We start from the raw sequence: 131,433 nt of genomic DNA, 5'->3' as shown, positions 1-131,433 counted from the left end.
CCACAGAAGTAAAATCTAGACTGAATCATTGTAAGAGCTGTGGCTGGGCTGGAAAGTATAGTTATAAGGTTTCAGCTCATCTAATTACTATGGAGAAGAAATGGAATGGAGGAAGATGTTTGGCATCTGCCAATGCCTGCAGGTGCTCAGCACCAACTTAGGTAGGGCCCAGTGTGAGTACACACAAGTATAAAAAGTGATTGGACTATTCCCCACACATGAATGCAAGATTACAGAGAACAGCAGGGATAGCATTTACAGAATCCTCCTGACCTTGAATTCACCTCATCCTTTTTCAGTACATAAACTACTGTAAATATCAGATGTGACGTACTGCATTTTGATGCAAGCCAGTACAAAATTGCATTTAAAGGTGTACCTCCTCTTTTAGCAACTGGCTAGAATCAAAGATGACCCAATTTCCACTGTTTCTTATATGCACCAGATATTTGCTTCTAGTCTCAGTTCCTACTAGTTACTACTACAGCATATTTTGTGAAGTAATGACAAAGAGAAAAGGCTTGCCTTTACAGAGGAGTACAGATTTTTATCCTGGTTATACAATTAACCTCAATACCTACAGGAAAGTCCAAGCTGAGTATTATTTTAAATGGTGATGAAGACCTAAATTTAAAAGTAAAAGATAGCCTTCCTATTTTCTGCCCCATTTCCTTATTGAAGAGGGGAATGGAAAATATGGTTCCTATGTTGTATTAGAACACAGGTATATCTGGTGAAGGTCCCCATAGATGCCGCTTCCAAGAATATAGACACAGATTTATTAAAATGCTGAGCATGAACAAAGAGAACCCCTGAACCTGGTTTGGAGAAGACCGTGCTAGATCCTGGATCTACACTGAAGAAGTAATTGCTAGATGGTATGCTGGCAGTGATTCCCAACACGTCCCCTGTATTCCATTCCTCTGCAGTATCTCAGGATGCCAGGAGGAGCACCTGCAGCTCTTGGAGGCATATGTGTTAACCAACTCCACTTCTGAGATCCATTCCAGGTTTCAACAGTCAAAAAGGCCAGCCTCTGTCTCCGTGCCAGAGTTTCCCCTAGGGGAATGATGTTTCCTTTCCTCACCATGTGTCTGAAGAGCTAACATGCTCCTTGATCTGCTGCATCAGCCAGTACCTCAGTTTCAGCTGGGTTTCTTTCCTCACCACGCACATTTGTATCAAACAGTCACTCTCCATGTGTTCTTGTGATGGCCCAGGACAGGAACAGAGCCTTCAGGTCAGGTTGTGAGGTGGAGACAAAAAAAAGAGCTATAAATCTGAAAGTGATTCCAAAAAAGACATCCTTTTCCTCCACAAGGATTAACTATTTGTGACCTAATTAGTCAAAAATACATTTGAGAATAAAACCTATCCTCTAATGTGGAAAGGAATACTTCTAACTTGACCCATCAGAAAATTTCCTGAAGAAAGAACACAGCTACAAATATAATGGTCAATGTCAGGGTTTTACAAGTCATAACTAGTTAAATATTTTACAAAGGATCAACTGAGAGGAAGACCGGATATTAAGAAAGCTGAATTATGGGTTAGTTGTTGCCAAACACTTGTCTTTTATCTTTGTTCATGTCACAAGCTCTGAATTCCAATCTCTGCATCTATAAATTGTTCTAGGAACAATAATAAAAAAGTGCAGGTACTGTACATCACTAATGTAATTAATGCCTGCCAAGTATATGGAAAAATTTACATTAAATACTTTGAAATTCACAAAACTATTATTTTCTGTCCTCTATCACATGCCTGAAAAAGATAGTAAATTTGTAGTTACACTTTTTTTTATATATATGTTTGTTTTTATTAGTTACTTAAACTAGTAAATATTTAAGTAGAAAATCATCCAACTTACTGACTTTATAGTTGTAACCCTGCAAACAAGCCAATATACAACAGTAGTGTGCCTCTGTGTGTTTCTGGAAAAAAATAGGCAAAGAACAGGAAGAACCAAAGTCTATTTCAGAAGTGGTCTAAGGAGATGAAATACTCATCTATGGAAGGCCTTTTTTTTTGTGTGTGTGTGTGGGGGGGGCGGTTTGTGGTTTTTGTTTTGTTTGGGGTTTTTGGGGTTTTGTTTGTTTGTCTGTTGGTTTGGTTTGGGGTTTTTTTTGTTTGTTTGTTTCAGCATGTCCAAGGCTGTTTGTTGTACAGTTCATTTACTACACTTCGGGCAAGTGTGACACATGGTCACATTTCTGGGTGCAACATAAATGTGTCATTGTTTAAAAGTTGATATATAGTACCAAGAAACACCACCGGGATGGATTTTATCAAAAAACCGGGCTGGGCAAACCTGGCAAGATGAAAGGTATCAGTAGCTAAAAGATTATCATTCCCTGGTTGTTTCGTCTTTACATTATCAGCTCCATTTTATTTTTGCTCTGTTGGAACATGAGCTATATGCTGGAAGGAGACACTCTGCTTTAAAAATGAAGACAAAATTTTGTGACAAGAAGCAAAAGACTATTTGTTGATGATGTCTGGAGCACTCCAAAGGGTCTGATCTCAGCTCTATCACTAGTGTGCCATGCACAGGCATAAAGTGCTTTGGTTTCCAAGAGGGAAACTACTAAGCTTTCCCAGTGATGTTATTTCTCTGTCTGAGGCATGCACTTCAATGAGCAGATTGCAGAAGTTTTGTTTACAGTGCTGCTGTTGTTAGTCACAAAGCATAACAAACTAAATGCTAACTGCTTTCTTGTGCCACTGAAATGACCTTTTCCTTTCTTTAGGGCCTTGGAATTAATCTTTGTGTCTGCTGTGCCTTTGTGTAAATTTTGTAAAGTCTTTGTAGCAAGAAGCCCCTAAAGCTAAAATCTCGACCCTGGAAGCTCCCCCCAAAAAATTGCCGTTGATTTTTGTGCAGGCAGAAGATTCTGGAACATTTAGCTGACATAGTTCTTTAGATCAGTTGAACTGTATTAATTGATTATCCTCTGAATGGTAGATTTTTCTGACTTTTTATCAGGCCATTATTTTCTTCTGTGGCATGGAGTTGCAAAACAGTCTTAGCTCATTACACACACGAAAAAAGTTATGATGTGCTAGCAATAAATGCTTAAGTGAAGCAACTCTAGATTTTCAAAACAATACCCATAATCTGGGTGTTTTTGAAAATTCTGCTTTTTCCTGTAGATCCAAATTTCTCATCATATCTTTTCAACCTGTCTCTTAAAAACTGCTGTAGTTATGTTATCTCTAAAACACAATTTGTTTAGATTGATGGATGGAATGCTGTAATTTTTAAAACTAAAGTGGATAATAATAATAATAAGTGAATGATTCATTCCTTTGAGCCATGATTTCAAATTTTACAGCATAAATTCACCTATACTGTTCAAATAAAAAAAAAATCATGTTTTTTTCTTTATTAGAAAATGATGAGTTCCACTATTATTTCCTGGCCTTTTAAGCAAGAGGTTTTTCAGTACCTTTGATAATTCTTCATTTCTTCTCTTTATTGCCTAATGTATTTAATGTTCATTAGTTTTCTCTCCTTCATGGCAGAGGAATAAAACAACTGGTGATGCTGCACAGTTATAATTTTTTTAGTTCTTTGTAGTAAAATGAGACAAACAAAAGAGTCACTGCTGTGCGAAATAAACGTAAAATATTGGTCTGTAAAAAAATGGTTTTGTGGCACAATAAGAGGCATCAAAAATTTTTAAAAGGCAAAACAAAAAAGAGATGGTGAAAGATTATCTCATCATTCTCCAAATACACCAGTGCCCTGCATAACTCATGCCAGCTTTTAAAATGGAGCTCTGATTTCATCATTTTTACTGGGCTTTTTTATATTGTTAATTTGCCAGTGCATATAGGAACTGCTTTCATTAAAGTTTTGGGATAGAAAAAACACTTTTTCTTGTTTTCTTTTTATGCTTATACAGTGTTTATGCTGTCTTGGAATGTTTCTCAAAAACATACTTCTTTCCAAAGGATAATGGCACTGGGCCCTTCCCTTGGTGAAGTGGGCAAACTAAACAACATAATTTTTCAAGGAAGCAGCATCAACAAAAATAAAAATATAAACATTATGTGGAAAGTACCCAACTTCACTGTTCAGTCCTCCTGACTAACTGTTCCTTCTGATTTGAATTTATGCCCACTGAGACCTAAGTTCTGCAGTGCTCTGCATGTGTTCAGACACCAACCCACCAGCAAACATCGCCACAGCAGAAGTCATAACATCCTTTTTCTCTGTATGTGGTATTGCTCACCTACATTAATCTGTCAGATTTGAAACACTTAATTTACAGTGCATGAATAAAAGGTTTTGTAATTGTGACTAATGTCTGAATGTTGAAAATGTTCAATAAGGATGATATGGAAAATAATGCACATAAATAATTTTTTCATTTTAATAAATTTTATTTAAATTTTTTTTCACCTGCACTTTGAAACCAGTTCCAGTACTGCTAGATGAGAATTTGCATTATTACTATGACCCTCATTTAAGCTACAAAACATTGGCAGCTACCTTTACCCCAGCTACTGGCTTCTCCATGGGTGGCAATCCCATTTTGTGTGAACAGAATCAGGCTTACTGTATAAGAGAGTAAAACCTGTCCCACAGCTTTTGTGTAACGAAGTACCAACACAAAATACCTCTAAAGCTGCTATAGCTTATGACAGAAGCCCAAATTCTAGTAGTTCAAAGTAATAGTCAAGACTTGATGTAATTTCAGCCTTTATAAGCCTAAAAATAAATACATCTATAAAGAGAGCAAATATATATTGAGTTTCCTTGTGGTAAAACAAACAAACAAAAACACCTTCATAATTGGCATTTAATATTTCAAAGCCTGTTCTGTGCTTAAAATCAAACCAAAGCATGCCAAAACTCACTCTTGTCAGAAATAATGTACTTTCACTTTGGAGTACTTTTAAAAAATAATAAAACAGGAAAAGATATGAGAGGCTGGGCAGGCTGACAGTGACCCTTTTTCATAGCAATTCAGTTATGAGAAAATACACCAAGACTTGCCAGTTCCAGATTCAGTCACATTGTCTGCCTTTGAGGATGTAAACAGTTCCCTTCCAACCACCATGCAATCCAATACCTGGGAAGTCTGGAAACCGGCTTGTGAACTGTTTTATTTTAAAGTCTTCCACTTTGTATAATGCACAAAATAGTTCTTGGAGGACACAAGTCTTTCCTCCCATGAGAATGTCAAAGGCATTCATCAATGCAAAGAGCATTTGCATCCCTCTTTGCAAAAAAAGCATTTCGTGCAACATGAATAATCTCTCTTCAAAGCAGAGGAACTTTCTTGTTTGTCTAATCCTGTCTGAAGTAACCCAAAATTCAAATCGATTTGCAGGCTGAATAGGGTCAAGCTGAACTTGTCAATCATTTCAGGATGGGCTCTATCATATTTGATGTAAAAGGATGGTGCTGCTCACTTAATGCCACACCATTTACATTGTGACACTGCAACCACTGATGAAATCTTCAAAATTTTGGCCAAGTCATTAACATCAGCAGAATGCTGGATGTTCATCAGCAGGACAGCAAACCTTGGAAATGAGGAATGAATAAAGAGTAGAAAAAGCCTTGCTTTTTTTATCTTTCTGATTTTGCATGGACTCAGACAAAGTTGAAAATATATGTTTTTCCTTTTTAGTTTTTATTATTAAATATACATTTATTAGATATTTTATTATTAAATATACATTGATGTTTAAAATGTTAAGGTTGGGAGGCTGAATCACGCCCTCATTAGTGGAACAGCTGAAAGCCCTGGTGACAGACACAGAACACAGCACAGAGCTTCTGGGCAAGGGAGGAGCCAGAGCATCAGAAAGAGCTGCACTCAAGATCCTGATCCCTCATTAAGCTGATAGGCCCAAGAAGCACCTTCTACCCTTCCCTCCCTGCCAGTAACAGCTGCATCTGATAGAGCCAGAGAAGCTAGAACAAGCCAGAAGCCTTATGGCCTCCTGTGCCTGCTTTTAGGAGGTAAGGGGTCTCAGGGCAAAGGAATGTCTCCTAGTGTATCAGCGGGAATTTGTTGCTGTTATTACATGCTTCTGATACCATCTGATACAAAGGATAATTAATGTAGTTTTTCTATAGTTTTGAACACTGCACATGCAGTAGAGAAAGACAACTCTTTTGTCATTGTACAACTTCCAAAATCCAGAAGGATCAATTATATCTACAGGAAGCAAAGCCTCTGCCATTGACACTTGCCTGCAGCTTCTTTGGATCTGATACATTTAGATCTGACACATCTGTGGAACCATTAGCATGAGTGCCTTTTATGAGACATTGCCTCTGATATTTTATCATACTCTCCAGACGTTATATCATGAGAGCACTGTCAGTGTGGTGCTCTGATACAGTATGACATGCAGTTTTTCCATAATGTAGCTGAAACTGTCACAAGAAATAGCTTAGCATGGGTGGTATGTGAGGGCATGCAGCTTGTATGCTGGGGGAGTTGTTTAAAGTAGTGAAAAGCATAATTTGGTGGTAAGAACCAAGGGACTTAGTCTGAATTTCTTTTACTCTTGCCAATGGCAGCTTCTTTTATCCAAAGAGATTAAAATATGCTCTTAAGTGCCTGCAAAGCCCTGGAATGTGTGGTTTACAGCAGTATTAAGAACTGACCTATAATTACAAATAGATGTGGCAGTAGTAATTTATTTGGTAAGCTTCTGAAATGCTGACTGTTTCATTCCTTCTTATAGATTGAATTTAGGTTATACAAAAGCAGGCAAAGCAGGAGGTCATGGTTTCCCCCCACGTCCCCTTCCCCCAGGAACTCAAACAAAGTATGTTATTTCTGGATGTAGTCTGGGTCTGAATGTTTTCTTTCCTTCAGAATCCATGGCACCAAAGCATCCATGCCTCTGTCTAACCCAAGCTGAAGCTGGTCAGTTGTTTCTAATATGATAGTCCTAGTGACAGGGGTAGTCCACTTTATAACAATAGTCTCTGCAGATAAAGCAAGAGGTCAACAAGGAGACTTTACAGTGTCTGTAAATAGCTTATAGACACCATCTTGCTGTGCAAACCCTATTGTAGAAAGCCTTGCCACCTTTGCAAGTGTCAGAAAAATCCAGACACTCATTGCTTTCCCTATACCAAGTGAAAAGGCTTTGGCAGAGACTAGTCAGCAGAAAATGGAGCCCTGTCTTTACAGTTCATTTGATACACTTGTTCAGTCACTCATGTAAAACTGAAATGTACCCATCACCTATGACCAGAGGACTAGCCCTCAAAATATGGCTTAAAGAGTAAAACTGTGAATTCTGTCTTATACAGATGAACTAGTGGCTGATTTTGTGGCTATTGTTCTAAGTCAGATCTTCAATTTTTTAAAAGAAATCTAATGTTTGTTAGTATATCGAACATTAAGAAATGAAATCCAGTGTTATTTTCATCTTGTATGTTGACCTATTTACTTCGGCAATGACATATATTCTGAACTGGAACATACAAAATTAAGTATTACAGCAATAGAAGAAAACTAAGCTAACAGTGCAGCCCTCTGTCAAGAAAGCATAATTTGAGAATTTCAAGTTTAAGAGTTAAATATGAATTCTTAATGTCAGTCCTAAATAATGAAGGAGATTATTTCAGGATTGACATTTTGGAAAGAGTCAGTAATAGCTGGATCAGTTGCTTGCTCTTATGCCTTTTCTGCCACTTCCTTCTTCATGGTCCTCCTAATTCATGAATTACATTAGCTGAAACTCTGACTCCTTCAAAATAACTTTTTTTTTAACATAAAAAATTATCTTTAATGAAATTATGACAGGAAACTTGGTAGTAGAGCTGCATGATTTGTTTTGAATAGTGTTTACTGTAAAGAAAAGTGTTGTGATGCTTTATGCTAAAAGTAGCAGCTGGAAATGGAAGATGTTCCTGACACTTTCTGGACAGAAAGCTGGAAGTCTGTCTTCCCATGCAGGTGCAAACCCCACAGCCTGTGCCCCAACAGGCAGATGATGATGGGCCTGTTCCCATCTGGAAGTGATTTCAATAGTGCTGTATTCAGTAGGGCCTGCTGAGAGTTTTGCTGAAGGGCAAAAGTGCTACATCAGGCCCACTGCAGTGCCAAGACATTGTAGCTTCAGCCAGCCATAGCAGCCTCTCAGACAGGCATGCTCTCAAACTCAGGAACTGAGTTCTAACTTTGCCAATCTTTTAATATATATGGATATATTTAAGAAATTGAAAGTGATTCCATCACAGATTTTCCCATGCATGGTTTATAATGGCAAATTAACAGCAACAAAAAAGAGTTCAATTTGATGGTTATTTGTTAAAAATAAATAATGGCGAGTATCCAGCCGCAGAAGAAGACAAATTTCATCATCTCTTCTTCATGGATATAAAGGAGTTAGCAAGACAATCTTTACAAAAAAATAATCACATTAAATTTGCAGTTATAAGTGAGGAAGTAACACAGGAGACTTCACTTACAAAGAAAACTTGTTGTCAAAGGCTCCTAGAAGACAAAATATTTTGGTTCTGATATATGGAAGAGCTTTACAGGCATGAAGCAAAGCTAGGTGACAGAAAAAGAGAATTAATCTCCATGCCTCAGTTAAGACTTATTCCCCATGCCAAAGGGTAGCACACAAACAGCAGTGTGGATTTTTTGATCTCTATACTGCCCTGCCTTGGTTTGAGTTCTTCTACAATGCATTCCTAATTAGGTATCTTTTCCTTCATTTTGCTGCCCATTTTGCCTGTGGCCTGCTTACTTTGGCTGGTTACACCTTCAGTTTTCTCTGTCCTAGGCACAGAGAGTCCTTCTTCTCTAGTTATAATAGCCTGCTTTTTACCGCTTTCTCCATGGATTTTTCACTTTGAATCATATTTCACCAAGAATATGAAAAAAGATATGATGAGTGACTTTTTGGATAATGTTGCTACATAGTTATACTTTTAGAAGAGGTGAATGCAAACGACAGGTGAATTTTCCATGGTATTTTCATAGTGTTTTTGTTTTCCAGAGGCATACCAGTTTGCTGTGATTGTTACAGCTGACCAGAAAGTATGAAAATTCTGTGCTTGCAATCCTTTAATACAGTGAGACATATCCATGTTTCAGGAAGGAAGCTGGGAGAGCAAGTAAATACATTCCTTTTGACGTTTCTAGTCACCTCCAGTAACAACATGTGCAATGCACCCAGCCATTACAGTCTTCAAATATTTCAGCTCATCATAGAGTACAGGTGCTTGCATTTGCTCTTTTTATGTAAATGCAAAAATCACTGCAGTAAAGAAAAGATTGGTCTGATGTATTGTCCTTTATATACCACAAAAATCCCTTGTTAAAGCAAATTAATGTACTTGCATGTTCAAACATGAGCTGATAGATCTAACTCCTGCCCTACTTTTTAGACTGTTCATCTCCTTGAAAATCTTACGTGATAAACTTTTCATGAATTGGACTTCAAGGATTATAACTGAGAAAAACACTGACATATAAAGGTGTTCTTTCATGCGTAAGGAGAAAGGGTTATCCTGCTTAATCCTCTCTTTGCACAGCTTATACTATTACCATCGCATGGGTCCCAAATACTTCTGTACCTAAAAATCTGTCAGCATTTCTCCAACACTTATCTCATTAAACAGCATCCACCTATTCTTTTATGCCTCTAAAATTTCATAAGGATATGTATTTTAAATAATTTGCTTTGACTAAACAAGGCCCATAGGTATTTATACCTTTAGTTGTGTGGGATTTTATGCTGCTTTATGTAGATTGAAAATATGTCATAACATCAAATACATGAATAAAACCCCACCAAAACCAAACCAACATGTTCCTTGTTTTTCCTTGAAACTCATTCCTTATTCCACATTGTTGAGATAAATAAATGTGTATTCCCATCAACTATCTGCATTTTTTTGTCTTTCCTTATAATTTCCTCCATAAATCTAAAAGAAAATAAATGAGCCTGGGCTTATTCCACTCTGAAATAAAGCATTTTCTTAAGGACTATCTGGACAGCAGAACTGAGAGACTTGATACTACAGGAGTAACATGAAATCTAAACCCATTACTACAAACCTGAACATATCTTATTTTAAACAGTGGCAACAGCTTAATTATGGAAGTACAGAACTATACAAAAAAAATCATTTTTTAATTTTAGCAGGTTTCGCACTCTCTGAATCCCTCACAAAGAGCTGAACTCTATGGGTCTGTATCACAGGATATGCAAAAAGCAAGCACAGGTTAAGGGCCAAATGAGGTGACTTTTGCAATATGGAAACATGACATCTTTCAAGTAAAATCCTGACCCCAATTATATTCTGTGTGGGATCTTTTGACACTTCAACAAGCTACTTTGAATCCTGTACATCTTCTTAAAATATATTATATGAGAGAGAGAAGCATGCTGAAAAAGATTGTTTTAACTTAGTGAAGCAACTTCTCTGAATCATGGATTTTCTGACAGTGTGCCGTCTACTCTGAAGAGCAGTGTCGAAGCAAAAAAAACAAAACAAGAATTAGCAACATAAAATTACTAGTAGGTAGTTATTGAAACACTAAATTGGTACTATGCATTATAGAAGTTGGAGCTGTTACTGTATGTTTCACCCATTTAAAAAAAAAATCCATTATTCTATTATCTTAAAGCATGAACATAATTCCAGCAGGGTAAACTAAAATTCTCCAACTGGTAGATGGCAGATGAAGAGAACTCAAAGAAGATACCTGTTATTTCTGTATAACATTTTCTTTGAAATCTAAAGAATAGTGAGTTCTCTGTAGCCAAACATAACTTTGACCATAAACCTTCATCCACTTAGCTAGTGGGATAGTAGACAGTGTATCATGATTTTTACAATATATATAATACCTTCTGACTATTTATTGGAAATTCACTTTAACTCTGCTATACAGTGCTTTCTAATGAATGTGAATATCTAAGCATATGGTGAATCTGTTGTTGTCTGTTGTTGATGGAGTAGCTGATGGAATAATTAAAGTAGGTTAGAAGTTAAATTATTTTCCTGCAGGATGCTCACCAAACACTCTATGCTTCCTTACTACATTTAGTCTATGGCATTCTGCAATCACAATGATTGCAGCTCTACGTGGCTTGTCTACGTTGCCATTTCTTGCCATAGTGTTGTGATTCTGACCGTGAGGGAAAATGCAGGATAAACATGGAATGAAAGTACGGAAAGGCAGTATTCCCTAAATTATACATCAAAATGAATGGAGCTAAAGTAGGAGAAAGAGATACAAGATGAGTGATAAATAGATTATGTCTATTAGGGAAATTATCAGGGAAATTAAGTGTTGCAAATAAAATTTTGTTTCATTTCAACAGCAGCTATCTGCATAGTTATGTTGGGTCAGATGAGGTTATTTTGCCCATTAGATTTTTCCTGATAATACTCTTTTTGAGCTTGGGGTTGGTTTGGGTTTTTTAAAAATTATTTCCTCCATACAGGAGAATGGCATAAACTAGAAAAGAAAAAAAAAGAAGCAGCAAATAGCGCAAACAGAAGAGATATGTCAAGTCAAGGATATTAAATCTAAATAGCAGCTGGCTGACAAAACGTTTGGCGAGGAGAAGGACAATGCCAGAGATAGGCATCTCACTGCTAGGTCAGGATTACTTCATGTTCAACTGCATGAAATGTTTTCCTTTGAAATCATTTCCTTTAGGTCAACAAGGCATTGAAAAATCATCCGGCAATGCAGGGACATCTGCTATTTCTATGCAATGCCACAGCAGGAGATGATTGAGAACATTCTGACACTTACAACAGTTTTGGATTTTCATGTAGAGAAACTACCAAAGAAACATGTGGAAGAATTCTTCTACCTTACAAGTGTCAGTTAGTTGCCAGCATGAATACTGCTCCCAGTTATTGCCAACAAAAGAACAACACCCCATGTCCTGGGGTGCCTCAGGCACAGCATCACAGCTGGGCAAGGGAGGGATTGTCCTGCTCTGCTCTGCACTGGGGTGGCCTCACCTCGAGCGCTGGGGGCAGTTTTGGGTACCACAATACAAAAACGACATTGAGCTGTTGACATGAGGATGGTGAAGGGCCTGAGGGGAGGCCGTGGGAGGAGTGGCTGAGGTCACTTGGTGTGGAGAGTCTTGCTACAGAGTGGCTGCATAGAAAAGGCCACGATGCTATGCAGCTGGTTGGAATTTAGGCATCAAGGTCGGAATGCAACAACAGGATGTACATCCTGCTTATGTGATAAGTTGTAGCTGCAAGATAAGGGAACTGAAGGACATGATAAGGAATTTGTGGTTGTTACTAAGAGACATGTATGTAATACTTAGGTAAGGATGTAAGCACCAATAAGAATGTTTGCTTTGTGCATATGTATGAGCTAATTACTGTCTGTATAAGTATGATGACTTTAGAACAATAAATCGATGCCAGCTGACCATGATAGCATGAGGCTGGCCATCCCGCGACTCCGACAAGTGGCGCCCGAACAGGGGCAGCTCACCCTTCAAAAGAGTCACGTTGGGGACGGGTCCTTTCGGACGGCTGCTGTGTGCTCCGCTCGCCACATCGGTGGGAACGTGTCGCCCGCTTCAGCCCGGAGGGCTGCATCGGCAGCCTCCGCCGCTACGCGCTGCCGAAGCCTGAGGGGGTGCAACGGTACCGGTAAATATGGACAGGCAAGCGGCGTATGATTTATTCACTGCGTTCTTACGCAGACGGGGAATTAAGGGCTTAGATTTAGACAAAGATTTACGGCTTCTGTTAACTCATGCTGAAACACACGGGTTCTTTAAGGATCCTCATTCTGTTCACCACCTTTCTGAATGGCGTGCTTATGGTGATAAATTATGGGACTTAGTCTTAGATGATGATAAGCTTGCTAAAAAAATGTCTAAAATTTGGAAGATTGTTCAAAATGAGTTATTGATGGTGCAGGCAGAAAAACGAGCGGCTGAGAATGCTCGTGCAGCTCAGGATATTAACCGAAATTATGATCCTAGCGCGCCCAACCCCCCCTGTCCTTCCTATGGTGGACATCCCTCCTCCCGCTCGCTCCTATTCCTTCTCCTCCTCCTTCTCCTCCCTCGTCCCCCCCCCTGTCCCGCCTGCTCCAACTGCTCCCCCGCTCCCTCCCTCACTCCCATCGCAGCCGCAGCTGCTGGACGCACCCTCCCGGTCTCCTTTAGCCACGGAACCGTTCCCCGGTGCCCTTTCGGACCTCGTGGAGGCTATGGCTCGTGAGAGACGGGAGGCATGGGCTGCCCTGGCAAAGCATGGCTTGGAAAACGGAGATCTTACTATGGCAGAGGCGGCTCAGAGCCAAGTGCTGCCACTCATGGCCTTCCCTGTTATCTTTCACCCGCAGGCGGGGGGGGGCCAGCGCGCTGAAATTACACAAGTAGATTGGAAACTTTTGGCTCAACTTCGCTCTACAGTCGCACAATTTGGCGTTACTAGTGAGCCTGCAAAACAAATGTTAGATTACCTTTTCAATTCGGCTGTTTTACTGCCTGCAGACATCAAAGGCATTGCTCGTTTGATTTATACCCCCCATCAGAGACTCACTTTCGACACCCGATGGGGGGAGGAAGCGGCAGCCTCTGTGGCCTTGCCCCGTCCGCAAGGCGATCCACTTCAAGGGGTTACACTAGATGAGCTACTAGGGACAGGGTCACGCATTAGGGTAGAAGACCAGGCAGCAATGGGTTCTGACAAATTGCGAGAGGCCATGCAAGTAGCCAAGAGAGCCATGGACAAAATTCGTGAGCCGGGAGGTCCCCCCATGTACATGGCTATTAAACAAGGTAGGGATGAGACACTTGGTGCTTTTGTAGACAAGTTAATGCAAGCACTGTCCAAGGCAGGAATTGCAGAACATATGCAAGATGCATTACTTAAACAGTGCATTATACAGAATGGTAATCACACTACCCGTTCACTTATTGCCACAGCCCCTGGCAATTGGAATGTTCAAGATTTATTGGATAAGGCTATGACTATGCCAGTAGGTAGTCAGGTTTTTATGGTGGAAGCTTTAAATAAAATAGGGGAGGGGCTGGCTGCTCAGTCTCAGGTCCAAAATCAGGTTTTAGCTGCTCTTGCACCCCTTCAAGCGGCAGTAGCGCAGAATCGTGCGGCACCACCCAATGCCCGAATGAAATGCTTTCGGTGTGGGAAGCCAGGTCACGTTCGACGTGAATGTCAGGCTCCAGGTGTTTGATGCAAGTTGTGCCAGTCATCTACCCACAATGCCAGTGCATGCCGCAAGCGCCAGGGGCCGGGAAACTTCAAAGACAGCGCGAGGACGAGCTGCGCCAGGACACAAGTAGTCGCCCAGACAGCACCTGCCTCACCCCTGCAACAGCTGGCAGCCTCGGATACGACTTGGCAACAGCAGTAGACGTGACGCTGTTTAGTACGGATACTCATGCCATTCCAACAGGCATGTCGGGCCCCCTCCTGATTAACAACCAGCCCGTAGGAGGCCTCATCTTAGGCCGCTCATCAGCATCACTATTGGGACTACGTATAGAACCAGGTGTCCTGGACCCAGATTCCACGGGCGAGATTTTTATTTTGGCACGAACTGAGTTTCCCCCATTAACTATTCCAAAAGGTGAAAGAATTGCTCAATTGGTACCGATACCACGTTTATCGCCCACGCCCCCCCCTCGACACAGCCGACCACAGCAGAGAGGACAACTGGGTTCTACAGGCGGCATAACACTGCTGGTCCTTAACCTCTCAGAGAGGCCGAGGCGACAATGTATCCTCTCCTGGCAGCAACACTCCCTCACATTGAAAAAGGCGCTTCTCGACACAGGGGCTGACTCCTGTATTATCGACTCAGCCCTATACCCGAAAGACTGGCCCATAATACCGGCAAGTAGCACCATCACAGGGATAGGAGGGGTACGCGTAGCACGACAGTCCCCGGTACTGACTGTTACCCTGGAGAAAAAACAAGCTCCTGCAGTCTTCTCTCTCACCACACTCCCAAACGAAGTGGACTGTATTCCTGGTCGTGATGTACTCGCTCAGCTAGGATTTAAACTCACGGACTCCCCCTTTACATCATGGTTAGCTTCCATTGGATTATCCCCTTGGCTAGTGTCCCTAATGGAAAAAATAGTTATTGTAGTTGTAATGATTTTGTTAGTGCTTTTGCTGTTGCCCTGCTTAATGCAATGCTTGCAACGAATGATAATGAATGCTTTTGAGCAGCACAAGGCAGTAATGCTTGCTGCTAAAGAAAACGGGGGAAATGTGGAGAGTCTTGCTACAGAGTGGCTGCATAGAAAAGGCCACGATGCTATGCAGCTGGTTGGAATTTAGGCATCAAGGTCGGAATGCAACAACAGGATGTACATCCTGCTTATGTGATAAGTTGTAGCTGCAAGATAAGGGAACTGAAGGACATGATAAGGAATTTGTGGTTGTTACTAAGAGACATGTATGTAATACTTAGGTAAGGATGTAGGCACCAATAAGAATGTTTGCTTTGTGCATATGTATGAGCTAATTACTGTCTGTATAAGTATGATGACTTTAGAACAATAAATCGATGCCAGCTGACCATGATAGCATGAGGCTGGCCATCCCGCGACTCCGACAACTTGGTGTGTTCAGCCTGGAGGAGGCTGAGGGGAGACCTCAGTGCAGTTACACCTTCCTTGTGAGGGGGAGAGCAGGGGCAGGCACTGATCTCTTCTCTGTGGTGACCAGTGACAGAACCTGAGGCAATTGCATTAAACTCTGTCGGGGGAGGTTTAGGTTGGATATTAGAAAAAGGTTCTTCACCCAAGGGGTTGTTGGGCACTGGTACAGGTTCCCCAGGGAAGTGGTCACAGCATCAGCCTGACAGAGTTCAAAAAGTGTTTGGACATTGCTGTTAGCCACATGGTGTGATTTTGGGGGTTATCCTGTGTAGGCCTAGCAGCTGGATGATCCTTATGGATTCCTTTCAGCTCAGTATATTCTATAATTCTGTGAATACATTTTATAATTACTCCATATGGCCTGAAATTCCTTGAAGGAATTTCTGTTGCAGTTAACAGTGCTCTGACCTATTTTCTTTCTGAATCTGCTGACTATGTTCCCAACCCTCTTATATGCCATAATCAAATTCTCATCCACTCACACTGGATATAGTACAATCCTTTTCTTAAATGTTTTGTATGTTTCTGATTGTGCCTTCCTTTTCCTGCTTTCAGGAGTCCTTCCACTTTCTTGTTTTAACCTGTTTTTGGAAAAAAATTGTGAAGTCAGGCTGTAATCTTGACATGTGCTGAGACTGCAAATTCCACAGCATTTCTTAAATTGTGTGGCTTCAAATGGAGATGCAGGATATTTTGGCACGCATCAGGGTCAGATCGCAATTACTTATTTTGTCTATTTTATCCTTGAAGTTCACAAATCCTTTTTGGCAAAGTCAGTTACCTCCATGATCTCCAGGACTCTAACCTCACTTCTTTGTTTTGTTTGTTTGTGTGTTTTTTTGGTTTGGTTTTTTGGTTTTGGTTTGTTGGTTTTTTGTGGGTTTTTTGGGGGGGGGGGGGGTTGGTTTTGGTTTTGTATTAGTTTATTGGTTTTTTTGTTTTAGTTTGTTGGGTTTTTGTTTGTTTTTTGTTCCTGGGTATTATCCCTAAGTGAAAGAACTAACCTCCGACCCTTAGGTCAGGTTCAAAACTTTGCCTTTTCATGCTTCACTATATAGAATTGACATCCAAAAAGCAATAGCTGGCAGAAAAACACCTTGAGATATTTGGTTGGCCAGGAGACAGCCTGCTTTAGCTAATGGAGGATGACCCGTGACCCTGTGAGCCTCTGGCCTTCATTACTGAAATGTACCATCCTGGCCCAGGATAATCCCCCAAAGAGTGAGGTATGTGATAGCTTATTGCTGTACAAATTCTGATAGTACAGTTAGAGCATCTGACTGAGTAGGTTTCTTGGTTAAACTCTAAGTTTTTTTTTGCAGATTGTCTGAGATGTTTAATTTGGGCTTGTCAATCACACGAAGCAGCGTGGGGGAAGGAAGGCTGAACAACTTGGTCCTCATGTTGATCCAAGGCCAGCTCCCAAACCATTTCAAGTGACCAAAAGGCATTTCTAATCTATACCAGCTGATAGTAGCTCTGGAGGAAATATATGCCAGGTTTGCATATCCCAGTGCAGTCATGCCAGCTTCCATTTCTTGGACTGGGAGGACAAATTACATGTAGGGAACCACCTTGATGCTAAGATAAGGCCTCCTCGGAAATTAGGATATTCTGTTGTGGTAAATTATAAGGTTCAAAACCCTTGCTGATGCTCTCATATTGCTAAGAATGTAGAAAAGGAGATTATACAAATTTCATGTCTTCATTTTAAAAGCTCTCAAGTGGCTAAGTATTCTGGATTTTTTTTCATTATGCAGGCAACACCACACTAACAACCAGTATCTAGAGCAATGGAGTTGTCACAAAGTGCAGAGGCTGGTACTTGCATGGTGGCCCATGAGCCAGGAACATGTTGCCAAGAGAGATTCAAATAAATCTGTTTCCTGCTGGAGAAAAAAAAATGGAACCTGTTTCTTTGGCATTTTAAATAACAATAATATATCAAGGGAAAAGAACGAGGAGGAGAAACAGAAACAGCTGGAGAAAAGAGAAAAATAAATCTAGTGTAGTACACAATACTAGTAGGACAAATACAAAGAAAATAGGAATACCATGCAAGATGTGTTATCATTGGCTACTATTATCCTCCTTATGACATATTGGAAGGAAGAAAATAAAAGATCAGAGTTGGAATCGTCATGGGTGTAAATCAACATCAATCTTCTTTGACTGGAAAAATTATGGCAATTTCGTACAGATGTGATTTGGACCATATTGGTTTTAGACATTTTTTTCTGGTCTTATTTTTGTAAATCATAGCAATGTTCATGGGGCAGAGGATGGATTGACAATAAGAGCTGTGAGTCCCATGGGATATGACTGCTGTTTCGAGTTTTCAAAGTCTTTTGAATGTTTAATACAATGTTATTTGAATAATGAACAAAGTTTTCTTTGGCAGAAACCGTATTTGGTATCAGAACAACTAAATTGTGACTTCAAATGATAATTACCAAGCTGCCTTATTGCTGGTTCATAATTGCATGTGTAGTGTTGGGAGAGGTAAAAGTTGATTCTGTGTTATTGACCATGGTGGGAGAACTGGTATTCCAGGTTCAGAGGGTATTCTGAGTTTCGAGGGATTTAGTTTAGACTTCAGTTCAGCTTGTGCTTTTAAAATATGCCCTTTTCCTCATGAAGAACAATATGTTGTTTCTTAATCAGGTTTTGAGCTACTTTACCCACAGTCCTTATCTTCTTGTCAAGGGTATTTACAAAGAGCATCACAGTCTAATATACCTATATAATTGTGATTCTTTGATGAATTATTCATTGCAGACTTAGCAGCAATGGCAGAGTAATACAGAAAAAAGAACATAAATTGTTTCTTCTTTAGTTCCCAATACTTTAAATAGGTATCTGCTAGATATCAAAGATGGCAAAGAGGTAGATAATTACAACAGTGGAAGAAGCCAACAGTGGAAAGAACACAGGAGAGGCAAAGGAAAATGAGTTCTGGAATAAGCTTGTTTGTAACTGCCTCTGTACAAGGTAAGAAAATCCTGTGGTTCTGCCCTGTGCTCCACTCTGGTGAGAGCCTCTGGCGTGCTGCATCCAACTCTGGGGTCCCCAGCACACTGATCTGCTGGAGCGAGTCCAGCACATGGCCACCAGGTTGATCGGAGGGATGCAGCACCTGTCCTGCTCAGAAAGGCTGAGAGAACTGTGTTTGTTCAGCCTGAAGGAGAGAAGGCTTCAGGGTGACCCAACTGCAGCCTTCCCTTACCTGAAAAGAGCCTAATGGAAAGGAATGTTTTCCAAGAGCATGTATTGACAGGAGGAGGGGGAATGGTTTCACAGTGAAGGAGAGGATGTTTAGTTTAGGCATTAGGAAGAAATTCTTTGTTATGAGAGTGGTGAGGCACTGGAACAGTTGCTCAAAGCAGCTGTGGATGCTCTGTCCCTGGAAATGCTTAAGACCAGGCTGGATGGCCATGACCAGTGTGGTCCAGTGGGAGGTGTCCCTGCCTATGGCAGAAACTAGATGATCTTTGAGGTCCCTTCAAACCCAGTCTATTCTATGATTCTGTATTATGTACAGAAATCAGCCTGAAACTTGATTTCTTAACCTTAAAGCAGTCAGGTTAAGTCAGCTTGAAAGATTCACAAGACATTTCCCCTTTTCCAATAGCAATGTATAGTAATATGTAAAAGCCTTTAATTATAAATGTTAATTATGGTAAAGGAAAGAAGAATTCTCCCATGTTTTTCTTTGTTCACGGAACTATTTCCAGTCTTACAGATGGAATCTCAGGCAGACAGGTGGTTTTAATAAGCTCTGGTAAACACAGATTTGCCAAATAAGAAGTCACTTGAATGGGAACTTTTATTCCTTATGTGAACATTAATGTTCAGAAGCATCTTGTCAGCAACTGAAAAGGTGGAAACTCAATAAATGATCACAGCAATATATGATCAGATGTTACAGATGAACTGGCTTTTTTCCAGGACAAAGCAGCACGTTTACTGAAGGTGGCTGTAGCCTTGTATTTATGTTCACACACAAAATGCCTGTACTGAACCTTCTGTGTAAATGCCACATTTATTTGCTGTCATCTCTCTCCATATATTGAAACTCTGTTACTATTTTTTACCCGAAATAGTGCCTTTGATCATGACAGAAGTCTTCTGAGAGGTGTCAGAAGAAGAAGGCATCACAATGAGAGTGGTCTGTAATGGGAGTAGTGTGGCCACTGTTTGCACCTTTACTTCTATAAGAACCAAAGCAGACCACTATATATTCTCATTTCTTGACCTAACCCAGCAAATGAACCGTCTGTTCTAAGTGAACTAAGAGGGATAAAGAACTGATGTTAACTTTCCAAGGAATGATTTCAGGGATCATTTTAGCCGTCATTGTAAGACTAAAATTAAATAAAATCAGAGTAAATGCACAAGTTCTTTTCATACACATAGATATGCAGATAGATGTGTGTGTCTGTGTGCAACTGCATGTCTGCATGTGTTGCTTGGAGATTCAGTAAAACAAGAAAACAGGAAGTAGCCACCTCTCTAAGCGCTTAGAAACAATTTGTTTTTCTCTGTGTCCCCCAAGTTCCCTCCACAGAGAGTTATTGTAGAACTCTTCAATTCCGCAGATAAGTAACAGGCCCCAATAGTCAACCCCCAAAGTTGAAGCTTTTCTGCTCTAACTTTTTTATGAGAATTTGCCTACCTTTTAGGGATTTATTATTGTCAGGTGGTTTACATCGTGTTTTCTCTAGAGTGTTTTTTTAAATCATTATTTTAGCAATTACTTAAGGACTGTTTGTAATGTCTTGCATTGATCTAATTCAGGAAATAGAGTCTTCTGCCAAGGGAATGACAGTAAGCATGGACTTAAACTTTCTCAAAATAATGTTATTAATTGAGGCATCTTCAAAACAGTCAAATCAGTAGTAGTGTACTGGTTAAAGCTATAAAGTTTTTCATTAATTCGCAGGGTTGCTGTGACTGGAATTCACTTCTGGCTCTTACAATAAGTTTATGGCAGTACAGATTTTGCTTGAGGCTCAAGTGAAACATAATATTTGGTCTTAATCCAAGTTAATGTGTTCCCTAGTCAAGATTTTCTCTAATGACTCATTCATACCCCTAATGAATTGAAAAGGATATGTGTAAATTGACATTGAACCTAAACTCCAAGGCTTTTGACTTTTTATCTTATCTCTGAACCGGCACCATACAACATCTTTATATTCTAATCACATTAAAAAGCCAACTCTTCTTCCTTGTTTTTCTTGCCTCATGAGATCACATCAGAGAATGTGTGTCATAGAGGACGGGAGAAAAGTGGAGTATAACTCTGGACAGCCAACCCACATATTCCCAGTATAAAACAGTAGCCAAGTAATCCCACAAAGCTTTAATGCTGTAAGATAATGCAAAAACCGGTCAGGTTCAGCTGCTTTGTAGGATCTGCTTCTGTGCATGCTCTCATACTCTGAAGAGTGAAAATTCACTTGCCCCTTAAACACAAGCATTTTCTTAGCCAGTGATCTGGCTTCAGCATGAAGATGAGAGGAAGAAGGAACTACACCAGGACAGTTACAGAGCAGACATGTAATCCATTGCTTCAAATTCTGTCTTGCCTTGTGGCACTTGCTAATGGGGCCATATTCAAAGGTGGTCTTGGTAGAAAATGCAGAGGAGTAATGGATAGGAAAAAAAAGAGAAAGATTTATTACGATTTGTAATTTGGTGGGAAAATCACATATAGGAGCTTTTCAATTTGACAAAATGAATTTCCAGAATGAAAATCTGTGATGTCAAATGTTCACAAATTCAAAGTTGTGGGCTTGTATTACTGTCAAAATATCAGGGAAGTTACAAGAAATCTTTTATAATCTATCCAAAAAACTTTTGGAAGGGGGCTTGAAAATATACTGTAAATACATAGATGGTAAGAAAACCTATGAGAATGCATAGTTTCCTATTTACATTGGGCAAAGTCAGAATCTCAAAACTCAAGCTGAATGAGAAGATGGACAAAGCATACATAATTTAACAGTGAAGCTAATGATCTATTACAACAACATTGTTAGGAGTGCAGTAATCAAGATTAGATCACTTTCTGAAAAACATTCTCTAGTTCAACCAGGAATTGTGGGGCTTTATGCCAGAAAACAGAGTAGCTGATTATGGTAATTGTCCCTGACCTTTTGATGCAGTAATGCCATGTACTAGCTTTCCAACCATACATACTACGTTCAGTTCTTCTGCACAGCTGTGCCAAATGTGTGAGCAGGACCTTGGATGTCACATTGTGAAATTCTCTATCCAGCAGAATAGATTAAATAAATAAGCATTTAATAAAGCCCAGGCTTCAGTCTCCTCTCCGCCCACAATACTGCCAACTAAATGGCCTCTTAAGATTGTAGAATATATTTTCTGTCCAATCCCAGAAACAAAGCTATATGCACTGAAAGATGGTTTAGAAGTAATTATTTGTGTTTTTGCAAGCCTCTCTCATCTTATGGATGAGGAACTGATCTGCATTCTTTTCAAGGCAAACTCTTGCTTTCTGAATTCTTCTGATGGCAGTTTGGCCCACTGTGGGCCAGCAGATCAGGTTCAGGCATTACAAGCACTGCAAACAGTGAAAAACACAGCAGAAAAACAATTGTTTTGTTGCAGTCCCAGCTATATAGTCTCAATTTTCCTTCAGATGCAGCAGTTCCATAAAGCCAAGATGGTTGACTTGTCAGCATATATGTGGTACTCTTTGTCATAATCAAAGTGAAACAGTAAGGCATTATTTCAACACTGTCATAATTTCCTCAGCCTAACAGAATTGTGCCTATACCATTATTTGCTATATTCTTATGTGATTCTAAGAATTAATTTTTTTTTCCAAATTGAGCAAAATATTTTATGTATTTATTGCAGGATAGACTGAAGGTGGAAAAAAATTAGGAATGATGCTTTTCGAAAGTTAGATGCATGGTTGACTTGATCTCTGTCCTGTTTACCTCCACTCAGAATTTGAAGGTGAAGACAGGAAAAATTCACTTGGTTTGGACTCATTCTTTTGAAATCAGTACATAAATTCTATCACGCTCTAAAAATAGTAGTTGCTTTGATTCTTAAAGCTAAATGTGTTTTTAATCTTATATATTTTTTTAAAAGTACATCTAAGCCCCAATGACTGCCTTGAATGACTGTGAGTCATCATAGTTCATCATTTGATTGAACTGAAGCTTGTTCTTTATTATTTCAGGAGATACCCTTACATTGTAATTGCTAGGTTTTGCTTAATATGATACTGTTGGTGATGTTCCTTGGTGGAGATACTATATCATGATAATGATGTTATTATCAGCAGTCCTGGGTCATCATCTGGAAGTTCATAGGCTGCCTGTATGTATTAATTACATAAAGTCTCTAAGGTTACCAACTATTAAGAGTTACTGTGCAACACTGATTCCCAGCCTTAATGCTCTGAAAAAAATGGCAACGTACTGTATGCTGCTGGGCTCATCTCTTCTAGGCTTCTGCTGCCTCCTTTCTGTACCTTTTGCTTCACAAGACTGCTGCATATTTCCAGGAACAAGTACAGAGGCACCAGCGTTGGTCCTGCACAGGAATAGAAATCTCCTGCAGGAAATGTCTCCATGGGCTTTGTGCATTAACTATGATGTGGTCATTGTCTTCATGAGCAGTGTCATCAAGCACTATGCTTTTGAGTGTCCTAAACTAATCTCCTAGAAGAATTTCAAAAGTAATGGAGGATTTTGTCTTGTGTTTATTGAAGTCCACGTACGTGATCACTGATGGATGCTGTGATTGATGCTGACTGCCATGGGCCCTTGATGTGGGCCACAGATAAGTCTGTTCTCACCTGCATCCAGCCATATTCTGCAGTTGACACAAATACTGGCCTTGGCTTTCACCATGTAGGAACACCGAGGTTCAACAAGCCACTAAATGATCCTGGAGAGACATATTAGAAAAACTACGGGCCATGCATTTTTGAATCACTTTAGTCCATTGGGAATAGGGTTATCAGTGACAAGCTTTTTGCTATTTCAGCAACTGTTCGTATCTGCATGCACAGCAAGAAGAGAGCTAACGTTCTGTGATTTTATATTAGACAAAAAATAATGATGGGGCCTTGTAACTGGCAATAAAAATCCATCCTGAAGTTCTTACAAGAACTGAAGTTGTATATCATAATTTAAGGGTTTTTTTACATACAGCCTAATCAGCACTTCTTATTTAAACAATATTTTCAGCAATGATTTCAGAAGTACAAACACAAACAGAGTTATCAGTACTAATTGAGATACTATTGTATAAAACACATACAAAGACGCTTGGGGAACTTTAATCTTACAAATTGTATTGACATATTAATGATTTTTATAGAATCTAAATTAAAATAAGATATTTTTGGTTTTGTTTTTTCATCAACACTGTTTGTCAGGCAGGCCATACTCCTAAATGACATTGTATTCTGGACCTGACCTGTATACCTTTCAAGCCACTTAACCACACACAGCTCACCAACATTCCTGGGTAAAACCACCTAATCAACTGCATTACAAATACCCCAAATGGTTACTATCTCCATATATGTACAAGTGTGAAACGTACCATATCCAAATATCCTTTTCCTAAAAGCAAATGACATAAAAGCAGAAGACTTGTCCAGTGTCGCCGACCGCCCAGTTCCCTAGCTGGGATGGTCTGGGTGCCGTGACCTTCCCAAGTGAGTCGCCCACGGGGAGACGGCCTCAGCTCAGGCGGCACAGGCACTCCTATAGAGTGATCAGCTCTTTTTGTGAGATCGCCACAGCGATCAAGCCTGTCAGCTCTATCCAGGCTACAGCTGCTGATGCAGCTGTCCTCTAGGCAGGGGTGACCCAGGTGGCGTGGGAGAAATTACAGCAGCCGGGGGTCTTCTCCAGGAGCCTTCTTTATTCCTCACCGACTCTCCGAAGAAGGACCCAAAGGTCCGGAGAGCCCGGTTTTTATTCATAATTTAGGGGGTGGGGTTTGCTAAACCAACCAATAGGGATGCGGATTGAAAAACTATCCAATAAGGGCGCGGATTGAAAAGTTAACCAATAGGGGTGCAGATTGAAAAGTTAACCAATAGGGGAAAGGATCCAAAGCGGACCAATCAGGGTAGAGAATTGAGGAGAAAACACAACAACCAATCAGGGGTAAGGTAAACAACATATCAGGAAGTAAACTTCAAACAGTACAGGCTTAAACAACTTGGATAGAAAAACTCAAGGGTTAGGCTCCCTCCATGGGAGTGCCTGGAGCGTTGCTCCCTCCGCATAGCCCTTAGGAGCCTCCACAACTCCCCCTTCTTTATTTAATATAAAAACCTTTTTTGAAAACTTTTCCAAACATTTTATCCCAACTGCAAAGGTAACCAAAACAATCAATATAACACCCAAAACCCACATAAATCCATTAAGGAAGGATGCAGCCCATCCTTTCAGTCCCCAGTTCTTAAAAATATTGTCCGACCATGCCGTGGGCTTTTCCATCTTAAGTTCTTTCACAGTGTCTTGGATCGCTTTGATCTTTGCCTGGATGCTTTCTCCGTGAGAAGAGAGGTTGAAACAGCACAGTCCCTCAAATTCTTCACAGCCGTGTCCATGGGCTAGCAGCAGAAAATCGATCGCTGCTCGGTTCTGGAGGGTGGCCTTCCGAATTTTCTCCTCGTCCTCAAGGAGGTCACTGAGCACCGCGGATGTCAAATTTGCTTGCTTACCCATCCAGCACTCCAGGTGTGATAGCTCACCCAATGTTTTCGCTGCAGCTACCCATGGCAGAAATATTGACATGAGTATTTGCTTTTGTCGAGACCAATCAGTAATTTGGCTGTCGCAATCCTCTTGAAAGGTTTTTAAATCCCTTTTTCCCCAACCTGATTCTTGTTTCTTATTTTGCCAATCATGTAATAGCGTAACATTTGGGGCCAAAATGGTGAGCTTACCTAGAGTGCATGGTCCTCCTTGAAGACGAGCAGGGATTCCTGCCCATACCCTATCCCCACAGATCATGAATATTCCTTTTGGCAACATTCTAGGGTATCGAGTGGATCGGGAAGGTATGTTAGCACTGTAATTATACCAATTTTTTCTTTTATAAATCTTGTTATTTGGGGACACATCTTTCCAAAAAATCGATCTAGTTTGTTCTCTTAATACCCAGTCCTTTCTGTTTTGTCTATAATAAAAATTTATACAATACATGGCTGGGGAAGACCCCAAAAGGTCCAATTCTTGGGGCTCTTCTGATGCATGCGGTAATATTCCCGTCCACTCATCCCAGGTGTCCACCGGATTTGGTGTTTTCCCCGTAAAGGGATATTCATGTGGCTGCAGGGGAACCCCTACGAGGCAGGTTGACAAGGGGTTATGAGCATTGCCCATGGACAAGCACAGGCTTTGTTGTTGAAGGGACTTTGCAAGGGTGACCCAGACATTCTCCTGCGGCTGTTTGATTATCCAGGTCTGACCCATCTTAACCAGGAAGAGCGTCTGAATCACCGAAAGCATCCATGCCGCGACCAGTCGGTGGCTCATCTTGGCCCTAGGATATCTCATAAACAGAAAGCTGAGGTTAGCATCCATCCTTTTAAGATAGTCTTAACATCTTTAAACTTATATAACTTGGGGACAAGGGGGTACAGGAGAGAGGGGCAGGGGATTAGGATCAAGAACAAGGGAGCCGAGGTGTCCTGGAGAAAACAGGTTTGGGGTACGACCTTCCGAGCCTCTCTGAGGCGCAACACAGTCTCTGGTAAACAGATCAGCACGTGGTGTCTGTAGCAGCATCAATCATGCCACTGTCTTTCGCAGAAATCGTCTGTGATCTGGTAAGTGGTCGGTGTATAGTCTTTGGTATCTGTGGCCTCCTTTTTCTTCTTTTCCAAGCCGCTGTTTTCTGTGGCTCCGGTATCCCTGTGGGTGGCTCAATGACACTCGTGTTATTATCAGCACTTTCTTTTTCAAGTGGTCCCATGTATGGTTTTATGTTTTTTGCTGGGAGCCATCTTGGGCCTGAAGGGGTCGATACACATGCATACCCTCTCCCCCAGGTAATCAGCTGATGAGGTCCAGATATTTGATGGGACTCCGGATCCTTGATCAACACAGGCGGTTTCTCATTGAGCTTTGCTCGGGCCGAATTTGAGAAATGCCTTATCACGGGAAGACTGGGCTCTGTACTAGAACGATTTAAGAAATTAATTACATATAGAGCCTTACAGAGTCTCTCAATGGGAGATAATGTCTCTGTTCCTCCCCGCTGTTGATGAAGGACCCTTTTGATGGTTTGATGAGTCCTTTCAACAACTGATTGACCTGTCGGAGAATATGGTATGCCCGTATCGTGCTGAATTCCCCATTCTTGAAAAGATGTTTTCAATTGCTTTGACACATAGGCAGGCCCATTGTCGGTCTTAATTTTTTGTGGTACTCCCAGCGTAGCAAATGCCAGCAAGAAATGTCTTTTCACAAAGGTGATGTTTTCTCCCACATGGGCCGATGCAAAAACCGCCCCTGAAAAGGTGTCTACAGAGACATGTACATATTTTAGTCGTCCAAAGGACGGGATATGAGTTACATCAGTCTGCCACAATTCATTACTGTTCAGCCCTCTGGGATTAACTCCTCTTTCGAGGAAAGGTAATTGGTAGGACTGACATTGTGGACACGACCCCACAATAGCCTTGGCTTGCTCTCGCGATAGATGGAACATTTTTACTAGAGCGTGTACATTTTGGTGATAAAATTGGTGCAAAAGCTTTGCCTGCTGGAAAGTGTCCGGTAAATTGGGGGTCTGTGCTACCATAGCTAAGGCATCTGCTCTTCTGTTACCTTCCACGATGGCTCCGGGGAGGTCAGTGTGTGATCTAACATGCATGATATGGAATGGTTGCTTTCTGTGGGAGATAAGAAAAATCAATTTAGAAAGCAAGGAATATAAAGTTTTGTTAGACACCTCCTTCAAAAAAGCATGCTCTGCTCTCATAACTACTCCTGCTACATAGGCCGAATCAGTAACCAAATTAAGAGGTTGGTCTTTGAACTTTTCAAAAGCTCTGACAACAGCTGCAAGTTCTGCAATTTGTGGGGATCATTCCACCACCCGGACATCAGACTCCCACTGCTGAGTCCTCGGATCTTTCCAAGTCATAACTGACTTATGGGAAGATCCTGAGCCGTCAGTAAAGACTGTCACAGCTTGGAGAGGGAACTTACTTTGGACAAATTTTGGGACCAGATTAAAATTTGTCTTAAACAATTTATGTCCAGGATAATGAATTGAAATGCTACCAGAGTAGTTATCAAGAGAGAACTGGAGGCTATCATTTCTTTGGAGCAGAAACTTCAGCTCCTCAGCATTTGCCAATGGGACATATATGCATGTAAAATCACACCCTGCAAGAGAGCACATGCGCGATCTACCTTTGCGGATAACTGCAGCTATGGCTTCCTGAGGAGTAGTCACCGTTTTCTGGGGTTAGGAATGGAGAAAAATCCATTCCAGAATCAATAAAGGGTCCTTCAATTCAGGATCCCATTGAAAGAGCAGTCCGTAAAAATGTGGGGTATTACCTAGGATGGCCAAGGAAAAGGGTAGGCTCGGCTCATACCTGTGTGCTTGCTGAGCAGACAGGGCTTCTTGCACTCTGGTGACTGCATCTCGTGCCTCCGGCGTCATGTGTCTAGGCGAATTGAGTGCGCTGTCTCCTCTAAGTAGGTTGAATAGCGGGGCCAATTCCTCAGAGGAGATTCCCAGGAGAGGTCTTACCCAGTTGATTGATCCACAAAGTTCCTGCACTTCGTTGAGGGTCCTGGGGTTGGTATTAATGACGACTTGTTGTGGTGTCACTGTCCTCTCCCACACTCGGAGACCCAAGTAGTTCCAGGGGCTGGTGAGCTGGATCTTTTCCGGCTGGATTTCGAAGCCTGCTTCCTCGATAGCATTCCTAGTAGCTCTAAGAACAACGTCTAAGTCTGCTTGGTCTTTAGCACACAAAAGGACATCATCCATGTAATGCAAAATAACACTGTCTGGAAATTTTTCCCTTATTGGAGATAATATTGAAGCGACATACCACTGGCATATTGATGGGCTATTTTTCATCCCTTGAGGGAGAACCAGCCAATGGTAGCGCTTTAAGGGTGCCTGCCGGTTTAAAGACGGAACAGAAAATGCAAATCGGGGAGCATCCGCTGGATGAAGAGGAATGTTAAAAAAACAGTCTTTAATATCAATGACTGCGAGTGGCCAATTTCTGGGCAACAGAAAGGGGGGAAGGCATTCCTGGCTGTAAGGGCCCAAAGTCCTCAATCACTTCATTCACTTTCCTAAGGTCCTGTAACAAGCTCCATTTGTCCTTCCCAGGTTTTTTGATCACAAAGACGGGGGTATTCCAGGGACTATTTGAGGGAACAATGTGCCCTTTGGACAGCTGTTCCTCGACTAAGGTCTCCAACGCGCACAATTTCTCCTCGGATAAGGGCCACTGATCAACCCAAACTGGATGATCTTGCTTCCAGTTGAGTTGGGGGATATCCAAGGTGCGCTCTTCAGTGGCCCCCACTAAAAATCCCTGGAGTTAATGGTAAGAGTAGCCCCCCATTGGGACAGGACATCTCTTCCCCACAAAGTAATCAGGGCCCTAACGACAAAAGGTCTTACCGTAGCCACTTTTCCCTCCGGGCCACTAATGACAACGTTCTTTTTTGCTCGCCACGATGTTGGGACCCCTCCAATACCAGAAATAAAACCCGATACTGGCTCCAGCTCCCAATTTGATGGCCATTCAGATTTTGCGATAAGAGTTACATCGGGGCCAGTGTCCATCATTCCCAATCTTTTGATTCTTTTTCCTTGGGAGACCAGAGTGCATTTAATTACGGGTTTCCTTGCCCCCATCAACTGAACCCATTGGACAGTTGGGTTCTGTGGCACAGTATCTGGTAACTCTTTGGGCAATAAAAACGCCTGAGCGAGGGGTACTCCTGCTGGCAAGAAATAAGGGTAATCTAAGCATATAACAGAAATAAAAATCTCCTCTTCCAGATCGAAAGTCCGCGCCTCTGGAATTACTGCCAACGCAGCTGGCTTCCGAATAGGATCGCCTATGATTAAAATGTCAGTTGGTCCTCTCAGAGGTGCTTTTTTACCCGTAGCGATTCTATATATATAGTCTGAGTCAAATTGAACAGATACGTTGCTTACCAGCTCGCGCCGGGTTCCCAACTGTATCTCGGTGTAAACCGATTGGTCTTCATCGGTGCGGGAACTTCTGAAGCTGGTACCTTCTTTCCACATGGACAGTGGTCCTTGTTGTCCTCTTTCGGCAGCTGAGGGTTGCGATCCAGGGATGCCGGCTGGAAATTTGTTGTCATCACGCGGCGCCGATCCGTGCTCGCCCTGGCATTTCCTGGCTTCCACCCCTTATTGTAAATACGTCGGTGGTCCTGAGCTATCTCTTTCTCAGGACAGTTTGCAATAAAGTGTCCAAATTGTCCGCAATTAAAACACCTTTGATTGTCTTTAGCTGTTATAACCGCAAAGGCTCCTGACATACCCTGTGCGATGCCTTGTGCTACTGCCTGCGCAACAGTGTTCTCAGTGGAATTATGTTTTATACATGCCTCTATCATTTGATCAATAGTTGGTTCGGGATCCAAAGGTAAGGATCGAAGGATGGGCTTTGTGGCTGAACTGGCATTCATTAAGGCCATCTTTATTAGCATCTCTTTTCTGGCATCAGCACTTTCAAGTTGTTTTTCTAAGGCTGCCTTTAATCTGTCCACAAATTTTGTAAACGATTCGTCTACTCCTTGTTTAATACTCGTAAAACTTTGCACAGGCACTTTTTCATCAGGCACCAAAAGGAGAGACGCCTTTGCTGCACTGGCAATTTCTCTTAAGGCGGAATCTGGAATGTCAAACTGTTCAGTTGGTTTTAAATAATTTCCTTCCCCAGCAATTTGCTCCAATATTAAATTTGGTTTATCAAGATCATTTTGGTATGCTGCCACCAGTGTAGCCAATTGTTTTTTCCAATTTCTTTCCCAAAATAAATATTCCGCTGGGGTTAATAGACATCCAATTATATTTCTGATATCATGCGGCAGCAGTGTATGTGCAGCAAAAGTGGCTTCCAGTATGTGCCTAAAATAATGAGAACCTCCACCATGCTCCTTAGCAGCCTTGTGAAGTTCCTTTAACTCATTAAAAGGCATAGCTTGCCAGGTCACATTTCGGGCTTGTCTTTTGCCCTGTCTAACCATTATCGGAAATGCTGTTATTCTGTTTGCCATATCCCAGTCTTTGTCCTTTATTGCCTCTTCCCTAGCCTTTGCCCAATGGTCCTCATACTCAATGTCCGATAGCGAAGAGTCACTGCTGTCATTTGAGGAGGAGGATAAAGGGGGCTTGTTACCTCGACGGCCTTGCCTTTTGTTTGTGCTTGAAGGGAATGCCTTACTACGAGTAGCATCCGAAACCAAGGTGGCTTCCTTCTGGTTACTCCCACCCTCCCTTCCGGTTTTTCGCGGGGGAGGCGTGGGGGTGTGTTGTTGCTCGAGAGGTGGGGTCAGGGGCGTGGTCTTGGAGGTAGGCATGGCCTGTGAGGTAGGCGGAGCAATAGGCATGGCAGGGGGCGGGTACCTTTCAAGGGTGTGGTCATAGGCAGGGGCTGTATGGGGGGTGTACTTAGGGGTGGGGTCAACAGGCGATGACATCACAACTGAGTGGCCATTTTGTGGATTAAGGGTGGGAAAACTCGGGAGTGAAGGAGGTAAAATGGCTGGACGAGCCATCTTGCTGATGCCATCTTGAATCTTAACAGAACTCGATAATTGCAAACTTGAAACGTGTGGAAGGGGTAAAACTGGGTAGGTGGGCATAGGAAGGAGGTTGCAGGGAAGGCCCAGGGAAGTGTGGCCAGCACTGTCCTGAGAAGGGTAGAGAGGGGGTTGGGGAGAGCCCGAGAGACGGTGGCTACCCGGTGCAGTGCTGCAGGATGCGCCCGCCGACCCACCCTCAGATAGGGAAGAGCAATTAGGGACACGGGGTGAGGGAAGAGGGGTAGGGGTTTTTAACTGAGGTCCCCGAATGTTCCCCTAATCTCCTCCCAAACTACTTCCCTCAGTTGCCGTTATTATAACTTAAATAACGGAAAAAACTTCGCTACAGAAGTATCCCCTTCCAATTGAACAACAGTTAACTTGGTTCCCACTGAATCCCAAAACTGATTAGACTTAACCGATACCAACTTAACATTAGGAAAGGATTGAAAAATCCATTGAACAAAACCCTTCAAAAGCCCCTTCCAAAACTTAAAATTCACCCCAACAAGGGTATTTTTAACTTGGACATAAAACTCCTGCTCCGATGGGGTGAGCGATGGATGGCTCAGCTTACTCCCGATCCTGTCTCCACTCCCTCCCCTATGGTATAAGGAAAAACAGAAATAAAAAGCCCAACAAACTCACGATTCTTCTTCGCCTGATGGCGTGGGCCAACAGAAAACCGAAGGGGGGTGGCCGCCTGGTCTGAACGGCTGCTGTCCGATGTCTTCAGCAGGTCCCGATCGATGCCTCCTCGGTGCCTACTGCTACAACGCAGAAGGGGCCCTCGGAGGAACTGGGCAACCCAAGGCCGTTTCTTCCTCCCACAAGTGGGAACGGCTCACCAGGAGAACCCAAAAGGGGCCCCACGTTGGGCGCCAGTTGTCGCCGACTGCCCAGTTCCCTAGCTGGGATGGTCTGGGTGCCGTGACCTTCCCAAGTGAGTCGCCCATGGGGAGACGGCCTCAGCTCAGGCAGCACAGGCACTCCTATAGAGTGATCAGCTCTTTTTGTGAGATCGCCGCAGCGATCAAGCTTGTCAGCTCTATCCAGGCTACAGCTGCTGATGCAGCTGTCCTCTAGGCAGGGGTGACCCAGGTGGCGTGGGAGAAATCACAGGAGCCGAGGGTCTTCTCCAGGAGCCTTCTTTATTCCTCACCGACTCTCCGAAGAAGGACCCAAAGGTCCGGAGAGCCCGGTTTTTATTCATAATTTAGGGGGTGGGGTTTGCTAAACCAACCAATAGGGATGCGGATTGAAAAACTATCCAATAAGGGCGCGGATTGAAAAGTTAACCAATAGGGGTGCAGATTGAAAAGTTAACCAATAGGGGAAAGGATCCGAAACGGACCAGTCAGGGTACAGAATTGAGGAGAAAACACAACAACCAATCAGGGGTAAGGTAACCAACATATCAGGAAGTAAACTTCAAACAGTACAGGGTTAAACAACTTGGATAGAAAAACTCAAGGGTTAGGCTCCCTCCACGGGAGTGCCTGGAGCGTTGCTCCCTCCGCATAGCCCTTAGGAGCCTCCACAGTCCAGAGCACTCCTTTCTCCTCGTTCATTATGCACAAGTGTTTAAGATAGTATTGCACCACATAATTAGCCTTGCACATAAAAACTAGAATCAATCAATCACTGTAATTCATATTCAAGTTTGTTTTCTATACATCTTAAAAAGTGTAATTTAGAAAGAAAGAACTGTAACAGCTCTTCACTTCTGGGCAAGTATATTAAAAAAGCTGAAAATGCACGATGCTGCAGCTCCTAGATAGCTCAAGTAACATACTATGGAGGACTGTATTTCCTTTCAGGTCCAAGTGACTGGGTTCAGATCACAAGCTTATTAAGGTTGTTACTGTGCAATGACTGTGTCTCAGGATTAAGAAGAATTAAAATTGGGGGGGGGGGGTAGGGGAGTTCAGACACTTTCACTAGAAATCCCTGCAGGAAGAACAGAGACCTACTCATCTGGAGACTTAAGTGTTTGCCCCATTTCCAGAGACGCTCATCCAGAGCAGTGCTACGTGCTGACTGATGTGGGCATGCTTGTGGTACTGCTGAGTGTGCTGTGTGTTCTGTGGGCAGTAGTTTTCTAAAATGCCAGACTAGCTTAAATTCACTTAAATTTCACTTAAATTTTCCTCAGAAGCATCTCTCTTCTGAGAGAAGGCTTTTGCAGTCCTCACTAATCAGAGTAAGTGAAATTGGAGATGTTCTGTGTTTGAAAGGCAAAAGCACACAAAAGCAGTCGAAGGTGAAAAGGTACATGAAGGGATACACTTTAAGAGAGAGGATGGAAAATGTGCCTATCTAAAGTAAGGGGAAAACAAAACTAAATCACAAAAGGAAAACCCGGCCAAAGGTTCACTTTTCTGCTCTTCTCCTGCTGCCATCAGATGCCTGGATGGCAGGGCATAACCTGTTGGGAGGATATAATATATACCCGGGATAACCTGTTTGGAGGACTGCTCTGTCCGTGCACCCCTGCAGTTTCTGACCGGCTCGTCGAGCACCTGCAGCGGCAGGATGCAGGAGCACCTCTTAGCAGCACTGCAGGAGAAAACGCTGTTTTCTTGCCAAGGCAGGTGGGACCAGCGCGATGGGAAGGTGTACAAGGATGCCACCGCCTCTGTCCTCGCGAACTTACGAACCAGAGCGAAGCAGTGAGGCTTTCCAGGTTTTATAGCAGACCAAAATAAAACAAAATAATTTTTTAAAAATCTACCCCCAAACCCAGCGAGTTTTATTTTAAACAGATGTAAGAGCTTTGAAACTCGGCATTTCCAGGTTCGAGCTCTGCATTTCCATTATTTTCAGCGCGGCGGGGTGCCAGGCGCTTGGCACCGGAGACGCCGGAGCAGCGTTTTCAGGCGCCGCGGGCGATCCCTCCCCACACGCGCAGGACCTGCGGGGCGCGGAGAGTCGGCGCTGACGGGGCGGCAGCAACGGGGGCACGATTCCGGGGCACGATTCCGGGGGACGATTCCGGGGCACGATTCCGGGGGACGATTCCGGGGCACGATTCCGGGGCACGATTCCGGGGGACGATTCCGGGGCACGATTCCGGGCGGGCAGCGCTCCCGGCGCGCGCCCCGCGCAGCCCCCGCCCCGCGCCGCCGGTCACGTGGCAGCGCCCCCCGCATTGTGACGCAGCAGGGCCGGGCGGAGCCGCTCCTTCCCCTCCCTCCTTCTCCCGCTCCCTGCTTCCCTCTCCCTCGCCTCCTCCCGCTGCTGCCGGCCGCTGCCCGGTGGCAGGGCAGGGCAGGGGAGGAGGGCGGGGCGGCGGGAGCCGGGCCGCTGCCGGAGCGTTGCCTGCACCGGCGAGGAGTGGCGGGGGGGCGGCAGCCTAGAGGCGGCACCTGGGTCCTTCCCCCGGTCTCCATCACCCCCGGCTGCCGTGGAACGGCCGCGGCCGAGCGAAGCGCAGGGGTGAGGTGAGAAGAGGGGAGCGGAGCGGACGGGGGCTTTGTTGCCGCCGAGAGCGCTGCCCCCGGGGCGACGGGAGAGGGGGCGCGGAGCCGAGCCCCGGGTGCCCCCGGGGGATGCGGGTGGCGCTGCAGGCGCTCCCCGCGCCGAGGCGTCCCCGGGGGCGCCGGAGCGGGGCTGCCGGGCGGCGGGAGACGCGGGCGGGGGCGGCGGCGGGGGCGAGCCCCGGCCCCGGCCCCAGCCAGCCCGTCCCGGGGAAGTGCTTTCCGCATGAAATCAGGGCTGAGCGCGGCGGGCTTCGCTGGAGCTGAGCGCATACGTGATGTCAGCCGTGCGAAGTGCCGCCGCGAAGCCCGTGTAGCGCAGTGTAAGCCGCGGAAGCTCGCAGCCGCCGGAGATCTGCCGCTGCTCTGCTCGGAGCCGGGCATCCGGGCGGGCACTCGGCCGTCGGCACTCTCCTGTCCCGCCGGGCAAGCTGAAATCTGGAAGAAAATCAAGTAGGAGTTGCATGTTTGTAACTGTGGGGTAACAAATGCCAAGTTGTCTGGTAGGAACATGCTCTGAGGCTTATACTTGAGTCAATCCAAACCCGTGTTTTTGCAGCAACAGAGATCAAACCTTTTTCATACCTGCATCAAGGAGTGTTTTATGTGAGCTGATGTAATTTATATAAAGAAGAGCTCGACGATCAGGTTCTGATGGTACTGGATACAAACCAGCACCTCAAAAATTTCAGTCTTCGCTGTCAGTGTTACCACCTTTAGAACACTTTCAATGGCTGGCTTAAAGCCACATCTCTTGCTGAGATATTAATCCATCTCAACTGTTCCTCAAAAAGTCCCCTCACCCCTAAACCCACCACAAAACTGCTACTGCCTTGTGTTTTCCATGGAAAGTCTTAACATCTTGGTCTCTTTTTATACCTCAGCATTCCAACAGCAAAAGGTAACTGAAAAGAAGTTTTTTTAAAAAATTATTCTGAAGCAAATAAAAATCACTGGATTGTTGGACCTTTTTCTGTTATCCAAATAGCTGAAGAAAGATAGCATTGGAGAATCAAAGTAAATTTTGTATTTTGTGCAAGTAGCACTGATCCTGCAGCCAGAAATTATGTTGAATGATGTGCATGTATTTAGCCTTGTGCAGCATGCTGTAGCAGACTTTTGATGGTGTCCTGCCCTTACTGAATGTAGGAGTTATGTGCACTGCATGTGCTTCCAGGAAGCCATAAAAAGCATGACCTGTTGCCTTACTACCACCACAACATGAGTTTCTTCCCTCACCCTAAAATCCTCTGCAACTAGCTCGTGTGTGAACTCATGGTTGGTGAACTTGGTAAGTCACTTCTGTCTTCATACTGCTAAGCCTGCAAACGTGCCCCATGAAATACTGGAGCCATATTTTGAAGATTTAGCAGGTAAGCTGAAAAACTGGTTTCAAGAGCAGGCTTGGAGGGGTCACTCAAGAGGTAGTTCACACACAGTGAGAAGCACTTTTCATCTGAATAAAACAATTAGAATTTTACCTGTTCAGTCGTCAGAGACACTTGCCCCATCACTGTATACAGTATAAAAATTGTCACTTTTCCTTCAAGTACTCCTTAGTTAGCACAGTTAGCCCGTGTGTGTGTGTGTGTGTAAAGGCCTATAGCGAAAAGACTCCCTTTGTAAGGTGTGGTATACTTAATTTCTGCATGTTTTCAGATGTCAAAGACCAACTTATGCAGACTGACCATTCTGCTTAATACAGTCACTGTCTTAAACTGGCAGTTCACCTATTTTCCAGGTGTTTGTGGTTTCTGGTCTGTATCATTGATTCAGTGTGCTGCAGAAAGCATGTGTGTGACTTGTAGCTTTTTGAAAAAGTGAGTAAAATAGAACTGTGTCAGAGTACTGGCCCAGTGTAGAGTTACTTCCAAAATCAAGGATCCTGTGAAAAAAAAAAAAAATAGTCCTCCTCTTTTGGGGAAGCAGTCCAATGCAGGCTATTCAAAATGCTTTTATGACATTTTGGCATAAGGAGATGGGCAGTCTTTCAGATAAGGAAGTTCTGTAGAAAATGGCTTACATTACCTAGAAGCTGCTTGTGTTAATATTTTTTTTCTCTAATGACAGCAACACTGAAAGTAAGTATGTCATGAGTTCTTTGGGGCCAGCTTCTGAGTTTACAAAGAGCTCCATGTAAAATTAAAATGGTCACCTGCTTGAACAAGGTGACTGAAGGTACCCTTCAAGATTCAGTCCCTTCACAGAGTACTGTGAATAAGTGATAAGTAATTTTTTCATAAAACCGTAATCTCAAATATTACATATTTAGTAGCTGTTTCTTGACTGGGCATCAGCAGAGCTTGAAAGTGTCCCTCTGCTTCCCAATTGTCCAGTTTTCCTGGCAGCTGAAATCTGTTCCCATGTGGACCTCATAGGTGGAAGAAGTCTTCATCCCACACACAAACCTGAGGTGGAATAACACCTGCATTGGCACTGCTCTTTTTCTCACAGTCCTCTTCCAGGCTGTCTCAGACCTATACCTACTTCCATAGCAGCTCTGTCCTTGGACACTTGTCTGATAAGAAGCAGGAAGGGGAAAGCATGACAGCCCTGCTGCAGCTGCTGTAGCTTCTGTCCTCTGAAGTAGAGACTTCAGAGTGGCGCTGCCTCCAGGTGCAAGGAGATGCCGGCAAGAAAGGGGAGCAGACTGCCAGAGGCAGCCGTGTGGGGTGACTCATCCGTCACAGTAGCACAAAAGTCCTGTTGTCAGTGGTGCAGGGGTGATGGCACTTGCAGCACTGTTTGGTGTCATGGAGTGGTGGTGATGCACCTCATGAGCACAAGGACCAGTAGTTCAGCAGCCTTTGTGGGATGCAGCAAGTTACCACCCTCATCTGGCGTTTAAACGTTTCAGCTGACTAGATGAGGTGTGTAGCAGAGCTTTATCTGCACCCTTGTGTGTCTCTGATTGTGTGCATGAAGCTCCAGAGACAGCCCATGAATCATGACCAAGGAGGCAGGTAACAATTATTTTTTTATTTTAGTTTTAGTAGAATAAACCTGCTTTTCAGGTAGATGTCAAGAGGAGAATATTCTCATCCTTCGTTACTCAGCCATGATAATTAAAATTAATGCCAAGTAAAATAAAGAAAAGTTTCTATTTTTCATGTGCAACTCTGTAAGTAATCTCTTTGCCAGTGCCTTACTGTGTGTTGCTTAGCAAATACAGTGATTTTTTAAAAGTTGAAATGTATATATTTATTGTCAAAATGAAAAATATGTTAGAAAAAGTTGAGAAACATTGGATTTTGGTAGGGCAAATAGTAATTTTTTTCAACTCTTGTCAGAATAGGACCATAACTGAAGTAAACTGAAGGAAATGGTGCTTACATAATTGGCAAGAGGACTTGTAGTAGCATTGTGTCTGTGCTGCCTCTCTTTCTGGCAGATCTGTTGTTCCTCAAACAAGGTAGAGAAGATAGGCTTACATGGAGCAGGTGCATAGTAAACATAAGGGAATTTCTCTTTAAATACAAATGTGGTTCTTCAATAGATTTATATGCACAGTGGAGCCATTGGAAACAAGAAGATAGAACATATGCATCAGATACTTTACTGATTTAAGTCCCTAAGAGAGTTTTAAACTGAGGGGAGGAAATAATTAATTTTTGTGCTAGAAATATCATCTGCTATTTACCTGTCTAAGGTGGAACTGAGATTTCATCTTTTACAATAAAGCTCCAAGTAGTTCAGAGGTCTAAAAGTCTTAGAGTTATCAAAGAAAAGTACAATTCAGCTGTCACAGTTTGGCAGTCGGGGCAATCCTTCATTAGGTATGTTTTCTTGTATGTTAAGGAATGTTTACAAAAGCTTATTTTGACTATGAATATGGTCGGTTTGCACTTAAAGAATTACGAAGCAGCGCTTCAAAGTGTATTTTTTTCTGGTTAAAACATAGCATTAGGTTTATGAAGTTTCGTGTAAACATTTCCTTTTCAGTTCAATTTCCTCCTCAGCTTTTGTTTGCAGTCAAACTGCTGGCATTATTTTTGTTTATACCAGATAAAAAACCATTGTCTTACTTATCTTTTGAACTCAATGCAGTGTACTACATGACCTCTTCTTATATATAAATCCTCCTCCTTCTCCCTGCCCGCCCCCCCCCCCCCCCTTCTGTTTTATTGTTACTGAATCAATCTGGCGCTTTCCATTTAAGATGAAATTCTAATCAGGAACTTAGCACTTCCCTTCAACCCCCTCCCCCCTCCCCATTTTAACCAACTTGTTTACATCTGTGACTAAAAATCAGGCTGTGCTGCATATCTTTCTTGGAACAGGCTGCCCAGGGAGGTTGTGAAGTCTCCTTCCTGGACCAGTCTGGGTCCATGATGCTGCTCTGGGTAAGCCTGCTTTATCAGAGGGATTGGATTCAATGATCTCCAGAGGTCCCTTCCAACCCCAGCTAATCTGTGATGTGCATGACACGGACATGCATGTGATTGTGATTTGGAGCTGTAGTTTTCTGTGGGTTATTCATTCATGTAGTTCTTCTACAGGATCTTGCCATACTGACTGGCCTCTTTTTTTTAGAATTAGAAAATGCCTTTAACTGCTTGTATGTACATATACCTCATGTTCTCTTTTAGTAAAATTCAGATGTAAATATTCTGCCTTTTGTATACTACGCTATCAGTTCCAATTGAGTCACAGTACTAAATGAAGATCCCAGAAGCTGCTTTTGAATGGGCTCAAGTTTTTAAATATTGAAGTTGTCAGCCTGTTGAGACACTAATTTGAATATTTGTAAAAGCTGTCTCCAAGATGCTTTTAAAACTAACAAAAAAAAAAAAAGTACCTAACAAAATGAAGCAAAATATATTTGGGAAATATACCACACAGAGAAGCAGAAGGGTGCTAGTAAAGTAAATCAGCTGTGTCATATTCCCTTACCCACATTCTACAGTGTTCGGTATGAGTGTACTCATTTCCCCTCTTGTTACATAGAAAGAGTCTTAGGGTATGTGTCCGAATTATGTTAATGTTTAGGATATTACCATTTTGCAAACTCATATGCTGTGCTCTGGATAAAGCACAATATTTGTGCTTGTTGCTAGGACATGGCCAAAAACTTGTCTTGAGTTACAGAATGGAATTGCTACGAGAATGAGTTATACTTACATCATTAATTATTTGCTTCTCATTAACATTGAAACTCTGACAGGCTTAGTGCTGTGACCACTTCCCTGAGTGAAGAACCTTTTCCTAATATCCAGTCTAGATTTCCCCTGACACAACTTCAGGGCATTTCCTTGGGTTCTGTCACTGGTTACCACAAGAAGAGATCAGTGCCTGCTCCTCCTCTTCCCCTCACAAGGAAGGTGTAACTGCACTGAGGTCTCCCCTCAGTCTCCTCCAGGCTGAACACACCAAGTGACCTCAGCCACTCCTCCCACGGCCTCCCCTCAGGCCCTTCACCATCCTCATGGCCTTCCTTTGGACTCTGTCCAACAGCTCAATGTCTTTTTTGTATTGTGTCACCCAAAACTGCCCCCAGCACTCGAGGTGAGGCCACCCCAGTGCAGAGCAGAGCAGGACAATCCCCTCCCTTGCCCAGCTGTGATGCTGTGCCTGATGCACCCCAGGACATGGGGTGTTGTTCTTTTGTTGGCAAGAATTGAGAGTCTTGCCTTGTGTAGGTACCGAATTGACCTTTATAAGGTAGAGAAATTATTCCATGTGCTTGCTGCACCCCAGGATACAGTTGGGCCTTTTGACTGCTGGGGCATACTGTTGACTCATAGTCAACTTGCTCTTGATCAGAACCATCAGATCCTGTTCCTTGGGACCCTTCATTCCTTCTCCAGCCTCTCAATCTGTCCTTAGAGCCAGGGTTGACCTGTCCCAGGTGCAGAATATATATATTGCCCTTGGTGATTGCCCAGCCTTATAATTTGTGAAGGTGTCTGCAGGGTGTCTCTTCAATGGAGTCAGCAGCTCCTCGTAGTTTACTGGAATTTGTTGGAATGGCTCTGCCTGGTGACTGGAGGTTTGGCTGGAGTGTTTGAGTGGTGAGTTGTTCAGGTCCAGGCAATTAATTGGAGCACAACTCTGTGTGCTCAGGGTTTCCATAAAGAGACAGGTAGCAGCACAGAATGTTTATCCCTGCACCCAAAACTTTATGTATTTTACTAGCTTGCTTCTTGCCAGAGTGAATTAACCTGTATGTAATCCCTGCTGCTGTCATCCAATTCCTACCAGATCTTTAATTGTCTGAATCAACATTAGCTCTTGTGTATCTTTATATTTTCCTGGTAAAGCAGTAAAGTATGCTGAATAACTGCATTTCTTCTTGACTTGTCTTCTGGTTGTGATTTAGCAAAATGCACACAAAATCTCCTCAGAGTGAATCTTTCACTATGCAGTCAGTTTAAGGACATGTGTGGATCCCTTTGGTCGCTTGCTGGACAAATGGTAGCAAGCCATCATTGAGAGGATATAGTGTCTGTTGTGGTTTGTAGTCTGTGGCCAGTGGAGGCTAGAGCCAGTAGAGTAGCTGTAGTGCTACTACCATGCAGCAAACCACTGTTGGGGGAAAGGAGGTCCTGAATTCAAAGGATTTTATCAGCTCTGGGTTTCTGTATCACAGTAAGTCCTGCCCCTCTTAGCAGCACTCATAGATAAAGGCATTGGTATTTTGATGTTCTTCCAAAATAACTGGTAGGTAACCAATATGCCTGCTTGGGTTAGGGGTTCAGAACGCAGTGTTGGTACTGCACTGGAATGAAGAGGAATGAGTGCTGTTTAGATGTCACGAGGTTGCCCCCAGCTGCCTGCAGAGTGTACCAGACAGTAAAGCTGGGTGAATTGCTGTCCTTGAAGGTTCAGGTTAATCTGGCCTGATTCTGAATCCCTACAGGGAAGGCCAACCAGCACATGGTATAGGAGTATAAGGGAAGTCCTCCAGGGGTACACAGGAAGCAGGTTGTGTAGAGGGAAGAATTAGCACAATTCCAGCTAATGGAGTTTAGCAAAATGGACACTCTCTCCAGCATATGGTCCTCATCAGGTCCCATATGCTTTACAGTATGCTTCCAGGCTTTGCTTTTTGCAAATGCAGTTTTTAGTTGAACATACCTACAGTAGCACTGTTTCTGGATGTGTCTACTCTGCAGTCGAATAATGTGATTGCAGGATATGCAGACAGCTTTGTCTTTGCTCTGATCTTGTATATGATGTGAAGACATGCCAGCCTAGACTTAAGAGAGGGCTTTCCAAGCCTTCTGGACAGATTATTAAATCATGCTGAAGTCTGCTTTCATCTGTCTCCGCTGCTATTTTTAACTGTCCTCTCTAGATTTGCACTGTAGTGGATGTGCCTACACGTTGACATAAATTCACTACTGCATACCCACTTCATGCCTCCTTGCAGCATTGTTTGTGGATGCTCTGCATCCCTTATTCTTTGTACTGAGGTAGTCTGCTTTTCCATGGAGTTTAACTGACTGTTTCACTATTTAATTCCCCTCTGTAAGGAATTGTAGAAGAGGCAGTAGAGTGTCAGGGAGACTTCTGGCAAATCGCTACTTCAAGAATTAATTTTATAGTTCCTATTTCAAATTTGATAAGTTCAGCCTTAAAGAATCATCATATCCAGGCCATACATTTTTTGTAAGCAGTGAGACTGGATTAAAGGAGCAGTGTTAGAAAGTGAGCATTTTAAAATGTTCTGTATCAAAACATTGAACCTAGAGCACAATTATGGGGGGGAAAAATGAAATTACATGAATGATAAGAAATATCAACAGTAATGGTAAGGTCACTGTAATATATAAAACACAATTCAACTCTGTTAAAAGGATTTGTAATTATTTTTAAGAAAAGAAATGTGAATGTTTAAAAATTTCAAGGAAGATCCTTGCACTGCAAAGAATTCGTGTTTTGGTTTGTGGGTGTTTTTTGTGTTGGATGGGGATTTTTTTAAAAAAGTTTATCTAATAAGGGTTATTTTTGGTTTGTCAGATTAATTGTTAAGTTACTCCATATGCTTGAAAATGAAGGGAACCTTCTTATTAAGGTACTATATTGTATGAGTGAGGTTTGACAACAGGTATACTCAAACATCAGATTTTAGTAATTTTTTAATGCAGAAATTGATTTTCTTTCCTCATTTAAAACCAATCAACCAACCAACAAAAACAGCAACAACAAAAACTAAACCAAAAAACCCAACAAACAAACCCCGCAAAAAAACTGATCTGTATCTAAGGATATGGTCTGAAAACATGTATCTAATTCTTTTACTGTGTGATTTCTGTGCCATTTAACAAAGATGAGACAAAAGAATTAATTAGTGCCATTTTTTATGCCAAAAATATTACACATAAAAGCAGTGCTTTCAGACAAAGAGGCATACAAAATAGACTCTAACAAAGAGTATGTTGCTGTTACATGAGATGTGCTGTAGAGGAGTAAGGTGAAGCTGAGCCTGGTGGAATGCTACACCTTATTTGTCTGCCAAAAAAATATTTTGTTTCTAGATGAATGGTTAAACTGAAATAAATAAAATACTCTCTCATCTTTCATCAAACAATTCTTTAAAAGTAGTGTTTCTTACCCCTGTCCTTGACACCTTTATGACGAAAAAGAACAGCCCTAGTTCACTGGATGCTGCACAAGAATGCAAGCTAAGCATGGTTTCAGCCACAATGTGGTCTTGAATAAATTATCTAATTCTTTTCTCTTAGAAAATGGGAAGAAAATATAGTAGAAAACTGCAAATTGACAGTAGCAACATCTTTTTGTTATGTGGTGATCAAACAATGCCTAATATTTTTTTTTTTTTTATAAAAAGGATTAATTCTTTATGTTTAACAGCTCCAGCACCTTCCAACTGTAAAGCTCCAAGTGTGGGACAGAAAGTGGGACATCGACCGCTTCTCTGGGCAACCTGTTCCAGTGCCTCACCAGTCCCACAATAAAGGATTGATTCCTAATACCTAAATGATACTGGTTGTTTTTAGGTTTGAAACCATTGCCCTTGGTTTTATTTCCACAAGTCATGGTATAAAATGCCTCTCCAACTTTGTTATAGGCCTTCTTCAGGTACCAAAGGCAACAATGAGGTCTCCTCAGAGCCTTCTCCCAGCTGAACAATCCCAGTTCTCTTAGGAGACATGTTCTATCTCTTTAATCATCTTCGTGGCCCTCTTCTGGGCTAGATACAAGTCCTTGTCTTTCCTGTGCTGGGACCCCAGAGCTGGACACTGCAGTGGGGTCTCAGCAGAGCAGAGCAGAGGGGCAGAATCCCCTCCCTTGACCTGCTGCCCACGATGCTTTGGATGCAGCCCAGGACACGTTTGGCTTTCTGGGCTGTGTGTGCCCTTGGCTGGGTCATGTCCAGCCTCTCATCTAGCAGAACCCCAAGTCCTTCTCATGGGGCTGCTCTCAATGGCTTCATTCTGCCTGGATTGATACTGGGGGTTGCCCTGACCCAGGTGCAGTGCCTTGCACCTGATCTTGTTGAACCTCATCTCAAGCCCATGTACACTCATCTTGAGCCTGTTCAGGTCCCTTTGGATGGCATTCCACCCTCCAGGAGTGTCAACTGCACTTATCAGCTTGATGTCATCAGCAGCCTTGCTGAGGAAAGAGTTTATCATGGTGGCCAAGAACTGGCACAGGTTTCTTAGAGGTGGTGGAGTCTCTCTCCATCCTTGGAGATACTCAAAAGCCACATGGATGGAGTCCTGGTCAACAGGCTTTAGCTGTGGCATGGGCGAGGGGTTGAACTAGATGATCTTCAGAGCTGCTTTCCAAACTCATCTGTTGTGTGGTCCTGTGAAAGACTGTGAAGAGAAGAAACATTGTTATTATTCATACACACAAGGCTACAGAGGATAGCTAGCCTGTGTTTCTGGGTCTGTGATGGTAGCCTTGCACACTGCGAAGCGCAACCCAAAACATGACACGGCTGTAGCCATGAAACCTGCTTTCATATTTAGGTTGTCTTCATTGAGCCTTTTGGTGTCATATATATGCAGTAAATGAACTGCAGTGAGAGCCACCTCACACTTCTGGCAGTGACCACTACAGTCTGGAGACGTGGACAGGTACACAGGAACACCTGTCTGCTCCCATGCTTATTGTTCCAGCCCTTATACTGCGTTTTTCTGTACTTCCTGTAAGCCCCTTTGTTCCTGGATGGGGATAATAATGCTTTGTCATCCTGTAATCCTGTAAGACTGAGCAAGTTGAAGAATATTTGTGAAATACAAGGACATTACTGATGAAAAAAGCTGCAAGGATAGCTTCCACTTGCTGAAGTGCTTCAGCAGCCTAAAATTTTAAATAATTTTGGGTTAGTTAAGTGCTAGATGGGGAAGACAAGAAATTAAAATGTCTGATACTTCTAAGACGTTTGGGTGTGCTTTGCTTAACAGATCACCTTTTGCAAATAATTTAAATTGAATCCTTCAGTTAATCCCTTCATCAAAATCAGTACAAGCAAAGAAATGTGCTTGTGTAAATTTCGTTAACATCATGGGGTTTCATGTAGTGAGGTACATTTCTTTAAAATAGGTTTGTTTGTTTGTTTTTGTTTTTTAGTGTTTTGTTGTTGTTGTTGTTGGGGTTTTTTGTGTGTGTGAAGGGTTTTAGGAATGTCTGAAGACACTACAAAATTTTGGCTTAAATAATAGTACTACTTCCCTTCCATAATTGGCATTTCTGCCACCTCATCCCACACTATATTACACACTAATAGCTGCAATACTGAACACTAGTGCTCGTTGTATGTAGTGCCTGTAACATTTTAAACAAGTAATGTTGGATAGTAGTGCTCTATATAGGATAGCATTGGATAGCTGCAGAGGTGCAGTTGCAGTCTTTTTCTCAAATGAGAAAATAACAGCTGCTTCAGAAGACAGCATTCTGGTTTCAGGTCCGTAGATATCTCTTGGAATTTCTACCAAAATGTAACTGAAATCAAATGTTCTTTTTTGACAGTACTTAAATTTACAATACACTGTTTAACTTTTAAGAATTTTTGCAAACAACATCATAGTCCATGTCTACAGAGTAAAGTATGAAAGGTTTTGAAGTTTCTCTACTCTTGTCATTTTAATTTTATCAAAATGAAAATATTTGCATAGATGTAAGTGATCAAGTGTAATTTCTAAGTCAGAGAAAAGTTAATGTTTTCAGTAGAAATGATAATATTCTTTTTAGTATTTTCAATAATTTTGCTTTAAAAGTAAATACCTGTAATATATGTGCATTTAGTAGTTGTCATGTTTATTTTATTTATCAAGTAGTTTCTAATGAAAGTGGGTTGGTCTGAATGAAAAGGAGAACAAGTTCTGGAGTTTCTTGAGTTCAAGGTTTGGGATTTTGAGTTTGAGGTTTGGTTCTTTTGGTCCGTGGGCACTATATGCTCTGTGTGTTGTGTCCTGCATGAGGCTGGCTCACATTCCAAACTGAAATGTATGCTGGTTATCCACTGCTGCCCACTCCCCACCCTGACTGTTAGTGGAATTCAGCTTTCGTCAATGGAAAATTCAGCTTTGAAATTTGTAGTGTCAGAATTTGCTAAAGTCTAGCTCTTAGATATTCTAGTCAGTTTCAGGGCACAAAGGATGGCACAGTGAGATTGGCAGCCCAAAAATATACAAGGAGAGAATAAAAAAAGGGTGTAGTTGGAAGATGGAATAGGAAAGTGGTTTGAACCTTGATGCAAAAAAAACAGGCCTCCCAAAAGAGAACAGGATGGTGCATAGACTTCATACAAATGGTGGATACACTTGGCATGTTGTCACCCTTGAAGCAGAGGAGTTCTTAAATAGGAGTTTTCCCTTGAAGTTATAATTAAAGCTCACATGAAGCAAAAAATTGTCATGGAACTGAATGCAGGATTTTGTCAGGGAAATGTAAATAAAGCAAGTTCTAAATTTCTAACTTCAAATACAGCATTTGAATGTTGCAAACTTTAGAGAATTGTTTGGCATTAATTCTTTCCCAGGATATTTCTAGAAATAATTGAGCAGGCCACTATAGTGCTACGAGATGTTGAAACTTTTCTGGACTATTAATGAATCTAGGTTGAGTATTTTAAATGGGAAAATGAAAGATGCAAGGAAGTGTTAGAAAAATTCCTTTTACTCATCCATGTAAAAATAGTAATAACTTTAAAAACTGCGAACCATAACATGACTTAACACATGCTTTCAACATTAAAAGTATGTTAAGCAAGGATATTTTAGATTACTTGGTTTTAGTGAAATAACATTTATTAATGAAATGTATTCTTCACTGAAAAGAAAATGCGGCTTTATGGGCATGATACAGTGATTAAATTGGTTCTGTATTTTTGTGTTATCAGTACCTGCAGAATATAAGGTGTATAAGGATGCAAGGTATTAAGGAAAGAAACTAAAGTCAGGATTTGTGTAATGAAGCTGCAGTATCAAATAATATAATTTAATTGAAATTATTGTGCTGAGGAAAAACTTAAGGATTGCTGCCCCAGTGCTACTGCCCCCAGTGTTGCTGCCACTAATTCAGAGAAAGAGGAGAAACCTCAGTTTATGATTTGAAAGGAGAGTGCAATGAGTCACATCTGCTTTATTAAAGACATTGACACAGAATCCTCCACCTCCCCCCAAACCAACAAATGATTTGGAAAGGCTGAGCTCTGCTATGCTTGATTTCATCCTAACATAAGTGCTGGAGCTTACGTTAGCAGTGGTAGTTGCCATAAGGCCTGTGTTTTTCTGTCTTGCTTTGGGGCCAAATATCTGGTTCCTTGTGGATGTAGTTTACTAGGATGTATTATTTTTGGATTTTTACATAAGAACTAGGCTACCAAAAGAAGGCATGTTTTTTATTTCTGTAGTTCATGAACTCAAACAGCCCTGCAGATGTTCAATATTCATTACCTTTGCCTAAAGACTAGAAGTTGTGAGTGCTATGACAGCACAGTACTTTCCAAATTGTACCTGGAGTAAAAAGTTGTTAAATCAAAATATCATGCATATTTTTATGTATCAGTTTCTTCTTTAGTTGATTTGGAACCATATTGAGCCATTAATTTCTTGAATGTTCTGCCTAATTCTCATAAAATGCACATCTCCAAAGTCTTGCTCCAGTAAATATGAGGGCAGTGTACACACACATTTTCTTATATGCCGTTTCTTTATTTGAGTAAAGTTTTGTGCAGCTTTGAGTGGTTCTAGGTGATACATGGGCTTTACACTTTCAGCCACCATTTAGGATATAATGGTTGAATTTTCATTTTTTGTGTATTTCCATACAGAACATGTAGTGGTTGATGTCTTGAGAAGTAGCTTATGGTGTGTTACAAAGCCTGATAGGGAATGTAGACATACAAAGCATGACATTATCAGTATTCAGGTAGTTAATTCCTTCTTATTTGATGATCTTACTGAAAGTTAGTTACGCATATGTGTTTTCTGCAGTTAGCAGTTTACTGGTTCTGTAAATATACCTCAGGACTCGGGTCAGCCGATTTTGCAGTCCTTGTTTAGCATTTGCCTCCTGAATTTAAGGGCATAAGCACTGGCTTTATTGTGGAATGCGCTTATTTGTTACTAATATTCTTTGAAATAATGAAGACAGCTGCAAATAATCTTGACATGAAATAACACAGCATTTTATATCTCTCAGTGTTCCAAGTGACCATGACTTGATCCATGTAAGTCCTTGGTTTGGTCTCAAATCTGGGTTTAATGGAGGCAGAAATGCTGAACAGCACTTGTACTTTTACACTGATGCAGTGCTTTATATATATTTTACAGTTCTGCATTATAAATTATTTGATGTTTAAGTATAAAAAAAAGATGAAAACCTATAGCTTTACTATTATGTATGCAGAGAAGATGGATATATACACATACCTTCTCTCTAAACTTGTGATCGTTGAACCTCTACATATTAAAATGTATTATTCATTTCTGCCAACAGTCATCAGTCAGTGGAAAATAATGGGTGCAATCCTTTGAAAAATGCACTTTCACAATTTGCTTTGTTTCATCTCAAAGTTCTAACTGCAGATGTGTTACCATTCATTTTACTGTTCTCAGTGATGCATGTAAGCCTCCTGAGGATTCACATTTATGGACTTCCTGCATTGCCATTGGTAGTACAGATAGGTAACATGAAATAAATTTTTTTCTGCCATGGAATTTACTGATTTAAGAGGCAGTTATTAAAAAGAGTCAACACTCAAATTGATTTTATTAGTACAGCTGCCAAATTTCCACTAATAAAGTAATAAATTAAATTTGCAATGGATTTTTCCTAATAATTGTAAACATTGTATGTACATTTTCTCCAGGGAGTGCCACTTTGGAGTAGCAGTGGGGTTTTTTTCCTAAAATTTTGTAGGAAGTAGAAAAAAAATATTGGTGTCTTTTAAAATTAGTTTGTAAAAGAAAGCTTCTCTGGCCAGATTTCACACTTCTAAAATGACTGAAGAACAGTTTTTTAAATTCCTGATGTTCTGCTCAGTCGTAATTTTCCATGGAAAATTATGTCATACACAATCTCCAGATCTGTATGTGAATGTATTATTTTAACCTGCGTTTGGTGTTAGCATTGAATTAGCAGTACTCAAAACAAATGTATTTGAAGATTCTTTGTCTAGTTCTGCCTAAGAAAATATTTTTAAAGCTTAGAGGAAGTACAATGAACTAGTTACTAGCTGCACAATTTAAACTTGAGCCTTTGTATGTTCAGTTCTACAAAATATGTCAATGGCAGGTTTCCCACTGTTGTGCATGTTCTGTTTTATTACTGGTTGTTCCAGATTTTCCTTTTGGTCTAATTTAACATTATTCATGGCTTGATAAGGTATGTAATTTTTTCCCCTTTGGTTCAGTTGCTTTTGTTTTGGTTTAGCCCACTCATTGATACAATATCCTTTATGTTTTTTCACCATTCAAAAGCAGAGGAAAAAGCCCTTTCATAGACCCTGACAGAACTGCTTTTTACATGTTGTGGAGATCTTGCAGTTTCAGAGGTTTTGTTTATTGTGGAGTAGTACAGTGTGATAAATCATAAATTCACTCTTACTAGAACTTCCATAAGAAAATATTGCACTATCAATTCGTTGCTGTAATTTTGGCTCTTGAAATAGTTTGGAATCCAAATTTGAAAAAGAAAAGATTTTATAAAAAGGTGCTTTTTTCTTATTAATATTCTAAAATATGTTTAGGCTCATGGCTGTGATGGTGAAGAAGGCAAACCCCATGTTTTAATTACAGGTAAAGGATAATACAAAGTTCCCTAAGTGTGTTTTAGATCTCCAACTGCAACATGGAAAATACAAGTTTTGCCAGGACCAACAGAAATAAGTACTCTTTTCCTATAAATGGAATGGTTTAAACCAATCAAGATACTTGAAAAATTACAGCACTTGGAAAATATTTTGGAAGTATTTACAGATTACAATTTTTCTAGACATGAGCCTAGAGAATGGCAACATAATAAATAAACTGCTTTGGGGGAGATGGCTTCCATAAAATTGAGAAAGTGAAAAAATCTCCAGTGCTGATATTTACATTGCTGTAATTCTGCAGAGTGAAGGAAGTCGTTATCTTTCTTGCTTTGTTAACTAAATTTAGTGTACATTAAAAAGGAGGTAGTAATAATTATTTTGCATTCCTCACTCAAACCTTGTGGCATTTAAAGTGCCATGTCCTTGGTGATGGAAATGGTTGTGGTTTGGAGTCAGCACAGCTGCTTCTAGAACTTCTACATCTGCTGCTAGAACTTCTACATCATTTACTGGTGAAAGTGGAAGTAATCAGCACTTGCTTTTTTCTAGACTCAAAGGGAGCTTTTCAAACACCTGAACTGAAAAGTGCATATATATGTTACAACTTTACTTAAGTTCATTTTTGGAGATTGGCTGATGTAGCAACTCTGGATTTCAGGTGGGTGATTGAATCTTTTACACATCCTGCCTTCTTCAGTGTAAATCTGAATTTCAGGTTCTATGGTAGATTAGGTACAGCGGGATATTCTGTAGAATCGCATATTATATTCAGTCCTGGTTTCTGTATGCTCACAAGTATACAACAGTGTATTTTCTGTCCTAGTGAGACTGCCAGCTGATCCTGAAAGATCTTATTTAGACGTGGCTTTCCTTAAGGAAAGAACCACTCTCCTCAGCATTAAAGGATTAAGCATTCCATGTTTAAAAGGTCCTACTAGGGTTTTAAAGGATTTGTACAAGCATTAACTAACTTGTGATCTGCCAGGGAAGAATGTGGCTTTTTAAGTATTTTGGTGATGGGCTCTTTGGATCTATCGGTTAAAGGAGAGATTAATGTCTTTATCACTTACAGTTCTACAGATGTGCCTGATCTCTTGTGGAAACTCTTTCATAAGCTGCTTAGTAGTTTCTTTGTGTGACTCTCCAGCAGTTTATGGCTCTGCATGAGTTTCTGCAAATCCTCAAAGAAAGGTACTGCTACAAAACTCAGTTTTGCTGTTCTGCACTTGTGATGGTGCTGGATCTGTGAGTGTTTAAACAGCCAAAGAGGGTGAAATTCTTCATTAATGGTCAGAACTTTGAGAACTTGGCTCTGAGGGCTAGAAACAGTTGGATCCAGGATTTCAGGCAGATTGGACTCTGACAGCTGCAGAAAATACACTCTTTTCTTTGTCCAGTGTGGTTCTGCTGGAATTGTAAGACATCGACTCTTACCTCCTAGGAGCATTTGTGAGAGTAACAACTGACTTTTGAATAACAAGACTATACTTCTTCGAAGACAGATTTGCTAGATATGAAGCAACCTAAGTTCACGTTCATCAGTAGCAGTTAACTGCTTAACTGACATAGCAATCCAAAGTTCCTTTTCAGACTCTATGGCTATGATAAATATCAGTGAATCATTGGTGTAATTGAAACACCATATGAATATCCTGGACCACATAAGGTTCATAGCTTTGTCAGTATTCCAAAATTCAATTTCTGGAATTGGCAATGCTTTTTTCTGTGTAGTATGATATACAAAGCAGGAAATCCTTGTTCCTCTTTCTCACCAGATGTAATGCCCCTTTACCTTGCAACAAGTGAATGGAAAAGATTTGAGCTTGTTTAAAAGGAATAATCTCTTAAACAGTTGCAACTGGCACTGATTTGCTCTAAGTAGGATTAAAGCTGTCTTCCCTTCCTGAAACTGGGAGAGATCCTAACTGGTTGCTTGTTTCAGTGATATGTGTGTGAAAAATAGGGAGTAAAAGAAGTACTCCTTTGTTGGAAAAAATGGAATAACAGTCTCACAACACTGCTGAAAATTGTTACTAAAGCTACAAATTATAGTGCCACTATCCACGAGCACAAGCTTTCCTATGACAATATGGTTTACTGTAAAACTAAACATTCTAACATTGATTCTAAGTTGCTTGCATAGATTTTTGAACCAAGTCTAGCCAGTCACCATTTCTGCTTGCTTCTCAGTTGCAGACAACTAAATACTTGTCATGCTAAGCTGCTGTTTGACAAATATTCTCAGTTTCGGGGTTTTTTTTCCTCTGTTCCCTGTTTTTGAATTTTACTATTTTGCATCCTCCTAGAACTAGAAGTAGATATCTTGGTTGGCATAATTTTTTTGAGTGAAGAAACAAGAGAGTGTGGTATTTGGCCATATATTCTTTCAAATCCCTGTTAATAGATTGTGCTAAATGTGACAGCTGTACTTGGTGGACCCAAGAGTCATCGCTAGAAAAGAGTTTGTGAGTGTAGTTCAGTGAAAGTGGAGGAGCTGAAGGGGTCTGAAAATGAAGATGATGGCTCAGTAGTGAAAGATCAGTTCTTCTCTTTGAAGTTTGGGCATACAGTTTATGTATTTTAAATTGCAGTCCTTCTTAGAGGTCATCCTAAGCTATACATTTGTATTGTTTCACTTGTGAAGGCTAGCAGCTGGAGATCGGAATGGTTTTATTCGTTTCTATTAGTTAATAGTAACCAGAGATCAAGATCATCTGTTTTTGGCATGCTTTTGGCATGCTTTTCTTGTTGCTGTGAACAGGAATGTAGTTGTTGTGCAGCAAAAATGAGGCTACCACAGAGTAAAAAGCTTAATTTCAGATCAGTCAGTAAGTGTATCTCTTTTGCTCCCTACTGGTTTACTTCTAGGGACTATCTGATCTTCTTTAGCTGTTAAACACCTTAATTCACTCTGTGTAGCTGACTGCATGGTTTGGTGGGATTGCAAACCACTACAGGTCTAGTGAAGTTTGACTAGGACATATAAAAGAAAATAAAACATGTTTTAATTTACATAGACTATGTAAAAAGAAAATAAAATTTGTTTTAACAGTTGTGATCCACTCATGCTTATAATGTCTTGGGGGGTCTTGGGTACATTTGAAACTTTGAGGTCATTGCCCCAATTGTTTATTAATTTGAGTCTGAATTTTGTTCATTCAGCTTCATATGCTTTAAAAGGAGGCTCTAATTAAACTGTTTCAGTAAGCTGCAAACATTTCCTGTTATCCAGCTCTAATTTTTCCTACCGTTGCCACCAATGTCCATGTATTCTGAGGTTTTTCCAGATAACAAGGCTGCTTTTGGCTCCTTCATTTCCTTTCCATGTGTCCTTGATTAACAGTGACACCCACAGAAGTAGCTAAGAGTCCTTTAGGCAGAGCACTCAAAACTTTGAGCTTTAAAAGACTAACATGTGACTCAGAGAAGGGAAATCTGAATAGTTTCTAGAAAGTAGAGTCCTGGATGGAAAGTAACAGAAGCGCAAATGAAAAGTTTTCCTGTTTATTTTAGTAATTTATAGTGTGGAGTCAAAACCAAGAGATAGATTTAAACTTTAGTGGTAGAACATTTGTGGTCTGGGTTCCAACTGTAGTAGCAAGTCATTGTGGCCAACTAACATCCAAAAAGTTAAAAATACTACTGCAATATTTTTGCATGTGGTAAAGGAAAGCACAGTAGTTTAAAAATTAATCTTACCATCTGTGATACTTCAACGTGGAGGACACTGATTTTAAGGGTTTTTGTGTTTGTTAAAGATCTGACTTTTTTTCTTTCCCTCCTGCATTTTCTGCAGCTATTTCTACAAAACCGGCATAAGTCTGAGCATAATCTGGTAAGTCAGAATAGAGAAGTTCTGAGTCCACTTTTTATAGATTTAGTAACTTACACAGGTCAGAAGTGTACCAGTCCTTTTCTTACACGTGCTGTCTTTTAAACACATAATTTCAAGTTGCACAGATTGTAAAGGTCAGTTTTGTTCCAGTGAGTAGAAGACAATGAGGCATGGCTGTTCATCTGTCTGGTAAACAATTCTGGAAAAAATAACAGTTGAAAAAGATGAGGCATGAGACAACATACACAGTAGTCCTAGCAGACTTCTCATTGCTACTGATTCTGGTTTTGATAAAAATAGATAATTACAGTAGGTGGTACTGGATCACAGAGCTTTTCAGAAAGACTAATTGCTAGGTTTCTCATTTGGAATATCAAAGAAACTATATTTAAAATAAAAAAAGCTTAAGATACTTCTTGAATTTTTCTCTGGTTGCATTGAGAATGTTTCCATGTCCATAATGTGGTCTCATTTTCTTTTACTGAAATGTCATTTGATGCAAGAGGGCAAAAACTGAGTTCAGAAGTAGTGAAGAAAAAATAGTTGAAAAGACCATTCTGTCCATTTTAGATTGATCTACATTTTTAAAATGGTGAAGTTTTTTAAAATTTTCGTCAGTGTTAGTGTTCCCTATCCAGAAATTTGTGACTTTTTATATGTCCCTAATGACTTATAGATATTTAGCTGAATGACAATTAGTAAGAGGGCTGTGTTGATCTGTTTGTGTTCTCTCTGGCGTATCAGTCAATAGTAATAAAAAAAAAAAAATTAAAAAAAGTGAGATCAATTTCAAAACCTCTTAGCAACCAAATAAAAAGTAACTACTGTATTGATTTTCAAAACTTCTTAGCAACCACATAAAAAAATAACAACTGTATTGATTTCTCTGATAATTGCCCTGGAAGAATGGTGGTACAAACGTAATGAAATGCATTTATCAGTAGACTGTGTGTTGAATAGGCTGCATAAGAAGTTCACAGTAATTTGCTGTCAATAAGGGGTCTACTTGTAAACTTTCGCAGCCTTTTTTACAGATTCATGGTAGTGCAGAGATCATGAAAATAGGAGAGAAAACAAATATTACAAAATATCTGTTGCAAGAGGTGGACATTTGGAAGGAGAGTACCTGTTGTGAGAGGTAGACATTTGGAAGGAAAAGCAAGAGTAATGTCCTCTTTATTAATCTCACAAGTTCCTTAAAAGGATGTGAAGCACAGTCTGCTGCGCATATGTTGTAGATTTTATGTAAGAGATTTTGTGAGAAATATTTTCAGAGCCTGCTAGGATATAGTCAGGATTATGGCAATTTCCCATAAGAACATGTGTTTACCAGCTACAGCTTCCTTCTGAAACACTATTGAAGAATTGCTTTCATGAAGGGTTGGGTTTTTTTCTGTTTGAACAGCAGAACAAACAGGATATCTTGGTCATAATGAGCAGCACAATGAAATGATAAATACAGTCTAATTGCAGCTTGTTTATGTCATGATTATGCAAACAATTACTTTGATAGGTATTCTACATATGCTAAAAAGCCTTTAAACAGCACTATCTCCTTTTTGTTCTTATCTCTCCTAAATACTTCAATATATAAAAAGAACACTAGGATGAAAAAGCGTTGAAACCCTGCCAACCTGGAAAAATGCAAAATTAGTCCTCATCTCTGCCTTGGATTTAGTTCTCAGTGTTGGATATCTTACATTATTAGCATTATGATATCCTATGTTTGAAATACAAATTTTCTATTACTGAGTTTCACACACATTTACAATCTAGCAAAATAATAGAAAGTAAATGTCATTGTTAGTATAAAAGCCACCAGTACTAGTCCATACATCAGAGACCTGCTTGAAAGAATCCCATGAGTACAACCCTGTAAAGAAGAATTAGAAAGCACTTGTTGATGATAGAATCATAGAAAGGCTTGGGTTGGGAGGGACCTTGAGGATCATGGGCCATGGTGGGATACACCCCAGAATAATGAGGGAACTGACAAAAGAACTTGCCAAACCACTCTCAGTCATTTAACAGCAGTCCTGTTTTAGTGGAGAAGTTCCAGCTGACTGGAAATTAGCAAATGCAGTGCCCATTTACAAGAAGAGTTGGAAGGATAATCTAGAGAACTATAGGCCTGTCAGCCTGTCACGGGTGGTAGGGGGAGCTTCAAACAAAGATTATTAGAGAAGCTGTCTTGTTGAGTCATGAGGTGCAGAAAGGACCTCCTTGCTTTCTAAACTCCTCATAAGAGAAGCCTGGGTGCAGCTGAATCCATTCTTAGCCCCAGACTTCTGTCAAGAATTTAAATAACTTTGTCTCACGGAATTAAGGGTGGTGCATCAGATGTGTATATATATAAAATGTATATATATAATTACTCATAATGACAAATGATCAAACAAAGTATCTTCATCAGAATCACTTACTGAATGGTATAAAACCTAAAACTACTAGTAGCATATAGTAGGATAGCATAGACATGACAGGATAGTACGCTATATCAAAGCAAAAAGAAACAACTATTAAGTAGAGATTGATGTAACTCACCATACTAATGCTTGTGGTCAGATCTCTTTCTCTCTGCCTCGAGGAGTATCCTTGAAATGGCAGTCCCACTTTAGGGGAGGAAATTTCATACATGATGCAAGAAGGATATGTTAAAAGCCATTAAAGTGGACTGGACTTTTACAGTACAAAGTGATTGATTGCCAGCCATGTGTCTCCAGTTACCTCAGTAATCAGGATGTTAATTCAGGTTTTATGAACCAGACTGGTTTTAGCATAATTCAATACCAAAAGCAGCACATGACTCCCCCTCTCAATCCACTACTGATAGCCTTGCAAATAGGATATTGTCCAGTGGCTGAACTGCATTCCAGGGCAGAGCATCCTGCTACACATCCTAACCTTTGTCTTGGTCAAGGTTATGGAAGAGATCTTCCTGAGTGCCATTGCATGGCACATGTAGGACAGCCAGAAAATACAGCCCAGCCAGCATGGAGTTATGAAATTAAGTTCCTGTTTGTTCCTACTAAGTGACCTGCTTAGTAGTTGAAGGGAAAGCTGTGGACATCATCTATTTACTTCAGTAAAGCATTTGTAACTATCTCCCACAGTATCCTCCTAAAAAAACTGGCTGTTCATGGCTTGGATGAGTGTATACTTCAATGGGTAAATACCAGGCTGGATGGCTGGGCCCAGAGCTGTGATGAATGGAGCAAATCCAGTTGTCAGTTGGTCTCTAGCAGTGTTCCCCAGGGCTCAGTTTTGGGGCCAGTTTAACATCTTTATTGATGATCTGGATGTGGGAATGGAGAGTAGCCTCAGTAAATTTGCAGATGGCACCAACTTGTGTGGCCATGTTGATCTGCTAGGGGCTAGGAAGGCTCTGAAGAGAGACATGAACAGACTTGGTCAGTGGGCTGAGGATACTGCAGGATGTTCAGCTGCAACCCCAGTGCCAGATTCTGCACTGGGATTGCAGTAACCCTCTGCAGAACCACAAGCTTGGGCAGAAGAGGCTTGAAAGCTGCTCAGCAGAAAGGCGCCTTGGGTGATGGTTGACAGCTGGCTCAGTATGAGCCAGTGCGTGCTCATCCCCTGTACTCAGCAGTGATGAGTCTATTCCTGCAGTTCAGTTCTGGGCCCCTCACTTTAAAAAGGACAGGGAGGTGCTGGAGCACATCCAGTGATGGGCAACAAGGATTGTGGAAGGTCTAGAAAACATGTCTTATGAGGGACTCCTGAGGGAGATGGCTTTTTTTGGTCTTGAGAGACTAAACAAGGGAGAGGGGGACCTCATGGGTCTCTGCAACTTTCTCGTAGGAAGTTGTGGTGAAGTGGCTTCTGCCATGCCTTCAGTGAGAGGACCAGAGGAAATGGCTTAAACTGAGACAGGGGAGATTTAGCTTAGATATTAGAAATTTGTTTCCCCATTAGCATGGTCAGACACTGAGATAAGTTGCCCAGGGAGGTGGTGGAGTCACCATCTCTGGAGGTGTTTAAGAGGGATCTGGATCAAGCACTGGATTATGTGGTTTAGGAATTACAGTGGCAGTGCTGGATTGATGGATGTACTTAATGATCTTAAAGGTCTCTTCCCACCTTAATGGTTCTATGTCCCCAGTGGTTGGGAGGAACAACTTTCACTACCTCAGGTTCCTCCCATCCAACAAAGCCTTGAACATTCCAGGGATGGGGCATCCACCACTTCTTTTCACAACCTGTTCCAGTGCCTCACCAGCCTCACATTGAAGAATTTCTTCCTAATATCTAATCTAAGCCTACCCTCTTTCAGTTTGAAATCATTGTTCTTCTTCTGTCACTGGCTTATTAATAGCTTCTTTCCATCGTTCTTGTAGGCTCCCATCATGAACTAGAAGGCCAGTAGAAGCTCCTTGGGTAATCCCTAAGTCCTCTCTTTTCCAGTTTGGGACAGAGCTAGAGAAAAGTGAGGCTCTTCTCCAAGAAGACTTCTCCCATGCGTGCTGACAGTACGAGCCATTGGCACAAAGTGAAGCACATGAAATTCCATCTAAACACTAGGAGATGCTTTTTTGCTGTGGGGCTGGACACATACTAGCCTCGGTTGCCCAGGAACATTTTGGAGTGACAATTCTTAGAGATATTCAGAAACCAGCTGGCTGTAATCCTGGATTTAAACTGCTCTACCTGACGTTGTGTGAGCAGAGGGGTTGAACTGAATGAACTCAGGCAGACCCATTCAGCCTACGATGTTCTGTGCTTTAACTTCACCCACTCTGTGCTGCTATTTTGGATGATAATGTCGATCGATATTCTAGTCATTATAGAGAGTATATAAAACTATTAAAATATCTTTGCTAATTTTTAAATTTTTGTCTTTGAGAAAATGAATTTTCTCTAAAAATTGATTTTTGTTGAATAATTTGAGTTTCTGCTGTTACAGTTTCTTTTTGTAAATATAGTGTTTACCTCTAGTGTCCTTTTTGAAATTATAGGATCATTTCATTTGAGAAAATAAATTATATTTCATGGAGATGATACTGGTCTGTTTTGTGGGAAGTGGCCATTTCACACATGAATGGTAAGAATTTCACACTTTAAGTAGGTTGCTTTATTTGTGACTATTTCTTATGCCTCTGGGTGACAGGTTTTTAAATTTACAAGTAGGTAATTTCAAATGGACATTATTATTTCTCTTGTAAAAGAGATTTGAGAATTATTATTCTCTGCACTAAGCAGAAGCACTTTGTTATTTTAGAGTCATATTGTCACAAAAATGTTTAATGGAAAGACTGAACAAATCCATTTTGAGAACAAATAGCAACTGAAGATGACATGACAATAAATACATATTCACAGAGCAGTATAAAGGAAGAAGCAGAAGTTCATTACCATTTAAAGACCATTTTTAAACAAGTGAAGGGAGCAGCCATAATGTCCAAGTAGGGTCATTGGCTGGCAGGAAGTAGTACTCCACAGCTTAGGTAAGTGTCATGAAAGCAGCAGTAGAAATAAGTGGAACTACAGGCTATTTTCCATGCTTGACTAATTTAATGGCTATTAACAACAACAATAAAAAGGCTAAGAATGAATCTAAGAATTTAATCTGCCCTTGCAGGTAGAGCCTCTTTTTTTAATATGGAAAATTACTAAATAAGGATTGAGCTTATAGATGTTAATGGTAAAAGTTACTCTGTGGTCCCTGTGTACAAATATAACAGCATGTCACAGTGAAGAGCAGAGGATGCTGCTGCAGTGCACTCAGCAGAAGCTGTACCTCTGTGTGTAGTACCTAGATAAAGCAATGCTTTTCTTACTGGCCTCAGTTGACAACTGGTAAGTGGCAAAGCCAGACCCAATTCCACTTCTAGTGCAAAAGTTAGGACATTAGAAGCTGAAGTAAATCCCACCACCTGCTTTTCTTACAGTTTGTCTGGGACTGCACCCAAGGCAGCAGTTGTGAGTTTCACTCCAGACACGGTGTCCAGTGAGACACCGTCCTACTCTGGCTTCTGATGTCAGTAGATCCCTACCAACCATGGTATTGTAGAAACAAGTTAGGATAATGGAATAGTGTTTATTTTTGCTTTGTCTTCTAGTGAGGTTTTTGCCCATTCTTTCTCTGCTTTTACATGTATATGTACATACATTATTTACAAAAGGAGATTGTTAGATCTGGTTTTGATCTGCATATCAGGAAGTCCTAAAGCATATAGAGTTAGCTGGTCTGGAATAACTGAAACAGTTGCAAGATTGCAATGAGATAAGTGTACTAATTTTGCATGACTGTGGGATATTTCATATTAAGAACAAATAACCATGTAGTACTTCAAAGGGAATAAAACCATAAATTAATCAAATACAGCCAATTAAGCTTTCTTGAACAGATCAGTTTGTTTTGATCCTGTCATCAAAGCCAAGCAGACAGTGTATTAGCTTTTTTGCAGTGCTTGAACTGTATGCTGTGGCAGTTTTGAAATAACAATTATTAATTTCCAGCTCCTAAGGTTTCTCTTTCAAGGCTAATTGAAACAAACAAGTTTCTTTTTCTAGGCCTCACTCCAAAATGCTCAAGTGCATATTTCTGGCTGAATGCTCCGAGTCCGCATTTCTTTATGCTTGAATATTGAAGGAGCATAAAACTATTGGGTGGAAAGAGTGTTTTTTTAAAAAGAAATCTGAGGTGGCTTCCAGTGAGCAGATGCCTTTCCAGTTGAGTTACAGTAAAAACAACTTTTCAGTTAGTCAGATCATTCAGTGGTCTCAGTATTAGTTTCTTCTTATTAGGTTCCTGTCTTGTTTTGAAAATGAAGGAGTATAATCACTCTCTTTTAGTACAAAGTGTAATAGTGGTCCATGAGACAACTAATTGGACCAGAATTGAAAAAAGCAAGAAGGAGATGCATCCAACAGCCAAACAGACACTCCTTGCACTAAGATGGGTGGCATCTTAGTCACGCAGATATCAAGGCAAAGCTTGCTTGTATGTTACTGCAGCTCAGATGTCATCCTTAGGGTAACACTTGTAGGAAATTATCAGAAGTATTCTTCAGTGTACTGAAAAAGACCGCCAACAAACATGAGGTACTGTGTCTTAATAGGGATGCTTTATCTTCACTCTGTGTATGCTGACACACATCTTACAGACTACATAGTGTCAGTCTTTGCAGAAGTTAAATATATTTGATAAAATGCCTGAGGTTGTGATAAATATTCCATTCATTTCATGGAAGAGTAGGTGAACCATATACTATTACCTACTTCCACATGACTTCTTCAAAACCATAGATTCATAGAGTTTTTGAAAGGTCATCTAATCTAAATCCCTTGCAATGGGCATCTTCAACTAGATCAGGTTGCTCAGAGCCCAGTCCAACCTGACCTTGAAAGTTGGCAGGGATAGTTGGCAGATGACAAGTTGTCAACTTGTTCCAGTGTTTCATCATCTACATTGCAAAAAAAATAATATTCCTTATGTCTAGTTTAAACTAACTAACTAACTAATTATTTATTAGGTTTTGTTCCATCACTGCTAAAAATCTGTCCCCATCTTTCTTGTATCCCCCTCTGAAGTTTTGAAAAGCTGCAGTAAAATCTCCTTCGACCCTTTTCTTCAGATTGAACATCCATAACTCTCTCAGCCTTTCCTTGTAAGAAAGTTGTTCCATCCCTCTAGTTATTTTCATGGTTTTCCTGTAGACCCACTCCAACAGATCCTTTCCTCTGCTGAGGACCCCAGGACTGGTCACACTATTTGAGCTGTAATCTCGTGAGAGCAGAGTAGAGGGGTAGAATCCCCTCCCTTGACCTGGTGGTCATGCTGCTTCTGGTGTAGAAGTGTAGAACATCCCAAGTCAGTAGATAAGCACAAGAATCATCAAAGTCCAGCTTCAGGCCCTGCACAGGACAGGCCCAAGAATCACAACATGTATCTGAGAGCACTGTCCAAAAAGTTCTTGAGATCTGTGAGGCTGGTGCTGTGACCACTTCTCTGGGGAGCCTGTTCCAGTGCCCAGCCAACCTCGGGGTGAAAAACCTTTTCCTCGTATCCAACCTTAACCTCCTCTGACAGAGTTTCATGCCATTCTCCTGAATTCTGTCACTGGTCCCCACAGAGAAGAGATCAGTGTCTGCCTCTCTGCTTCCCCTCACAAGGAAACTGAAAAATGGGAATTAGGTCTTCCCTCAGTCTCCTCCAGGCTGAACAGACCAAGAAACTGCAGCTGCAGCTCCTGTGGCTTCCTCTCAAGGCCCTTCACCATCCTCATACCTGTCTTTTGGATATTTTCTTGTAGCCTTAGGTCCTTCTTATATTGTGGTGCCCAAAAGTGCACACACACCTCAAGGTGAGGTTGCCCCTGTGCAGAGCAGGACAGGACAGTCCCACCCTTGATATGCAATCAGTAAGGATGAACACGTGTACTCAAAGTCTGGGTATATAACCAGGAGAAGTTCAACTACATTTGGCTAGGAACAAATACATTTGTTCTTATCTTAAAGATAAGAACAGTCCTCTATGTACACTGGCTTCATTGAGATCAGAACTGGGCTCAATATTTAGGACTATTCTGGGCTGTAGGTGGATTGTTTCTGTATGTCTGGAACACAGAGTTTTTCTGAAGTAAAAATGTTGGTCTTGGAGAACTGTGCTTTGCTGAGTTCTGTCTTCCTGTACTATCAGTGTAGCTTGTGCAGTGATAGTACTTGAGTGGTGATTAAAACACAGTGCTTTTATTTTTGCTTGCCTTAGAAGTATCATACTATTATGAATTGCTGTTGTGAACTTCTAAACTCAGGAGTATTCCTGAATAAATGTGATAAGGGATTAGGTAATCCTGGTTGCAGAATACATTCCTTCACTGAAATAAATCACATAATTTTTCAGCTTCACTGTAACCTTTTTTTTTTTCCCCCAATAAATGGTTATTTAAAATTAATCTTAACTCTTTAATATCTCCTACCACTCCTATTGAGCCTTCCTTTTATATTTTTATGTTTTAAGATCTTGACTTCTATGGTAATTTCAATGATAAGTTGTAGAAAATATATTACATCAAATAATTAGAAAAAATACTTTGGAAGATCTAGAAGGTAACAAAAATTGGTTCTACAATACAGTTCAGACTATATTATGTTATCACAAATCTTTATATGATTAAAAATACTGACATAATCTAACCATGTATCATGTTGTCAATTTATTTGATTGCATGAAGTTAAAGTAGTATGCTTGAAAAGAAAATCAACTTCCATTTGAACTTCATTGTTAGGCATTATATTAATGAAAATTTGTTGTTTAAGAATGTATTGATTATATCCAAGTAATTTCCCCTTTAGAGATGATGAAGGTAATAGAAGTATGAATTAGAAGCTGGGGTCTTCTAAGCCTGTATGTATAGTGTTAAAATTAAAGAATTACTCATACCTAGATAGTCATGATAGGTCCCTTCCAACACAACCGTTCCATTCTAGTGAAACTGTATTCTTCCTATGTTTTTGATGCTTTCTATGCCTTTGATGCTTTCCCCTCGACTTCTGCATTTATCACCTGCAAAGGCACCATCTGTACTTAGTGATTAAAGATGTTGTTTTGGGGATCTTCTGCAAAGTTTCAAATGTTTCCTCTTTCAGAGCCCACTTGAGTGTATTTGCATTATGTTTATATTTAATTGGATTACTCCTACAGCACAAAGCTCTGTTAATAGACGAGGACACCAGCTATATGAAAAATTAGACAACTGTAGAGTGACCACGCAATTGCTGTCTTGAAGAACATGTAATATTTAATAGGAGACAACACACAGGCAGATACCAGGGAGCCTAATAAGTGATGGGATAGCTAGAGAGGTGGTAGTGTTAGCCTAGGGTAGCTCTGTTAGGACCCAGCAACTAAGCCTTCTTGCCTTCATTCAGCAATCCAGTTCTCACATTCCCCAGTTATGGCAGTGTTCCTGGATGTACTGTACTGATTTCTACACATTGTGTATTAAATAGAGGGGGAAGGCCAAATTAATTTTTGGTAGAACTTAGGTGTTACAGTAGAACATGAGGATGGAGGGACTGAATTCAGTTTTAGGCATTTCCTAGTGCTGACATCCCTTCCTCAACAGTAGATTTTAATTGCATGTTGAGCTTTTCATTGCATGCTGAATAGATTTATCATAATGTAATGTTACACTGTCCTGTTTGTTTGAAAGTGAAGAATTTCTGGGTCATGACCTTGGTATTTCTTAATGGTAGGGAATAAAAGTCAGATGCTTACCAGATTTCAAGCATTAGTTGAAACACATACTGTGTGCTTAAATTAAAGATGTAAAGTCTTTCATTTCTGCCCACAGATCTTGTTCATTTTGAGCTACTATAACTCCTGATGCTTAGGAAAGGACCATATGTTTATTTTGTTATCTTAGGCCTATAATTGAAAAATGTAATATTATCCCCTAATTAAAAAGCAACTGTCATGGTATTCTGGCATTTAAAGCCTAAATCTTTAATATTATCTGTGCTAAAGGAAACTTAGAAGTATTTTACATCTGATTCACTTTATATTTGATTGAAAGTTTAAGTAAATCTCCAAATATTTTGTTAAAGTAGTTCTGACATGTGGAAAATAAAATCCCATGTGGCATTTAGCAGGATTTCTTTGAGTTACAACTGAAATAAAGATTTAATTGACAGCAGATCTTTATTGTTATTCATTCTTGGGGTTTATGTATCCATAAATAATTAAAATTATGCATTTTCAATTATTTGTTTTATTTTTGGCTCAGTAAAGGACATTTTCCCTGTGCTCCCTCTTGGATTTAGCCTTTAGCATGCTACACTGAGACTGCTTTTGTCTGAGACACTGGATCAGTTTGCTTTCGATGCTACTGAATTCACTGCAGCCTTGTGGCAAAGGCATGACTACAAATCAGTTATATTGTTCCATTTACCATTATGTTAAATCCATCAACTGTCTTGTTCCACGGTTTTGCACTGAGCTGTGAGAACAAGAACCTGAACCTGATGTTTGCACATATCCTCCCTCCTGTATCAATCTCGTCATTCACTTAGTTAATTAATTGCCTTACAGAAAATGCTCGCTGTAGGGCCTTTTTCTTGTCTATGAGCACTGGTATGGGTTATGTGATAGAGCTGATCTGGCTCCTAAAGCATTCCTGCCTTTCCTGCATTAAGTCTACTTCATCTTCTAAAGCACACTGGCCCCTAGAGATTGTTGATGGTGTGACTGTTTATTTGAGACTGTATGGAAGGGAAAATCCAAGGCTTGATCTACCTTAGAAACTAATCTGCGAACAACTGTAAGCCTTACATCTGTTGGTTATATATGTGCCATCAATTCAGAGTGATTTTTTTAGTGTTTGCAGAAGTTGATGTATTTATTCCCTGCATTTAATACTTCATTGCTGCTATTCTTAGTAATATTAGTATTATGCTGGAAATTACTCTTTTTGTCCTTTTGTCCGCTCATTCATCTGATTGTATTGAGTGTTAGCAACAGGATTTGAGCTCAAGTATCTAGCTGTAGCTGAGAAGGAAAGCAGTAGAGGAAATATGTTTGGAAAAAAAAACAGTGACTGTTGCTCGCATTTGAAAAGGAGAAGGATGAGTTTGGTTCTAAATAGTAATACTTGTTGCAAAGCAACAAATTGTACTATTGTACTATTGGTACAATAACATATGCAATATGTTATTGTACCAATAATCCTAGTATTACCCCATTTCTGTGTAATAGTTTTGAGCTTGATTTTTCTTGGTGAACTGGTGCACAAAATTGTAAAAAGACACTTTCTCCCTGAGTACTTATGGGTGATATTTATGTGGTTTTCTTCTTTTAGTTGTGTATTCTGAGAGCCGACCAGATTTCTTTAACCTGTGTAAAAGTGTGTGTGCATATGTCTCCCTGCAAGTCAAGTTGCCAGACAGGAAATGCCCTTTTTGGGGTTAAAATTTTGTGGAATATTAAATTACTAGCTTCCAAAATACAGTTTGGAACATTTATAGGTTAAATGTGAGACATTTCTGCTGACAAGCTAGAGACAGTCACCACTATTGCTTTGATGTTGGTACTGGAAACACATTATTCATCTCATGTCAGCTGCTGCTGGCAGTTGCAATTTTGGTTGCAATTATTTCTACCTTGAATTTGACCAGTTGTGCTACCTTTGCTACTGCTCAGCAGTAATGAAAACATCCCTGAATTATCAACTTCGTTTACCGCACAAATCCCAATCCCAGCAACATACTATCTTCAGTAAAGAAAATCAACTCCACCCCAGACAAAACTGGAACATAATAAAAAAAATTATAGCTGATAGTGCTTCAGTAACTTGGTGAAAAACAAAAATTTCGTTTTCCATCTATTTCAGCATAGTACTGCGGTTTTGCCTACTGGTTCTTTTTCTAATAGCTTCTCAAGAATAGGTGTATTAAGGTCAGCTTTGTGCTCCGATAGTGTATTATTAGTGAGATTAATTGCTGAGGTTTTGTTTTGTCTAACAGAAAAGCGTTCTTTTCAGATTCTGTACCCTAGGACATTTTTTAATGCATATGAAAGCTTCACGCAATGATTTTATTTAGACCTACACAGCTGATTTTGTTATTCATAAGCATATTTATTGGTAGTCATTGTATGAATAAATTGGGTTTTGTCATTTTTTTCCCATAAGGTGCTTCCTTTGTTATGTGCAGGTACTGGAGGATTTAATTTTCTTCTATAATAATACTTAATCTTTATGTAGTGATTCACATTATTTTAAAATGCATTGTGCTTTTGTTTTTGAGCTTCCTTTAAAAGACCTTCCTTTTCTACTTTTACTTCTGTTTCGCTGGTCTGTAGTGATAACTCACATGTTCATTGTCATTATGATTGACAATGAGGGGTTTATTGTCTTTGATCTTCTGATTGTTGAAACTTCAGTTTATTCAGATCTAATACTGACTTTCCCGGCCAAATTCATTGCTTTGCAAGAGAATTGGCTCTTCTTTTCCACTTGCTGTAAAAAAATGTTTAATGCGCCTGGTGCACATCATATAATTCTGGTATTGAATTCGCTGCCATTCTGGGGGATGTGCACTCAGAGCCCAAGGGGTTGTAAATCATTAGTCTGTAAAGCACTGGCTGCATTGTGTGTTTGTCTGCTTGTAAGCAGAGATAAGGTGTGATAGGATTTTGTTGTCTGTGCACAACAGAATTACCAGGTTTTTTCTGCCATCTTGAGCAGAAGAAGGCTGTGGTACCAGGAGTTGCTCTGAGTAAATGTCTCATCCTTATGAGAAGACACTTCATTAACACAGCTGTGGTTGAAAGGCCATGAGGGTGTTCAACAGGTTAGGTCTTTATACCTGTATAAAGTCCAGCATTGAACTTCTGGAGGGGGCTGAGTGATGCTGAACCAAGTATTTTTTACTTCTACTTCAAGTAGCACTTAGCTGTTCTCCCAAAAATTGAAATGTCTGCTTCACAATATGCAGAGTAGAGGGATCAAATTGTATTTATGTTCTAAGATTAAGTTATGAAACACTTTACTATTCAAGTTGAATTTTTCGGTAATGTAGCAACTATATGAAAACTCTCAGTGTGATTTTGGCTCTCTAAAGACAACACATCTCTCTTTTCTTAATTAGGTCTTTACTGATGTGCTGACTCACCCAAAATGTCCATAAGACAATAATGGAAGCCCCTGAGTACCTTGATTTGGATGAAATAGATTTTAGTGATGATATATCGGTAAGTACAACTCTTACTTTATTTGTTCAAGTTTACTCAACCTTAGATATCTCAGTCCTGATGTAAAAACCGACACTGTTGTTAGAAGCCTCACTTCTTTTTACTTCATATAAATGAATGTTTAGATAGGTTGAGTCTAGAATTAAAATCTGATATTTTGTAAAGGAAATCTCTCTAAAAAACTTGGAAAACTTTTTGATTCCTTTCCTTCAGGTAGTAAAAATTACTTGTAGACAAATTAAGAAATTAGTTTCTTTTCTGGGATGCTTCTCTCCTGTATTGTCTTGAATGAGCTATATGTGCTGTAGTGCTAGCCTTAGACATGAAGATTTTAAGTTTACTTTTTTTTAATCAAATGTATTTCGGTTGTAAAAAACCTGTGTCTCTCACCTTTGCCCTTTTCACCAGTAGCCATTTCTCAGTGCAGCTTGATTTTATCAATAGGGGTGATGTGGTAGTGTAGAGGAGGAGATAAAAAGACTTCGAGGGATTCATAGGCAGCAGTGGTCCTTAGTGTCACAAATAAAACAGCCCTAATTGTAAGCAAAAAGACTGTGTTACTGTGTTACTTTATAAATTTTTAGTGTTTTTATAGGAGGTGCTGGTAACTGTGTATTTCTTTATCATTAATAATAATACTCCTACTGCCAGTGTTTCTGCTTTTTGTGCAATAGAGTTGTTCATATGTTCAGTGTTTGATAAAAATAGACTTAAATACATAAATTAAATGTACTATAAGAGAATTATTAATGCAATTTTCAGATGAAAGTATGCCACCATCTCCTTCCATGTTTCATAGCTTTATAGTAATATATATATATTTATTTATTTTTTAACAAAAGGCATGGTTTTCCTGTTAGCATTTGGGACTCTTGATTCATTTTAAAACATTCCAGATGCTTTATTCACTGAAAAATTCCTTTTGAACTGAAATTTTTTTATACCTATTGTACTGTTGAATTTTTATTAAAGCAAAATATGGCAAATGCCCAAAATATTACAAGAAAATGAGCCAATCTTGAGTGAATACCTTATTATGGGTAACTTTCTTTATGTTACTGTTATATGCTAGATTATGTCCTGGTGTCTGTTTCTATACTCAGTTTAGTAAAACTGTAAAATATAATAGATGTAACCTTTCCATGTCTCTCCCATTGTGGCTGTTGCTGCATACTGGTGGGTTAGGTTACTCACTTTTCTGCTGAACAGCTCAGGCTTTCTACTTTAATAGGCTGTTCTTTCAGTGGATGCTGAACATTGAATAAAAAATCATCACAAATGATTGAGGTAGCAGTTTTACTCCCTGCTGTAGCAGGTAAGAGGGTAAAGGTTTGTTGCCAGCACCCAGATCAGCAAGAGAATTCATGGTTATTCTAGTGCTCTACTCATAGCTCATCATACACAGTTTAGAAATACCTGACCTTCACATTTTATCATTAGCCTGCTCTGCTAAGAGCAGCTGCATAGCATCTGTATTAGCAAATTATATAATTCATGTTAGCCTTCTGGTTCTAATCCAGTGCAGAAAAGTCATTAATAATAATGGCAGCAAGAAGGCTGTGAAAGTGATGTACTTACAAATGTAACTCATTTAGAAAGCCACTGTTTGTAATCCAGACCCTTGTCACCCATTTCGGCAAAACTGACCAAAATGTAGTAATCAAAAAGATAGACAGAAAGATAGGAATTTGTTTTAAAAGGCAAATATATATGTAAGTAAGGGGAAACAGGGAGGAGTTAGTTTTAGGTTGGGGGTAGGTTTTGGTGGCTTTTTGTTTGGGTGTTTTGTTTGTTTGTTTGTTTTTTGTTTGTTTGTTCGTTTTGGAGTGGGGATGGGAGGTTTGCTTGTTAGATTTGTACATGAGGAAAAGAGCCTACATTTCTCCAATATCATGGAATCCTAGAATCCTTTTTGTCAGAAGGGACCTTCAAAGGTCATTCAGTCCTAATCTCTTTCTCGTAGGTAGGGATACCTTCCACTAGATCAGGTTGCTCCAAGGCTCATTGTGATGTGTTGAGATTGGTCACCAGTTGCCACCAAGCCACTCTTGTCACTCTTCCTCCATCAAGAAGCTTATGCTTTCAGGAGAGGATGCCACTCACCAATTAGTGTCATGGGAAAAAAAGGACTCCTCTTGGCAATATTAATTTATTGCCAATTAAACAGCACAGGTTGATGATAAACAAGGATAAATTCCCCAGCCCTCCCTCTTCACTCCTGAGTGCTTTGCCTTGCCACCTTGATAAGCATGGGGGGATGGGGCAGGATGGGGTTTGCATTCAGGTTATGTACTAGTTTGAAAGTAGACCAGTAGGAGATCCCAAGTCAGAAATACAATTTAATAGGAAAATTAAAACAAGTGCATTAATACAGAAGCACTGACAGAGTTAGAATACAACCTGACACCCTGTTGGTTAAGGTGTTGGTAGCAGTAAGATTAAATGATGGCTGCAGTCCTCTTGGAGTGATAGATGTGGTTCTGTTGAAGCAGTGGTCCTATAGAAGGGTTTGAGCTTCCTCTAAAGGTCCAGTGGTGTTTATGGGGCTCTTGTCCTCTGGGAATTCAGTGGATAAGGCTGTGTGTTGTGTTCCAAACATCAGATTATATCCAGGTAGGACTGTTTGGTTCCTCCCCCTGAGTGGAGCATCACACTGTGGGATGATGTACTTTTATCAGTTGTGCAGTGGGACTCAGTGGCCCATTAGCAGAAGATATCCCCTGGAGTTATCAGGGATGAGTCATGAAGAAGATAAGGAACATTGCCCTACCTGGTTTGAACAGCTTATGAAGATTGTGATAGAACACATACTTTTGGGTACATCTTACATTGTAACCTAAGAGAGGTTATCACAGAGTGCCACTGCTGTTCCCTCATTATCCTCTTTGTGCCTGCACCAGCATGGGGTACCACCCAGTAAAGGAAGTCCTCTGCGAACTTCTCCAGTGTGAGTTCTTCCTGAGAAGAACTTCATGGACTGCACCAGCATGCATCCTTTCCATGAGGTATAATCCTTCAGGAACAGACTGCTCCAGCATGAGTCTCACACAGAGTCACAGTCCCTGCTAGAAAATGTGCTCCTATGTAGTTTCCTCTCCACAAGATTTAGCTCCTGCCAGGAGCCAGCTCCAGCACTGTGTTTCCACAGGCTGTAGGTTTCTTCAGGGCACATCCACACACTCCACAGTGTGAGGTCCTCTGTGGGTTGAAGGCTGGATATCTGCTCTACCATGTTTTCCTGTGACTGCAGGGGAATCTCTGCTGCAGCACCTGGAACACTGCCTTCTCCTGGTCTTGGTGTCTCACATTTTATTGTTCCTCTCCCCAGCTACTCTTACGCAGTGGTTTTTACCCTTTCTTAAATCTGTTATCCCAGAGGTGCTACCAACATCTGATGGGCTCAGCCTTTGCCAGCCACCGGTCCTATATGGAGGCAGCCTCCGCTCTTAGTTTGCCACATTAACCAAATACAATCCTGTGTGGTGGGCATCCACAACTTCTCTGGGCAGCCTATTGCAGTGTCTCACTACCCTCATTGTAAAAAATGCCCTTGTTGTATTTAATCTAAATTGATGTTCTTTCATTTGCCCCCTGTCCTGTCACTACAGGCCCTGGAAAACAGTATTTCTGTATTTTTCTTATAAGCCTCCTTTATGTATTGGAAGACCATAAGAAGTTCTCCCTTGGAGAACCTCCTGTTCTCCAAGATGAGGAATCCAAACTCTCTCAAGCTTACTTCACAGAAGAGGTAGTCTAGCCCCCTGGCTATTTTCATGCTTCTGGACACACTGAACAAGTCCATTTCTTTTTTGTCCCAGTGACATCTGAGCCAAAGGCCATACTCCTGGTGGATTCTCACAAGAATGAAGTCTGCAGGAGGATTACCTACCTTACTTTGCTGGCCAGACATTTTGTGCAGCCCAGGATATGACTGACATTCTGGTCTGCGAGTGAGCATTGCCAGTTTATGTCAAATTGTTCATCCTCAAGCATGCCAAGTCCTTCTCTGCAGGGCTGCTCTCAATATCCATGTATGGATACTGGACATTGCTCTTACACATGGACACATGGACACAAGATCTTCACCTTTTTGTACTTTATGATGTTCACATGGGCCCACACCACAACCTGTCCCAAGGTCCCTCTGGATGGCATTTTATCCCTCCAACAAATCAACCACTCAGCTTAGTGTCATATAAAAACTTGCAAAGGGCATACCTGATCCTGTCATCTATGTCCTTGACAAAGATATTGAGTACTATTACTTGCAGTATGCATCCTTGAGGGACACCACTCATTGTTGGGTTTCACTTGGAGATTGAGCTGTTTGTAACTTGCTGGACCATGGCCAGTTCCTTGTCCATCTATCTGTCAAACCCATGTGTCTCCAAATTAGAGGCAAAGAGGTTTTACTTGGACACAGTATGATGAAGGCATGACAGAAGCTGAGGCAGATGACATCTGTAGCTCTCTCACTCCGTTGTAGGAGGCCACTGTCTTAGTCAGGCACAATTTCCCCTTTGTGAAGCCATGCTGGCTATCTCTAACCACATCTTGGATATCCATGTTTCAGCATAACTTCTAGGAGGATCTGTTCCATGTTCTTACTGGCACTAAGGTATGGCTGACCTACTAGTAGTTCCTGGCGCCCTTCTTTTCATCCTTGTTCAAACAAAATGTGATATTCACTTTTATCCAGTCATTGGAGACTGATGGCTAGGACTGTTAAAATATTCTTAAGAGTGGCTTAGCAGCTACATCTACCAACTCCATCAGGGTTCTGGAATGCAAATATGATGCTTATTTTATAAACTAAGATGATTCTATTCCTGATCTAAATGATATAGTATATTTGACTGTAGTTCAGGCAGCAAAATAGGTTTCTGGGGCTCTTGTTTACATTAAACGAAAGTAATATTCTGTCTGCAGTGACATTAAGCAACCTAGCTGAATATTTTAATTTATTTCTTCATTAGCATTTCTGCTCACAGAAAGGAAGGGAGGAAAAAAGACCTTTAGGTTGCATTAAATGATATATATATTATCAAATGCATGTTTTATGCTTTCACGTTTTTCCTATTTCTCCTGATTTTTACTATAAATTTATTCCCTCCCTTAAGTTTTATGCTGTTGGTATGGTTACCTGAAGGTTTCCTAACCCTTTAACTAAAATGCAGGATTTATATTGCACTGGCAAACTGAGAAAATTGAAACGATTTTATTTTTTGCTTTACAGAAATAATACAAGATAACCTTATCATAACCAGAGTTGCTTGTGCTAAGATACTTGTAAACTGTTAGAGATTGAGTGTATAGATGATTGCTCTGACCATTCTTAACTCAGTACGAGTGAAAGCCAGACTTGGTGTTGCCAGTGTGAGACTGCGCCTGATTTAAAAGTTTGTGAAATGCAAGTGTAGTGATAGATTTCAAATCTAAGTAAAGAGCTGCTGAGTCATCAGGAATTTTGGAACAGCTCAAAAAACTTCTTATGAATCCTTGCCTGGCAGGGAAGGCATAGACTATGCATTGTCAGGAGTATGTATGCCCAAGCTGCCAGCCTCCCATTTACTCGGCACAGGGCCCCTCTTGAGTCCCTTCCTTGGCCACAGGAAGAGCTGGGTCATCCCTCAGGTTAAGGGGTCCTGCATCGATGTGCAGGCACAATCATTAACTGCAGCACATTGATTTATTTACCATCCAGCTGAAGCTCTTTCTTACATTTCTCTTTTTTCTTCCTGTCTCCCATTTCAGAATGAAGCAAAATGCAGATGTCCACTGAGTTGTTCATAGGAAATGTTAGTTTCATCCAGACATTTTGTACCCCTAACAGTGTAAGTGGTGTCTATACAAGCCCCCTTTGAAGCTAAAGGGAAGAATAACATATCAAGTGTCTATATAAGATGCACAACACATAACACAAGTAACCTAACCAGTGTTCCAAAGATGCTCATCACAGCTGTAAGAAGGACATTTGATTAGGGGAGGTGATATTTCCCACATGAATCATACCAGTCTAATCTCTTTCCTTCTCTGTTTTTAGTTTGGAAGCTGCTTAAATTGACACTACTATTGAGAAAAATCTTCCTGAAACATCAGGCCAAGTATTGTTCCTTTACTTTTCCTCAATATATCTTGCTCTTCCCAAATAAATGTCTCAGAAATATAGTGGCATTGCACAGTTAAGAAATGATTAAGAAAATGCATTGTAAAGTTACTAATTTAGTAGGTTTCTAATATCAATGAAACGTTTCGTTTTCTACTATCACAAGTAAACTGAAATGAAACTGCTTGCTTGGAAATATTTGGAAAAAAATCAGCTGTAATGGAGGAAAGTGCCTGTTTTCAGTATGAAAATGAAAGCAAGGAGCTGTGCAGTTAGGATCAGGACAGAGACATTGGTGTCTTTATCCAGTCAAGAGCAATGGTGGCAGTAAATTATTTGAGTTCTGATACTGCAAACAGTTGGATGTGGTCCTTCATGCTTTTGGGGGTTCATGATTATGATAGTGTGGTCTGAAACTCATACTATGCATGCAACTTCACACTTTTACTTCGTTTAGGATACAACAGAATGTTGAAAATAACTTTTGTTTCCTAATTTACTTGGGGTTTTTTACTATTTTGTTTAGTATTTCTCTGCTACTACTCATGGTCAGTTATTTTCTGATCATGAGTAGTAGCAGAGAAATATTAAATGGAAGTATCTCCCTGATACTTGTAGAATGCAACTGCCTCTGCAAGTGGTGGACAAGTGGCACAGAGCAGAATAGACCTATTGAAGATTTTTTTTCTCGTGTGTTTTGTTTAAAATTCATTGCATTAAAAGGTTTGCATTGGCATTAATTCAGATTATGTAGTTTAGAATTCAGATTGATTCAGATTCAGAATTCACTGTAGTTCAGATTCAGTGTTACATAATGAACAAATGTATTGTATCATAAGGAAAGTCCCATTTCCCTGAATTAGCAGTGTCCGTTGGAAAAAGCTGGGAATATCTTGCATTTGTGTGGAATGCTTGCTAATGCTTACTGTCTCATTTGCAGTTGATACTGCTCTTCCTTCTTACAATGTTCTTTAGGGGCTTATTAGAATTCTCTATTTTGGGTTGGATGTAGGTAGGCCTTAAATGCAGAAAAGAAACCCAGACCTCAAACAGTAACCAAAAAATTCCATTCCATGTGTTATCTTAGCAACAAGCTCTTAGTTTGTTACAGAATGTCACCATCAACCACAACAGACTTTAATTAAACCAAGTATCTCAGTAAACATTGACTAATGAAGCAACATGATGTGCTCAGCTCCTGCATTGTCAGCTATGCCCTTGGGCATGGCCCTCAGCTTTGGCTGACATGGTTACTCCAACAGTGAAATGTGAGAGGTAGGGTTTAATTTTGTATTAAAAAAAAAAAAAATGAATGAAGAATTGGAAGTAATTAATTTTAAATGCTGTTGAATAAGCAATAAGTCTTAAATTCTGTTCCAAGGAAAGGTTGTAATCTCAGCTTCTTTTGATGTCCTGTGTAACCTTGAAATTTACAGTTGAAGAAAAGCTAGAAAACATTACTTGTGATTAAAACTGGAGCTAGATATGTGAGAAATCAGTTCTAGTAGGAAGGGCTGGGAATGGATTGTTTTTATGGTTGGAAAAGGTCCATTTGAAAAAGTAATTTTAGTTGCTTCCTGAACCAAAAGCTGGTTCTTTACATTTTACCCACAAAATACAGAAGGCAGAAGTAGAAATTTGCAGAAGTCTTTTTGAGGACAGAGGTAAGTGGGAGGAAATCCATTATTAAAATCAGACCAATAATATTAAAATGCGTAACAAATTTATAAAGATTCAATAGACTTTTTGTGGTACAGCAGCTAACAATACATTTTAGAGCAATGTTGAAACAGAAGAAAGAATCTGGTTTTCCAAGAAAGAACAGGAAAAAGACAAAAAGAAGACAGCTTTCTGTTTTTGAAGTTGCCTGACAAAACACATAGCAATAGAATACAAAAGGCCTCTTTCTAATTGAATTACAAACTGTGTAATAGTTTAAACTGCAACAGCTGGTCTTATGAAGCTACCATATTCCTTGGAGATGTGCTCCTTGGATTCTTTTAAGAATCTTACTAGTCCAGTTCAACATTACATTCTAAGTCTTTGTGCTGAAATAGCAAGATGTATAGCTTAATATCTCAGGCCTTATTAAACAATAACTAAAGTGAAGTACAGCACATGGTGTTTGTCCATATCTGTGTTTAACTTGTATTAATTTGTGTTTAGTAGCATCTTTCTCTCTGTCTCAGCTCTGTTCTTTTTTGCTTTAGGCTGTCACATCCTGAAGCAGTCACAGCCTTATAGGCAACTTCTTGTTCAATGGGGATTGGAATCACTGGGTAGTTCTGGATGCTGCTACACATTTTAATTAATAAATTCAGTGTTGATCCTGGGAATACTTTTGAGGGTTTTTTCTTGTGGTTAAGATTTCTCAATACATCTCTGAATTAGGTCAGCAAGGGAAAAAGTAGGACCTGGGAGGTTCTCTAGGCTCAGTGAAGTAACTACAGTCATTTCAGTAGCAGTCTTAAACTTGCACCAGAAAAGAACATTACTCCGCAAATGGTCACATGAACTTGAATTTAGATTATTTTGAAGGAGATTTCCAGCTGTGCTTTAGAAACATCAAACACTGAATGACAAACTGTCAGCAAAACCCAAGACAATGTATCATCGTTTCATTTCTGTGTGGAAAGTTCATATGGTTTCATATGTAGTTGTTTTGCTTCATTGGTCAACAGCACACCAGCTAAAAATATGTTTCTTTGAAAACATATGGTGTTTGTGTATTCTTAGAAAAAATTCAGTTGTGCTAATCCTAAATACTTTTTTTCTATGTAAGTTTCCAAAATGCTGCTTTTAATTGGGTCTTTTTTGTATAAGCAAATAATTGATATTTCTTTCACAGACATAATGATTTTCATTTGTTTAAGTGGAGATTACTGTTATATTTAAGCGTTTGATGAAGGAAGACCTGCTAGAAAGCAACTGATTATCAGAATGTATGGTTTTATAACACTGGATCCTGTGTCTTTCCAAAGGTATTCCACAGGTGCATAAACTAAAAAATTCTGTTTAGTAAAATAGTTATGGCACCTCTGTTTTTGGTTTTTTTCTCATTTTTGGATGGTTAATGCAGAGAATGACATGCTGATCTATATCAGACGTGTTTTGTCACATCAAAATAATATTACAAGTTTGCTTTAATAAAGCCCAGGTTAGAGAAATGATGCTGTCAGCTTATATGTGTGAGTACACACACCCCTCTCTTAAATCAGATCTCTCCAGTGCAGATATTTACATACTGGTTTGTGACAGCTTGAATTCTAATTTTTAAACATGGTAATTGTTGCAGTGCAACACCATAATAGGTGCACAGGTGGGCAAAATGAGACCCTTGAAGTTGACAGTGTAGCCTGAATGGGGTCTGGCCTGAGGCATCTCACATTGCTTTGCGTTGTATTTGTGACTTGAATAATGGTGACCTCTAGGAAGGAGAAATGTGAGGTGAGGAGGTGCTTTGCTCTAGCTTTGAATGTCTGTTTCATGTGTCTCAAGGTGGGAAACAAAATCAAGTGCCATCTGCTTTTTTCATGCAACCTAAGAAGACCATCAGACTGCCAGAAACAGCCTTGGTTTATAAATTTAGTTAGTGTCTATAGCACTTGAACCTCTTGAAAATCTTACTTTTTATGTTTTTTAGTTATTACCACTATACATTTTTCTCCTTTTTTACAGTATTCTGTAACTTCTCTCAAGACCATCCCAGAATTATGTAGAAGGTGTGATTCACAAAATGAAGACAGATCAGGTATGATGCCCATTTCTGTCCACCAATAATAATCTAGGCTTTTTTTTTTAAATCTTGTACAGTTTGGCAACAATGGCTTCTTGGCAGTGTCCTGTTGTTTTGTTTTTTCTCATTTATGTACAGTGTTCTGGAAACATGAGTTTCTTTCTTTTTCAACAGATGTCAGTTCATTAGAAGGAAAGAAAGTTCCAAAAAAGGATTTGGCTGTATACAGATAAATGTAGGGCTTCATCTCAGCAGCTCCAAACCACAGTATGTGCAACAATTTACTTGAAAACCCAAGAAACCATTGGTGACAAGACGTAATAATGTAGGCGCCAATGAAAAAATGTTGGATACATTTACTACCCATATGGCCAGGACCAGTCTGAGGGATGATGTTTTGCCAGAGTCTGAAACTCTGTATCAAGGATGCTACATGATAGAATCTACTCTAAGGCATACTGTAATAGTTAAGATTAAAGCTGAGTTTTTTAGTTTAATAGTGTAAACTAAATTAAGAATCATGGCATATAGATGAGAACCAGCTGGAGACCTTCCCTCTGCCCCCTGACAAAAAGTGCATTCAGTGTTGTTTTTCACTCTGTAAATCAGATTAATCCGCTTTTATTTTCTCTTCCTGATGGAGGAGAAATGAATTGGTAAGAGAAGCACTTTTGTTGAGCTGTGAGAAATTTATTGTGCTTTTTGATCTTTTAATTGAACTTTTGTTAATGTTGTTTCATCAAGTACTTTCATAACAGAAACAGGAGATCTGGAATTCATGGGATGATACAAGGAATTTAGAACCATGCTATGCTTCAGCAACTTTTAGTTCTATATTTCCTTTCAGATATTTTAAAATTTCTTTTAAAATTTGTGTTTTGCTTAAATGGAAACTTTCTGATTGATGTTTCTTCTAACAGGGTTATTAAAGGCCAGATCACTGCATGCCACTGTCCTTGGCAATAAAGAGAAGCAAAGCTCTCCTTACAATACTTGTTTGCAGATTTTCCCCCACATGGGTACAGCAGTGATTGCACACACAGTATTACCTTTTGCAAGCAAGATCAGGGATGAAGTGTAAAGGGTGAAGACTCCTGATCCACCCCCCTCAAACTAGGAGCCCTATCTCCTTCTACCCCAGTCTCTCCTCATCATCTCCCATCTTCTCCTCCATCCTTCCCGCCATATTCCCCTCTTTCTTCCCATCATGCCCCGTTACACCCTTCTACCCTTGCTCTGCCTCATCCCTATCCCTTCTCTTCTCTCTTCTTCCTTCCTTCCTTCTTGGTGGTTCTTGCCCCCTTCCTCATCCCTTGCATCATGCCATCTTACCCCTTTGTCCCATTTCCTTCACCTTTTCTTCCTGTCTCCTTCCTTTCTTACCCATTCTTACTCCAGCTCTTCCTGCTCTCTCCCTGTTTTTCTATTGTCACATCATTGCTCCACATTGTTCTTCTCCCACTCTTCTCCCATTCCTCCTGCCTCCATCTCTTCTCCTTTTCTCATTTTCACCCACTTCTTCCCCCTTCTGCTCCTCCTTCTTCCCTGCCATTCTCCATGGCATTTAATCCCTCATTGCTCCCCACATGCTCCCACCATTCTCTCCCATTTTCCTCCTGCCATTTTTCTTTCTCCATTTAAAATTCAGGTAGTAGTCGTAAAGTAAAATGCAGTCCAATAGTAAGGATGAAATGCTGGTTATGAGCTTTTCCTTTGGATTATGGGATGCTGACAACTTACTGTGTGTCTCTCTTGGTCCATGGTTGCCTCTGCAGGCAGACTTTTTTTGATTATGATTTTAATTGTATCATCTCATCTATTCCCTTGAAAAGGAATACTCATCTATTCCCTTGAAAAGGAGTTGACAGAAGCAAGTACAGGGATTGCTGAAAGACAGTAGTAGCTCTGGGGTTTCCGCCAGTGGAGGTTAATTGCAGATTTGTTAAAAGTCTTGAGTAAAAAAGAGGTCTTCTGCACTGATAGTAGTATTGGCAAAGTGGAAAAAGTATTAAAAGCTGGGTTTTCTTACTACTTACCTCTTATTTTGGTGAATAGGAGATAGTACTGAAACAGGGTTTTTTTTAACTCTGTTTAATCAGAGTGCGTAACAGGAGTGCATCACTTGACATGTCTCTGCAAACTTCCGTATTTCAAGTATCTTGAAATATAAACAGATCTGGATTAGTCAACACTGTGTAAGGCCCCATTTGATAACTTTTCATAGTTGCTTTTGACACAGTCCTTTGCCTTCCCTGTAGTGTAGGTCATTAAAATAATGTTGCCAAAGTATTGATGATGTGTGCTATTTTTTATGAAAATGGATTGTATCATAGTTTTTTTATTCTACAGTGTGAAGCATTCATACTATTTTATATCTGCACTTCACTGCTAATTCAAGTAGTTAGAAATACTAACTACTCAGGTTTTACAAAGTGCTGATCCAGCTTTCTACTTCATACTGACTCCTGCTTAGTTAGATGTTGCATTTCTCCTTTAAAACAAAGAGGACTATGAAAGTAGAACTATCCAAGAATTATTTTTTCTGAAGAGCTAAAAGAAGAACTAAAAGTTAAGCAAATGTTGACCACTGTTAAGACATGTCATCATCTAAAAAGCAATTGTCTGTCATCTTTGTCTCAGGAAAATACTTAGTTCACTAAGACAGCTAAGACGAAGTTATGGAGAAAGTAAGATTCAACGTTATACTTGAAAAAATAATATATATATATGTACACATATAAAACTATATATATATACATATACAGGCAACTATTTTCACCAGCAGAATTGTTAGAACAAATGTAAACCAGACCAGTTACTCATTATGGAATTATATTCCTTAACTATATGGCTAATAATACGGAAGTGTTACTATTTGTTGTTTGCAGATAAGTTTGGTAACTAGCTTTGTCATTCTGATTTTCTTTTGCCCTTTCATGTAAACATTTTATAATGAGTTAGTACCATATGAGAGTATTTGGTTACATCGTTTTCAAATTACTCCAAGCCCTTTTAATTCTAGGCGCAAATACTGGTGTTTAGAAGTCAGCCTGTCTTCTGAAGCGTTTCGCATAATTCCTTCAGCAGGCTTTTTGGGGCTTTTTAACTATTTCTGACTGTCTGTAACTTTTGCTCAGATTACTTTTGGAAAGGGACATGTTAGAAATTCTGACAAACTTTTTTCCCAATGTTTAGTTTTTCCTCCTTGAAATGCAACCATCACCTCCCTTTATTGGACAGCACTGGCTGGCTGGTGGTGTGTATTGTTGGGAAGGTCCTGTCCCTGCCTTACTCTTCTGCAAGATGTGCATGACAGTCATGCAGCAGCACAGTCTCAGTCCTGACTCAGAATCAAAGAATCACAGAATATTCTGAGTTGGAAGGGACGCACAAAGATCATCAAAGTCCAACTCCTGGCCCTGCACAGGACTCGCCAAGAGTCACACCACTCTGTCACTGAGAGCATTGTCCAAACAGTTCTTGAACTCTTGTCAGGCTTGTGCCATGACCCCTTCCCTAGGGAGCCTGTTCCAGTGCCCAACCACATAGAAAAGGGTGAAAAACCTTTCCTGATATCCAGCCTAAACCTCCCCTGACAGAGTTTCATGCCATTTTCCTGAATCTTGTCACTGTCACCACAGAGAAGAGATCAATGTCTTTCTCTCTGCTTCCCGTCATGAGGAAACTGTAAAACTGCGGTGAGGTCTTCCCTCAGTCTCCTCCAGGCTGAACATACCAAGAAACCTCAGCTGCAGCTCCTGTGGCTTCCCCTCAGGCCCTTCACCATCCTCATGGCCTTCCTTTGGACACTCTCCAACAGCTCAATGTCTTTTTTGTATTGTGGCACCCAAAACTGCCCCCAGCACTCGAGGTGAGGCCACCCCAGTGCAGAGCAGAGCAGGACAATCCCCTCCCTCGCCCAGCTGTGATGCTGTGCCTGAGGAACCCCAGGACACGGGGGTCCTCCTGGCTGCCAGGGCTTTCAACTTTCCATTGACCAGGACCCCGAGGTCCCTTTCCATGGGTCTGCTTTCCAGCCTCTCATTCCCCAGTCTGTCTGTACATCCAAGGTTACTCCATCCAAGGAGCAGAATTCGTCACTTTCCCTTCTTCAGCGTCATACAGTTGGTGATTGCCCAGGTTTCTAATTTATTGAGGTCTCTCTGTTGGGCCTCTGTCTTCAGAGGGAGTAACCAGCTCCTCCTAATTTTGTATCATCCACAAACTTAACTTAATATTCCTTCAAGTCCTGCATCCAAGTCCTGTATGACTTCTCTGAGTCCTTGGATTGAGGGAATTCTGACTCAGGAAAATTCCAAGGGATCCTTGGAGCCAAAGTATATGTGCCAATACCCCCAGATTACAAGGGAAAAGATATATAGATATATGGTATTGGCAAAAATATTCAGGGAAAATTGCTGTTTGTCCACAATAAAGTGTGATTAAGGGCAATTGTTCTTTTCTACAATCATGCACCAAGATGATGATCTTTTAGGTAGCATAATAACCACTAAGGTGGATGTTATCTCAGTTGTTTAGAGCAAGGTGTTAATTAACTCCAAGACTATGGGTTTAAGCCCTGTACAGACCATTTACTTAAGAGCTGGACTCAATCATCTGTGTGGATCCCTTCCAACTCAGAATATTCTGTGATTCTGTAACTTTTTTTATCCTCAAAGATAGAAAATTAAAGAGTGCGGTATAGAAATGGACCTAGCTAAGCACATATTTCCTGAAATGAAGTGTTAGCCGGAATGCCCATTTGATTTCCAGCGTTGTTTAATATAGACTGATGAACTGAAAAAAGAAATCAGTTCTTTATGTTTTTGTTATTAAGCATGAAATTGGTTGCATTCTTTCCAGGCAAATTTTTTAAGGACACTTGAGCAAATGGTTCAAGACAACTGTGTTCAACAAGCTTCACTGAACCATGTCATTGGTGAAGTATATTCTGTCATCTGTGATGCCTTTCCATTGTCATTAAATGGATGTTTCAAATGAGGGCAATACACTACTCTAGATCTTTATTCACAGATTGGTAATACCAAATTCACTTTTAATGCCCAGCAGTTATCCTTCTGCACTGCTTAATTCATTCCCAAAGAAACTGCCATTTGAAAAATTGTTCAAAATATTCATTTCCTAATTGAGAAAAATAAATGAAAGAACATAAAATTACAGAAAATTTCTGTATCAAGCTCTTGGTAGTTTTTAGTTGTATGAGAAAATAAAGTAAAATTTCATTTGGAAGCAGTGTTAGAAGGCATCAGTTTTACAGACTTGTTCTCCAAATGTCTCCGAGGTAAATATGTCTGAAATAATACAATACTGATTGGATCATTCCTTGGTAGAACACTAAAGATTTTTCTTAGTAAAAAGCCAATGGTACTAGCTACATATAAATTCTTTTCCTACCTAATTTTTTGCACCCTCCCTCTTCCTTTTTTTCACATTTTGTGCCAGAATGACCTCTTTGATTTTTCATGAGAACTTTGCTTTCTACCTTCCTTTTACATCCATAGATCAGTCTATACAAGAGTAAACCAAATTTATTAATTTCAAAATTTCCTTTGCCTTTCCTATATTCTCTATTTGAGCATGACAGCTTTTATATTATTCTCCCTCAAGCCAAGAGAAGAAAAAAATATACATTCACTGAGACACAAAATGTTTGAATTACCTGGAAAAGATGCACTGTTATTTAAAAGCATTACCTTTTATTTACCCTGTATACTCTTTCTTTCTTGTTTAGAGTGACTTGAAGTTCCACTTAAATGGGAACAAGCTCTCTCCATTCTTATCTGTGTAGGGTTGTTCTTTGGTTCAGGTTCTCATGCTACAGAGCTTATGTTAAAGAACTCTTAATATGTATTCCTGGTACAGGTTATTGATATTTTAAAACTGTAAAACAGTGCCACCTTCAGTCAAAATTAATTCAGTTAAATATGTATTTTGTGATATTAATAAAGGAGTAAATAGATATTCAGATCTGGCTCTGATGATCCATTGATTTATAAGAGACACCCCTTCCTCTATCACATGGGGCGCACATATTTCTGTATGTGTTGCAGATACATTGGTGATAACAACCATGAGTTTTTGGAAAGTTTCCCCAGTGTAGTCAACACTTCAGTAGCTGTATACAAAGTCAGAATTATAGTGCTTTAAATGAACCTGGAATTAACATGGATCTTAATTGATTCAAGTCTCTGCTGAAGGCATATCACAAGGAAGAACCTCAGGCATTTCTTTCAGATGACAGTAAAACTCCAAATTAAGTACTGCAGAAGCTGCCTGTCACGAGTGTAAAATTTCATCTGTGCATGAGGTTATCTTGATGATTGGAGAAAACTCTATTACCCTGTAGTTTACAGAGGCTTGTATACCAGATAAAACTCCACCTCTCACCATGCTCCAAACATAGAGATGACCAAAAAACAATCTGAAGTCAACAGAGGCTTCCAAATGGAAACATATAATAAAGATCACTTTTGATTCCTGAAAATAGAATCAGATGGGGATTAAATTGAAAGAGAAGTTGCTTCATAGCTGCCTGCTTTTCTGCCTATTTTCCCCCAGTAGTTCTAGAACATTTATAGGTAAATAAATAGATAAGAAAATCTATCCATAAACCTGCAGGCACCTGGACTCACTTATGTTTTGTCTTCCTCAAAAAAAAAACAAACCATAGAGCACAATATATGGTGAAGAACTAGATCAGCAAATTTGACCCTCGCAGGTTTTCATCAGATAAAGAGGATTTTTTGTGCTGAAGACACTTCAGGTCAGTTGGGCAGCTAACACTTCTTTACTGATGTGGATAAAGTCTGCAGTTTTAGTGTTCCTTGCTCTTTTTACCTTAGTAATATGATTATAGGATTATCCAAGTCTCTTATATTAATGAATAAAAGTTTGGGAAAGAATTTTGACACATAGTTGGGGGAAAAAAAATTCATCACCTTTTCAGGGTATGCCAGAATTATTTGTCAGATTCTGGAATCAAACTAGCTGCTCCACATTCTATCGTCCTGCCTTAAACTCAGACCATCTTTTACTATTGTTTATAAAATAATCAAACAGTATTTATTTGACCCAGACTTTTAATGGCCCCTGTCTGAGTTCATAAGTATGGAGAGATAAGCAAGAGGCTTTTCCTCTGGAGCAGCTGTTTAAGACTACTCAATGTAACTCCTGCTGTGCTGGTGCCTTGGAGGCTATAGGCAGCACTTACTTTTGCTTCTTCAGGGAACAAGCATCTGGAAGCAGAAAGAAAGATTGAAGCCATGTCCTGGTCCAGTCCTGGCTGTGGCTTCAGTGTCATGTGGAGGGAAGCTATGCTGTAACTGCCTAAGGACTGATGCAGCTCCCAAGGAGTAAATGGCACAAAATAAAACTGTGTCTGCTAGTCTGACTTGGTTTTGTCCCCTCAGCTATATGGTTAAATACTATATTTTGATCCTTTATTAAAAGCAGTGGAAATTCATCATCTCAGTTAAGTGAGGAGGATGTTTTTAAGTCAGTAAAAATATTGCTAACTAGTTTTGGTGTTCCAGGTTTTTTGTTTGTTTGTTTGTTTGTTTGTTTGTTTTTTATCCTGGAAAAACAATTTGTAAAGAGATGTTGGGAAAAAAAACAATGAAAAATGGAAGTACCTTACTCTGCCCTAGCTTTAATGAAAGTAAGGAGAAATACATGATTTCACAATTATTTGAGGAAGATTTGTAACAAACATCATTGCTTCTTCTCAGTGCCCGATTTTACAGTTTGGTCACCAGGGTTTTATGGAAGTGCATGTTATTAAAGTTAAAACTTGAAGAAAATGAAGCAACAAAATAAATGTAAGCTTAAACATAGTGACGACAAACAAAATGTTGATGCCTTCTCCTCTGTCTAGACCCCTGTGTTGAAAGCAGTGTTTTCATAAAACTCAGACAGAATTCATTTCCATACTGAGTGCTTAATAGTTCCTGTCAGAACAAAACAGCTGGGAAACATATGGTATCCATTTCCCTGTATCACTTGGAAAAAATTTCACATGTAAATAAAACCAACATAAAAGTGAAGGCCTTTGAACCTAGAATCTTATACAATACATAAATAAGTCAGTACAGTGCGTTCTTTGTATTGGCCCACTAAGTTACATGCCTTTTGATTATTATTTTTTTTATTTCTCCTTCAGAAATGTTTTCTTAAGCACTTCCAAAAGTATTAATGTAATTTTCAGACATCCATAACTACTAAGCCATACTAATCTTTTGCTTCAGATATTAATGTTGCACTGAAAGTGTAGATATCTGTTTCCTTAGGAAGGTGTTCATGGCAAGTTGTGTGTTTTGACCACAAATTTGATCCCACTGATATGCAGTTAGCACATGTTATAAATCTGCTTTGTTTAAACAGTATTCTTGACTTTAGGAATGCATTAACTCTTAGTGTACATTAAAAGGGGCATAGTAACTGCCTAAATGATTTTGGAGTTTTAGTGCTGTCCCTCAACTGAAAATAATGAAGGAAAACTCTTTGCCAGAGTTCCGCTAATTTTGGTCATCAATATCACCAGCTGAGACTTTGAAAGTGTGCAAATTCAATAGGATTGAGTTCAAGTGCAGTAGGATTAAGAGTTTGGTTTATTTGAGCTCCTTTCTTTCTCTCAAGTCAGATTCACTGGTCAAACTGTCCTGCAGTACACTGAAATAATTGTCTGGGAGGTCCAGAGCTATATGTGGGTACGGGTGGGGCGGGGATACACATGTTATACATATAAGGGATGGCAAGTTTGACAGAGAAGCCCAGCACAGAGAGAAGTTCAGAAGGAACATCACACCTCAATAAGTAGGCTTAATTTTTAGATCAGAGAATCACAAAATTGTTTAGGTTGGCTGTGTCCACTTAAGATCATCTAGTTCAATGACTGTGCTTGATCAGGGGCAGCTAGAGCAGATTAAGCCAGATTTGTGTCTGATAAATTCTCAGTATCTCTAACAATGGAGATTTCAAAAAGTCTCTGGGCAACTATGCTAGTGTTTGACTAGCCACAAAATTTAAAAAGTGTTTCCTTGTATTCAGATAAAATTTCTTATATTTTACTTTGTGCTGGTTGCCTTTTGTCCTGTCACGGAGACGAGCCTTGTTACCTCTTCTTAATGATAAGATTCCTCCTGACACTTTACTTCCCCAAGCTGAACAGTCCCAGCTCTCAGATGGTGTTCATGAATTTCTAGTTCTTGTAGGAAATTACATCTTTCAGAGGAAACAGGGCTTAAGAATTGAGTTGTTGTTATTGGCACTAGAACAAATCCACTAAAAAGTTTTGACTAACTCTTTTATTGCCCTCCCAGAAAATCATCCTACTCTTATGATGCCTCTCAATGAAGAGCAGAGTGCAAACTAACATGGCTGGACAGGACCCCTGTAAATGTCACTAGGCTATTATCCACAGGATAGATCAGGTTGGAAGGGCCCACAGTGGGTTATGTGGTACAACCTCTCTGCTTAAGCATGGCCATCCTGGAGCGTATGGCATAGGATTGTTCCCAGGTTGTTCTTGAATATCTACAGTGCAGGAGACTCCAAAACTCTCTGGGCAATCTGTTCCAGTGTGCAGTGACCTATGCAGTATAAGGAGTTCTTCCTTGTGTTTGGGTGGAACAGCCTGTGCATCACTTTCTGCCTCTTGCTTCTCCTGGTGTTGCTGAGCGCTGCTGAGCAGAGCTTGGTCCATCTTCTTGACACCCTCCCTTCAGATACTCATAGACATTGATGAGGTCCTGCCTCAGTTGTCTCTCCTCAAGGCTGAACAGGCCCAGCTCCCTCAGCCTTTCCTGGTAAGAGAGATGGTCCTGTCCCTTATTAGTAACAGCCCTCTTCTGGACCCACTCCAGTAGCTCCATGTCTCTCTTGTACTGAGGAGCCCAGAACTGGGTGCGGCACTCCAGATGTGGCCTCATCCAGACCAAGGAAAGGGTGAGGATCACCTCTAGTGATTGCTGGCAATGCTTTTCCTGATGCACCCCAGGATACATTGGCCTTCTTGGGCACAAGCACACATTTGCTCATGGCCAACTTGTGTTCTCGGTTAGAACTTGATTAGAACTATTTGTAATTATTATGTGTCCTTGAAGAAAGGTTTTTTTTTTTATGAATGTAGAATTCTTCAGTTTTGATAGAGATGCTATTAAATCTGTTTAGTTATGAATGTGGCATGTTATCACATAATTCTTGTTTCCGGTGTTGGGCCAGGTGTATTTTTAAAGCATGCTATCATATCACATGTCAGGTAGCACTCACTGCTAAATCAAATTCCTCTACTTCTCTAGTTTCCAGTAGCAGCTGGAGCTGTGGGGTCTCAACTCTTCTTGGAAATGCACAGAAACCAACAGGAATTGCAGATGTGTGCAATAAATTCAGACCAGTGAAGAGGGTTTCTCCATTAAAGCACCAGCCAGAAAGCTCTGAGAACAATGAAAGTGATGACCAGAAGCACCAGAAGGGAGAATACCAGAAAGGCAGTGATTCTCAGTCTGCACCTCCAAGTGGTGACCAGAGTCCAGGAGAAGGAGAGAGCCTTAAAAGCAAAATTACCGAGCCTGCTGTTCTGCTTGGGGAGCTGGAGCACTATGACCTGGATATGGATGAAATTTTGGATGTGCCTTATATTAAATCAAGTCAGCAACCTGTTCCTTTTACTAAAGTAGCTCCTGAGAAAAAACTTCTAAGTGTATGTTCAACCGTGAATGGCCTAAGTGTCAAGGCCTGTCCTGCAGGGAGCACAGAGAGCTCGCCTGCTGGCGGGACGCAGTTCTGTGTGCTGTCTCCTGTGAAGGGCGCTCAGCTGAGAAAAACACAACCCATTGTCCTTGATCAGCACAAGCGTTCAGCAGAAGAATTAGAGCTTTCCCAGCCTTTAGTGAAGTGTAGCTCAGCCCACGAATCTGAAGCCCAGGGCAAGGGCTTCCTCAGCCGGACACTTGCTGATCCTGCTGTTCACAAAGCTGAGAAGACTGTGCCGAACTGCCACCGGAGGACTTTCCACCTGCAGGCAGCACTGGCAGAAGGCAAGCAGCTAGAGGAGCTGAGTATGAACTGGAGCAGTGCAGGGGGCCCAGAAGAGAGAAGCGAAGAGGTGAAAAAAATTAAGAGCATCTTAAACATTGTGAAGGAAGGCCAAATATCTTTACTGGTAAGTATCATCTTTTTCATAAGAAATATAGAATAAAAGGGTATCTATGATGTGGGTTGTTAAGCCAGCTAAGCTATTTTGAACCACTGCCCTTTTTATCTTGCAGACTCCTTAGAAATTAAGCATATGGGCTTCCAAATGGAAAGTATTAATATTTAAATAAAATATGTAGCAAAACCAAGATACTAGTTTTATGTATGCATTGCCAAGATGGCTATTTTATGCAGTACACTGAAATTACAAAGAAGGCAGACACTTTAGCTAATAGGATCACTTAAATATCAAATTTAAATCCTAACTGAGTTTTGCCTTTCACATTTGTGGGTCACTTTGCTCAATTATTGCTGTTTTACCACTGTTGTTATGTAGAGGTTGATAATGGGAACAGAGAGGCTTCTGTTGTATTCTGATTATTATTCAGGAGTGTTTATGCTGTCTTGTTGCAGCAGCATTCTCAGGCAGGAGCTTTCTTTAAAGCTTCGTTGGCCTGTGACCCATATGAAGGTTTTTTTAGTAAATTCCAGCACTGTGATCAGGCACTGTCAGTGATGGCTTCTAAAGTTGCAAATTAGCAGAATGATACCGAGCATGTGCTCTCCACACGGATCAGCTGGTGGAGGCATGGTATGTGCATAAAAACTGTTTTTCTTAGATTTTTGTTTAGCTTCACTGTTTAGCAGTCTAGCACAAGCACAAAGGCATGCCATTAACATAAAAGCAAGAACAAAGGAAGATATTTAAAACTAGACAGAGGCAGAAGAGAATATTAGATTACCCATTAAGAAATAAAAGCAAGTTAAATTCATCCTGAAATAGGAATTGGGGGTAAAAAAGAGGACATCAGAGGTAAGAAAATATGTATTTTTTCCATACTGGTTGAAATGTCTTTACTAAGTACACTTATGGAACAATACTCTGGCAAGACTGCATAACTCTAGGAACTTTGTTATTGCTACTCCTTGAATCTGTATTCAGTCTTCTGTTTTTCTTTTGGAGTTTCTCAATCCAATTGTTCTGTCTTTAAATTAGAATTGGGCAGAAAATTTTCTCTTCATCATTTTCTCTTCATCATTTTCTCTTCATCATTTTCTCTGCATAAATGCATCTTTTTATCCTTATTGTTACTAACATACAGCTGTGGCTTTTTTTAACAGCCACATTTAGCAGCAGATAATCTGGATAAGATCCATGATGAATGTGACAACAATCTGTTGCATGTAGCAGCATCAAAGGGACATGTAGAATGCCTACAGCATCTCACTTCTTTGATGGGTGAAGACTGTTTGAATGAACGAAACATTGAGCAGCTAACTCCAGCTGGATTAGCAATAAAGGTAACGGGCCCTTTCTCTACTTTAACATGTCATAAAGGTCATTTAGTTTCCTCCTGTGATGGCAGTAAGAAAGGCACCCTGCAGGATGTTATTTTTCAAGCTTTATAAGTGAGAAAAATCCCACCCCTGTTGGCTGGTACTACATAAGCAAAGTAAAATTGATTACTACATAAGAGGTAATATCCAGTGTATAACAATGAAAATTTTTACATTGTTGTCAATGCATATGCATTAATTTTTAAATCAGTCTACTGAATCTAAAAACTATTTGTTATATTTCATACAGCTTTCACTTAACTTGGATTCTGTTGTTTCTTTAGGGACAATAAACTGTTTCTTGGATTTTTTTTAAACACTGGTATAATCTTGTAAGACAAGTATGAGAACAAGTTTACAAAAGCACTTTGAGGTGAAAATTCTTAGTTGTCTAAAGCAGTTGCATCAAACTTAAAATACATGTTGCAGAACAACCTGTTAAAATCTGAAAAACTTAATGTTCAAGTATACAGGAAAACTTACTATGTAGGAAAATATGAAAATTCATGGTGTTACTACACTAAAATAGAAGATAGTGCAAGAAGGATGATGATTTAACTGTAGTGGTTCTGGTTCATTAGTGGGAGTGAATAGTTAAATGTCATTCCTTTTATCTTCTGAATACCCTAAGGACAAAGAATGGAAGGGGTGAAACATAATGCAAGATTTTCTATTTCTTTGGGGGCATTTATTGTTACTTGTTTCCTGGGAAAAGTATAGAAACTGAGAAGACTGGTGGATTCCAGACTGCAGTTTTGCATATTTGAGGCATCATTACAGGGCCCTAGTGCAGGTGGCAGAGTTGGGGATTTTTTTATTTTTCTAGGCAAAACCATATGATTAAAAAATTAAACTGATACCTCGTGGCAATAATGAAATGCTCCAAAATCTTGGTCCTTGTCAGATTGTATAGTTACAGTCTGCCAGTTTAAAGTCTTACAAAATTTTAGCAATTTTTTCTTGCTTGCTTTTTCAAGATAGGTATACAATATGTAAGCCAATAAATTCTGATGCATATCACTTTTGTGGAAAATAGGTGCACACCTCACATTATGGGAGTTACAGTAGTATAAAGGAGGAGCAAGAAAAATAAATACCATTGTATCAGTGTTGAAAACCACTCTGGAAATAAGGATCACAAGCCACAAGTTTAGTTAAGCCACATCACATAAAGGCTCTCACAGAACATTGCAATGACCCAGGAGAAGTCCAGTCATGAAGGTCATTGTTAGAAACACTTGTGCTGGGGCACCCTCACTTACAGGAAGAACTCCAGCACATTTACAGTCTCTTGTGTGAATGACAAAGCATTATTGGAAGTAAAGGAACCAATTGTTAAATACGCCAATCTTTCTGCAGAAAAAGACAGAAGGCTTGTTCTTTAAATTCTTAATCAAACTGGAAATTTTTAATCATTCTGATAAGCTTTTTGCTGTCTAGTAGATGTGTTTAGAAAGGAAACAGCTGGTATTTAGACTTTTTCTTTGCTTGTTTAGAATGGTCAGCTGGAATGTGTTCGGTGGATGGTGAGCGAAACAGAAGCTATTGCAGAACTCAGTTGCTCGAAAGACCACCCAAGCCTTATTCATTATGCAGGTTGCTATGGCCAGGTATGACTTTCTTTTACTTTCAGAAAAAGATTACTTAGATGCTTATACATGAATTTAAATGAAAGTATATGTGTAATTTTGTGGCTTTTAATTACAGGTGTTCTGAATTTGGTGAAGTATAGTCAAACCTTTCCCAATTTAGTCTGCATAATTTTTATGGCATTTTCCCTCCAAAATTGATTGTTTGGTTGTGGTTTGGTTGGTTGGGTTTTGTTTTATGAGGTTTCAGTAATGGCAAGGAGAAGATTAGCTGGCATATTAGGTCAGACAGTAAATCCCAAGAATGTTTACAGATATCAGCTGTCATCTAGAGGACTCACACGACACACCAGAAGAGCAACAAAATTTTTCAACTTACGAATTCATTATATTGGCAGTGAAGTGTAGGGGAACTTGAACATCATCTGTCTAGCTTTAGCCACTTTCATTGAAAACTACATACAAAAATAAGCTGTAGATTCACAGAATATTCTGATTTGGAAGGGACCCACAAAGGATCATGTAGTCCAGCTCTTAAATAAATGGCCCATATGGGACTTGATCCCACAAGCTTGGTGCTGTCAGTACTATGCTCTAGCCAGCTGAGCTAACTGTAAATCAATCCTGTTTCACAACTAATTTGTCTATTAATACAATGATGCACCACTGAAGTACAGTGTTCCACTGCTTTGCTAATATCTGGAGGAAAGTATATGCCATTTAATTACACTACATTCTCTTCCCACAATGTCTGTTTTTTCCTGAATAGATCTTGCAATAACCCCTCTTCAAGGGACCTTCTTCAGAATCTACTGTGGAAGGAATAGTGATCAGTTATTCTACTCTAATCTCTTTAGCAGATGGACCAGTTTGTCCCACAGTTTCTTCAACAGACATTAAAGATTAATCACAGAATCAGAGAATCATAGACTGGTTTGAGTAGGAAGGGACCTTAAAGATCATCTAGTTCCAATCCCTCAGACATTGGCAGGGACACCAAACCTCACTGATCTTTGTGCTAATGCTTTTTACTTTTCTTAAGAGAGAAAAAAAAAATATAGCCACTAAGAAAATAATTTGTAGCTGTGCGTGGTTGTCTCATCCAATGCTATACAATTATTGTGGCATATTTCTGTTGTTAACTGCTTCTGTCCAATCATGAATTTCCTGGAGGGGCAGGGAAGGATAGGAAGCAAGTTTGGAAGGCTATGGAGCTGGGAGTCTACCTTTTCTGCTGCTGTTTCTGTAGGCACACAGACATGTTTACATGCTGTGCAAAGACCTCCTTCTTCTGCAATTTCCCACTCTGCAGATGTTACTGGTGCAAGATAGGACCTTGCTGGATATACAGATTGCTAATGTTAGCAAGTTTGCTGTAAACCCAGCACTGAGGATAGAGAATATGTGAGCCAGATCAAAACTGGATTAGAGAAAAAGTGTTCGCTACTGGGAAGAAAAAGCTTGGAAGAAAAAGTTGCATGTGAACTTAAATTTGTATCTTCACTTGATTAAACTAATTTTAATTCCTCATCTCTAAAGATATTTATGTAAACTAAAGCCAGTGACATTTTGGGTTTTTTTCAGTGAGCTATGCTATCTACTGCCAGAAACAGATCTGGCATGCTTTATCTAGATTCTTTTCAAAGCAGAACGGAAACTCTACCACTTAAGAAACACCAGCTACAATCAGCCACCCATGAAATTTGAAAAGGTGATATATAAATTGCCGCCAAATTTTCTTAGCTGAATGCTAAAGAAAGTTCATATGTAATGCCAATTATCTTTTTTTTTATAATCCATAAACAACCCTCAAACACGAGGGAATATTGAGGCTGACGGGCTGCCAGACTATCTTACCCAACTGTGTTAAGAAAAAAACACTTTGAGAAATTTAGATGCTTACTTGGCGCTGTCCTGGAAGCTTTAATTTATTTTACTTACATGAGAGATAATCCATGTGAACACTGATCTTGGCAGAACTACAAGACAAATATTTTTACAATGAAGACCTGTTATTGAGTCCTTTTCTAAGAGAGTCAGTCCATCCATTGTTTCCCCAGGCATTAGACATGCACCATATTTTTCTTCAAGAACTATAATTTTGAATGGGCAGCAGAAGGGAGTTCATAGCAAAGTTCCTATGTTAAAGGTCGTCAAACTACAGTCATGGCCTGCCTCCAAGGACATGTCAGCAACATTTTATTTTTCCAGTGGGAGAGGAGGGACTGCATAAATTAATCTGATTGAAGAGAACAAAAGCTCCAAGTCAGCCTATAGCCTGGCTGCATAACTCCTAGCAAGGGTTTCCTTAAGCATGAGATTATGCAAGACTAACCATGATGGTTGGGAGGCCTTTTCATGCTGGGCATAAGTTATGAGCCCTGAGACACAGGGCATGCCAGCTGTGTCTGGCCCAGTCACCATGTCACAGGAAGGTGGTGCAGTCCTAGGTACACATCGTCCTAGTCCTGATTTAGAGCTTCATGGGGCTGGAAAGTCATCAGGGATTTTGTGGTAATATGGACTGCACAAGTAAGAGGCAGAGGATGGGGAGTACCAAGGGTTTGTGATTTCTGAACTCCAGAGAATCTAGGGAGACTTTGGGCAACCATCCTAAAGCACAGCTGAGGATTTAGAAGGGATCCTGTGCACGCCTTGATGGTGATAGAGTTCTGGAGACCACAGTGGGAGGGAGTGTATGACATTCAGATATGCAGATACCCAAAAGAACACCTTTGTTTTACATCTCAGGATATTTGCCTTCCTGTCTAATGTCATTTTTACAAAGGTAATGTGTTGTTTTCACTCACTCCTACTCCTCTACTGTGAAGGGATACTGGGAAGGCCGACTTATTTAATTTATATCAAATGATGGGGCTAGGATTAGATGTAGAGTCAGTATTCTTCAGCATGCTAAAGCACTGTAGGTGTTAAAAGTAACAGATATACTGAATAATTTACTAGTATTTATCGGTGCCTGTCACTTAACAAATAAGTTATTATTTTTCATTGTCTTCATCTGATGAATTTTCTTACTATCTTTCATTTTGTTTGAATAAACCGAAGACTATAAATATATTCCTGAAAACATTTTTCCTGCAAATACATAATATGAGTGTTAACAAAGTGAAATATGGCATATTTTGGCTATGTTTTTTCTAGTTTTAAGTGAAAAACATCTGTTTTTTGGGGGGTTTTTTGGTTAAGGATAAGTTTGTTGAAACACAAATTGTTAGAGTATAACTATGACCTTGTGATCACTCAATGAACAGGTAGTCCTAAGTACAGACAATTGAATTGAGCCACCAGCCACTTGATTTCCTTGTTGATAAAAAAAAAATGATGCTTTGTAGATGCATCATTTTCTCCATGTTGATTGTGATCATAAAATTACAGAACATGCTTAACATTCTGGTTCCTAATACATTCCAAAGAAATATATTATTTCAAAGCTGTAGTTGTCTTCCAATTCTGCAGATAAGTTTTGCTAAAATATTTTTCTTTTAATTATTATAACATAGGGGCAATTCATAGTAGTATAATCCTTCTTCTTTTCTGGCCAACACCAATGACATATTGAAAAATTGCTCAGAAGTGATTTTAAATAGACATGTGATCTGTAGCCATCTCTCCGTGCTGGCTGTCAGCTGTGTTGTGCATTCAGCCAAGAAGTCAAAATACCTATGTCCTGACCCTGCAATAAGAACAAATTTCCTGCTAAAGTGAAGATATGAAGAAGATAAATATCAGACAGAGTAGCCCTCTGAAATAGTGAGCGGAGACCCAGATTCTTGACTGGGCAGAATCATCCAGGAGTAGCTCTACAAGGGCCTGACAATTCCTTTCCTTTTCATTGCGATTAAAATTTCTGTGGTACTTTTACACAAAAAATGCACATTTATCTCCAACCTTTTTATAATTTTCTTTCTCCATTTTTATTCTTTCTCCTTTCTACTTAATTACTGCTCAGAGTCCTGTATGTGCTTTCAGTCCTGTTTTATTTAGGTCTACTTCAGTTTCCACGTTTCTAATTTTGGGTGATTATGTACTTATATATCACTGAAGGTACAAGTACTGAGGTGCTACAGGTAAAGTCTGTCGATCTGCATTTGCCTCACCAAGACTAGAATCCACAAAGCCACTTTGAACTGGAGCTCTGAGTCAGTATGACATTATAGATATCAATGCAAGATATTAAAAAGTACATGTTGAAATAAAAAAGTTTTATGCTGGGAGGTAATCCAGTCTTTTCACCTTTTCAGACAGAAAAACTGGGAAAGCAGCTGTAGTCAGCTTTAATGGACCCCACTTTTCTATGTAATTTATAGATTTATTCTAGATTTTCAACATGTATCATATTCATTATGGCAAAATGAAATTTAATTTGGAGTGGCATGGGAAGTTCCTAGAGAGAATTTTTTTCAAATAAACTCCTCAGAGAAAAAAAAGAAATTGAAGAAGATTAGTGCACATATCTAACTCTTCACTATTAGAAAAGAATACCTGAATAAATGTGTATTGCATACACACACAAAAAGTGTGTGCAAAAAAAAAAAAAGTTTCTGCCTTAGTTTTGGCTTCCAGACTTTCTGTGGCAAGTTTTCGCAGTACAAGTCTCCGTATCCTTCCCAAAATGCAGGACATAGAAATGGTCCATGAGTCGATACACTGAGTTCTTAGGGTAGCTTTATTTTCTGATTTTAGTTGTGTTGGTTCTTGCTTAGCACTGACCACACAGAGATAGGGAATGATTATTGATTTGAAGATTTTAAGCTCTGTGATCTGAGCATTATCCTGTTTTAATTTTTCAGAGAGGCTTTTGAAGTCTGACCAAATTTCACAACTTTATTTTCAGATTCATGTATGGGTTGTTCTTCCTGAAGTTTCATCATCAGCACAGAGGCATGCACAATCTTTACGTACAATTTCTCAGAATGTGTTACAATACTCATATTTTTCCTACTATGTCTTTTTATAAAATAAATTATTTCAGTTTTTTTCCTTGAGGGGCAAAAAGAAACCCAAAACCCCCCAAAAACCAAACCAGAGTTCCATGATGAACTAAGCCTACAAAATTAAGAGAGCCTGAAAACAAGGGATTATTAGATAATATTAATAATAGATGACAGCACCACTATTCCTCTAGTATATTTATCTTTTAAATATTTTTTTATCTTTTGTGACCTTTCTTTGCCCTTAGGAGAAAATCCTTCTGTGGCTTCTTCAGTTTATGCAAGAACAAGGGATTTCACTGGATGAAGTCGACCAGGATGGAAATACTGCTGTTCACATAGCTGCTCAACATGGCTATCTAGGATGCATACAGGTAGAGTGATAGCTATTGCAGTAGCCTCTAAACATCAAGCTTGAAAAAAATTATTATGGGAAATCTAAGTGGGAATAATTATTAATACATTAAAATGTATCAGAATGAAGAACTTTAAACCAGTAGGAGTCAGACAGAAATACTGAAGAGCTCTGAGTTTTTGATTGTATTCTCAAGTATGCTGTTGTAAGCCTAAAGTAACTTGTATTGTAAGATGAAAGCATAATAATATTGTTTATATATAAGCAGCTAGTGTGTATGTTTTTGTGTTACATAAGGGCAGCCAGTGCAGATATGCATACTTTTCTTATCACTCTGATAATTTCATTCTGTTTCTTTTTCCATTGAGTAGTTGTAGCTCTCCAGCTCAGGGGAAGTATAAAAGATAGGTTTGTTGAATGATTTATACTTTGAGTGTATCAAGATCTACCATCCTTTTCAGACTTATCATTCTGGAATGAATCTGTGCTATTACAATGAAGAGTGATGCTAATTTTTAATTAATTTTCAGTGAATCATCTTGGCCACTGAAAACAATATGATTTTGTTTATATAGGTGCTGGAAAGGGTAATTTGTCCAGCTGAGAAGGCTTGCACATCTACAGTATTTACGGAGGCTAGAACAAACCAGCTTGGATACCTCCAGTACCTGTGTTCAGTGCAGACAGAAAAGTCATGGAGTTGGACTGAATGACTGGTCATAGAGCCATAGAACTGTAGAACAATTAAGGTTGGAAAAGACCTCAGGGATCATCAAGTCTGACCAAACTAGCATCAGTACCATGTTCACCATTAAACCATGTCTTCAAATGCCACATTCACACTGTTTTTTGGGTCCACTTCCAGGAACAATGACTCCACTGCTTCAATGGTTAGTCTGTTCCAGTGCTTAACAACCCTTTCTGTGAAAATATTTTTCCTAATAGCTGATCTAAACCTTCCCTGGCACAACTTGAGGAGGCCACTTCCTCTCATCCTGTTAACTTGTTACCTGGGACAAGAGGCAAATCCCTACCTGGCTACAAGCTTTTTACCAAGCAACTGTAGAGACCCATGTCCCCCCTCAGTGTCCTTTCTCCAGGCTAAACAGCCCCCACGTCCCTCGACCTCATAGGGCTTTTGCTCCAGACCCCTCCCCAGCTCTGCTGGCATTCTCTGGATTTGCCCCAGTACCACGATGTCTTTCTTGTTGTGAGAGGACCAGAACTGATCACAGGGCCTCACCCATGCCCAGTACAGGGGTACGGTCACCGCCCTGGTCCTCCTGGCCACACTACTGTAGACTCAGGCCTTCTTGGCCACTTGGGCACAGCTGGCTCATGCTCAGCCACTGTCAACCAGCACCTCTAAGTCCTTTCCTGCCAGGCAGCTTTCCAGTCTCTGCTCCAAGCCTGTTCTTGTTGGGGTGGCCCCAGTACAGCTGAATCTTATTTAGTCGGCCTCAGCCCTTTGATCCAGTGTGTACAGATCCCTTTGCAGAGTTTTCCTGCCCTCCAGCAGATCAACACTCCTGCCCAACTTGGCATAATCTGTGAATTTACTGACAATGCACTTGATCCTGTTGTCCGTGTTTTTCATTATATAAACAGGACTGCCTCCAACACTGAGCCCTGGGCAATACCACCACTGATCAGCCACAGTTGGGATGTAAATACACTCACCACTTCTCTCAGAGCTCTGCCATCCAGCCAGTTTTTCACTCAGTGAGCAGTACATCCACACTATAGGCAGCCAGATTTTCTAGGAGAAGACTTTGGGAAACTGTATCAACGGCTTTACTGAAATCTAGGTAAACACATCCACAGCCTTTTCCTCATCCACCAGGTTTTGTTGTAGAATGAGATCAGGTTGGTCAAAGCAGAACTTGCCTTTCATAAACCCATGCTATGGGTGAGATCCCCTGGTTGTCCTGTACCTGTTGCATGAGGATAGCCGAGATGATCTGCTCTATGATCTTGCCTGACACTGAGATCAGGCTGAAAGGCCTGTTCTTCCCTAGATCCTTCTTCAAACCGTTGTTACACATGGGTGTCAAGTTTGGCAACTTCCAGTCCCTAGAATGTCCCTGGTTGATCAGAGCTTCTGGTAAATTATTGGAGGTGAAGCAACTTAACTTTGTTCTTATTGCAGATGCACCCTCTGTCCATCAGATTATCTGGAACAATTAGTCACAGGACCACATTGCAGTGTTTGTGTTGTCGGCACTTTGAGCAAAAGCTGTTTGAAGAAGAAATAATAATAAAATTATTCCAGGAAATTGCAGAGAGGTATTAGATAAACAAACTAGTAATTGGAAAAGAATAGATAAAAGAATAAATAACCCCTTGGCAGAAAGGCAAGAAACAAAAATTAAAGTGATTAAGTCAAGTTAGGGAGGAAAACATGTCTAAGAAGGAGCAGTAATTCTCAAAGGACTCAGATATGTATCAGTACACATATTATTCCTGTTACCACACATGCACCAATTCACATCACTCTTCAGGCCACTGCAAATACAGAACATTTGAATTAGTCCAACCCTAAAAAAATAAAGAGTGAATTTTTATTAGCTAACCTCTTCAAAGGTTAAGCTCTGAAGAGCTAAGTACATTTGTGCACACTGTTTTGTTGGATCTACAGCTGCAGAGCTATGATGATGATGATGATGATGATGATGATTATTGTAGCAGTCTATTTATATATTTGGTCATCAAGAAGACATAACTCTATAAAAGCCAGTTTTGAGAGTAACATGTTATTAAAAAAAACCAGGTTGAGCTGAATGAATAGACTTGAAAAGAAGACAGTCAAATAGATTTGGAGAACATGATCATCTCTGCATTTTCTTACTGAGGGAACATGTCTTTTTTCTTAAAGACGTGAGGAATGGATCCTGTAGAAACTCATATGAGAATAAAATAAACAAACCACCACATCCATGCTGAATCCAGTGGGTTTATTATTGTATTTTTGCCAATTACTTTGATCAGTTGGAAAAAAATGGATAGAAGAAATGTTTATGATTTTCACTAGTGGGGGGGACTGTTGTGGTAGAGGGTGTGCTTAGGGTTGCCATAGAGTGTGTATTTAAGGTTGCTATCTCAACAGTGCCTCATCAAGAGGTGCAGTGCATTTGAAGGAGAAATGGGTGTAGATTATTTTGAACAGAGTGGTGACATCTGGAGGCTGTTTTCATGGATAAAAGTAAACAAGGAAGAGACTAGCCTTGCTTTTTCCTTGTGAAGAACAAACCTTACTAAATGGCTTAGAATTCTAAAGATTATTTTATTTTAGATAAATATGTGATTCAACAAGTGCTTTTTGTTGAGGTGAGGCCATGAGAAATAAGTCATGAAAATATCTAGTGGTGATAAAAATACACAATGTCAGTAATATCACTTCACTAACACCTCACAGTCTTCAGTGTAGTTGATGTTTTGTTGTGCTGTGAAACAAAGTAAGCCTTGTGCCAAATAAGCTTACAGTCTAATTTAAAATAATGTACAGTGCGTAATCTGGTAAGAAGAAAGAAGTGGTAAAGGAAATAGGGAACTATAGGCAGCAGCATAAAAAATTAAGAATCACAAGCTGTCAGTGATTCCCTGGCCTGCTTACTCACTGTGTTTATGTCACTCCTATTGTGTTTCAAACTATGTGATTACTTTCTGCAAGGTCATAACTCTCCTTTGTTTTCTTTCTTTGCAAATGAAGCCCAATCTATTGACATACTATGCAAGAGTTCATAACTTTCCTTTCTGTGTGGTTTTAGCACATCAGATAGACCACCCATTCCACTTCTCTGTCAGCAGATGTAGAAGGTCTCTGTGTCTGCTGTTTGTGGTCCAGCCCTCAGTGGTTTACAAGCTCTGCTTGCACAAGTAACCCAAGAGCTCAACCATGCAATTCCTCTTCTGCATGTGTATGCATAAAGTTAATGATGTTGTAGTTTCTGGCTGTATAGGTTCACAAGTTTTCCTAGGGGCTGGTACCAATGTGTATCAAAGCACTGCTGAGAATATTTAAGTCCTACTTAACCTACTCCAATAATGCAAATAGCTCCTAAGTGGTTATCACAAACAGATCATAAAAAAGGAAGACTTGGTCTCAATCTTGCTTCCCTTATTGGATGTCTTGAGGTCAGCTGGACAGAACTTCCGTTGCACATGGAACTCTCTTTATTCTAGTCTCAGAATAAGTCAAATGTCCTGCTTACAACCTGGATCATTCTCCAGCAGCAAGCTAGGGTTCTCTGCTGGTACTGGGGGTAACACAAGGACATACATCAGAGAAGATATTATTCTTCTTGAAGACTAAAAGTTGATACATATTTTAGTATGTCTTCATACTAAAATTCAATAGTTTTTTTTTAATGCCTAACCCCCCCAAGATTCCAACCAGATTGATAAAGTCATTGTACAGTTCTTTATCTGCAATGAGAAATTTATGCCTATCTGATCTAAAGTATCTGCCCCATCTTTCAATATCTGAACATTACTTACTTAAGGAGTCAAGACACTGAGTGTATTAAGCGTAGGGATTCTGCTGTGGTAGAAAATGGAGAGTTAAAAAACAAAAGGAGTCAGCAAATATTGTAGTAAAGACATTACTAAAATGAGATTCTAAGTGTGTGTTTCAAACCTTGCCGTGTGGAGGCCCCAAGAACAAACCTGATAAGCTCATCACCACCCACTGTAAACTGGCTAACAATGTGTTCACACTGCTCTGGAACCTGAATGTGATCTAGAACAAATGTTCTGTGCCTTCTTTTCTAGGTCTGCCATGTGTAAAGTAATCACAATGTTCTGTAATGCATAGATAGCTGCATCTGCAAAAGTTTATTAGTATGATGCAGGAGAGAATCAATAGGTGGCCAAATGAAGTCCCCTCTTTTCATTTGGTAGTCCCACTCACTGTATGAATGATGCTATACTGTACAAATGAATGAACAAAAAACAAATTAATTTAGTAGAACTTCAAGGGGAGAGGAAGGAATAATATAAAAAATATAGTCTCTTTATAGCCCTTCTGAACTGCAATTCATTCTTCTGTGTTACTGTTGCACCTGAGTGGTGGATTTTCTTGGTATGTTGTTTGAATTCAAGTGGCCAACAGATTTTTCAGTGAATGAATTTTAAAAATTACTGACTCAGACTAACATTTTTCAAGCATTTCATTCAGGAGTGCTTTTTGTCCAACCATTCTTGTGCTGATCAGAATTCCCAGAAGAGATTTACACTTACAGATGAGAGTGTTGCCTTTTATATTTTTACAGACACTGGTTGAATATGGAGCGAATGTCACCATGCAAAACCACGTGGGAGAGAAACCCTCACAGAGTGCTGAGAGACATGGGCACACCATGTGTTCCCGCTACTTAGTAGTTGTGGAGACATGTATGTCACTGGCCTCTCAGGTTGTCAAGCTGACTAAGCAGCTGAAGGAGTAAGTGTTTCATTGTTAGCAAGAGGGATTGATCTTAAATACCCTAATTCATCTTCAGTTTATTAGCAGCATCTATTTTCTTGTTCATACATATGACATTTTTAAGTAGTATTCCTATCTAATTTCTCCACTCTTTCCTGCTCTCAAGTATTTGTACCCTCACCTGTGGCAGCTCAGTTTTTCAAGTGTTATTTTTGTGGCAGTTTGTTGTGTACAGACATGAAGGGAGTGGCAGCTGAAAAGTATGTATGAAGAAATCTATTCCCTTTTCCATTAGAGATCATCATTTCTGTTCATGTAGCATGCTTTTCTATACAGGTTTCAGTGCTGGATATTATGTTGTGAGAAACAGCAGAAATAATACTAGGAAGGATATTTTTTTTGTCTTGGAAAGTCACCAAAACGTATGATGGCTACTCAAGAAATATCTTCTATCCTATATTTCTTCATATGAACTGGTTTTAATATTTTGGTATGTTTTTTTGTCTAACATTCTGTAAAGAGCCCATTATTGTGAAACACAAAAGATCCTAACTGCTTTCTTTAATTGTAGATGCAGTTACTGTGGCTTAACATGTCATTATCCTCATAAGACTCTTAGAAACCATCAGCACTGACCTGATATTGTTCCAGCATAGATATGTGATCAAGATGTCAGCTGTCACAGTCCATGAAAATGACTTATGACAACCCCAGATTTCAAGGAGACTATATCATTTTATGGTGATAAATGTGTAGCTAATTGTATTGGGTGTAAATTGCAATATTCTGCTAGCAAGGGACCTGCAGAGTGGCCTCAGTGAGAACAAGTCCCTTTGCTAGACAGAGCTCTCTGCAGTAGACCCACTAGCAGGACACAGCTAAATCCCAGCAGTCATTCTTGTAGCACCTCTGAGAAAACATATCTAAAAAAGAGCAGAAAATGCCAGAGAGGAAAAGAAAAGAGAAGAGTGAGAATCAGAGGGAAGAGCTAGGCCAGGGGAGCTGGAGGTGCACCAAGGTGGAGAAGACACATGTCAAAACGATCCATGGAGTACCCATAGTAGAACAGGTACATCCTTTGGAAGGGCTGCAGAGCCAGTGATTTTCTGATTGGAATGCAGCCTGTCAAAGACCCACACTAGAGAACAGGAAAGGGTGGGAAAAAAGGAGCAACAGAGGGAAACTGCTAGACATGAACCCTGATCTATGCTGCATGTTGGCTTACTGGAAATAACCTGCAGCAATGCCAAGAGGGCAAGAGAAGTGTCTGGAGTGAAGCCTGAGAATGGTGAAGAGGAGCTAGGTGAGCAGATTAATCTGGGAGAGAAGCTGAGCTTGGAAAAGGGGAAATTAGAAAATTTGTTTCCCAATACCTGAACCAGTAATGAAATATTTATGCTAATTAAGTTAAAACCCCTGTGTTGAATCTCTTTTGTCCATGACAGTAACAGGGAAGTGACCTACCTGTCTTTACCTTAGGCATTTTCTCTTAGCAATATCTTCATGTTTTTAGATTTATACTGTGAAAAATACAAACACTGAACCATTATAATGGACCATTATAATATTTACCATTTTCATAATTTTACAGCCTGACTGTATTCCCTGGATATGTCAATGTACCTGATTGTACTTGGTCCATTTGCTGAAAAATACAATCGTCTGACATAAAGGAAAAACATAAATGTGGGGCATTTCCCTAGAAGACAGCACTAGCATCCGACTCATATCAATATATAATGAAATATATCTCCCCCATAATTCAGCAGGAAAAAAAAAAAAAAAAACCAAAACAAAAAAACACCAAAAAACCACCACACCTCTTATGTGGAAAAAAGGGAGTTATGTGAGTCAGCAGGCTGTTTACTCCCACAGAAATAATCTAGTTGTGACTTTCATGACAAAACCATTCACACTTATCCAAGTATCCCTGTTGTCTCACAGACTGCATGCATAGGTGGCCACTGAAATTATTCTTACCTGGCTCCTGATGAGTTTATTTGCTTGTTTTGGCTGGAGCTGAATCTGCTTCCCTTCAGCAGCCTATTTTTCAGGCTTCAGATTACTTTCAGTAAGTGCAGCAGCAGCCCTTTCACCTTCTTCTACAAAGATATGTCTCTTGTGCAACCTTGTTGCAGTTTACTGAGCCAGTGAAATAATCTATTTTCTGCTTGAAGAAGCAGCTTCTGCATGCTATTTAGGCTGCAGGCCTCAGGCCACAAGTGGTTTTGATAGATGCAATGGGCCATGTTCAGAGGCTCATGCTCAGGAGCCAGAAGCAATGATGGAAGAAGACTCTTGCCTGGTTTTGCAGTCCTTATCCTTCTGAAAAATCCAAGGATGGTATAAAGTACATCTATGGAGCAGCTTGATTTCATAAGGAGGTATTTGGGATCCCCAGATGTCTAACTAGACTCCAAAAGGTTCTTACATATTACTCACTGGGAGCACTGGCTGAGCTAAGATCCCCAGAATTTGGCCGTCAATTATAATAAAACAAGTATACCCTCTCACTCCTGAGGCTACAGTGACCTTGTCTCCTAAATCAGTCTTGCTTTAATACTTTGCAGTATTGCTATTCCAAGAAGTTTCCAATGTTATTTTAGAATATATATGTGCATGTTATTTATATTTAGGGATAGTGCTGTCAAGACGTGTGGGTATCTATGACTTATGTGCTGACTAGTTAAACTGTGGAAATGAAGGAAACGTCAACTCTTTTAGCACAAGTAATTGTTTAAGTGGAATCAGAACACTGCCTCAAGAAGACATGTCAGAGATCTCCACTAAAGCTGAAAACATTAAAAACTGTTAGCTCCATTATTTAGAAAAAAAAGTAACGGAGGGAATGATAAAAGGAAAAGAAAACAGATTAATTGCATCAAAACCTAAAAAGAATTTCACTGGCTCTTATAGGAGAGTGTATAGTGGGGAGCTGCAATATAAGCTAATACTGACAAATGGTAGGAGTAATTCTAAAATAGTCTAAAGAAGCGTGTAGGCCAGAGGAAGGAAGATGGAAAATTAAAGGAAGAAAGTATCTACATAAAGCATGGCTCTGTTGTAAAATGCAAGGCAGTATGTCAAGATCACACTTTTATTTCTATTGCACTTTTCAAGCTCACTTTGATATATTAAAAGTAAAATACTTTTTTTTTTTTCCTGCCAGCCCTGCAAGTACAGCATCTAGTCTAAAAAGTGAAATGGATTCTTTCTGGCTTTGACATTGCCAGTTATACAGACTGCATTTGGAACACAGCTAAATCTTTTGCTGTTGTTATGTGAGCTAGGAAAGTGTCCAGCTCACTGGTTTACTGCCTTAGTAACTGGATATCCAACAAGAATAAAAGTACTGAAAACATATTACTTAGGCAGCAACAGAAGCAGAGATTGGGGGAAGCAGATAAAAAGTAATTTTCCCATGGTGATTTGGTCAGGACCAGGGAACTAAAACCTCTAAATCTCTAATTTTCTAGAAGTTTTCTCATAATTCTGTCTGTGCAGTGTCTAGATGCACTGGAAATTACAGATCAGTTAACAGATGCTATCTGTGGTGGTCAACCAAAACCAGTGTTTTGATGTAAGAATGGAATGACTGAATGGTATGGAAACAGGGAAAAGAAGACCTTTCTGTGGCAAGCTGATCTTCAATTCTTGTAAAACTGCTTGAGGGTTTGCAGGTTACATGCAGCTCAACTGAGACTTTCCTAGGGAAATAGGTATGTTGCAGGACAACAGATGTGATTAAAGGTAATAAATGGAAAATGAAATTTGTACTGTGGATATATATCACTTTCACATTACTAACAATTTCTAGGTACTGTTGCAATTTTTTAAGTGCTGGTCTCTAAAGTTATTTGGAAAACAGTGTAGATCAAAACACCACACTTGGGTGGGTATAGCACAGGGATAAAGGTGGATACAGAGTCTAGGTAGGACCCTTGGAAAGATTGTGCAACAAGCAGATGTGGTACAGACATCAAATACCATCCTGCAGCTGTAGTTTGGACCAGTCCTTTCCAGTGAGCAGAAACTTTTCTCGGAGTTCATTTGCAAATAGAAAGAGAAGAGTAATTGCCTGAGCTGTTGCTCAGATGGCAAAGGCCATCCACTGAACATAGGAAGTGTCTGCTTAATCTGTGCACTTTCTATTCTTTTCTATAAACAATTAAGAAGCAAAATGGACCTAAATTTACCATGTTTTTGTGTCTGTGAGTCGCTCAGTTTCAATTCACTGTTGATTATGATCACACCCTTTTCCTTATATGAAGTATAATAAATAATCTGACATGTTTTTCTCAGTTGTTCTGGTACAGTGATCGCAAAATATCAGCAGAGATTCAGACAGAAGTACAAACTCTCTGTGTTCTTATTTATAAGTTCTTTATTCAGTACATAAATCACAGGTGAAGAGGGCTTCTTTCTGTAATACAAAGTTGAAAGAGTAGTATCAGCTTTCCTGAAACTTCCTTACGGAGTCCGTTTTACAATCTGAGGTAAACAGTCCTATATTTTCTTGCAGGCAGACTGTGGAACGTGTGACATTACAGAACCAGCTCCAGCAGCTTTTAGAAGCCCAGCGGTCAGAGGGCAAGTCACTGCCCACATCCCCAAGGTAAGGTGGCTAGAACTGTACTGCAGCCTGTATTTGCATACTTTCATAATATATCAGTTGTCAGGAGAAGCTGTGATCTGGCTAAATAGTAGATGTGTTCAGTAAAGAAAATGTGCAGGTTTTACCTAGTGGACTAGAAGCTGAGCTTCTAGAACTTGACAACAAGTAATGCTGATAAATATTGGAAATTGCTGAGTATAAATTAAATAGTCCCTGCTTCCTAATAGAGTGAAAGCCAATTTTACAGTGGAATGTAGTATATTTTGAATTAGATGAACAGCAGAAGATCCTAGAAGTGAAAGCCAATTTTACAGTGGAATAGTGGAATGTAGTATATTTTGAATTAGATGAACAGCAGAAGATCCTAGAAACCCTAGGAAAGGGTTTTCCCCTTCAGTAAAGTTTGATGTTTTGTTGGTCTATCATACATTACTGTAGCAGTAAGCTATAAAAAATTAGAAAGAAAAAAAAAAGATTTAATGAGTATAAAGTAAAATTTATACTCATTAAATCTTTACCTGCTGTAGCTTGTATAAAAAGTCAAAACTCCGGAAACTTAATGTATTACCTGTGTATCCTGTCAGAAGTCACAAAAAGAAACACATGTTTCAGACACTAAGAGGAGGACAGAGGGCTGGATCTCTCTGACATTGAGAGATCTTCATGGAAGCAGATGAAGCAAACATGACTTCAGTCTCACAACAATCTGAGGATGATTTTGAAAGGAATAAAGTAACTGACATGCAAATGGAGCTTGGTTTATCCTTATATTTAATCTATTTTCCTCTCCGGAAGCCATATACAGTGCTTCTCCCTGTTTCAGAGTCATTAGGGAGATACATATATGTGTAACTGTAGAGCTAGCATAGAGGCTCCTGCAGCTATTGAAGATCAGAGCTTTGGGTCATCAAGTATGAATCTCTAGGGTCAGTGACTGCTTTTTTTGAATTCTCACAGAATCCTGAGCATTTTTCTGTACAAGTACTCCATGGCCCTGAATTTCATGTGTCACTGTTTCAGGGAAGTGCAAACAGCTGCAGTTGTAGATAACAAAGACATTAGGATTAGAGACACATTTGTGTAAAGGAACTTGTAAACTCCAAACCCCCGCTGAAGTAGAAAACCACACTGGAAAAAGGGGCATTTGCCTTTTTTTAGGAATCTGTCTTCCCTGCATGTCAGCTCAACAGGGACAATGGAACCAAAAGCTGTTCTCCAGCTCATTTGGTCTCTGTGATTTTTGCTACCTAGTCTTTCCAAGTAGTCTCTCAACTGAGTTCTGGTGTGCACCAGGACTGTTTTACTTTCAGTATCAGGTAAGATCAGGTGAAAGCAGATCCCTCATCATCCATTATTCCTGTAAAAGGGTATGCTTCAACATAATTTTAGTTAAGTGAACAAGTCTAAAAATTACACTCATTTTATTTCAGAGTTGGCCGCTGCTTTTCCTTCTAGTTGGAACTCACAGATGTTTTCGTCAACCAAGGAGGCAGTACCAGATCTCAGAAAACATATCTTTTATTAGGAATGTGTGCTGCAGATAAGTGCATGTTCTTCAGAGTGTTTAAGTTTGCCACGGGGGGAAAAAGGCGTAAAATTAATTGAAAATGAGGTGTTTAGTATAGGCATGTGAATTTTTTACATTGTGAAAACTATGGACTCATCAGAGCAGAAGGTGCTTGCCAGCCTCACAAGAACCTAAATTCTTTCACCTTGTCCTTGCCTAGAGGAAAAGTGTTTTAAAGTAAGAATGGGAAATGTAATGAGCTCTAGCATTTGTCACAGGAAAAGAAAAGGTCTCTGCAATTTACCTTCTTCACAAATCCAGCATTGTTGAAATCGCTGTTTCCTTCTGTAAAATGGTTAGGGTTTTAAATTTAATTTATTATTCTATTAGTAATGAAATACATTCATGTCACCTCTCTCTTGCTTTTCAGTATTTCAAGTCTGAAAAGGTTTTGAGTGCAAATTGCCCTGACTTTTTATGAGGTCTCATACAGTTGCTATTATTAATACCAGATGCAGGTTAGATTTATGAAATCATTGCTATGCAGAGAGGTAGTTCTTTCACAGGACTTAGAATAAGCTACTTTTTTTATTATGATATGACTTGGATAGTAGGCATTTGGCCTTGTGGCATTTTTTTGCTTGTCAGCTCACACAAACAGGAGTAGTGTCTCTAGAGTTTTCCTCATAAAGTCATGTTTGGTGTTTGAATAACCATTTTAAGTTTTGATTTTAAGGAGGTTTTCTTTTTTTTATAAGAAAAAGTAAAGATACTCAAATTCTACATAGGAGTGGAAACAGTATTACATTCTTCTCCATGTAATCTTTGCTGTGGCATCACAGTAATGAATTCCATGTGAGTACCAATGAAAAGGATAAGTAACAATAAACTGAGACAGACCCATACACTGGAAATGCCAGTTTCACACTTTAGATATGCCTTTATTTTGCTGTGACATTTCCTCTTTTTTTCTTTAAGCTTGCCATCATCTCCTCCTTCTGGCAAACCCCAGTGGAAACCATCTGAAGCAGATGAACTGTCTCCACCAAAAAGTAAATTGAACACCCAAGATGGGATTCAGATTCTTGGCAGCTTGGGAACAAGCTCATCTGGTCGCGCTCGAGCTAAGATGAAAGATGAGGACTCAGATAAAATCTTGCGCCAGTTGTTGGGGAAGGAAATCTCTGAAAATGTCTGTATGCAGGAAAAGCTGACTTTGGAATTTCAGGATGCTCATGCATCCTCCAAGAACGTGAAGAAGATTTTGCCAGAGAAAAGGGAGTTGAAGTTAGCCCGACTGAGGCAACTGATGCAGCGGTCTCTCAGCGAGTCTGACACAGATTCAGGTAATTCTGAGGACCATAAGAACACCCCTGTGAAAAGAACTGACAAACCAAGACCTCAGCCTTTAGTGGAGAGTGTTGAGAGCACAGAGAGTTTGAACATGATGCTTAAGAAGCACACTTCCACAGCAGGTCGGCGCTTCCCGTTTGGTATCAGGGTCCCCAAGTCCATGGATGGCCACAGTCCTTCCCCTACTTCGGAGAGCAGTGATCCGGATAATGAAGCCCCATACCAGTCTGGTACAGTGCCTCAGAACCAGTTTTGTGGAGACAACTCTCCATCCGGCATAGACAGTGCCACTGCTCAGAAGGTTGCTACCAGCCCTAAGAGTGCTCTCAAGTCTCCATCTTCAAAGCGCAGAACTTCCCAAAATTTGAAACTTCGAGTAACTTTTGAGGAGCCTGTGGTGCAGGTGGAGCTAGCAGAGTCAGAACTAAATGAGGAAAAGGACAAAGACCGGAGCAAAGGACTCATGCGGGCTCCAGCCAGCTCTGGGGAGCATGCGGGGGACCAGCTGAAAAGGCCTTTTGGGGCCTTCCGGTCCATAATGGAGACACTGAGTGGTAACCAAAATAACAACAACAATTGTCAAACAGCAAACCTCATCAGAACCTCCTCAACGCTGCCTTTTACCTCACTAGGGAGGAAGACAACAGAAAGCAAGGGAAATCCAGCAGTTGTCCCAAAAGGAAGAAACAAGCCAGTGAGTACACTGAAAGGAGGGGCCTTTTTTTTTCTTGTCTCATTAAGTAATGCATAAGTTTGACAGCTTCTTCCTTCTGCCTTTCCATTGCAAAATGATGCACACAAATACTTTACTTTATTTGACCTGCTGAAAGCCCATCCACTTTTTAGGTTTGGAAGAATTTTCCAAGGAGTGGCAGGTCTTGCTTATGTACAGAGTCTGTGCTCTTAGGGCACATGTTTCACATATTCATGTGCTGAAATGTGTTGAAAGCTTTCCTTAGAGAAGTGATTCACATGGAAATGATGTTTGGTGTTGCAGTGAATGACAAAACACACAATGCGAATGCCAGTCTTGAAACCATGGGTTTTCTGAAGAGTAAATAACTGAAGGACTAGCCCTGTCCTATCTTATAAAGATAGATGAGGCCAACAAAATAAGAAAAATAACAAGGAAAAATTGCAGAAATGGTCCATCCTGCTTCTGTGGGAGCTACAGCCAGCCCTAGATGCTGAAGCTGTCAGCAGCAAGTCTTCTTTGACCACCTTCTCCTCGTAGCACAGAGTCTTCTTGTGTCACAGCAGATGGCTGGCCTGTCGCAAAACATACTGGATTCAGATCTTCCCCTTTCTGCAGTGAACAGAGTGCCTTTTCTGGGAATCCAAGGGAAAGAGGATGCAGTTAAAAGGCTGGTCCTCCTGTTTAAAAGGAAGGAGAAAATACTTGGAACAAATGCATCTTTCAAGGTTTCAGGTCATAGGTTGGACTCAATGATCTCAAAGGTCTTTTCCAACCTAGTTGATTCTGTGATTCTGTGATTTTGTACTGAATAGAAGAGACAGACGTAGGAAATACTGTAGGTGCAGTATGTTTGTGGAGTGGAGACTACTGTGAGCATCTGGAGATAGCGTAGAGGTGAGTGAGAGGGAATGGTATATGATTTAAACCTCTGTGGAAGACAGGGAGGGAGGGAAGCAGTAGATGAAAGACATGAAGTGAAAGAATAATTTCAAGAGGAAAAAAAAACCCATAAGGCAGGCCAATATGAGGAGGAGCAGCAGTACTAAATTATATACTATAGAAAGCATGACAAGGTAATGGGAGAAAAATACAGGAAAATTTTAGGCAAAGAGTATGCAAGAGAAACAGTGGAAAGAAAGAACTGGGAAATAGTGAATAGTCCATATTAGTGGGTGCTGTTAGACCAGTAAAGCTATAGCAGACTGAAATGAAATTAAATGAAACGGAATGAAAAATTAAAAGGAGACCTAAAGGCCAAGTTGAAGTGGGACTGCATTCCTTAAAGTTTACTCAGAATCACAATATGAACTACTGATTTGAGTCTTTAAAGACATGCACTATCTTGTTGAACAGCCAATTTAACAAAGTATTTTTATAACACAATAACAGGGTTTTTTTTAAAGTGGACGATTCAGATTTCACAGTGACAGGGGAAAAGATGTTCTGTCCTCAAAGATGTTCTGATAGGTTGCAAGGCCACAAGCAGTTTTCGTAGTTCCCTAAGAAATTCGAAGGATTGCATGAGGTAATTCTAACAGTATGGATGCTTGCAACGTAAAATGCTTGTTCTGTGAAAAGACCGTGTTTGCATGTCACTGCTGCCAGCATCAGAACTAAAACGGAAAACTAAATTTTCCTACCAACCCAAAGGACCACAGCACATATCTTAAAGAGCTAACAGATTCAGGCACAGAAAGAAATCTGTTAAAATGTTACTGTGGCTGACTGCATGTTTTAGTAGATTTTCATGTTTTCCATGTGGGAAGCTCTGTGCATGCTCTTAATTGATATGCTGTTGTACTTCCTTAGGATCCTTACTTCAGCTACACCAGTCTTTCTTCTAGCACGTTGAATGAAGAACTGTATAACTATGCTTGGTATGTCCTTATGCATGGTAATGTTATCATCTCTGTTGCCTTCTTTTCTCAAATTGTATGTGTTTGCTAACATTGTAACTGAAACACTGGAATCGATTCACAAGAGGGGAAGTAGATGAACATCTAAACTCCTAGAAAAGCAGAAATTTATGATGGATTTCTGCTGATGTCACTATTGAACTGGCTACAGGATTTCAATTCCAAGCAAGTACAGAAAGTATTCATGCTCATAAATCCACCAGGGTGTATAGCAGACTTTGGCTGAGTATTCTGCCTCTGTTGAATAAAAGTCAAGTACCAGATGAGAATGGAAATTAAATTTCCTCTCATGAGAAGAGCAAAAAGACCACAGTTCATCTTTAAATAGAGAACATGAAGCAGAATGCTGTACTTGAAGTCTAAGTGCTCTTCTATTTTCACATATTTTTCTTACTCTTCAGATTTTTCTTACTTTTTAGACTTTGAAGTTAAATCTGTGTTTTAAAAGTCTAATTAACTCTGACAGTGTTCAAACTCCTTAATTTAGTCCTGTTCCATCAGGATTATTCAGTCAGGTAGAGACCAGTCCCTCCATGAAGGTACATTGGAAAAAGCAACACTTGATAAAATGTTTATTTTATAGGTGAATGCTCTCTAAAAATGATCTCTCATTTTCACTTAACTGTTAATACTCACAAATTCCTTTTCTCTTTTTCTGTTAAACTGAGATGTAAAGTTACTTTGATATTAGTAATTCTGCAGTTCAAGACCCTAAGTCACCTTCAAGTTAGTGTTTTCTAAATGTCTAATACATGGAGGAAGGGGGTTCCATTCACTAGTTTTCTATTGCCAGGATCTTCCCATACTTAAAAACTCAATTTCTGTACTGGAAGTGTGAGTCTTGTTCAGAAGCCATTGGCACAGTGTATGTGAAACCAGAAACCATAGGATTTCCAAGAGGTTTCATTCTCTCCTGAAAACAAAGAGGGAAACTTCTGTGCAGAAAACTGGATAGCAGCAGTTAGAAGGAACATCAGTGGGCAGCTTCCAGTCAAAACATTCAGTTGCCTGTCCAGATCTTAAAGTCAAGCAAAATGATTAATCTCATCCTTATGTTAGAGCCATCTCCCAGATGTAGGCAGTTGTTGTAATTTGTCACTTGCCTTTTGTAGCTGCTCTTCTGTGAGAAATACCTGGCAATGTAGCATTTTCCCAGAAGTGAGAGACAGGGAAAGTCTGGCCGCCACTGCAGGTCTGTGGAGTCACTTACTGGGAGGGTGATGGTTGGGCATGAACTCTTGGCTATCCCTTCAGGCACTGCTGGTCCAGGCACCATGTCCTAAAGCTGTCCCCATTACCATGGACACATGGAGAACCAGAGAGTAGGAAACAAGGAGCAGAGTGCACAGATGGCACAGCTTGAGAAGGCTGTTACAGTACCCACAAATTAGGAAGTGGGCAAACTCTGTGCCAAAGTGTGTGGCATGAAATTTCCAAATATCACATAAGAATGGAAGTTGTAGTTTGCTTTTCAGAAATCAGGACAGAGACCTGAAGATTCTCAGAGCTTCTAAGCTAGCCTTTGTATAGGTTGTGATTTTTGAATAGCAAAATGGGTGCCTGTCATTCATAGACTACATGATGTCCAGTAGCTGTGACATTTAAATCTTAAAAGAGCATCACCTTTGTGTGCACTACAGGCTCCTGGACACTTTTTGAATTTTCCCTGGATAGTCTGGGGAGACTACGTAATTACCATTTCAGAACTGTTCTGAAAAAAAAGAAAAACTTTTTTGAAAACAAGGCAGTCTTTGGTGGTTAAAACCTTTACAGATTTTTATATTGGATAGTTATATTTCTGAACACTGTCCTAAGCCCATTTTTACACTACAGCCTTACAGTCAGGAATTTCATTAGCATTTTCTGAAATCTAAAGTCGTTGTACAAAATCTACTTTCAGTGAGATGACATTCCTGTCAACTAGTTTCCAGCACCTTTTTCTTCAGCTTCTGGTCTTTTCATTTGGTTTTTTTGGGAGTTTTTTGGGGGTGGTTTTTTTTGGTGTTTTTTTATTGTTGTTGTTGTTTTGTTGTTGTTTTTGGTTGCGTTGTTTTGTTTTGTTTTGTTTTTATTCAAAATACCCTAAAGTACATTAAGGCTTTGTAGTTTACTTTTTCAGGTTAGTCACAGCATAACAGTAGAGGACTGTGCTAAAATTTTTAGTGGCCTTTTTAAATTTGATACACCCTATTTTTCTTAAAGCCTTGGGGGAAATTCTGGATGTGCATGGATGGTTTGGAATATTTTTTCCTCTTTTGGAAGGATTAGCTAGTTTTTTCATATTACAATTCCAAGCAAATGCTTGTAGTAGTTTTTCCATCTTACATGTATGCCAGTGAACAGTTCTTTCCCACACTTTAAATCATCTGAGATCTGAATTACATTAAAATAAGAAATAACTCACCATACCAATATAAAACCCTGTATTAGGTACAGCTATCAACAGCAAAAATTGCTTCCTACATGGGGGCACTCAGCAGAATCCATCATCAGATGTCTGTCAGATAGTAAAATGGGTATGCTTCTAAAACAGTGAATCTAACCTAATATGTATCCCACTGCTAGGCCAAATATTGGATAAATTACAACTTCAAATATATCCTCCAGAAAAATAATGCTTATCTCTCTCTGTATATATATATATATATATATAACAAAATATAAACCATTTGTATTAATAGTAACATGGTGAATGTTAAAGTAACTTTGTCTCAGAAGATTTACATTTGTTCTCTTGTAAACTGTTGTGATCATGCATCACTGCCTGTTGCATGAGACGATGTATTAGTGGTGATACAGGCACTAGCAGATGTTAGAAATTTAGTTAGAAATTTGGTTACTAATTAGTTAGCAATATTAGCAATACCGATATTTTCTCCAGGCCAGGAGGCACACTTGTAGAAGGCATCTCTATTCGGTGTTGTCATCTAGAGATATCTGCATTAGCTAAAAATTTTCCTCTTTGACGTCATATTGCAATTGTAGAGCTGCCAAAATGGGTCATTGGTATGCCTAGTGAGCCTGTATATGGGGAGCTCACCTGCAGGCTCTTTCAACACTGGAAGCCTAAGCCAATGCAGCAGGTAAATCTTGGCCTTAGAAAGCATCCTTCAGTAAAGATACACGGCTAACACTATGATAACAGCAGTGCATGTAGAATGCCAACATGTAGGCAAAGAGTTAAGCTCCTCTTTTACTTCCTCAGACTCAGTCCTGGAAAATCTGTCTCACCTGGCTCAGTTCTATGCCTTTTGCTATTACTTTGGGTATGTGACAACTGTAATTTAGATGAATAACAGGAGGTTTGAAACAGAATGATCACTCATGCACTTCTTATTAGGACTCAAAACTATGGTCCATGAGGTTAACTTCTGGTAAACCCTGAAGTAACCACCAGGTTGTCTAACCATAAGTATAATTTTCTTTGTAATATTTGGTTCTTTATGATGGTTGTAGGCTGAAATAAAGCTATTCTGGCTTCAAAGAGCCAGGCTCACCAATATGTGAGTTAAAGGTAAACCTGTTCATACACACTCTTGCTCTCACTCTAGTGCCTGTCATTTGCAGCAGCAAACCAGCTAGTCATGGTTGTATTGTAGGAGTTTTGCTCTTCAGTAGTAATAACTAAAAGTGAGGCTCTTAATGGGTTTGAAAATTGACATGGACTGGATGCTTAGTCAACAATAAGTTGGAAGGTTAATTGAAGAGAAGGGGAACATACTGGGAATTCAGAGCAAGCGCATATGAAAGGAAGTGAAGAAAATGAATGCTACAGATATGTTGTGCCTAATTTTTCTACTCTAATTGGCAACCTGTCATTCAGATCTCCTACACAATAGATAAATAGGTTCATTTCTCTCTGATTATTAATGGGGACAAGATAATTCTATTGCAGGCAGAGTCAGAAATGGGTAGGATATGTCTAGTGTTGATTGTAGTGGATCTTTCTGTCACTTTGGTACTTTTCTCTAAAGTACAAGGAATTTTTTTATATTCTGTGCATTACCAGAACATGACAACAGCACACTAATTAATGCTGTGACTTTAAAAGCTCCTCATCATCCCATGGGTTTTCAGCTGTAATTTCAGAATGGAAGTTAAAATTTAGAAAAAAATCCACAATATTAAAAAGTATTTTATGTAGCATGTGTCTAGAAAAATAAGCCTAGCGAGAAACAAGAATTCAGATTTCAGTATATACAAATGGAACAAAACAGGGTAAATGAATGCATTACCAGCCCCTTTATATTTTTAGTGTTACCACTGATTAATTTTCTCCTTTTTTTTCTCCAGGCATGATGACATCAACTGGAAAATCCAGAAATCTGACACTCAAGAGAGTACTGAAGAGCCAGAGGTGCAGGAATTCTTCCTCTAAACCATATCTTGATGTCTCACTTAGTCTGAAATATCTGAAATATAGCCTTTTGAAACACTAATATGAGACATACTCCTCACCAGCAAAAGAGCAGCTGTTAGGATGCCTTAATTTGTATCAGTTAGACCATATACAAATCTTTTTTTATGATATATGTGTATATGTAACTTGTTTGTAAGCTGTGCTGTGTAAAGGCATAGGTGAACAGAAGTAACAATTTGAAAATTGTTATGACACTTGCAACCTCCAAAATGTTTGTTAGGCCACAGAACACGTTTTGTACTTTGTGTCTTGCATGGATATATTGTCATATATCTTTATTTCCCTTTGTCAACAGCATATACTGTCAAAGTTTCCTCCAGGACTCTGCCTGCGTAGCTCCTCAGTGAGATCAAGGCAAAAGCATTGATTTTCTTTTTTTTAGTATGGTTTGTCTGTTGTTATTTCTATTTTTTGTAAAAAGGAAATAAAGACGGTGTTAATAGGACACAATGAGTGCAGATACTTCAGATAATTAATTTCCTCTTTTGGGCTTTAAGTTTTTTATTGTTTTTTTTGATGTTCATTTGATAATTAGACAACATCCAATTTCTGGATTTCAATCAATTAGTTGTGTCAAGAGTTGCTTTAATGTTTAGTAGTTCTTTATCAGCTTTAAAACATGTAGAAGTAAAATGTGTAAATGTAATTTTAAGTTACCAGTTACTGCTGCTTGGCAAACACTGGCAGTGTGCTCAGCCTTATTGAAGTTACTGCATAATCTACTGAAACTCTAATCCACATTCTCTGAAAACTGTCATGATCCCTTTATTGAATGTTTTTTTTAACTTTTCAGAGAAAATGAATTAATTCACTTTGTTTCTGGTAAACTATGAGTACATTCTTCAAATGTGTCCAACAGCACAACATCCAAAAGCTGACTACTAGGCAATCTTTACTTGTCACATTTATTTATAGCAAATATATGTGTATATATTTGCTTTATTTTGATTATATTGATTTATTTCCATTTGAAGGCTACTACAGTTTGCTGAGAAAGATCCAAATTCATAAGGATTTATTTTGCTGACCGTTCTAATAGAACACAGGAAAGTCAAAGAAAATTTGCCAAGAAAATTTTTTATTTGCCACAAAGACAGTCATTGAATCATGAATTGGCTTGGGCTGGACAGGACCTTTGTAGATCATTGAGTTCCAACCTCCTAGTAGTGGGCAGGGACATAAAATTATGATATTGTGATAATTAAATTCCTGCAAATGCAGAACGAGTAACTAAAAAAATCTGGACACATGAGGATTTTAATTAAGTACAATGGAGTGGTTTTCTGTGCAGTTTCTCTTGCCTTTTATTTTTTGTGTGTATGTTTATCTTGACTATTTGACTTCATTTATGGTCAGTGAGGAGAGAGAAACTTCCTGTATAGGATTCATTTCATGTATTAGATATGTCTTATTTGTCAGGAGAGCAAGCTAGTCTCTTCCTACTTGCTACAGGGGAGCTGAGACAGTAAAGCTATTGGAATAGTTTCTTACTATTTGGATGCCTTTAATTAGGTGTGATAAATGTCTTTCTTTGTGTCAGTCTTCAGAGTGATGTCACATTTGGCCACAGATCTTGCATGGACCAAGATGGCTGAATGTCCCAGGCACCCTGTTTGTGGGCTTTGGGTAAGCACAGAGTACTACTGGATAATACAGGGCCAACTGAGACATCAGAAAAAAAGCAAAATATCACAAACAGACAAACAAAAACAAACCCAAGTGATAAACAAACAAACAAAAAAGACCAACACAGACATACACACAAAAAACTCACCCCGAAGTCCTCACAATATTAAAAAATAAAAGCCTGTACTTACAGAAATGAAATTCAGAAATTCTTTCCACAGTTCTTATCTGCCACTTGGCAGCACTCTGATTTTTTAGCTAAAGTGATAAACCTAGCACTCCAGCTGACCTGTCTAAAGAAACAACCAAACCTCCAAAAATATCTGTGAGCCAGGAACAGCAATACCTCTAGCTGGGCCTCCTGTCATCCGTGTGCATATGAAAAATCTGAAAGCAAAATGAGAAGAGACACATGTGCTGCAATAGCCAGAGCGGTGAAAGAGAGCTAAAAAGAGATTCTGTGTCTGGCAGAGGGGCTTAAAACAAACTGGCAATTTGCATTTTTGAGAAAGTGAAGAGAGTTGACTGTGTTCATGTGAATGGCAGAAACAGCAATCCTGCTGAGTGATCTTTGACTGACTGTACGTATGTAAAGTCTGCCAGTGTCTATAGTACCTAGCTGAAGGGGGATAAAACTGAATTTCAGTGAAAGAATTTGAAGTGGACCAAGATGTAAATATTGTCAAACCCTGGAAGTAAGACACTGCCTACTCTGTAGGCTGGGGATTTAAAAGTTACCTGCTCTCTGCAATGTAGAAATTTCCAGAGTATATTATTTTACAGTGTGTGGAAAAACAAATTATGCAAGTATCCTAGAGCAATGCAGATTACTATGATAGATAATGTGATGCCAGGAAAAGTTTGGGGTCTGTGATCAAAGATATACATGGCTCCTGAGGACATTGCAACAGAAAGATATTTGGGGCAAGCTAGTGCAGAAGAGAGGACACTTGGGTGTAAGCATGAAAAGTAGTCTCTGGAAGGCTTAAGGTGAACTCATGTTGTATAAACTGCTGATTTTATTGTTCCTAATTTGTAGTCTCGTTCCTACCAAGGGCCCCAGAGCCTGCACATGGTACACTGTGATGTCATGCCTATTGGAGAAATGGTGATTCTGTGATCTTCAGCTGGCTGATGCCTCTGTGCTTTGCCTATTTGTATCTTTAGTAGCTATAAAATCCAGGTGCTGTTGCTCCTTCTCTTTAGTTTCTAATCCTCCAAGCAGATCTTTTCTGGCATGAGTTTAAGTCAGGCTTCTGTAAGCAAAGTATAAGCATTTCCCGGAGACAGAAGAGATGATCAGGGAATTTCTACCAAACATCTTCAGAAAATATTACTTACCCAAAGCTTTTAGCAGGAACATAAATGATTACAGCCCATGATTACAGCTCTTGTATAAAAGATTCTCCTCCATCCACTCAGAAATTTTTGATCAAAGGAGTCAATGATTTGCTAGTGAACCAATGTGTGTCCTAGTAAAACTGTACCTATGGGCAGGTACAGATAGAGAAATACAAAGAATAACTTTTCATGATCTGTCACCCAGAAGATGTCAGAATAAGCCTCTCAGCGTTGGTCCTGCAGTTCTGTACCAAAGGTGATAAACAGGGGGCCAGAGAGCAGTAATGAATACCCAACTTCAGGTAGTGTCTGACTCCTTTTTTTGAAAAATTAAAATCATTTGCTAAGAGCTGTGTCAATTTTTCATGGCTGACTGATTTATTTTGTTCTGGTTATTTGAGACAAACAGCATATGGATACACATGCAGCATCAAAACTGCAAGAATGGTGCTTTAATTTCATCAACAGAATGGTGGGCTGTTGTTTTGTCCTGCATTAGTAGAGTAGCATTTTCGTATTATTCCATTTATTTGGCTTTCAGTGCCCAAGTTGGAGGTCAAATACATTGGTTTAGTAAGGTATTAATAAATAAAATAACTATAGTCAGCATATTTCTATGAAGTGGATGAAAAAAGCTAATTAGTTTAGATTTAATATTCATTCCATTGTAACTGTCATTCAGAAACCTTTTTGTAACATCGAGTTGGCATAAGATCAGTGGCATAACAAAATATGACTGACAGCATAACAGTAAAATGAAAAATACTCCAGCATCCACTTATTTATAACAAAATGATAACTGTCTCAGAAATATGCTCTGTTAGAGCTGATTTGTTGCATGTTTCATTACCTATCATCAGAAGAAATGTCAGAATATGATCATGCAACACAGTCAAAACTAAAGCAGAAATGTCAGCACATCATATGCCAGGTATGAATTAATGCATTAGTGAATGGATCTCAAGGTGAGACAACTTTGGATGTAGACCAAGCCTCACCTCCTCATATGCTTGCAATATTTCTTAGCCTTTTAAACACCTACGTGTTGAAGATCAAAAGAAAATTTGTTTAAAATGTAGTTCCCACATTTGTAGCATCAAACTGCAAGGCTTAATTGTCTGTCATAAAATGGTTTTTCAATAACATAGTAGGAATAATTTTTCAAAATATATTTAATTTCCTATTATAACTTCCAAAATGTCTTTCCAGCTGTACATCCAGCTGTACTGTTACTTAGTTAGCTTTTGTATAAATTTTTTTCTCTGCATTTTGAGGTTGAAAGTAAGCAAACAGTTGTGCAGGAGAAGTACAACATTTGCCATGCAACCAGAATATCTTTCAGACATAAAACTACAGTGAGCACTGTATGCCCAAATGTAAAAGCCCGGGCAGGGGATTACCTGCAGTTCATCCTCTGCCTCTGTAGAATATCACTGCCCTATCACATTCTTGCATACATCAGACATACTATTCACTATTTGTACCCATCTTTTCTTCATTATAATAGCCACTCAATATGTAATTTTGATCCAAGTATCAGAGACTTAATACAAGAGGTATCAAATTGGTTCTTAGTATGCCACACAGGCTCTTCCAAGTAAAGAAGGATGCTATGCACACAGCAACAACCACCTGTCCTCTTTGCACACATTTAGTAATGCATCACGACTTTTCCAGATTCTCCAGATTTTGTAGTGTGGATGGATTTTGTCTAACATATATGGTCAGCTGTAAATAATAGCTCTAGCCATCTGTTTCCTGGAGAACAGCTGCAAAGTCACTTCCTTTCCCACTCTAACAGTTAGGTGTTTTGCCAGTGTGCTTACTGGCAAGCAGTGTACAGGAAGAAGGAAAATAATTATTCGGGGTATATTTGGGAAACTGATAAGAATCCTGATGCTGTTAGAACACAGAGCTAGCTTTTATCTTTGTTTTCAGAAGGCAATACTGCTCCAAGAAAAGAAAATCATGTGTGTCTGGAAGTGAGGGGAAAAGGCCCAAAAGAAGTTTGTCCTCTTTCCTGTTCAGACATGAACATAGCCTTACGTTTAGATAGGGTATGGAAAAACTGCAGCTTAGACAAATTCAGGGACTTTGCAGTTCAAAAAGCTGTGGCCTGGCCATATACCTATGTGCTTGTATATGCATGCAAATGTTAAGGCTACTGTCTTCCAGTACACAGGAAGATGGAAAGATGGAAGGAAGATGGAAATAATGCTCCTCCTTGTTGGTCTGCATGTTGTCTAATAGGGGCAGAACAAGAAGCAGTAAATATAGAACTGCAGCAAAGGATATGGAGGTCATGTGTTAGCAAAACTTTCCACAAGTAATGTTAGCACTGGAAACAATAGCCAGGGGGAAGATGGGAGAGAGTTGTAATTAGAGGATTTGAAGAACAGGTGGGAGAAGCAACTGTCAGAAATGACATGTCAGCAACAACCATCAGAAATGCCATGAGGCAGGCAGCTGGACTTGGATTGCCTCCTGAGATCCCTTTCAGGCTGTTCTCCTTTAATGAGTCTGTGATTCTACTGTAACAGAATCAACTTAAAAGGGAAAACTCTGAGGTCTTCACACCTCGTGACTTTTATAGCACTGTCAAGACAACCAACGATTCTGTGAATGGTCCATGATATGGCACTTATTTTCTGAGAGCACTGGTCAGGCAAGATTCACCTACAGATTTGCTAAGGAATCAACTAAGTTACTTAACTGTAAACTTTCTTGAAAATGTCTACCCAAATGTGACAGCTTCTAAAATATTCTTCTGGTCTTTTAAGATAAAGTCCTTTTGTTCAGTGCAATGCCCAGTTTTCACTGGGCACCAGGATCTATAAGCAAATGTTTATTTACAGGATTCTCAGGTTTCACTGTAAATGCAGTAGTGGCACAGCAAAAATAGAGCCAGTGTGTCCAAGAAGGCCAATGGAATCCTTGGCTGCATTCAGAAGAGCATTGCCAGCAGTTCAAACAAGGCAATCCTGCCCCTCTGCTTGGCCCTGGTGAGGTGTCACCTGGAGTGCTGTGTCCAGTTCTGGGATCAGCACAAGAGAGACATGGAGCTCCTGGAGTGGGTCCGGTGGCGGGCTACAGAAGGGATCTGAAGCCCCTCCTATATGAGGAAAGGCTGAGGGAGTTTTTAGCCAGAAGACACAATTGAGAACGGTTTTTATCAGTATCTACTTGTATCTGAAGGGAGGATGTCTAGAGAATGGACCTGGCTCCTCTCAGTGGTGGCAAGCAATAGGACAAGGGACTCTGGGTGCAGCACAGGAAGTTCCACCTGAAAAATGTGGAAAGCTTTACTGGGAGGATGACTGAGCACTGGAACAGGCCGCTCAGAGAGGTTGTGGAGTCTCCTCTGTGGAGATATTCAAAATATATCTGAACACAGTCCTGAGTAATGTGCTCTAGGGACCCCTGCTTGACCAGGGAGCTTGGACTAGCTGACCTTTAGTGGTCCCTTCCAGACATAAACATTCTCTGATTCTGTGATGGCCTACAGAGGGTAATTGAACAGTCCAGCTTTAACTAGAATCTTGAGCAGCAGCTAAAGGTACATATTTTGGTGAAGGGAAGTTGCCACTGCCCAAGAGAGTTAGTACAGCAAGTGTGGAATGAGAAAATGGAGATCCTGGGACTAATCTTGTCCTATACTTGGCACTCTTAGTTCCCTTCCCTGTTGTTCAGCATGGATTCTGGCATTCTCCTGCAGAACATATGTATAAAAAAGCATCTTACATACATTAAAAAAAAAAGTCGTCCTAGCAGCACAGGAAAATGTTTTGCCATTCTAGTGATTCTAGTGATAGAGTCAGTTCTTTGACATTAAAAGGGCACATTGGTGAAGGGCTCTTTAAGGCCAGAGTTGCTGCTGATAATGGCATGTTCTGGGAGGAAAAGAGGACAGAAGAGCTGCATAATGAACATTAAGCTGTAAGGTACTCAGGCCTCTCACGGAGCAATAGTCACTATGATTTGCACTGCTCTAACACCTGCAAAGTGGCCGGAGTGCTGGTGCCCTACAAACTGTCTCCTTTAGTAGCAAGGGGAGCAAGGCCTATGCAGAAAAGAGCTGCACCATAAAAGTGCATATGTTAAACTGAAAGGCTTTCAGGCTGTTGGCAGTTTTTCCTGGTTTTCAGGGGGAACTGTTTGTAATTTGTCACTGGGTGAATTTGCTGCATGTACTACTAGTTCTCTTGTTACCCCATTCTTCAGGGCATTCACATGCTGCAGTGGTCACTGTTTCCTGCTGGTGTCAGAGGATGATTCACTGTTGTTGCTCAAGAAGAACTCACTTGGCAATATAAAATAGGATGCTGATTAGATCTGTGTTATTCCAGGTCCTTTATTTATCAAGTAAAAAAGTACATAAATAAGCCAATCCTTTTATTTCCTGTAGTATGACATCTGACATTTCACCTAGAGGAGACAAACTTCCTCTTACCATGAAGATTTAAATCCCAAAAACATGGCTGAAGCAGCTGCATTTGTGTGAACTACTTTCTGAGACACTTGATAGTGAGAAAATTCTTTGTGTACCCCTTACAAAGGATGCTACAGATCACAATTGTCCTTGGATTTCCTAAAATCTTAACAGAAGAAAGAAATATCCTCAAAATCTATAGCCTATAATTTCTGGCTCCACTGGGAATGCATTTACAAGAAATAACTTTACATACATTACTTTTAAAATAGTACAAACAGAACTGTGAGCAAAGTGCTGACTGGTCTCACCTAAAAGTCTCTTGGATGTCTCAATGTCTTAAATGTGTTTGCCTGATATGTTCCTGGGCATACTCTTCTTAGTGGCTTTTCTAAAGTTGTTTCCCTTCTACAGTATGGAGTAGAAAACAGTCAAATGTATTCATAAGGAACTCTGATTCTGTGGTAGAAAATTGCCATCCAGTGACATCCAGTGTCAGCACTGAGGATAATTTTTGCTAGTTTTTACTAGAATAGCAGTATGTCTTCACAAACCTTATAGTACTGAAGATAAGTGCTTTAAAGCATACTTCAAAGCATTAAAAGAAATTAAGAACAAAGATTACTACAAAGAAATCCCATTGTAGGTACTCACATTGAAAGTCTTGCTGTCTTTGTATGAACAGGCTAAGCATACGCTGAAACAGACCACAGTAAAAGAAACAAGGAGAAAAACTTTTTTATGCTCTAGCAATTAAAAACCCCAGACATTCTCCTAGTTTTCTTTTCATTATACTTTTAAAACAAATATTAAATAGGCACATATGTCATTAGACAGTGTTAAATAGACAAAAATATTCATCTGTACATCAAATGCATATGTATGTTTCAATTTAATTTGAGGTTGTGTTTGTGAAAGTCCTCTACTAGAAAAGTAGTGAACTTACTCTTTCAGAATTTCTGGTTTTGTTGGATAAAGAATTTTGTCACATGACAAATAGTAGGTATCTATAGGGAGCTGTTTCAATTTCTATTTCAGCTTTTTTCCTGAAAGACAGAAGAGACTTGCACTTCCACATGAAATTTTTAGACCAGAATCTCTGTGTTTAACATATCTGTTATCTGTTCTGAACAGCCTTTAAAACTAAGGCTGGACCGTAGCCAGCAGAGACTAAGGAAAAGAGAGTTTGGTGTTGATTAAAACCAAAGCAGCTCAGCCACGTGGAGATCTCCATTGCTGTCTCTTAGATAAGTGCTTGGCAGTCAAGAGGCCTCCTCATGCTTCTCCTGTAACTACACCTTTTCAATCAGTTGGAATCCACAGTCTTCAGGACTATTAAGTGAGGTAGGAAAAGACAATGAATTTGTTCTGAAAGTAAAGAGAGTACAGAATTTCAGAAACAGGAGAAATCCATTTCTATGGAGATTGATTTTTCATTTCTGCCCTTGTCCTCTAAGTGTGTGCATGGATATAGATATGTATACACTCTTTGATATATATGTTTGTAGGTAAATAAATGTATAAGCACGCATCAGAAGAATTTAAAATGTCACAGGTATAACACAAAATATAACTTGGCAGCTACTGTTAAACTAGCCTATTTTCTCTGGCATTTTATGTTCTGCATCTAGATTTATGGAGCAGAATATATGTCAGTCAAACACCTCCTTTTCAGAATAACAGTAACTTCAAAGCACTGAAAGTATGTTGTGCAAGGCATTAGGGAGCTATTTAAGAAATATTTCACATAAGTCTCTTTAGGAGCCACAATTCTCTTAATGATATATTTAGAACTTGATTCAACGTTTCTTGGAAAGATTTTACATAAAAATGTCTTAGAAGACAAGTTCAAACCATTTGTATTGGAATTCTATTTGAAACTCAGTAACTACAAAGTCCTATGTCAGTAGTATGATAATCCAATTAGTAACTATCCTCAGAGTACTATTTTCTGTATTCCAGATGCTTATTTTATGCAATGCCGAGTGCAGTGTGCTCCAGGTTTTAAAGCATCAGTCTCTAACATTTTCTCTAGCTTCAGGCACTGAAGTATTACGGGAGCATTTTTCAGCAAACGGTATAAGGTGTGTGGGTAAAAATGCAGGTATTGTTCGTATACGATTTTTGGATTTTGAGTGGCAAACGGATAGTGTAGACTACAAGTGACAGAAACACATCATGAGGAGTCTGGCTGCCCTGTGGCCATGCTGATCACCAGAGGGAGACAGAGCGTGTAACATTTCAGCATAGGGCTGAAAGTGGCAAGTAATGCTCAAGGTAGAGGTAGCATGCGATTATTCAAGTTTCCAAAACAGTGACAAATATGAATAATAATGAGACTTCACTGCTCTGCTCTGTTTTATTTTGAGTGGACGTGCATATGACAGGAGACAGACAAGTAACTTCATACCAGCAAGGACAAAATATTTCTGAATATAGGCAGACTTACTAGTAATCATTTTGTTTTACTCTAAGTTGATGAAATACATATGTAAACACAAATTTGATGAAATCAGCACAGAAACATGTGCATATGTGCTTTTTGGGGTGCTGCCTTGTTGAGAGAGAACAAAAGGAATGTTTGAGACCCCCATCTTCACCAGAGGGAACCTCTTGTTGTTAAAAAGGATATGCTTACAATGATATTTAATTATTTCAAAACTTCTTAATATGATGTAAATTTTGGTGGTGAGACATACTGAGAAGTACATTCTCTTTTATAGCCACAGTTCTTGTAATTAACCTGTTACAACAAGGCTGAGAAGACAGCAGAGATGATCTCTGCCTGACACCTGCAGAGTAGTGAGATCATCCTGTGGATGATGAACTTAAGCCTTTACTGTTTCATCAGCCAAAATAATGATTTAGAAGTCTACAGTGGCTATAGCAATGACTGTTGGAAAAAACATATCAGCCAAAAATCATGGTACTACTCCAGGCAATAGACCAGCAGGTCTCAGAGGCCTCATAATTACCTGGATGAGATGGCTTCTCACAGGTCCCATAGCTAATCAACATCCTCTGCTCTCAAGAACTTGCATTTGCTAACTGCCTATGTGGCTAAATTACTTCTTTCTGCTTTCTATCTTACTTTATTGATAGGAAGGGAAAAACTGGCAACTTAATGATTTGCAAGTAGTTGGGCTGTCAGACAGTTTTTCCCTGAAAGCCCATTCAGTGTCATTTCCCTGACATGTGTTGGAGCAAAACCATTCTGTAATGGTCAGGATAATGTGGACTCTCAAGCATTCTATATTCCAAACACACAGAGAAAATCTATCATTTCTTCTGTGTACCACCCATGATTGGAGGAGGAATGGATTGCTCACACAGCACTCATTTTAAGTTACCAGGTACCAACAGATTTATCTATTCAAACACAGTGGTATGAAAAGTTATTTAAAGTATAGGGAAGAAGGAGAGACACTGAAGCTTCCAAAGCATAGCAAGGGGAAAAAAATTAATCAGATAGGTAATTTTTTCTGTTCAAAATAGCACCTTCATATATGGGTGTGGCCGTGGCTCATTTTGGCTATTGCAACTGTTCTAAATTTAGTGTGGAAAAAGTGTCCCACCCACCAGCTCTACGAACCATTTCTTCTGTAGCACTGAAATAATGTCATTTCTTAATCAGTCACACCAACAAGATTACCTGGTTATTAATTGTTTGGGTTTGGCTTTACTGAAAGTTTTTCACATTTGAAAATAAGCTGAAATAGATAAACAGACACATAGTGTTCTCTTGTTCTATTTCCTCTCAGATATGTAAAGTTTGTCCTTGTTCTCACTAGTTATAGAATGAGTGCTATATAATGGCCAGAAAAAAGAAGCCAAATATATATCTCTACAGGTAGGACATGCACTCACATGAGTATTAGATAATTATATAATGTGAGTATCACTTGAACTAGAATTTACTAGTGCATGGTTTGCTTTAGGAAATCTCTCCATTAGTGCAAACAGGAGAAACTTAAAACAGGGGAAAGACTTTTTCATTAAAGCAAAAGACTAGAATTACATCTATTTTGAGCACTCATTTTAAGATCACTTTAGAAAACAGAGATGACTATTTTTTTTTATTTTATCATGTCTTTCCCCCCTTTATTTAGTCATTTACACAGTATCCATCATTTAACCATCTGTATTTTTTGCCACATGAGCCAAATATCCCTTCTCATGAAGTTCCTTGGGAATATTGTCATTAATTTCGAGCTATACTGGGAATTTTTAAAATTAAAATTTTTAAAATGTGTTTAAAATTAATTAAGGTCTTTCATCTCCAGAGATCTTCAGAGTTTCTCACATGCTGTGGGCCTGCCCCCAGTCATACTTAATTCTTCAAAGAATTTGCCTCCAGTGATATGATTCAGGCTTTAGTTCAGTACATGCAGTGTTGGGTGTGTATATATAGTGTTTTTATATCAAAAGCAAACACGTTTTTTGAGAGTGCTTGAGTCTGTGCAAGCACAAAGGCAGGTTATGCGTTTTAAAGAGCCTTTGTTCAATTTACTGGCAGAGCGTAAAACGGGAGAGGCTGACAGGAGGCAACGGAAATATTAGCTATTTTGGCACAAGAGTCAGGAAGATAGCTGAGATCCAAAGAAGCAATTTGATGCTTTTTCACCATCTGCAAAAGGATTTTTCTCAGCTGGTTGGTACAGGCAGCTACAGACTGTGAGTGAGCTCATGCCTATGTCTCAGAGAGCTTCCTGCTGCAGTTGCTGGAAAGCCCATTTTCCCTCTCTCTGCAGTTTCAGGCAACTTTGCTAAGGAAGGACCATGACAGTATGAAAATGAAACATATAAGAGCTTCCTGTGAGAGACCTACTTCCAAAAACTCCTTTTATTCCTTTTATTTGGTTCTTTGACTTTGAAAATAAGTTACAATTCAATTGTAATAGGAAACCACTAATAACCTTTCTTCAATATCCACAATTCTTGTTGGAATCTAAACCTCACTAGACACTAACAGCTGTTCAAATTGTACTTTACTTTCATCTGTGTTCTTTCTTCATTCTTCTGGAGAGGAGGAAGGGTTAAGTCCACATCCTCACAGAGGAGTGATAGTTCTGCCCAAAAGACAAGTCACAACCAACCTATTTAATTGTAAACGTCTCACTGAAGAATTGGTACACGAATGAGACATGACTTCATCCTTTAACCTACATGCTTCACTGGTCTAGGGAACCCTGGTGGGTTTGGCCCATTTTATTCATAGTTGTCATGGGAGATCCTTAATGACTTAGTAAAGTAGCTTAAAAAAACCTCCATACAGAATCCAGCATATGGTATATTTATTGGCAAATGTTAATCCCCCTAGGAACAAGTTCTGCAGTAACAAATGATGAATTATGTGGCTTCATAAGCACTCATGTCATCAAATGCACCACTGACCTTTTTACATTTTCTGGGGGATTTTCTGCAGTGTGCAGTTTCTCTGGTTTGGAAGTGAAGCAGTTTAACACGGTGTACTGAAGGAAACAGGTAATCAATAATTTCAGTTTTGGTTACTGTAAAAGGTAAATGAGGCCTGTGTATTGTTGGGCAAGTAAGCAATACAGAGTTTAACAAAGCTTAAGCAGGGTCTAAGAGAGAATGTGAATACACATAGTACAAGTACACAAAGTAGACTTCCTTTACAGGAGAAAAGAAGTCAAAAGTAGGCCAAAAAGGCTAGTGTTAAAACAAAGAAAAAATAATTTCAAGTATGTTTTCTGAGGGCAAGAAGCTAAACTGGGAAAATGCTTCACTTCACTGAAGAAGTCTGTTATGAATTTTAACAGGGGGTGGCCACAAGGTAGCCTACAGTTAGTAACCAGCAACCAAGAGGATGAACTCCCATTGCAGTTATTCTGAGAGGTTACATGAATCTGTTGCCTGGAACCTGTGATTATAATTTTGGCCTTGGGCTTGTTTGGAGGTAGAAGCTCTAGGAATTGTACTGAGAACAGAGAAGGGCTGCCTGAAATTACCATATTGAGAAAGGAGCTGAAGATCAGGGTGCAGTCATGTCTGGCTGTTCCCATAACTTGAGACTAATCTGTCCACAAGAACAGTGGTAACCACCATTTCAGCAAAGTAAAATTGCTGCTGAAACCGGAGCACCTTTTCCAGCAGAATGATTTTCCAAAACTAACATTTTAGCATCGGATAGAAAGAAGCAGCTATTACCACAAGCATGTAACACACACAGAGCTCTCTGTATACAGCATACAGTCAGTGCTGCACAGAGGTACCCACTGGCTGCAATGCAGACAGAGCATTGACGACTAATGCTTTCTTTTTCTTATTGGCAATAGACCATGTTAAATTCAAAACTAAACTCTTCGTTGAGCCAACAGATGAATTTGAGTTCTTCTGTTCTTGATTTAATCAGTACTACACTCTGCTTTACCCAGCAAGAGCTGGTATCAGGTAAGGCAACCCCCATTTCAACCCCCATTTCAAAATTGAACCTATATTTGGCAAGGTGCATCAACAGCCAAGTGAAACAAAAGAATTCATAGCTGCAGAGGTAATGTAGTTGGGTTTGCTCCTGGCTTTTCCCTGTTGCTCTGCCCTGCATCTGAGATAAACTAACATCCTGCATCATAGTTAGATAAACTAACACTGTGTTCCAGTGCATGCATCCAGCTGTGGACAGACAGGTAGCTGTTGGAAACACCATTTATCCCTGGGGCTGAACCAATAGAAGGCATGTAAGTAAACATACAGTTATCTTGATTGTAAGTCACTTGTGTAGCAGATACCAGCACAGTTCAGAGTAATGACTAATATTAGTTTATCTGGTGTTGCACTACATGCCAGTAAAATTTGTGCTAGAAATTGCTCAGTGAGAGTCAGAGGGACAGAGCGAGTTGCTGGCTGGACCACCACCACTATTTCTTTCTTGTAATGTAAATCCTATGGGACTTTTCTCCACGGCTTGTCTGGGCTGCACCATGCTTCACTGTAGAATTTGAACAGATTGCAAGTGGGGCTGAGCTAGAAGTGCCACCTTCTCCGTTTTTGTGAAGACTGACCATAACCACAGAAAGCTGTCCAGAAAACTATGCACTTCTGCAGCTCCTCTCCTATCTTATGCTTCA

At 39.8% G+C, this 131,433-nt stretch overlaps 1 protein-coding gene across 2 annotated transcripts; it reads left to right on the top strand.

The window, feature by feature from the left end:
* The first annotated feature begins 67,633 nt into the window (after window positions 1-67,633).
* SNCAIP (synuclein alpha interacting protein) lies at window positions 67,634-117,399 on the top strand. Of its 2 annotated transcripts, XM_066338431.1 has the most exons (11): window positions 67,634-67,732; window positions 77,517-77,589; window positions 87,891-88,753; window positions 89,908-90,087; window positions 91,620-91,733; window positions 96,913-97,038; window positions 102,290-102,459; window positions 106,964-107,056; window positions 109,542-110,610; window positions 112,423-112,490; window positions 116,823-117,399. In XM_066338431.1, exons 1-11 carry the CDS (start codon window positions 67,676-67,678, stop codon window positions 116,905-116,907), a joined length of 2,898 nt encoding a protein of 965 aa, XP_066194528.1. In that variant the 5' UTR covers window positions 67,634-67,675; the 3' UTR covers window positions 116,908-117,399. The 2 variants fall into 2 exon arrangements, with proteins under 2 accessions (XP_066194528.1, XP_066194529.1); XM_066338432.1 differs by lacking the exon at window positions 112,423-112,490 and having other exon boundaries at window positions 116,823-116,912.
* The last annotated feature ends 14,034 nt before the right edge of the window (window positions 117,400-131,433 follow it).

This window comes from Sylvia atricapilla, chromosome Z (genome assembly GCF_009819655.1).
Source record: "Sylvia atricapilla isolate bSylAtr1 chromosome Z, bSylAtr1.pri, whole genome shotgun sequence".
Taxonomy (NCBI): domain Eukaryota; kingdom Metazoa; phylum Chordata; class Aves; order Passeriformes; family Sylviidae; genus Sylvia; species Sylvia atricapilla.
This window is presented reverse-complemented; position numbering and strand designations above follow the sequence as displayed.

Bases quoted from the DNA above. Each gene is read 5' to 3' on its own strand.
- SNCAIP (XM_066338431.1), top strand. From the start codon at position 67,676: ATGGAAGCCCCTGAGTACCTTGATTTGGATGAAATAGATTTTAGTGAT. The intron at 67,733-77,516 runs GTAAGTACAACT...CCTTTTTTACAG, and splicing joins ATTTTAGTGATGATATATCG to TATTCTGTAACTTCTCTCAA. The intron at 91,734-96,912 runs GTATGACTTTCT...CTTTGCCCTTAG, and splicing joins ATGCAGGTTGCTATGGCCAG to GAGAAAATCCTTCTGTGGCT.